The 144179-nt window shown below is 37.8% G+C and overlaps 1 protein-coding gene across 1 annotated transcript; it reads left to right on the top strand.

Annotated features, from left to right (window-relative positions):
• The first annotated feature begins 54755 nt into the window (after window positions 1-54755).
• Window positions 54756-126142, top strand: ELL2 (elongation factor for RNA polymerase II 2). Its single transcript, XM_049647616.1, has 12 exons — window positions 54756-55121; window positions 72276-72323; window positions 97333-97454; window positions 102464-102627; window positions 109196-109455; window positions 112869-112993; window positions 113397-113484; window positions 115088-115661; window positions 118271-118337; window positions 121751-121922; window positions 123981-124025; window positions 124116-126142. Exons 1-12 carry the CDS (start codon window positions 54975-54977, stop codon window positions 124230-124232), a joined length of 1929 nt encoding a protein of 642 aa, XP_049503573.1. The 5' UTR covers window positions 54756-54974; the 3' UTR covers window positions 124233-126142.
• Window positions 126143-144179: the final 18037 nt, after the last annotated feature.

Raw genomic sequence — 144179 nt, 5'->3', positions numbered from 1 at the left:
AGGAAATAAAATTCTAATTTTTTTAATGTTTATTTATTGAGAGAGAGAGACACACACACAGAATCCAAAGCAGGCTCCAGGAAGTTTAATCAACTGAGCCACCCAGGCGCCGACCCCCCCTTTCTTTTTCATTTTTTTAAAAGAGTGTGATGAACTCTGTGATGAAACATTAAAATGTCTTTTAAAACATTTTTTTTAATGTTTTTATTTATTTATTTTTGAGAGAGAGAGACAGAGTGTGAGCAGCGGAGGAACACAGAGAGGGAGACACAGAATCTGAAGCAGACTCCAGGCTCTGAGCTGTCAGCACAGAGCCTGACTCAGAGCTCCAACTCTAACTCCATGAAATCATCACCTGAGCCGAAATCGGTCACCTAACTAACTGAGCCATACAGGCACCCCCTAAAATTCTAATTCAGTTAAAATCTACATCGCAAAATTTTAAATATAAACTTATGACTAAGCTTAGTATTATCTAGATTAACCACATTAAGTATCTCTCTTTTGAAAACAGAATGTGAAAAAAATGTAGCAATGGCACCAGACTAGAGGACTGATATTTATAACCATTGTCACTTTGGAGATAGATGTATTCTAAGTCTGCCGCTTATTTTTATTAACATTTATTCTGCTTTGTTCTCAGTGCCCTAATGAAAAAGAGGATATACCTAATTTCCAAGCAGGTACTGGCTTAGAAGTGAATCTAAAAAATAATATTATTTCTGATATTGGAAACAATATTATTTCTAATAATGGTTAAATCAACCAGATCTGTTTATAAATCTTACCCCCACCACTTTCCAGGTATGTGGCCAAATTAACCAACATTAGGCTTCAGTTTCTTCATATACAAAACAGGGATAGTAAGCTTACTCACTAAGTCATTGTAATAACAAAATTTTATACGTATATATTTTAAAATAACTACACACACACACATGCTCAATAAATGGTAGTCTATTTTAGAAATTGTCTTTACTCAAAATCATTAAAGTTCTATTCTAAAAAAATGTATCTTCTTCTTCAATATATTTAAAAAACTAGCATTTAAAATGTCTATTTAGGTTAAGGCTCACTGTAAAACATAAAGCACAAAAGTTTATTATGTAGAAGTTTTTAGTGATAAGCAATAGAAATGGACTACAGTAGATAATAAATTTCTGGGTATGGAATAGCCCCAGAAGCCTTGGAGAAGATCAGGAGTCAGACAGTTCAAGGGGTGCAAATAGCAGAAACTAATGACTTTTTCCCTTCTTCAGGATTTTGCTGCTACAATGATTCCATTCCAATTTTTTCAGTCATTTTGTCACTCAAGATTCAGAGAGAGTGATTAGGGGAGGACATCCTTTAATGAGTTTTGTGCTCCCCTTGCAGAAGTGTTTTTTAACATCTTGCTTAAATGTTGCCACGTTGGGGAAATTAGTTTCAAGGCAAACTTGCCTTTTGTACGAGTCATGGGATTGATTAACACATATGTTTAATACCAATGGGAGCAATGCAGAACAGTCATTTTTATTTACTTAATGACCCTTTTGCATTGCCTAAGGAATTGCACAAATAGAACTGCTTTAAGAACAGAATTGTGAGATGCCAGAGTGGCTGTTAGTCGAGTGTCCGACTCTTGATTTGGCTCAGGTCATGATCTCAGGATCATGGAATCGAAACCCGCTTGGGGTTCTCTGCCTTTCCCTGTTCATACACACACACACTCTGAAAGAAAAGAAAGAAACAAAGAAAGAAAGAAACAAAGGAAGGAAGGAAGGAAGGAAGGAAGGAAAGAAGGAAGGAAGGAAGACAAAAAAGAAAACAGAAAACAGAATTAAAACAGAATTGTATGTTCAACAATAATAACCACTGACATCCCTGGCACCATGTCTATGCTATTTAATCTAACCAAGTAATTTATACTTGGAAGGAAACAAATGAGGTCTGATTCCTACTTTGTTCTTTTGATTGTTTGCATTGGGCTTTCCTGGTTTATACTGCAAAATAGTTTTTCTGCATATTTTCCTTAGTAGCCTATATTGGGAAAAGTTCAATGTGTTCAACTTTATACTTTACAGATTTGTAAAAGCATGTTGGATGTTTACATATTTCCTGCATGACTTCAATGTACGAAATTATTCCTTACAAAATTCTTTCAGAGGAAAAGAAGGAATAGCAAGGGGATTATGTAGATAGATATCTATGTTTTCCACAGGAAAACAGGACAAAGTAAGCAACACAACATGGTACCAGCAGCTAAATCACCTGGAGTAAATTTAAATAACTATCTCAGCTTTTATATTGGCCTTAGGATTTCTCAAAATAAGATGCATGTGGTTTTACTTTCCATATAAAATGAATCTATGCTTTCTAAATTTTAATATAAATTTTTGCAACCTTAGGAAAGTGAGACATATTCCACCTTTTGTGGCTTTGCTCACATAGTCTGTGATCCATCTAAAAAAATTTCTCAGTCTCTAACGTCAAAAAATTTAAGTTCTAGTCTTAATTCTGATTATGACTGAAGTAAATGCTTAGAGAGGACCTACTATTTTTATATCTTGTTTTCTTAGTCTTTACAATGGCAACAGACATACACTGGTGCCCCAAAACAAAGATTTATTGATTTATGATACTAATAACAAATGTAACATAACTACTAATTGTTTTAAATATGAATCATATATTTAAGAACTATGAAAGAAATGTTATCATAGTATATAAAAGTTAAACTGGAATTTATTACAACTGAAAATCTGCCTGCCAAGTTATAAAAAGGTCTGAGGAAGACTCTTCTCTTAGTAAAGGATGTATCATGTACTTTGAGATTAAATGACATGAGAAAATGTTAAAGAGAGATCTTACTTAAGAAACAAAATACAAATAGAGAAAGAGAAAAACAGATATGTGTCTTTTGGACCGATCACTTAATCAACCCATAAGATAACATTTTGACCTTAGAATCAGGGCTTATCTATAGTAAGGAACATGTTCCTTCCATTCCAACTGTACTCATTGGGGAATTGAACGGTTCTAAATTTTACTTGTCAATATTTTTCAGAAGCCCAGACCTGGAAGGACTGCAGCAGAAGTTAAACAGTTAAATGAAATCACCACCAACACCCTGACAGAGTGTTTCTCCCTTTCTCCCACTAAGGTTTTAAATCACCCAGGAAAATCTCTAATAATTGATAACACAGGGGACAACAATACTGACTAAAATTCTAAGCTCCCTAAGTTAAGAATTAAAATAGAAAGGTAAAAGAAAACTTAGAAATAATGGTGGCTGCAGGGCACTGGGTAGCTTAGTCGGTTAAGTGTCCGACTTTGGCTCAGGTCACGATTTCACAGTTTATGGGTTTGAGCCTCACGTCAGGCTATGTGCTGACAGCTCAGAACCTGGAGCCTCCTTCAGATTCTGTTCTCCTCCTCTCTCTGCCCCTCCCATGCTCATGCACTCTGTCTCTCAATAATAAATAAACATTAAAAAAAAAAAAAAAAGGAAATAATGGTGGCTCCCAAACTTGAGAGAGTACAAAAGCAGGAAGGTGAATGGCATAGCTTCATGCAGGTATGACAGATATCATTTTGACAACCAAGCTGCGGGTCCTGTGTGCATGTTACATAGTACAAGAAAAATAAAATAAGTAAAACCTGGTGTCTGCCTTCAAAATGCTTATCAAGTTGGAGGGTAAAAAATATAAAGCTCACAATACGAGACAGAGTATGAGAAGTGTAATGTGTGGTTCAGATGCATATGCAGCACAGAGCTCCCGACTTAGTTTCAAATTTCTAATTTGTTGTATACAAAGAATGAGTATTGCATTCTGGCAAGCCTTTGAGCTTTGGACTTAGACAAATGTATCAGGGTTCAACCAGAGAAAGACAACTGGTAGGAAATTCATATTAAAGGATTTATTGCAAAAAGCTGGCGAATGGCTACTCAAGTCTGCAATCCACCGGACAGACCACCAGGGAGGGCAGGCTGGAAGTCTCAGGCAGCTGAAGCCACAGTCCACAGGCAGGATTTCTTCTTCAGGGAAGCTTAGCTTTGCTCTTCTGGCCTTACAACTGAGTGAGTTAGGCCCATGTAAATTATCTAGGATAATCTTCCTTACTTAAAGTCATCTGATTATGGACTTTAATCACATCTATAAAATACCTTCACAGCAACACCTAGACTAGCGTTTCACTATTACAGTGGGGCCTATAGCCTAGCCAAGTTGACAGTTAACCTGGATTAAATTCCCAACACTATCACTTCCTAGCTATATGGCCTTGAGAAAGATTCTAAATTTCTTTAAATCCCATTTTATCATTTGTAAAGATGTAGGAGTAACTGCTCATAGAATTCTTGTGAAGATTAAATAGGTCCATGTAAAGTGGATCTAGTAATGTGCTTGGCATATAGTTAATATTCAGTACATATTACTCAGTGCCATCATCTTCCTCACTATCTGGGTCATACTGAGTCAACCCTTTTCTCTAAGCTTCAGTTTCTTCATCTGTAAAATAAGAATATTAATACCTATAATTCACAGGATATGAATATTAAATGAATATATATTAGAGGTGATATTTTTAATTGTGGGAAAGCTTTGTTATCTACTTAGATTTCAGGCACTTTTACACATTTTCCAAAACCTATTTTAAAAAACACATTTTCTAAAAATGCAACCAATAATTATAACTTCAGAATTTTTTAAATTTTTCTTTAACATTTATTATTGAGGGATAGAGACAGAGTGTGAGCGGGGCAGGGGCAAAGAGAGAGGGAGACACAGGATCCAAAGCACATTCCAGGCTCTGAGCTATCAGCACAGAGCTCAACGTGGGACTCGAAACCAGAAATCATAAAACTGAATTTTTAAAGTGAGTCCAGGTCAGGGCCGCTGGGTGGCTCAGTCAGTTAAGTGTCTTAATTTTGGCTCAGGTCATGATCTCATGGTTCAGGAGTTTGAGGCCCACATTGGGCACTGGGCCCTATGCTGACAGTATGGAGCCTGCTTGGAATTCTCTCTCCTTCCTCTCTCTCTTTGCCCCTCCCCCACTCACATGCATGTGCACTCTCACAATAAATAAACTAAAATAAATAAATAAATACATACATACATACACACATACATACATAAATAAAGTGAGTCCAGTTGATAACGATTTCTTACATATCTTAATAAATCTTCAGGTTTATAAGTGGAAATTCACGTATTCAGATTCCCATAGGTACAAATACACACACACACATACACACACACATACACACACACAAATCATAAATAATTTTATATCATGTATATATTTATATATTTTATATTTATATATTATATTTATTTATATATATTAATATTTATATATTAATGAAAGCTATCATCAAAACAGGACATTCAGAAAAATATTTTAGGATATTATACTAATATTAGTTTCATTATACTATTATTTTAAAAGTAATTTTAGAGAAGTTATGGTTTAGCTGTCTTAGCCTAGGTAAGTGTACATAAGTTAGAATCCTAGCTCCACTACTTTCCACTGAATGAAGAAATCAGGCAAGTCCCTCAGCTTACCTCCACATCAATCTCCTCGTCTTTAAGATGAGGGCAGTGACAGTACCTCACAGAATGTTGTGAGCTTTAAGAAGCTGATACCTATAAAATGCTGGGAACTTCCTGGTATATAGGCATCAGCTATCTGAAAATATCATTTCATGTCCTCCTGGAATGTCAGTGGGATGGCTTCCTGTGTGAAATATTATACTGGTCCTGCAGATTAAAGGAAAATGCTGTTAGATATTTACAATATCTCTTACCAATACAAATATTTTTGTTCCTCTATGAAGGACACTTTGGCAGTAGCTATTCCATCTGTATACATCTTTTTCTTGAGAATTTATCCCACAGATACACTTACATTGCAGTAAAAGATAGAAAACAAGTGACCATCAATAGGAGACTGTATTCTCTTTTATTATGATATACAATACAGCTGTAAAAAGGAATAAGGAAGCTTTCTATACACGGATACACAAATATATCTAAGATATATCAGATGAAAAATGCAAAGCATAAAACTGTATAAAATGGTAGGAATGGGAGCCAAGATTATATATGCATGTCTAACTGCATTTACATAAAGAAACTTGAGAAGAATACAAAAGAAACCAATAAAGTGGGTAACTTGCAGTGGTGGGACACTGGATGGGACCCAGGTGAGTAGGGAACAGGGCATGGAGCAAAACATTTCACTGTATGCCTTTTTATATTTTTTATTATTGAGCCATGTAAATGTGTTTTCTATTTCAAAATACATCTTGATAGAAGTCAATGGTACCTGTTGTATCAGTTAGGCATCCCAAAAATGCTGTGTCACAGACAACACCAAGTCTTAACAAGTATTTATTTTTGAAGATCTACAGGTCAGCTAAGCTGATCCAAGCTGGACTCCATCTAGAGGCTCTGCTTCTCAGGTCTGTAAGTCTGCTCCCCATGTATCTAATTTTCCTTGAACCAGCAGAAACAGAAGCACAAGATGACTAGTGGAGGCATATAAGGCCTCTTAAGTCTTAGGCTGAAAAATGACACAACTGCTGCCCATATGTCATTAGCCAAAGCAAGTTAAAGATTGAGGAAGTACACTCTGCCCACAATGAAGCCATGACAGGAGTGCAGATGCAGAGAGAGGTCAATGATTCAATCTGTCCCACCTGTTGGCAACTACAGACATCCTGAATGTTCTAAAATGAGCACAATGAATCACAAGTCTAAGGAGTAGCAAAGAGCAGGCAAAACTTTTGGGCAGCTTGAACACTCTATGAGTGTGTTGTCTCATCTTGACGATTATGTCATCACTGTCCACGTGTATCATGAATGAAATGGAATGGGATGGAATGGAAGGCAAACTTATGAACTCACAGGACCAGCAAAGACTTTGGACCACACTTTAGCCCAACACATTTTACAGATTAGGCAAGTGAGGCCTGGATAAATAAGGTACAGTAAAGAACAGTCATAAAAATCTTAAGTGGTATATCAAAGAATTTGTTAAATACAGAATCTGCTAGATTGATTAAAGTTCCTTAGAGTCCAGGTGATGGGGTGAGCCAGGAAGTAAAGAGGGAAAACTGCAGTGACATTAACTACAAACAGCACCCATAATCATAAATCAGAACACATTTCATGCATACAAAGGAATTATTATTTAGAGATAGATGTAAAACAGACATTAATAATAGTGTATATTAAATTTTTATTTTGAAAATTTTATTAGATTTTTTTAAATTTAAACGATTTCAAGAGTATAAAAAAGTAAATCCCTGTTCTTTACCAGACACCCAATCAATCCTTCCCCCAGAGCAAAATACTGTTAGTAATGTATTTCTCCATAAATGTACTATGCATTATTGGTTTATAAAGAGAAAAACACAAGGCATTTGCATCTTAAGTATGCATTTCTGAAGACCTGGCATAATTTAATACTTATTTTCCCAAAGGACTGTTAAAGTATAATGAGTATTATTTTTTTAACCAGTTCAAGTGACAATGGCATTAAAAACAATTTATAATTCACTAGTCCTACTAGTTTGAAAAGCTATGCAATTCTTAATTAATTCTTTTTAATTTGGGGAAACTCACAATATATATGGAAATATATATGAAAACACAATTTATATGGAAATGCAAAGGACATAGAATAGCTAACAGTTTAGGAGAACAAAGCTGGCAGAGTCACACTACCTAACTTTTGAGACTTACAGTATAGGTACAGTCTTTAAAGACAATATGGTTCAGTGTGGCATGGGTATAACGATAGGTAAATAGTTTAATGGAACAGACTATGCATATTCTTGACCATCTCCTCACACCAATAATTGGGACTGAGCAGCCAATTCACTACAATGGCTAAATCTTTTCCATATTTATCCATGTCAGCCTCACCCTCATTTTGTCCAGCTGATGATTTGGAGCAAATATAGGACTTTACATTTATCACTACTACATTTTATCTTATTAGTTGTTGCTCTTCTTTTTAGCCAAGATTTTTCTGGATTTTGACTCTGTAATATATTCTAATATATTCTCTATCTCTTCATGCTACTTACTGTCTGTGAATTTGGTAATCATGTTATTTAGCACTCTTACAGTTAGTAAGGACTCAATTAAAACTGACTTAAGCCAAAGAGGAAATGTACTGGCTCACATGATCAAAAAGTCCAGGGGATATTCAGATACAAACTGGATCCAGGTAAAAAATAAGATCAGCTGGGTACTCTCACTCTCTCAGCATCATTTTCCTCTTTATGGAAATCAGCCTTTGTCCCAATGATCTCAAGACTTAAACCTCAATGTCCCAAGACTTAAACCTACCTCTCATTTGCCTAAAATGAGTCATAGGTCCATCTCAGAACCAATCAGTGTGGTTAGGAGATATATTTCCTCATCTGAATATCACATTCATTCCTGGAGCTATGGATGAAGTAAGCCTTCCTTCAATTACATGGACTGAGGAGTGAAAATGGGGAAAGGTAACTTCCCAGGGAAAGCAAGGCACTTTCATCAGGTTGTAGGAGAAAGGATACCATAGAAAGGAAAAATAAGATCTTTATGTTACAGTCCTCATCTAGGTTGTTGACAAAAAATGCTGGGCAGGGCCAAAGGAAAGGATAAATAAAATGCTTACAACATATCGTCTCCAAAAATAATCTATTTTTGTATTTGGTTTTAAAATATGCTGCCAGGAAAAATAAGAGGGTATTAGGTCTGAAGTAAATAGGAGAATTATCACCTCCATATGCTCAATACTGATTAAAGTTTAATTGCCCTATCCTATTTATATTGAAGCCAAAAAGTGGAGAAGTTGGAAAAGGCCTATGTCTTAGACAGCCAGGCTGCTGCCATAGGCTGATCTGTGGCTTAAACAACAGGTATTTATGTCTCACAGTTCTGGAAGCTGAGAAGTCTAAGATCAAGGTGTCGGCAGATTCAATTTTTCTTGAGTGCTCTCTTACTGGCTTGTATACAGCTGCCTGAGAAATGTGTGTTCATGGACAGAGGCTTTTCCTAACTGTGTGTTCATGGACAGAGAAAGAGCTCTCGTACCTTTTTCTTTTTTTTATAAGGATATTAATTCCATCATGGGAGTCCCACATGTATAACTTCATCTAAACCTGAATATCTCCCCAAAGCCCCACCTCCAAATACTATCATATTGGTGGAGGTAGGGCTTCAACATATCAATTTTGACGGGTCATAAACATTCTGTCTAAGCAGTCTGCAAGAGATCTGTAACCAAGTTCAAAAGTCAGTGGAACAGCCAAAGAAAAGAGGTTTATCTGGCCATTATTCACATAATGAAAATCAACAGAACCAAGGTAGTCAATCCAATATTATACCCAGAAATAGCATTACTTTTAGAGAAGCTTAAGCTGCAAGTACACATAAGAATATTCTCTGTACCACCTCCAACAAATCTCACTTGGACCAGGAACGAGTATTAAAGTCAATGAATCAGGAAAAAAGCCTCAAAAGGTACTACTAAACTCAAATGTCCCATAGGCAGGAAGTCAAAGCACAAGAGATTACACTTAATGGAAACAAACTGGTCAATTAATTGAAGAATATGACACCAAAACCACCTCTTAAAATCCACAAGAATATCTGATAATTATGTGATTGAAGGAAACTGGAAATGCAAGATACAAAATGGGTGATGCCAAAAAGAAAAGAAAATTATAGGTTATTATACCAATTAGGGCTTTTAAAATATGTTTTAGCTTAGATATTTAGCTATTGCAGTGCTTTCATTTTCATTTGCTGGATCTACAGAGAGAAAACAAGTATGAGAGGAGTTTCCTACAATGTCTAGCTCTTAGCATATAAAAAGGGATTTTAAAAGTATAGGAAGTATGAAGGAGATTAGTAAACCTGCACTAAAACATGCTAAAGACCTCCATCCAAACACTATATGCCCATCATGGTTTTGCTTCAGGGTCAATTTCACTGTCCTGGAGTTTACACTTTCATGTTTAGTGCCTATTATGATGACAGCAATAGGAGATGCCACTATCTTTTGTGCCCCAGGGTAAAGTTATACCCCTAACCCTGGCATCAGATGGCTTGATTTCTAAGTCTCAGTCTACCACTAGATCAGCAGATAAGTCACTTAATTCCTATGAAACTGAACTACCATTTAGCCAGATTGATGGAGATGAAAATGGGGTGCAATAATGCCCAACAATAAATAGTGCAACATTTTGGAGATGTGGCCTAGCCAGATATGCTCATTGACCACCCAAGCCCTAACTAGTCCTGCCCAACTTCTAATGTGGTCTGCTGTTACTGGTTTAAGATGCTTAAATGGGGGTGAAGAGGTTAAACAGGGGTATTCATTCATTATATAAAAAATCGTAAGTTGAAGGGGTGCCTGGGTGGCTCAGTTGGTTAATCGTCCAATTCTTGGTTTACGCTCAGGTCATGATCTCACAGTTGTGTGAGTTTGAGCCCCACGTCTGGCTCTGCACTGATAGCACAGAGCCTGCTTGAGATTATCTCTCCCTCTCTCTCTACCCCAACCCTGCTCACACTGTCTCGGACTCTCTCAAAATAAATAAATAAACTTAAAATTTTTTTTTAACATTTATTTAATTTTGAGAGACAGAGCGAGACACAGAGCATGAGTGGAGAAGGGCAGAGAGAGGGGGGTACACAGAATCCAAAGCAGACTCCAGATTCTGAGTTGTCAGCATAGAGACTGATGCAGGGCTCAAACTCATGGACCACAAGGTCATGACCTGAGCTGAAGTCGGCCGCCCAACCAACTAAGCCACCCAGGTGCCCTGAAATAAATAAACTTAAAAAAAAATTTTTTTTAAGTTATAAGTTGCCATGAAAAAGAGTAAATTGACTGGTAATGGTGAATATTCAAAATATAGGACAAATATGTATAGATAAGATTTATTAACAAAAATGCAACATTTTATTTTTAATACCTTGTTTTGAAAATAAGCAATGAAATTGATTTTATTTTTTGTATATTTGATGTTTATTAATTTTATTATACTATAGCTAGTATATTATATAGTATGCATTATAGTGTACTTTCTTTCTTTCATCTTTCCTGCTTCTGCAGTTCAATTTTTAACACTTCAGTTTTTAGAGTAACAGTTTTAGATTTACAGAAAAATTGTAAAGATGAGTTCCCATATGCCCTACACCCAGTTACTCCTATTATTAATACCTTTAGTTTATTTCAGTTTGAACTACTTCTATTTCCACTTGATTCTTATTTTTAATCAACATAACTGATATACTTGATAATGTGATCAAATAGTACTAAAAAGCTGATAATCATTCATCAGTCCTAGCTGCATTCTTGCCTGTAAGTAACCATTTTTATCTGTTTAACTATTTCTTCTAGTTATTTAAACTCTGTGCTTCTAAATAATATATTTATAACTAAATTCCTTAAACTAGCAATATTAGAAATTTTGATAATTTTTTTTCCGAATGCTCCATCATATTGATCACATACCTATCAACATTAATTGCTCAGCAGTCTAATGTAATCAAATAATCCATCCACGTCATTTCTTCCCCCTTATTTCCATTATGGAACTTCCATCCTCTTGCTACAGTCAGCTACTTGTGGCTCTCTAGGCTCAATGCAAAGCTGAAATTTCTTTCACCAGTTTCCTGTGTTGGATACCCTGGTCCTCGGGCCTTGGGACTTTTTTTTTGTTTTTCTTGGGTTGCACCTTCATTTTGTTGGAATAGATCTTCTAGTCACTTCCTAAGAAAAAACTTAAAGGAGGTAATTCTTATAAATTTTGTTTACCTAAAACTGTCTCTATTCTACCCTCATGATTTATTGGCTGAATCTACAATTCTAGGTTGAAAACCAGTTTTTTTCAGAGTTTTAGTGGCATTGCTTTACTGCTTTCTATCCTCCAAAATTTCTGCTGAGATGTACTGTGCCATTCTATTAGCTATTGTACATGACGTGGCCTTCCAGCATGTTCTTTTTAATTCTATGGTGCTGAAATTTTTAAAAATTTTTTTAACATTTATTTGTTTTTTGAGACAGAGAGAGACAGAGCATGAGTGTGGGAAGGGCAGAGAGAGATTGAGACACAGAATCTGAAGCGGGCTTCAAGCTCTTAGCTGTCAATGCAGAGCCTGATGCCGGCCTTGAACTCACAAACCACAAGATCATGACCCGAGCCAAAGTCAGATGCTCAACCGACTGAGCCATCCAGGCGCCCCCTAGGGTGTTGAATTTTATGAAGGCTTTCTTTACAAGTGTCTCTTTTCATTCATTGTGCACTCAGTGGGTCTTTCAAACTGGAGTTACATATTTTAGCATCTTAGTCTTTGCTTTTTATCTGCTAAAATGGTGTTGAATCTCTCATCTACTCATGACTCAATTCCCACATTTCACTGGAAGTCCTTGGAAGTAATATTTTAAGTATATAGTCGACTCAATTATAAACTCTAATGGCCTATATAATGACTTGGGAATATGGCCTAAAACTTTGGAAGGTATAACATTTCAAACCAAATAATAAAACTACTTAAAGAAAATGCAATTGCCTGAGTTGAAGTTATCCAGTTTTCTCATCTCTCTCCACATATAATTACCCAGATAGGACTGGCTGGATAAACAATGAAACATTTATATAAAAGAACATCATGTGATTATTGCTGCTGTTTAAACCACTTGACAGTAAGTGGGAGACATCATGCCTTTTACCACTACATATTTCAGTGTGTATTTCCTAGGAACCAGTCATTCACATAATGCTTCTAATTTTATGAGCTGTAGACTCAAAGAACAAGATATGTACTTACTAAAATTAAGCATATATATAGGAATTCTGTATATAATGTATCTACACTGGACACAGTCCAAAAAAGGTTGAATGATAACAATATAGCAGGGCCTTTTTGATTTGATTTCACCTCATCTTTCATCCTGTGATACAGGCCCCATAAAGCTCTAGAGCATGGCAACACAGCATGAGCAGCCAACATCCAGAACGTTTTCTAAAACCAAAATCAACTTACATTTCATTACTCATCTTTGATATGCAAAGAAGTCTAATGTGCTATATTTAAATGTTGGTTTGCTCTGTATGTATGCCACCCCTTTTTCTTACTCTATTTTAAAAGCTAGAGGTGTCCTAATTTGTGAATATGAGAAAGAAAAAAAAAGATTACTGTATTTGGACTTGCTATTTAAAATGTCTCAATGTAATTCTCTCCTTCATATGTGTTTTGGAATTTTCCCTTATCAGAAAGCTAATCAGTGTCAAGATCTGAAAATTAAAAGGAAAGGAAATGTGGTTTACTGGAAACTTATAACTGTGGTCACTTAAAAACTCTTTTCTAGTCTTTAAGTAAGGATTTGAAACCAATTCCATCCAAATAATTTTGCTTAATTCCAGGTAATCAAATGCTATCAACACATCGAAATTATCTGAGAACTACCACTTCTTAAATAATCTCTCTCAACTAATATACTTGTGATTTTTATTACGAGCTAAACATAGTTTTTGCAAGCAATTACAATGGGAATATTTACAAAAACTTGGTAAGATTTGAAAATTAATTTTAAGAATTGATGCTGTCAATTCAGTAAAAAGACATTTTATAACCATAAGAACAAGAAAGAATGAGTTGAATAGATCTCTAGAATATTTGAGATGGTTTCATAGATAAATACATGTTGCAATACAATTACCAGCAGCTATGTGTTTTTGTGGCAAATGAAAGCCAGTGCTCCTCTCACTTAAGAGTGCTTAGTAACACCTTACCAAATGTAGTGGACATCTGTTGTTTGTGTCTTCCTGGCATCCACTAGGGACCTGCTCCTCTTTCACCCCATATGGATCTGGAGAACTTATTAATCAGAGGGCTTTACTCTGACCTGGCTTCATGAGCTGGGACAGCTCCTGGGCTAGTCATTCTTTATACAGTAAAACCTTGACTGAAAGTAACTTGTTCTGCAAGTGTTCCACAAGATGAGCAAATATTTCTAATAAATTTTAACTTGATAAATGAGTGATGTCTTGCAATATGAGTAGTATGTGACACCAAATCACATGATCACAAGTCAGTCAGTCAACAGTTCTCTCTCACTGCAGGATCGTGGTGATCATCTCCTATGCTCAAATGCTTGGTCTCAGGCTGCCATGTTTGGCAGAAATCAGTGACTTTTCAGAACACTGGAAGGTGCTCACCATTGACACTACTGTATTTTTTATCATTTCAAAGCACCTATGGACAGTCCTTTCCTTTTCCATATAAAAGGAAGCTTAGGAATACTTTGCTTCATTCTAGACAGGCTGCCTGCAGATGTAGATAGACTCTTTTCTCTGCTGCCTTATTGCCAGTTATATTAAATACAGAATATAAGACTTCATTAATACTGTACTGTAGTCAACATCCATGTGAGTATATACAATGGCCCTATGCAGAAAAAGGTTGAAAAGAAAGGCAATGGGAAGATGATGATTATGGTGGAAGTTAAGAAGGAAATCATCAAGAAGTATGAACAAGGTATGTGAGTGCCGAAATTGCAAGATTTTATGAGAAGTCTACGTCAGCATCTCATCTGTAGAGGAGGAGGAGGAAAAAAAGGTGGAAGAATCCTTCACTTCAAATGAGATTAGGGAGATGTGTAAAATGTGGGAAACTGCAAAATTATGTAAAAAAGCACCACCTGAATAAGGTGATAGCAGTGCGAGCAATGAATCTGTTTAAAGCAATGTGATGTCATTTCCACGAAATCCCCAAAAGGAGGCAAAAGTAAGTGTCATTGGATAGGTTCCTTGTTAAAGCTGAACAAAAAGAAAAATATTCCATTGAGCCAATAGATAGCAGTGATCCTGTTAGTGATAGTAAAAGTCCTCCTACAAAATAACCCTCTTCTGTCTGGTCTCCCTCACACCAGCCATGAAGATTTTCAAAGGTAAGTGCCAGTTCGTTTGTTTATTTTTCTTTATATTTTATATTTTCTTTATTATCTTGTATTATATTACAATATTGTAATCATTTTTATCTGAATATTTTTGGGTTGTGGAATGAATCATCTTAGTTTCCATTATTTTTTATGGGGAAATTTGCTTTGATATACAAATGCTTTGGATTACAAGCACGTTTCCAGAATGAATTATGCTCACAAACCAAGGTTTTACTGTACCTTCCACTGTTCACAGATTAGTACAAGGGGATGAACATATGACCCAAGCAGGACCAATCAGAGTCCCATGATGAAAGGTAATATATGGACACCAAAGAATCTCTCTTCCTCTGACTTTGACTTAAAAAGAACAGAGGAGTCTGGAGGTGCCAGTGGTCATCACTGACTACCATACACACAAAATCTGCTATAGAATAATGCCGATACCTAGAAGAATGCTGAATTGAGTGAGAAAAATCAAAAGAGCCAAGAATTCTGTTGAGTCCCTAGACTCAGCTGTGCTAAGGCCAGTTCCACACTGAGACTTTCCAGTTAAGAGAGACAATGAATTCTCTTTCTTGCTTGAGTAAATTTGAGTTGAATTTCCATCTGTTGCAACCAAGCATCCTGACTAATAGACCAAGACAAGGCTTTTTCAAAACACAATGTATGGTTAAGGCTTATCTAAGTACACTTGAGCTATGGTTGCCCCTAAATGGTACATCTGCCAAGACTATAAAGCTATATGAATGGAATGGAATGTTAGCTTAATTTTTTTATAACTTTGCAAACCATTCCACTACTCACATACAAGCAGCCCCAGACTATCTACTGTCAAAAAGAGAAAATATACATGTGTGTGGAAGTAAACAGGGGAGAATTTCAGGGTAAACTCAAGCCAAGCACAGCACCCACAGTCTGAAAAATGTTTCAGATCAGAGGTTTCCTGTCTGTACATTACACAAAAGACTATTAGATTAGGTTCAAGTCTGAAGGTTATGTAGTTCTAAAAGGAACTTCAGGAAATGTATTAGAGAATATAACTCAGAACCTGAAAGAAAGTCTTAAAAACAGGGGCATGATTTATAGTTGATTTATATCACATTCATGTTCTTGCAATACATTAAAAACATACTTCTTAACAAAACGTCATACTATAGTTTTGCTTTTTAGGAAAACCTGAAATATAAAAAAAAATCCATTATAATCTTAAATACAATAAAGTGAATTATATACCCAATATCTGCCAAGTTATATACCTTTCCCCATTACTGTTCTTAAGGAAGTAAGTATACCTTTTTTACCACAACATGAAGAAATCCCATTGTACAAAGGTAGGCTGCACCTGTATAGGCTGGAAGTCCTCTGTCACATGTCTAACATGTGAATTCTCTCCTGCATAGCACATTGTGAAAGCTGATCTTTGGAGTAATTTTCCTTTTTCTTTGTCTTCCCCAGTTAACTCCCTGGTCAGAAGAGCTATGCATTTCTAGACCAAGGGAATTGTAGAACTAACATAAAATGTGGAACATATTATCTTTTAATGATTTGTTTTCTCATCTCTCTCTATAAAAGCATCTGGCTCCTTTGTCTTACCTTTTCTTAATAGTGCCTCACAATGCCTGGCACAAAATGAGTACTCAATAAATGCTGACTAAATGAACAAATAGATCATTCCAAAGTAAAGAGCTTGAAAATGAACTGCCATTTTAAACTGGGAGCAAATTGAAGGTCTCAGAAGTTAGGTGATGTTCCAAAAACATAAAGCCATTTAGTCCCAGAGTAAGTCTCTTGATTCCTAATCTAATGTTCATCCACTAAACCAGAGTTTTCAAGCATTTGTCTAAAATAATGTCCACATGGGAGACATGTTCTCAGGGTATAACCTGAGATATGATGAATTCTAAGGTAGCACTATACCCTCCATTCTAAGAATATCAAGTGTTTAAAAAAAATGGATTTAAAGTCTGTATTAATCATAAGTTTTTAGAAATAAACCTTAAAACAGATGGCAACAAACTAGTGTGTTAAGAGACCAAAGATAATGAAATCATCACACTATACTAGGCTAATATGTATAGGTCTTTTCTCTGAGGACACCACCTCCTTGATTTTATCTCAGAAGTCACCAGATCTTCAGTTGGTATGTTCCTCCATTCTACACTCCTTGGCTATGTTACACTCCTCCCTACACTTGACTTGGAATTGGAAATTATATAATTCATTTTGTATCACCAGTGCCTACCCTAAAACCAAGCACTCAATAGAGGTCAGTTTATAAGACAAGTGAGGGGGCACCTAGGTGGCTCAATCAGTTAAGCCTCTGACTCCTGATTTTGGCTCAGGTCATGATCTCATCGTCATGAGATCAAGCCTCTTGTTGGGCTTCATGCTGAGCATGGAGCCTGCTTGGGATTCTCTCTCTCCCTCTCCCTCTGCCTTCCCCCCACCCCAGCTCTCCCCCCAACAAAAAATAAAATAAAATCTTTAAGACAAGTGAGGACAACTAGCTATCCATATGCCCAGTGATGAACTTAGACCCTCACCTCACACCATATATAAAAATTAACTCAATGGATCAAAGATTTAAATGTAAGAGTTAAAAAGCAAGAAAATATAGGAGGAAATCTCTGAGACCTTAAGTAAGGGAAAATTTTTTTAGATATGACACCAAAAACACATTCCATAAAAGAAAAAATTGATAAATTGGACCTTATCAAACTTTAAAATTTCTGTGCTACACAAGACAACTTTAATAAAATAAAAAAGGCAAGCAACAGACTATGAGAAAATATTTGCAAAACAGGTATCTGATTAAGAATTTATATCCAAAATATACAAATAACTCTTACAACTCAATAATAAAAAGACAACCCAATTTATTTTTATTTTTATTAATGTTTATTTATCTTGAGAGAGAGAGAGAGAAAGCATGAGTGAGTGCAGGGGAAGGGGTGAGAGAGAGAGAGAGAGAGAGAGAGAGAGAGAGAGAGAGAATCCCCACTGACAGCACCAACCCTGACTTGGGGCTGCATCTCAGGGACAGTGAGATCATGACCTGAGCAGAGATCAAGGGTCAGACGCTTAACTGACTGAGCCACCCAGGTGCCCCAGAGATAACCAAATTTAAAAGTGGGCAAAAATATATGAGCTGATATTTCACTATAAAGAAGATATGCAAATGATTCATGGCAAATAAAGATACGAAAAGATGTTCAACATCTATAGTCATTAGGAAAATGTAAATTAAAATGAGATACCATTTCGTACCCATTAGAATGGTTGGAACAAGAAAGACAGACAATAACAAATGTTGGTAAGGAGGTGGAGAAATGGGACCCCATCATACGTTGCTAGTGACAATAAAAAATGAACACTTTAAAAAGAAGTTTCGAAGTTTCTCAAAAAACTAAACACAAAACTACCAAATGGCCTAGCAATTCCACTCCAAGATATCTACACAAGAAAAAGTATAACATATGCCTACACCATGACTGGTAGAGAAATTTTCATTGCAGAATATCAGAAATGTTGATAATAGTCCCAAGCTGAAAACAACTTGAATGATTAACCAGTAAATGGGTATAGTAAGTATGGTATGTCCATATAATGGAATACTCTTTGACAATAAAAAGGAAGGAACTACCAACACATGCCACATCACAGATGAACCTCAAAAACATTTTGCAAAGAGAAAGAAGCCAGACACAAGTGACCACATATTGTATGATTCCATTTATATGAATGAAGTATCCAGAAAAGGCAAATTTATAGACATACAACAGATTGGTAGCTGCCTGGGCCTGGGAGTGGGAATGGGAATAACTATAAATGTCTATAAGGGATATTGTTGGGAAAATGAAAATGCTCTAAAAGTGATTTACGGTGATGACTGCACCACTCAGTAAAGTTACTAATAATCATTGAATTGTACACTTGAAATGGATGGATTTAATTATATGTAAAATACATTTCACCAAGTTGTTTTAAAAAGGAAAAGTGAACGAATCATTGCCTCACTTATACCTCTTGCAAAGATCCTTCTCTTCATTGTCTGTCATTTAGTATTCCACTCTATGGGTATACCACCAATTTCCAGAAACTTTCTACTCCCCTATCTTTAAAATTCTTACTCTCCCTCCTCCTCCCAACTCCTCCCTCTAACAAATACTCTCTCAAAAGCTCTTAGTACATTTTAGCATGTTCGTCCCAGTCCTTCCATTCACAGCAGGAAAACAGGGCTCTTTGCCAACAGCTCATTCACACTTTTATGGAGTCCTTATTCAGTCCAGTTACCTTACCATCAGGATGCTAACAGTCTGGCAGAAGAGATAGAGGATTCACAGAAATAACTACAAAATAGAGGTTCCTGGCCAGATCTTACTGAATGCAGATGGGGGAAAACCAAACAAGACTTTGTATAAGAGGGGCCATCCAAAGGAGACAAGGCATGACAGTCAGAATTCCTATAAGTAGAAATAAGCACTACAAGGCTTCTGTGGGGATCAGGGCCAGTGGTGAGTATACCCATTCTGAGAGATTTCAGCTTCAGGTCTTTGTTCCTGACCTTTCCCTTCTCTCCTCAAACCATGTTCACCTGCTGTTGGCTCTGTTATCATGCCTAACTACTCAAACTCAGGCAGGCAAAGAGCCAAAGCTGAAGAAATGAATGAGTTTTCATCTGAGCCCTGTGATTATCTCCACATCATCATCAATACATAATTGGGTCTTAGAAGGTACGATTTCACAAATGCTGTTTTTCTCAAACTTTTCTCTTGATACCCTGAGATACTGTCAGAGAGGGGAGGGCTAGAAGAGCAGTAGGAGGGAAAGTCCCTCTAGAACTAAAGCATTCAAGCTCTGGAAGAAGACATCTTGTTTAGCAATAAACATATCAGACATATGGATACAATTGCCCCTGATAAATACATGAGTCAAAAATTAGTATGTAGAACCTTATATTTGACTATGCATAAAAATTAATCCTGGATTTAGTGGGAAACCCACTGAACCAGTAGTGTGACTATTAGAGAACCTGTTGAATCACTGTGCGGAAAAATATTATTCAATTTGCTTCTTTAGTTCCAAAGCATTCTGAGATTTTGAGCTACATATATATGTAAAGTGCAACTGTTTTCAATATCCATGTCCTTTATTATTCATCATACAATAAAAAAAATCAGCCATTAAGCAAATACTTACAGAATACCATGAGTCAGGCACTGAGCTAATGTTGATGAATGAGGGTAAATACAGATTTAAAAAAATGTGTAAAGAGTTCAACTATAGTCCAATGTCTATAAAAATATGGTCTGTAGACCACTTGCATCTGAATCACCTAAAAAGATATTCAAATGCAGACTGCTGTGCTCCTCATCAAACCAAATGAATCAGAATCTCTGTGGGTAGAGAAATACACATCTTAAGAAGCCCTGCCTGTGACTGTTAACATACACTGAAGTTTAAGTAAATCATTGCTGTGCTAAATCCCACAGAAACTCACTCATATCACAAACAAGTGTAATACAGTAGAAAAGTAGATGTCTCCATTAGATTCAGTGGTGATTATGTGCCAGAATCCTCTTGTATAATAGTCTCAGTACTGCTAATTTGTACATGAGCTTTTAGAATAAGGTCTCCAAAAAAGCTACTATAAAATTATAAATATTATGAAATTAATTATCACTGTTAAAATAAGGAGAAAAAGAGGATGAGACTGACCCACTAGAGTCAAGAAAAATTGTTTGAGCTGGATCTTAAGGCTACAGCTTTAAGCTGGGCCAGCCAGTTTGGAGGTTTTGTCTTAGGATTCTGTCAGTACCACACTCAAGAACTGGATGAATGAAATTGGAGCTACAACTGATCCTAAAAAGGTTTGGCTTCTGCCATCCACTCCACAGCCAGCAAAATGATGTGTTGTGACCAGCTTGTTTCCTTCCACAGCTCACCTCTGAGGCAAGGTCTTCCTTAGCTATCAAATTGGTAATACTTAGGTCACATATCTAAACATTAGCTACAAGGGAGACTGGGAAAAGTAAGTTTTTGTTTTTGTTTATAACTACCTTCCGGAAGTAAAATGCACAATGCAGGAAACTATCAAAACATGTAATGGATGGCCAACACATATTAAGCTGCTATGATATCATATTCCTACTACACAGTCCATCTCCAGAACCTAGTCTTTTAACCATTCTGCCATACTGCTTCTTACTGTGGCCAGGGGGGCAGGGGTAAGCAATCATCTCATTGACCAGAGCTGGGTCATGCATAGAAATTAGGTTACCTTACTTGTTCCAGCTGCTATAACACAAAAACCATAAACTGAGTGGCTCATAAACAACAAAAATTTTATTTGTCACAGTCTGAAAGCTGACAGGTCCAAGATCAAAGCACCAGTAGATTCTGTGTCTGATGAGAGTGCACTTCATGGTACATAGACTATGTCTTTTTGCTGTTTCCTCACATGGCTGAGGGATCTCTCTGTGGTCTCTTTTATAAAGACACTAATTCCATGGAGCCCTCATGACCTAATTACTCTCCAAGGCCCTGCCTCCTAATAAAAATGGTTTATTCATGGTCAGTGTAAGAGTCAACAATATAAAGAATATTTTCAACTTCCTTTAGTCCTTTAGAAAATATTGTCCAGTGTGGTATTTAGTGTTCTGATGTGAAGATTTTCACAAATAATTATTCTTTCCTGATTGTAAAAAAAAGTGTAGTCTTCAGACAGGCAAATACTCTTCCACTTATGACACAATAAAAAGTATAGAGCACATGAGGTTTTCATTTTTGTATTATCTACCAAGAACTTTAAAGATAGATTAGTGCTCAATTGCAATAATTACTATGAGCTAGTTTTTAGATACAATTATTTTTTTTTCCTTTATTATTTGGTTCATATTCTTTTGATAGTGTATTGTTAATTTCAAAGCCTCAAATTCTTTTTTTTAATTTATATTCCTATTGGTCGAATTTAAAATAAAAGTCACTCACCTTATATGTAGTTTGATAAGTTTTCATAACTGTATGTAATTATGTAGCCATCACCACAATTAAGTTAGAGAATATTTCTTATCACTCTAAAAAATTTCCTGTTTTCAGCCGATCCTCTCTCAGCCTCAAGCAACTAGTGGTCTACTTTCTGTTACTATAGTTTTACCTTTCCTAGAATTTCATATGAATAGAATTATACAGAATATAATTTTGTGACTTCTTTCACTTAGCATAAGGGTTTTAAAATTCTTGCATGCTGTTTGTATCAGTATTTTGTTCCTTTTTTATTGCCAACTAGAATTTCATGGTATGGTTATATCACTACCAGGGATATCATGACACAATCTTTATCCATTAACCAGTTGATGAATAATTGGATTGTTTCATTTGAGGATACTATGAATAATGTGGCTATAAATAATCACATACAAGCCTTTGTATGAACATATATTTTTGTTTCTCTTGGATAAATACCTACAAAGTAGCAATGCTGGGTCCTATGGTAAGTATATGCTTACTGCCTAAGACCGAGCCAATTTGTCTTCCAGAGTAGAACTGAACCATTTTGCAATTCCACCTACAATGTATGAGAGTTCCTGTTGCTCCACATCTCTGTCAGCACTTGTTGCCAGGCTGTTTAACCTTAGCCTTTCTAATGAGTGTGTTGTGGTATCTCATTATGATTTTAACTTGCATTTCCCTGATGAATAGTAACATTGAGCATCTTTTTGTGTGCTTATTGGCCATATTTATATGCTCTTTTTTTTTAACTGATTTATTTATTTTGAGAAAGACAGAGACCATGTGAGCAGGGGAGGGGCAGAGAGAGGGGGAGACAGAAAGAATCCCAAGCAGGCTCCGAGCTGCCAGTCGCAGAGTCCAACACAGGACTCGAACCCACAAACTGTGAGATTATGACCTGAGTCAAAACCAAGAGTTGGACACTTAACCGACTGAGCCACCCAAGTGCCCCTATACTCTCTTTCTTAAATTATCTGTTCAAATCCTTTGCCTAGCTCTTATTAGGTTGTTTGTTTTCTTACTATTGGTCATAAGAGTTATCTTTATATTCTGAATCTGAGCCTTTTGTCAGATACATGTTTTACAAATACCTTCTCTCATCCTGTAGTGTCTTTTCATTTTCTTAACTGTATCTTTTGCAGAGCAAAAGTTTTAATTTTTACTTATAATTTGCATTTATTTTTATTTCAGTATTTATTTAGTTTTCTTTTATGATTAATGATTTCTATATCTATTTAAGAAAGCTTTGATTAACCTAAGCTTTCTCAAACTCTGTACTATTGATATTTTGAATTTGGTAATTTTTTTGTTGTAGGGAGCCATCCTGTGCATTGTAGAATATTCATTTGCATGCCTGGACTCTACTTAGATACCAACAGCATGTTCCTCACCCCACTCCAGTTGTGGTAATCAAAAACATCTCCAGACAATGCCAAATGTCCCTTGAAGAATCAAATTGCCCTCAGTTGAGAACCACTGGCCTAAACTAATGCCACAAAAAATTTGTTTTTGTTTTTGTTTTTGTTTTTTTGGTAGGAGTTTTATAGCTTTCAACTCTTAAATTTGGGTCTATAGTCCATATCAAGTTAATTTCTATATAAGGGTGAAAGGTAAGGATCAAATTTCATTTTTTTTTTCCATAGAGATATTCAGTTGTTTTAGCACCTTTGTGGAAAAGACTATCCTTTAGTGCCTAAGTGCCTTTTACCTGGGCACTTAATTTGAAAATCATTATAAATTGGGATATATTCTAAGCTCTCTATTATGTTCCATTTCTATATGTCTACCCTAAGCCAATACCACACACTCCTGATTATTGTAGGTTTATAATAAGTCTTAAAATTAGGTACTATAAATACTTTATTCTTTTTCAAAATTATTTTGGCCATTCTAGGTTCCCTGCTTTTCCATACTTTTTAGAATAAGCTTGTCAATTTATTTTTTCTTTAAAAAAAATTTTTTTAAGTTTATTTAATTTTGAGAATGAGAGAGAGAGAGCATGAGCAGGGTAAGTGGCAAAGAGAGAGGAAAGAGAATCCCAAGGAGGCTCTGCTGTCAGCACAGAGCCAGATGCAGGGCTCAAACTCACAAACTATGAGATCATGACCTGAGTCAAAATCAAGTGAGACCCTTAACTGACTGGACCACCCAGGAACCCCTCTTTAACAAACGTTTTATTTTGGAATCACTTTAGATTTGCAGAAAAGGTGCAAAGAGAGTCCTCATATACTGCTCACTTAGTTTCTGTTTCCCCTAATGTTGCCATTGTACGTTATTGTGGTACATTTCTCTAAACTAAGAAATCAACATTGGTACATTGCTATTAATTAAACAGATGATTTAAGTTGGATTTCACCAGTTTTTTCTTCCAGGACCCAGTCTAGAATACTATATTGCATTTAACCATCATGTCTTCCCCCTCTCCTCTAGACTATGATAGCGCTTAGACTTTCTTTGCTTTTCATGCATGACTTTAATGGTCTTGAAGAGTACTGGTCAGTTATTTTGTAAAATGTCCCCTAATTTGGTTTATGTGATGTTTTTCTCATGATTAGGCTGTACTCATGGGTTTTCAGAAAGAATGCCCCAGAGGTTAAATATACTTCTCACTACATAATGTCAGGAGATACCTGCTATCTACATGGAATCACTAATAAGGTTAACCTTGAAGTCAATTTCCTTTTTTAAAAGCTGGTTAGTTCTCTAAAAATAAATAGTAAGTAAGTAAAAACTTTTAAAAAGGGTGGTGCCTGGGTGGCTCAGTCGGTTAAGCACCCAACTCTTGATTTCAGCTCAGGTCATGATCTCAGTTTTGTGAATTTGAGCCCTGCATCTAGCTCTGCGCTGTCAGCACAGACCTTGTTTGAGATTCTCCCTCTCTCTCTGCCTTTCTCAAAAAATAAAAAATAAATAAAAATAATGAAAATAAAAACTTTAAAAGCTGGCTAGGATCTTGACCAGGATTGTAATGACTCTATGTATCAATTCTGGAAGAATTGCCATCTTACCAACTTACAGTTTTCCAACCTATAAATATTGTTTGTCTTTCTACTTATTTAAGTCTTCTTTAATCTCCTTCACCTCCTCCAAGCATGGATTTCTCACCAAGATCTGTCTGCTTCTGTCCATTCTCCTGCCCCTTCAAGTACCTACTTTTTATTACTATTATTCACATGTTCCAGAGCATATAGTTATTACCTGGAAAAAGCTAGTTTAAAAAGATCTAATTCAGCCACTAAAAGCAAAATATACTAGTGCCTCAGATACTTTTTAAGGTAGACAGGGAAAAATAATTTTTATTATTATTTTTAAAATACCATCAGACTAGAATCTAAATCACCATCTGTGCTAAGCCAACCTGAAATCTTAAAGTTCACCACCAATTAGCAGCCATACGGTCTATAATCTTGAAACAGAGTATTTCTTTGTGCCAAATGAATTTGACTATACGAAATTATGACCTCCTATTTGGTTATAATTTCAAACTCTAAAAGATACAAACACGAGAGAATCATATTAAAATCAGAGTAAAATTGTTCATTGCTATCCACGATGCTGTAAAGTAGGCATAATTCTACAGAGTAATATATCTTTAATGGTAATATAGTTTTAATTAACTCTTCTGGAAAGCAAATGTATATGAGCCTTAAAATTATTCATAACTTTGACCTAGTGTATTCTCACTTTTGAGACTCTATCCTATGGAAATAATGCTAAATAGAGTCAGAGGGAAGAGTAACCCTTATGCACAAATATTTACACCAAAGCATTGTTTATAATATGAAATAATTTGATACTACTTAAATATCCAATAAGAAATTATTATACTTCCATAGCCACAAGCTTTAGTAACACCATAATATTAAGCAAATGTATATGCTATATGAGCTCAACTCTAATTTTTTTTAAAGTATAGAACAAAAGACTAGAAGTTAATATACCAAATACTTAATGATGGTTAGTGGAACTATAGATGTTTTCTTTTTCTTTTTCCTACTTGCTATTTTTCAATAGTGAGCCAAGAAAACAATAAGATTGTTATTAATCTTATAAAAGTTTACCTTATTTTTGAATTTCTGAGCTGGAAAATTTAGAAAACTGGCTCACCCTCTATTGGTAAGGAAATTTTTGTTTTGTTCCAGTCTCTATTTCTAAGGCTAAGGAAATGCGCCGGTTCACATCAGCAATATTTCACTAAAATAGTTTTTAAATTATTAAATAAAATGCTGGGGCGCCTGGGTGGCTCAGTCGGTTAAGCATCTGACTTCTGCTCAGGTCATGATCTCACAGCTGGTGGGTTCAAGTCCCACATCGGGCTCTGTACTGATACCTCAGAGCCTGGAGCCTGCTTTGGATTTTGTATCTCCCTCTCTCTCTCTCTCTGCCCTTCCCCACTTGTACTCTGCCTCTCTGCCTCTTAAACATAAATAAATATTTTTAAAAAATTATTAAATAAAATGCCTCAAGCAAACTTAATTTTAATATGAATGCTCTAGAACCTGGAAGGTGAAAGGAATTTTAGAGTTGTATTTCCAATGAATATTTCAAATGCTGAGCAAAAGTGGAGTTGTATTCTAGAAAACTTTCCAGTTATGAGATTTAAGATGCCTAATGAACTTCTCTTACATTTTACTTATTAAAAGCTCCTTGTTCTCTTGTTGCAGTTACTACTGTTTGTTTGTAGTTGCCCAAACAGAAATGGCAAAGTACAATGTGATCTATATCAGGACTTTCTGTTACAAACTAGTCCACCTTTACTGTTCAACTCTCCTAGGCTAATGATTTAGTAACAGCATTGCTGATAATTATCTACTAAATCATACACTGGACATAATGACCTTTAACTTGGTTTTAAATATCCCAAACAATTTTTCCCTGATGTCTCTCTAAATAGGAAAAATAAAAATATTTTTAGTTTAACATTTCATATCACAGGAAGATAATCAGGAAGGAATGTTTAAGGTTAGTAGAGTGTTTATCTTATCAAAAGTGGTCTGGTCTGTTTGGGTTGCTGTTTGGATTCCAGCTAATCAGGCCTATTTACTAGTTTAAGAACTTTCAGCAATTAACAGTGTTCAAACAGCACCAATCTGCTGTGTTATTTCAGCTGGGAAAGCAGCTATATGAACCAATACAGCTTTCTTACTAAAAATAAACGATAGCACTTTCCACTCACTGGGGAGTTAGTTTTTAGGTTTGTCACACTGTCACACTGCATAACAAAACAAAAGGGTGTGAAACATCTAAATAGTAAAATACCCGAAGACATGCCATGTTTTTAAATTTAAAAAAATAATAATAAAGTAACTTTGCCAACAAAAACATCATTGCAGGAAGACAAAACAAATATAAAGTGAATTTAAGAGGTAGGTTGTGGTCCTTTTCCATTGAGAACCAGGACCTTCATTGTTTTTAAGACTACTTGGTTATATTAGCAATTTTTTTTTTTACATTTATTTATTTTTGAGAGACAGAGAGATACAGAGCACAAGTGGGGGAGGGGCAGAGAGAGAGGAAGACACAGAATGTGATGCAGGCTCCAGGCTCCAAGCCATCAGCAAAGAGCCCGAGGCTGCAAAGAGCCCTGAGATCAAGTGATCCTAGCTGAAGTCTGAAGCTCAATGGACTGGGCCACCCAGGCTCCCCTAGCAATTTTTAACATAGTAGCTCAAATCAACAATACATTTGTTCTTCAGACTTTGACACTTCCCAAGCTGCTAGGCCTATGATTAACCAAACAAGTACAGTAGCACACGTGGAACATTTATGTAACACAGAAACTGTAAAAGAGGCCTACATGTTCTAGAAGATATGACAAATGGATAAATTTTAAAACATTTAACACTCTTATGAGGAATATATTTAGCTTATACTTGTTGTAGTTAAAAGTATCACATCATTTGTTTATTGACAATAAAATATTCTTTCTCTAAATAATTTTTTTAATTCATTGAGCACTTATCTGGGGTTATGTCCTATACCAAAGACTCCATATATTCTGTCATTTAATTCTTGCAATAATACTATGAGGTGTAGATACTAATATTTTATCTTCATTTTGCAGATGGAAAAACAGACTTAGAAAGGTTAAGTAATCTGCGCAAGGTCATTCAGCTAGTTCATAATGGAGTATGGTTTGGACACAGGAGGTTTGATTTCGGAGCCTGTGCTCTTACCTACTGTAGGTAAATAAAAATGACACTAAAGAATTTTTAGAATAGAAGAGAGATCAAAATACCTGAAATAAACATTTCTGATAATAAAATCATAAAACACATCCTATCTATGGCCTTTCTTTTCCCACTGACAGATATTCCCTTCCCAATGCCAGTTCTTTCTCCCGGCTACTGCCCCTTCCTCTTCCACTTTCCAAAACACACACACACACACACACACACACACACACACACACACGACGGTTGCAGCTTTGCTGATAGTGCCTGTAGTACTAAAAAACAGGGCAGGGAAAAGTTAATGTTCTACTTCAAAAGTGGACTAAATGGTTGGTGAGCGTGGCCTCCGAACTAGTGGGGTGGGGAGGGGAGGAGACATCATTATTTGAACAATCGATTGGATGTTCCCACTTGTTTGTTTACCTGAGGTAAACTCATTTACAGGTATATAGGAACATGAAAAAAGTCTCCATAGAAGAGGTGGTTCCTGGATTTCCTTCACTTCTCTGCTCGAGCCAAAAGGCCTGCTGTTTACCTAACAGAAACAAATGTAGAAGGTTTTCCATAAGAGTTTAAAATGACGTTTCTCTAAATAAAGTTAGGTCTTATTGAAGCAGATGTTATAAATGAGTGTTTTCCAACCGAAAGAGCTTTCTGCAATGAAGGAGATGTTTGACATTTCTGCTACCCAGTATGATAGCCACTAGCCATATATGGTTGTTGAGCCCTTGAAATGTGGCTAATGGGACTTAGGGGCAAATTTTTAACTTTGTCTAATTTTAATTTAAATAGTTACTTATGGCTAATGGCTATCATATCAGACAGAATACTGATAGCCTTATTCAGTAACCACTACTCATTGAGTATCTTCTATGTGCTACATAGCTACCTGTAAGGAAGGTACAGTTTCATCCTCATTTTACAGACGAGGAAACTGAGGCTCAGAGAGCCTCATAGAGTTACAACTAGTAAGTGGTAAATTCTGGATTTAACACCCACATCTGTCCCTTTCAAGGCCTGACAGTTTCAATACCAGTGGTTTTTAATATCGGCTGTGTATTAGCTGGTGAGCTTTTCAAAAATACTCACCCTCAGGTCCCATTCCCATAATTTATTTAATTGGTCTAGGACAGGACCCAGGTGCATACATATCACTGAAACTGTCACTGTGTAATACCACTGGTGTGACTGAGGACCCCTATTATTGGACAACCATTTCTAAAAGGGAGCTGCAATGAAGCTCTACCTCTACTTCTTCTCTTAAGCATGGTTAACACTTAATGCTAAAAAGAGGCCCTGTCTTTTTTGCACATCAAGGTAAATGACCAACAGCAGCAACAGCTGGCTAGTCAAGTAGCTGGTGTTTTGATAGAGCTGAGACCAGGACCCAGGTAAGGGTTATATGTAAATGCCCCAGCTTCTGGAGCTGTGGAGACAACAAGTGAGCAAAGGTCAACAAAGCTCAGCCCAGTGATTTAAAGCCCCATGCAGCAATCCAGAGGCAGAGAAAGCTTGCAGGTGCTATTTGACTATTTCTGGAGGTGAGAATGCTCAGAAATCCCAGCTTGTCAACTTTTTCCTCTCCACCCCCTTTCTCCCACTCCAAAGGTCCTGAGGAGTGGTCCAAGGGCCTCTGTCCAGTATTTTTCACTGTGCCAAGGTTATTTCTAACAGATATAACCCTACCCTGTCACATAGTAGGTGCCTAAAATTAACTACGAAATGAATGAATGCAGAGTTTGGAATTCAAGAGAATGAGACTACTCCGCTTCTAGATGGGTTCAGATATCCGAGAATGTGTTTGGTAAATAACTTGCAAAAAATCAAACAAAAAAAGTCCCTTCAAACTGACAGTTACCAGCAGAAAGGGGAGATGGGCAAAATGGGTAAAGTGGATCAGGAGATACAGACTTCCAGTCATGGAATAAATAAGTCACAGAAATAAAAGGTACAGCAGAGGGAATACAGGCAATGGTACTATAATAGTGAATGGTGACAGACGGCAGCTACACTTGCAGTGAGCAGAGCATAATGTCTAGAGATGCTGAATCACCATGTTGTACACCTGAAACTAATGTAACAGTGTGTGTCAACTGTACTCAAAAATTTTTTAATAATGTTTTAATTAAAACAAAGAAATTAGTGTACAATACAAATAGAAAAGACATCTGAAATAAAGAACTTGGTATAGTTATCAAAAGAGATGGATCACCAATTAATTAATTTTTTTTAAGTTAAAAAAATAAATACGTTATACTTTAAAACAAAAACATTTCAACAGTTAAAAAAACAAAGTTCCTTTAGAATTCTTGCACTTGCCTCAGAAAAGTGGGTACAAAAGAGCCCATCAGTCTCCAGGACAGGATTATCTTTTGTTTCAGGGGTTAAAAGGCTTGAAAGTAATGAAATAAGAAGAGGAAATGAGAATATTGACAAAAAGTTAAACAGGAATTTGTCCCATACCCATACATACTCCAAGAGTCCTGTTAAGCACAGGCAACCTGCATTTATCCTGGTCTTGGGCTAGGAGACCACTAAATCAAGTTCTGGGGTTTAGAAAGAAAGTCAACAATGCAGGGGCCTGAAGAAACTGCCATAAAAATAGAAAATGCTGCTGTAAACATTACCCCTCAGACTAGCCAAGTATGTCTTTCTCTCCTACAATAAAGGAGTATAAATAAACATAATCTGTATTTTAGATTATGCTCGGGAATGGTGTGTGGCTATAAAATACACTGTGGAAATCATCCTTCCATTCAGAAACTCAGTACAGCTGCTCCAGTAAGGAGGCTTGTATGTTCTAAAGCTAAATAAACTTGTGTTCTAAGAATCTGTCTTTAGAAATAATAGCTCTGGATGCCGTGAGCAAAAATCTCAAGGATGATTGTAGCAAATGGCTTCAAACTGAAACATCTAGTCTGTTGGCAAGTGCCCTTTAGAAGGGAGAGCTTGAATTCTCTTGAAACAAAATCACCAATCATTCTCACCGGCCTGTGCTTATAAAAGTAGGGAAAACATAGGTTTTTCAAGCTACAGCTGCAAATTCAAAAATTAGTTTCTAACAGTTGATTTCGCTTTAGTAATGTAAAAAGTAAACCACCCCAAAGAGAACACAAAGAATTAACCAACGGCATCTAGAGATGTGAACAAAGATAATGGTAGAAAAAGCCACTTCAAATATCTCCAAACTTGAATTTCAAACTATGGTTTCTTTTGAACCTTATCTGTCTGCTTCACCCTCCATCCCAGCCTTTTTTCTTTCTTTCTTAATAGTAACACATGCCCAAGTCTTAAAAGTAACACAAAGATGTGTAAAATTGAATGTTAATCTTCTAACCTCTATTCTCAATCCAAGTCCTTAGAAATGTTTTGTTTTGTTTTGTTTTTTGTTTGTTAATCATTGTCTAGCTCCTCACATGTTAAAGAAACATGATCTCTAATGTGTAGGTGTCCTGAGTTTGATTCCCTGTCCTCAAATTTTCCATTAGGAGCCAACTGTGTAAAGAGACAGAGAATCAAAAGATGGAAGCTCTATTCCGCGCTTCTGCCCAATCATGTTTGTGCCTTTGTGTTTCCTCTCTGGAATTAGTATCCCTATCTGAAACGTAAGGGAAGTGAAAATGTTGATTCTCGGTTCATTTATAATTCAAACCTTGTACACCAGCACCGTCTAACAAAAGTGAGCTATAAATGGGAGCCACATTGACAACTTAAAAATTTTAATAACCACATTAAAAAATAATAAACAGGTGAAACTAAATTTAATAATTTTTGTTCATCCCAATAGATCCAAATTATTAACATTTCAACATGTAATCAATATTAAGACACTATCAACATTTTAATATTATTATTAACAGTTTATAATCCATTTTTAAACTAAGTCTTCAAATCTGGTGTGCATTTGACACACAACATCTTAACTGAGACTAGCCACACTTCAAGTGTTCAGTAGCCACATGTTAATTGGTTGCTACTGTTTTAGTCAGCACAGTTTTATACCACTGTTGGACATTATTCCAAAGAAGCTCTATTTCAGTGAGTAGCTCACTTCTGCATCTCTGTATTTGATTGCCTCTTTTGCCAACAAAACATTATTATTGATTATCATTCGTGGCATTATCTAATTATCAGCAACAAATTGTTGAATCTATCTAGATAAGGTTACTCATGAAGTTCAGTATCAGAGCTTTGATTAATACGAGTGTTGTTTCTCTATAATACATTTAGTCTTTGAGTGAATTTTTGTTGGTTAAGTCATTCCTATTGACTTTTAGATCATTTGCCCTGAGCTTTATAACAATTAGGATAAGTATCACTATTAATTAACAATTTAAAATTGTTAACAACAATTAAGTTTAAAATTAATTTAACAATTAAAATTAACAATTTAAAAGCATTCTATGCTCTTTTTTTTTTTTTTAAGTAGGCTCCATACCCAGCGCAGAGCCCAATGCAGGGCCTGAACTCAAGATCCTAAGATCAAGGCCTGAGATAAGGTCAAGAGTCAGACACTTAACCAACTGAGCCACTCAGGCACTCCTGTATCCTATGCTTTTAAAAAGCTGACTAAAATACTAACTGGCCTAAAACACTAATAGTTTTTTTCCAGAAATCACCCAGTTGCATCTCATCAATCATGTTCTGCACCTCTTAATCCTCTCACTAAAAAACACCTAACATGTTATAAAAAAAAAAAAAAAAAGCATCAATACGTAGTGAAACCTTAGTGGATGAAATATCGTTTAAATGATACTGTTCTCCAAAAAATTCTACAAATAACTAATACTTTCCACAGACCAGGAGCCATGTTTGCCTTTAAGGAATCCTGTCTTTGTGATTTAATTTCAAAGATTCCATCAAATTAGCCCATTATCAGAGGCTCTAGCATATGTGTGATGGGCAGGGATGTAGGTTTGTATTCTAGGATATCTTTTCCTGAAGATGAGCCTTCTCCCCAAATTGGACACATTTTTAAGTAGACCTTTTTCTATCCCTCCATGCCTAAAAAACAAATTATGCTGGAATATGCTATATATCACCTTTGGTGTGTGCTATAAATTTAAGATTTTATTTTATTTTTTTTAGTTTAATTTTTTATGTAATCTCTACCCCCAATGTGGGGCTTGAACTCATGACCCTGAGATCAAGAGTCACATGCTCTACCAACCGTACCAGCCAGGTGTCCCCCGCCCCCATTTTTTTCTTTTTAAGATTTTACTTTTTTTATTATGTGTGCTATGAATTTAAAAGTAGCACATGCTCACTGTAAAAGAAAATGTTCAAATGAACCAGAATTATATAAAGTAAAAGGTGAAAGGTCTCCCTTCTCTTAATTATCCCCAGGTGCACTCCTCAGAGGTAACCACTGTGAAGAGTTTTACAAGTATCATATCATAATTCTCCAAGCATGTATTACTATGTGTATGCAATGTACACATATGTATACATATGCAAATTTGGAGAAAGAATTTTTAAAGTAACATGATTATAAACAAAATTCCAATAATACAGTGGCATGTAAAATAAAATGATCTATGTTCACATACAATATTTGAGGGATTATTTTTTAAAAAGTAACAAATGATTATGAAGAAAATATAAGTAAATAAAATGCAAATTGTAAAATGCAAAGTAAAATGTTCCCTACCCCACATTCCCACTACCCAAAGGTAATAACAATTACCCATAGCTCTTTCTTTTGTGTGTACGTGTATCCTTTGTGAAATTTCTATGAGTACACAGGAATACGTGCACACATACACACATACACAACATATGTAAATGAAGATATAGAGAATATATATATGCCTAATGTAGTTATGAAATATGCTTTAAAAGGTTTTTATTGTGAAATCTAATATACACATAGATAAATGTGCAAAATAACAAAGTGAACCCCCTTGCAACCACCACCCAGATTAAAAAGTAAAAACCGGGGTGCCTGGATGGCTCAGTCGGTTGAGAGGCCAACTCTTGATTTTAGCTCAAGTCATGATCCCAGAGTCATGGGATTGAACCCAGGATTGGGCTCTGTGCTGAACATGGAGCCTGCTTAAGATTCTCTCTCTCTCCCCCGCTCTGTCCCTCTCTCCACCTTGCAAGCACTCTAGTTCTCTCAAATTAATTAATGAATTAACTAATTAATTACAAGAAAAGTAAAACACTTCCAGCCCTTTAGAAGCTCTCCTCTAGACTCCTCCTAATTACCACCCTCTTTCACTCTCCCTCTCAAAGGTTTCCACTCTCCTGACTTTCAGAGTATTTAATTCTTGTTTTTCTTTTTAATTTTACTGCCTAAGCACACAATAGTAAGCAGCATAACTTTTCTTATTTTCAGATTTTTAATAAATGGAGTCAAACCACATGTATTCTTTATGTCTGGCGCTTTTTTTTTTTTTGCAATATTTATTTGTTTATTTTTAGCTTAATACATCTTGGGTACCTTAGTCAACATATATAGAATTACCTCTTCCTTGTATCCATGCTATACAATCAACAAATAGCCTGAAATACCAAAGTATTTTCACTCTCCTGGTCATTACAAATAATATGTAAAGAACAACTTAGGTATTCAACTTAATAAATCTATTTTTTAACTTAAAAAGTAATCCTACTGCTAATATAAAATGAGGTGGAATATTAATTCAGAATTCTTGAACAAATTTCAGTTCAAGTACAATAAAATTTTAACAAGGGCTATTCCTATCTTCTAAATTCTAGACCCCTTTCCAAAACTTATATTTTGCTTAGAGACATGGTGACATCTTTAGAGCACATTAGTGTGTGTTTTTCAAAGGCTAGTCCCTGGATTGCTGGCATCACAGTTACTGGGGGACCTTATTAAAATGCCTATTTTCCATCATTCAACATCTTTAGAGATGGTCATGATAAATGAGTTAAGATATAGTCTAAAGTGCTATAACCAGGAGACTCCAATATACAGTAGCGCCAACAAGATAGAAATTTACTTCTTTCTCATTTAACAGCCCTATACTACACAGGCAGACCAATGTGACATAGGCAGGTCTACTCCATAAAGTTGTCCAGAGAATCAAATTAATCTTGTTGCTCCATCAATCTCAGGGTGCGGCCTTGCTTCCATGGTAGAGGCTGGTCCTCTACCTTGTCCATGCACTATCACATTCTCAGCAGAGGAAAGGGGGACACAAGGAACTAGGGAGTAACTAACTGGTCAGGAAGTACAGAAGCTGTACCCATTCCATTGGCAAAAAACATGCAGGCTGGGGAAGTGTGGTTTCTGGCTCTACTGGCCATGTGACCTCCTAAATCTGGCAAAGGGCAGAGTTCAATTATTAAAAAAAAGAAAGGGATGGATATCAGGGAATAGTTCTTGGTCTCTGTAACACATGGGTATCTATACTGTTAGGAGCTCCAGTTTCTATGTTCTCAAGGTGTGACCAATCACTTGGCTGGAGAGAAGCTCTTTTATATTTGGTTTAACATCATCTCTCCCAATAACTCTGGAACTCTGGGCCATGTACACTTACTGGGAAAACCAGATATCAATAAAAAAAAAAATAACAGCAAATATCAATAACTTGCTAATTACATGCCAAGCACTTTGTATAGATTATTTCATTTAATCTTTACAACAAGTTTATGGGGTAAATACTGTTACACTCTCCCTGTTTATAGATAAGGAGACTATGGTTTAGGGAAGTTCCTTGCCTAAGCCCCACAATTAGTCTGCAATTAGTAAGTGCTGGAACTTGAACCCAGAGCCTATAGGTTTAACTTTCGTCTGTACAGTGAGTGGTTATATTTAAAAGAACCTCTAACCTTAAAAATATACACATGTTCAATATAAAAAAGTTGTTGAGGTCAGTGGTTTGGATATAAAGAAGCAAAATCTTAGGCAATTGTTAGTAGAAGGTATTCAAGGCTGACCTAGTCCTAATAATAATAATACCATTAACTGATACTGAGTGTTTACACTCTGCAAGGCACTGTTGCATGTGCTTTACCTGTGCAACAACCCTATGTGATAGGTCCTACACTCATCTCCAACTTAGAGATAAGAAAACTGGGCCATAGAAATGTTAAGTCACTTGGCCAAGGTCACACAGTTGATAAGAATAATGTCTTTAACCACCAGGCAATACCACCAAAATAAAAAGAGAAGTTGATAATTATGAGTCATATTTACCAAAATCTGATATATTTTTCCATTTTCAAGGCATGTCATAGTTAACAAGTCTTATTTTCAGTGGCATTATGAAGTAGGCTTATTATCATAAAGATGTGTGAAGTTTGAAGTCTGTCTAATGCACAGATAAAGCAATTAACAAGTTCACTGAACAGTATAATGATGAACATCTTACTTTGTCATTATCAATTAATATTTACCAATTCTCACACTGAATCCTAGAGATCTCCTGGGTATACCTGGTTCCCATTTTCCTTATGTCTCTTTTAAGTAAAATGATTCTCCAAAATTTGCATTTGACTTTGTTTATACAAGGCACCCTCCAGGATGAGTGCAAGGCACTAGGACAAGGAATGTTATACTTCCCTCCAATGACCAACATTATTTTTGCCCCCAAAGCTTCACCTCACCTTAGTGCTTCAGCGCACTTAGAACTGCCAACCTCATGGTTTGTTGGATTCTGGGGACAACTCTCACTATGAGAAAAGAATAGGCATTGTTATTGTATGAATTATTGAGAATTCCCAATGTATTATAGCCATCTTCAGGGAAGTGGGGGGAGGCCACAAAATAATTCTTCTTCATCAGTTCCATATCCTGATCACAGTGGTAGTTACAAAAATCTATACATGGAATGATATTACCTATAACTGTACAGACACAGACACACACAGACACACACAAATATATATGCAAATAAAAAATGATAAAAGTGGAACCAGATCGATAGTCTAATTAACAATACTGTACTGATAAAATAAATTTGTATATCAGGACCAACAAAAGGGAGGAGACCCCAGTGACCCAGTCTATGTCACGAATGTACACCTAAGTCAGCCTACTCTCACAGGAAACACCTGTCAAGGAAACTTAGCATACACTAATGACAATCCTCCAGAGACTCTGCTTTAGCTAGCTTACCTTACTCTAGAAAACAGAAACTGTTTGACTTACAAGGAAATCCCCAACATCCTAGCCAACCATGCCCTGCTTCCATTTGCCTCTTGTAACATTCTATAAAACTCGCTCTTACCCCAAATCTCTCAATAACGATGTTCCACTGTTTGTGAGACACTGTATTCCTTCAATCCATGAATGGTTTTCCTTTGAAAAAAGACATCAAACTTGTTACTAAATTATATTGTTTTTGTTATCTTACAGTACCAATGTCAATTTCCTGGTTTTGATATTATATTATAGTCATATCACATATTGTATTTGTGTTACATATAAGATGTCACCATTGGGAGTTAAGAGAATAGTATACAGGAGTCTACAATTTTTGTAACTTCTTGCGAGTCTATAATAATTTCCAAATAAAATATTTTTAAGGGAGGCAGGTGTAGAAAGGTGGTTCCTAGACGAGCTATGGCATCCACTGGGAACTTGTCTGAAATGCAGAATCTCAGGCCCCAGACCTGCTAAATTAGGATCCACATTTTAACAAGAACCTCGGATATTATTCACATGCACATTAAAGTTTAGAAGCATTGATATATAAGAAATAAAAGTGATATTCAAGTAGTGTCAGAAAGGTTATTCCAGAAGCTCACTGTCTGTTTGCTTCATTGGTATGCAGCCATTTCAGCCTCATAGGGTATTAGCTTAGAAGACCTTCCTCCAACATGAGGTTAATACTCTGCCTTGAAATACTTAATAATTTTATCTTTGAGGGGTGCCTGGGTGGCACAGTCAGTTAAGTGTCAAACTCTTGATCTCGGCTGAGGTCATGATCTCACAGTTCATGAGTTTGAGCCAAGCTCTGCACTGATGGTGAGGAGGCTGCTTGGGATTCTGTCTCTCCTTCTCTCTCCCCCTCCCCAACTTGTGGGCTTTCTCTCTCTCTCTCAAAATAATTTTTTTTAAATAATAATTTTATCTTTGAGTTTGAATTTTCTAAGTGAAGTCCTAAGAGACTAAAGAGCATGCACTGGGAGCTTGGAGCCTCAGCTTACCAACCATCATACTTCCCCACCTTATAGGGATGGGTTCTCAGCTGCCCTGGCACTTCAGGACCCTACTCCTCCAGGTCCTCATCCAGTAATGCTGCTGGTCTCCAGTCCCTCTGGGCACAAACAGATGGGCCCTCTTGCTCCCTGAGACAACTCAGGGAGGTTTATTGACAGTCATCCACATCCCAGACTGACAGCACCATGGGGTGATCATCTTATAAGTGGAAGATAAGTCTCTCATCTACTGCTGATCCAGGTACCCAGCATGTTCCAGCATGGAGATTGTACTACCTTCAGAGGTCCCCCATCCACCATGGGTTCCCACAGGTGGCATGCGTAGGGGAAGGGGAGATACTTGGCATGACTTCCCTACCTCTTGCCAGGACATAGGCCAGTCCAGTGGCTGGTGGGGGGGAATCCAAGAAGTGAGTGGGTGGTATGTATGCTTAGGTACAGAATGGGACTCTGAGAATCTGCATTTGCTGGGTGAGTATCCCCATGCCTAAGGACATGAAACATTAAATAACAAATAAAAACATCATTACAGATAGAGAAAAAGACAGTGGAAGAAAGGAAAAAGCTTTATATTTTAATTTTATTGTCTTTTGAAAGAGGGACTCCATATATTTTCACTTTGCATTAGGCCTGGAAAATCATGTAGTCAGTACTGCAGAGGTCACTGGGAATCAAAAGATGAACTGCCAGCATCTGCATGGCAGATGCATGGGCCCAGTTGTGAACTCTAATGGGTACCAAAACAGCCTTTATTGTAAGATGGCTCCAGGAATCCCTCACCAACATGTTTTCCTGTCTCTCTCTTTAAAGGAGACTTTCCACCATGGAAATAAGCCAATGCCGAGAATGTAAGCACATATCTCCTAATTCTTTGTATTTATACTATTACCCAGGTATGCTTCCATATTTTCTACATTTTAAAATCAAAGATATGACCAACTGTAACACTTCCTATGCTTTTAAAAATTAAAGTTCCTAAGTGGCAGAATAGGGAAAAAAAAAGTGGGGCTTTGGAATAAGTTTAGGGAGAGAGAAAGAGAAATGATTTAAGGATTTAAGGACTATATTTATAGTTGCTATATGTTAAACTCTCCCTTAATCCATTCATAGAATTATTACTTATTGAGCCACTCACTAAAAGGTCACTAGTGAACTTAAACCACTTTCCTCTGAAGCACTATTTCCATAAATAATATATTAATGAATAAAAAAGTCATATTCAGTAATAAAACACATTACTCTTCATTTTCTTCTTTCTCTACTCTGGGCAGTATCAATCTTCCTTTTACTTAAATCTTTTATCTTGAACTAATACTATTATTGAGTATATGTCATATATAACTAATGAGAAAGCAAAATTTAAAGAGTATTTTTTTCTGGAAAGATGCTCTCAGTGAGTTTGTTTAATGGGATAAATACAAAATTTTATTTGTAGAATGATCCCAGTTTGAATCTCATAAATAAATACAATTGTGGCTAGGAGGAGCTGGTATATAAAGTTTTTTTTTAATATAAAATTTATTGTCAAACTGGTTTCCATACAACACCCAGTGCTCATCCTAACAGGTGCCCTCCTCAATATAAAGTTCTCAGTAATTGTTGTTTTAGGGCATGAGATTACTGGTGGTTTTAATTTTCTTCTAATTTTCTTCTTCTTTCTATTTCTCTGTATTTTCCCAGTTTGTCCATAGTGAATATTATAGGGGACATTATCACCATTACATGATAGGGCCCTAATGCCTCTGATACTTGCTATTCTGTAATATGAACCACCTGGATTTTTTTCAGAAATGTATCTTGATCTTTTGGATACTGCCACCAGCCCCCTGACAGAAGTGAGAAAGCTAAGTGCGAATTTCCCACATTTCAGGGGTGTTAATTCATTCAATAGCCTAATTAAGTCACCACCTGATAACCCAATTCATTACAACATATCAGACTCTAAACACCCAATTAATTTGCTCCTCTGTTCTACATGAGCCTACATATCTTGACTTTGTTAACTGAATCATGAAGTTTGTTTGTTTTTTAAACCAGTGATTTCCATATTATGTTGTAGGAAGGTGAGTTGAAGCAGCCTAAAAACTCCTTATTACAATTGTGACTTGACTTACAATCATGAGGAATTTATCCTAATAAAGTGTATCCAGTATGTACATACTGAATAATTGTAACTCTTAATTTTTCATACTTTCAACAGCTTTCAGGTAACTTGTGTATTCCCACTATATTTTCTAGACAGAACATACCCTGAAATGATTAAAATTCAGACAGCAAGTTCTGCTGGTAGTGATCAGGAACATGCTATCATTTATCGAAGTCCATTTTACAGAAAACTAAAGTACAGAGAGGTTAAGTAACTTGTCAAAGGTCATACACCTGGCAAGAGACAGCGCAAGGATCTAAACCGAGCAAATGTGGCAGCCAAACCTGTGCAATAGGAAAATAGGGAAAGAAAAAAACCCATCTGCCAACTTATTGATCAAATTCACAAATATTTATTTAGGCCAACTGTGCAAAATGAAGCCTTCCTCCTCAAGAAGCTGAACAATCTCAGGGTGATTAGAAATGCATATGAGTAGGAAACTTCCCCTTAAGAAGCTAACAATTTAGTGCGAGAGTTAAAGTACAAGCAACATAAGTTTCAAAAATTAGGTAAGAGATGGGACTGGATGTTCTTTAAAGTACCTTCCAACTCTGGAAGTTTCTGTGAAACACTTTGTCTTGTCAGTTTTGGTTTGAAAAGTTAATAAAGGTTCACATAAGCTAGTTACATTTATAAACCCAAACTCCAGGCTTCAAATAAGGAGAAATAAGCTCTGGCTTAGGTGTTTTAATTCTGCAACTGCAATACCAAGTTAGCAAATTTGATTCCCTTCTCATGTACAGAAAAAAACAATTTACATCATATTGTATTTGTTTGTATACTTGCTTTGAATCCACAAACTAGAAATGCTCTGTTTTAGCTACAAAGACAGAAGAAAGCCCTGTCCAAAATATATTTAAGCCATTGGTATGGGCAGATGGAAATGATGCCATGCTAGGTCTACAGAATACTGATAGAGAATCTGAATTTTGATTGCTTATGTTTGATGGGATTTTCAAATTACTTTTAAAAGTAGGTCATAGGTGCCTGTCTGAATTAGAGGAAGATTCTCTAGGGATGCCTGCTATGTTTTAAGAAATCTCTCTTGGCCCACAGATGCCTTGTCCCCAGAAAGAAAAGAACCCTTACACAGGCAACAATTTCTACATTGTCTCCTATATGACCAGAATGGGGTGGAGCCACAGAATTTGATACCCCCTAGCTAACGTCAAGGGACCAATTAGTATATTCACAGTTAATTTAATGGGATCCTGACTAACATCATTAAGGGCACAGTAGGCAATAAATGATTATAAAGAACCTTGTGAAATTCCCTAGGTATCTATTCCTGGTCTACCTCCCTTATCTAATACTATCTGTGGAGGCACAGATGACCTGGAAATGGAAATTGTGTAACTAATAATTTCTAATTGAAAGAAATCTAACTTAAGTCTGTGTACACTGTTCATTGCATGTTATATCTTAGTTCGCACCTGGGGAATCTAAACTAGTTAGTGCTAACCTCTTTGGAACTCTGACACTCAGTCATTAAGTTTCACAACACCTACTATGCTAAGTGAAATAGTATTTTAAAAATTCAGTTGAGGGACAATACTTTTTCCTAGGGGAATTTTGCAACTTCTTGAGAGATGACTCAGAGTACCAAATGGAGTGAGGTTGTTGTTAAAATGCAGATTCTTGACCACTCCCCAGACCTACTAAATCAAACCTTTGAGGGCTAGAGCCCAGGGACCTTAAGTTTTAACAAGTTCCCCAGGGGATTCTTATGTACACTAAAGTTTGATAACTTCTGCCCTAGGGTATCACCAATCCAAAGCTAAAAATCACTTGTTACTACCAAATGTTATAAAATGTTCTACTTCTAGCATAACTTTGACTGGCTATAGAAAACCAGTACTTGTTAGCACTAGAAAAATTCCAGCCACAATTTGACTTTTCATATTTAGGTGCATGATTCAGCATATAGTATAGATGCAATACAGCACTGCTACAGAAATCTGAGCACCCTGTACAAGGCTGCAGTAACAGGCTCTCTTTCCCACTCCCTGCACACAACTGGTACCAGAATTGTTACCTCCCCAAATTAATCACTGTCTTTCTCTTTCATTATCATGTTCTCTCATATTCCCAAAAGTGAGGATAATGTTAATTTTAGGTAACTCATAAAACCTAGTACACTTTTCCCTTATCAGTATTTTGCCATTTATTTTTCTTTTATTGTTCTTTTCAGTGTATTTACTGATCCACTAGCACAAAAACTTGTCCCTATGGTTGCAAATTTCTTCAACCTCCTAACAAATATTCTGCTTTTAAATAATATTCTTAAGTTCATCTTAAGATGAAGTTCTTAAGAACTGACAAAATGACCCCCCAAAAATGAGAAGGCATGAAACTGGCTTCAGCATTCCAAGAGAAAAGCCATGTCCTTATGGTATGTGAGGTTATCCCTTAGGCACCTGAGAATTCTTTCACCAAATCCAAAATGTAACAAGACCTTGGGCAGAGAATTTTTTGCCTTTTGGAGAATATCAGAAGTCTAAAAGCTTATGTAACTATTAAAGAATTGGTAATGCAAGAACTTTTTTACAGAAGTTTCCATGCCTGTTTGTTTTTCAGGAAGAACTAACAGCTGGTTCAAACACTTGATGGAAACATTTATCTATCTAACTGAGCTCATACATACTCTGGAAACTGGAAGGTACCTGTTAAAAAATAAAAAGTTCAATTGCTGAGGCACCAGAAATCAAACCTCTTTCATAAAATTCTCTCAATCAGACATCATTCAGCCTGGCTCTATTAATGTCACTTCTCAAAAGGCAGAAATCTTAAATGGGATGAATCATGACAGCTGGTTTCTACCAACCGCCACTCCACCAGACAGGAAGCTGGCTGTCAATGGGGGTTAGGGTGTCCAGGCAGCTCAGGTTGGGTGGTGGGTTTGTAAGAGGAGGGGAAGCCCATCAGGGGAACTTCTGTAGATGAGCAGCATAGAAAATGGTTCTTTTTAAAAATTTTGCAGTTTGATGGTGATGCAGAGAATGCTATAATTGAATACCATAGTCCACAGCTTTTTCTCTATCTAGGAAAGGGATATAAGAAGTATGACCACAGCCCATGCTGAATTTATAATGAATATGCAAACTGAATGAAGATAGTAGGAATAATCCATTTGTTTGGAAGAAAATTGAAAAGGAATTTGACTAGTGTGCTGCAGAGAACTTGTTTCTTTCTGCCAGAGATGGTTGAAAGCTAATTCTACTATAAAGCTATGATAAGGACATTGTGTGGTATTTAGCAAAAGGATAGACACATAGATCAATAAAGAATAGAGAGTCCAGAAATATAACCATATCATAAATACTATGATCAATTAATTTTGACATAGATGCAAAGGCAGTTCAATAGAGAAAAGATCATCTACTTTGTACAAATCTATACGCAAAAAAAAAAAAAAAGGACCTAGACATATACCTCACATCTTACACAAAGATTAACTCAAAATGGGCTACAGACTTCAGTGTAAATGTAAAACTATAACACATTAGGGAAAATAGATGCAAAAAATTTTGTGACTTTTAGCTAGGCAGAGTTCTTAGATATAACACCAAAAGCACTATCCATAAAAAACTTATAAACTGGACTTCATCAAAATTAAAAAAAAAAAATGCCCTATAAAGACACATTTTGCTTTGCATAAGACACTTTTTTTTAAGTTTATTTATTTATTTTGAGAGAGAAAATGCTTATACATGAGCGGGGAAGGGGCAAAGAGGGAGGGAAAGAGAATCCCAAGCAGGCTTCGCGCTGTCAGTGCAGAGCCCTCCCTACACAGGGCTCAAACTCACAAACTGTGAGATCATGACCTGAGCAGAAATCCAGAGTCAGATGCTTAACTGACTGAGCCACCCAGGCCCCCCTGCATAAGACACTTTAAAATAATTTAAAATATGCCACAGACTGGAGCAAAACATTTGCAAATCACCTATCTGCCAAAGAATTTATATCCAGATTATATAAAGAATCTTCAGACCTCAAAAATATGAAAACAAACAACCCAATTTTAAAAATGGACTAAATATTTGAAAAGACAATTCAGCAAAGAAGATATGAGGATGGTTAATAAGCACATGAAAAGATGCTCTACATCATTAGTCATTAGGGGAATTCAAGTTAAACCACCACGTGATACTAATATGGACCCTGTAGAATGACTAAAATTAAAACCAAAAGACTAACAATACCAAGTGCTGGTTAGTATGCAGAGAAACCTGAACTCAAATGCAAAACAGTACTGCCACTTTGGAAAACAGTTTGGCAGTTTCTTAAAAGGTAAATATACACTTACTATATGCAGTTAATTCCACTCTTAGGTATTTGCCCAAGAGAAGTAAGACTTATGTTGACATAAAAATCATTTGTGAATGTTTATAGTGGCTCTATTCCAAATCACCAAAAACTGAATACGATGCAAATAAATGTTTTTCAACTAGTGGCTAAAAACTGTGGAACATGCATACAATGAAATACTGATCAGTAAATAAAAAAGAACAAACTACAGATACATGCAACAACATGGATAAATCTCAAATGTATTATGCTAAGTGCAAAAAGTTACACTGAAATGGCTACATCTGTATGAGTCCATTCATACAACATTCTAGAGAAGCAAAACCATAGGGATAGAGAACACATCAGTGGTTGTCACAAGAGTCAAGAAGAAAAGTCTGACTACAAAGGAACAGCACGAGGGAGTTTTCTGGGGGTGACAGAACTGCCCTGCTTGTCAAATGTATAAAAAAAAAAAGCAAATTTTACCATATGTAAATTAAAAATAAATTTTAAAGAGTTTATTCTGAACTAACACTTGAATACTTTACAGTAAACTTTCAGAGATATCTGTCATTGCAAACCAAAAAAAAAAAAAAAAACCCTCAAATTTTCTATTTTTAAAGTAAGTTTCCAATGACATGTTTCTTTTTTGGCAAATATTAAAAAATAACATCTATCTGTTGAAACCTATATGTTTAGAGTGAGTATGTAAAACAAAAAAGGTTAATTTTTTAAATTTTTTTAAATATTTATTTATTTATTTTTGAGAAAGAGAGAGAGAGAGAGAGAGAGAGAGAGAGACAGAGCACGAGCAGGGGAGGAGCAGAGAGAGAGGGAGACACAGAATCCGAAACAGGCTCCAGGCTCCAAGCTGTCAGCACAGAGCCCAACGCGGGGCTCGAACTCACAAACTGTGAGATCATGACCTGAGCCGAAGCCGGATGCTCAACTGACTGAGCCACCCAGGCGCACCCAAAAAAGGTTAATTTTTAAATCACAAAATAAAAACTTTTTTTTAAAGTTTCAGGAACCTAAAAATGAAGCAAAGATACTGACCAAGTGAAAATTACATAGGACAGACCTCTTCTTCCATGTACAATTTGTCAACATTTAACAAAGTTACATCATGCTGCTTAGCTTTCTATACTATTGAAGTTTGATACAATCCACTGACTGTAGTACCAGTATTTTCACCAGGAGTCAGAGTTATAACAAATCATTAACATTCTGGACAGTTGTTTTTAAGAAATGTGAATATCCCTGTTAGAGGCTAAAACTCTTTGGCAGGTAAATCATATCATACCTTATACCTTTTACATTTTTTAATGTTGGCTCAATTGAGAAATCCTGAAGATAAATCACAATTCAAATACCCAGCATATTTAAATCACCTAAATCATTTTACACATTAGAGAAGTGATTTATTCAAGGTAAAGGTTAGAAGGACAGAATCAAAAACAGAGAGCAAATTATCTTATTAATTTTAATGGCCTTGCTTTCAAGATCACAAACACAAAACAAAAACATTTCTGTTAATAAGTTATCATTAAAATAATTTGCTCCGACAACTTAAAGGGGGCATTATCACTTTAAGTACAATGTACACCCAGCGAAATTTATTCAATAAGTATGTGGCTACTACCAACAGCAATGACCTCTTACTAAATTCTTTTTGCAAATTATCACTTCAGCTTCACACTGTCATTATTCGACTGATAGTACTCTATTTCACCTTCCAAATGATATATACAGCCACCTCTGATCATTGGTCGCCCTGCTTATTCTCTCCTCAATCATCTCATGTTCCCTGTACATTTCAGATCAATGTGCCTTCAGACTACCCCATTACTGCCTACAACACTTACTTTCTGTCATAATATATCTAATGGATAAAGTGTCCAAGGTCAACACATTCCCATGGATGTACCCTAAATAAGCGCAATGCCTGAGGAGCACCTGTTAATTTCCTACCCTCTTTTTTTTTTCCCACTCCAAAATACATTTGAATGTAAATGACTGAGAATGATGGTACTACTGGGAAAATCTTGGAAATATATACAGGGATACATACATATCATAGGTATTAAATACTCCTGTCAGTAACAGTGGCCCACCATAGCTGTGATTCTCAATGTGAAAGAGGTGTACAGCCCTTATAGTAGGTGTAGTTTGGGTACACTCTCCTGTTCTTTTTCTTCTCCTCCTCTTTCCTCAAAACTTCCCTCAGAAGACTTGTCCAGTTCTATGACTCTTACTATTATTTCAGTGGGATTGACTCCGAGGCCTAAGGCCCACAATTCCAAATGTCTGAACATTTTCACTCATATATTGTACCACCACCTCTAACCTAAATCAGCTCCCCCTTCTGATTTCCTTATTTCTTTTCAAATCAATACTATCTTCTAGCAAACAAACTTGAAGCTACTACTTATTTTTGGTTCCTCATGCTCACTCACCTCTCATGCCCAAATAAAGCTGTCAAATCAGTCAACTCTGCCTTCAGAAAGTCTTTCATATCCTTCTTCTCTTCTCTGTTCCCATTATCAATATCCTAGCATAGGCCTCATTACCTTTTGCCTTTCTAATTTAGGTTCCTTTTTCCAGTATTCCCCCATTCCAATTCATTAATCATACTGCTATCATCTGGATAGTCCTAACCTATGGATTAGAGTATATCACTATCTGGTCAGAAGATGCCAATGGTTCTGCATTGCTCCATAGTACTTAATTCAATAATGAAAACTCTCTTCACAATCTGTCATCAACACATCTTTCTATCTGCATCTGTCACAACGGCTTTCATATGCCCTGTATATCAGTTAAACCAGATTACAGTCTTTCACCAAAACACCTTGTGATAGCAAACCAGTATTCTTAAGATCCCTAAATTCGGAATGTTTCAGGGGCACCTGGGTGGCTCAGTCGGTTAAGCGTCTGACTTCAGCTCCGGTCATGATCTCACGGTTTGTCAGTTCGAGCCCCACATTGGGCTCTGTGCTGACAGCCCAGAGCCTGGAACTTGCTTCAGATTCTGTGTCTCCCTCTCTCTCTGTCCCTTCCCTGCTCACACTCTGTCTCTGTCTCTCAACAATAAATAAATATTAAAAAAAAAAAAAATTAAAAAGAAAACAGGAGCCAGTATCTTTAAAAAAAAAAAAGAAAAAAAAAAAAAGGAATGTTTCAATAATCTCATTATCACAGCTACAAATCTCTGATGTTCCAAAGCTAACTTTTCCATGAAGCTTTTCCCAACACCCAACACCAACACCTAAGCTGAATATGTTCTAGCAATCCAGAACTTCCTATACCACTGAGTTAGTGCCTTTATGGTACTTCTCATCTAATAACACTCATTCATACTTTGCCCTGCTTTGTTTCTAATTTTGTAAATATTTCATCCTTTAAGGGTCATGTTGACTCTTAAATTTCCAAAATCCAAAGCAATGGCAAAAGCTCCCAAAGTAGTAGGCCATAACAGATCAAAAGATCAAAGATGATAAATATGATACTTGATTAAAAACAAAATGGAATCAAGGCAGCTGCAATTCTAATTCTTTAAGTAGAAACAAAAAGCCTTCTGAATTTATATGTGTGATATATTTATTCTGTGCTTTTTGCCATAACATGTTCTAGAAACCAGGTCATAAAGTATCATTTTCCCATGGGAACAGTGATATTATTGGGGATTGTGCTTTTCAACAAAGACTCATTATCAAATAAATCATAGGAGCAACATTCAATAAAAACAAAGATATAACAACTGTAAACCTTTATAATTTAAAATTATAATATGAGCATTTTCAAATGGGCGTCCACATACTATGCATATTTATTATACTGAGGTTTAATATATCACAAATTATCTATGCTGAACAAAAAAATAGAATTAGTTTTCATAAATCTCAGTAAAGTCAATATGCTAATTATAATGAACCTAAGATGAATTGATAACTTTATTTGCCATCTTACTATTTAATATGATATTTGATGTTTGTGTGTGGGGGGTAGGTGACTCAAATGACTAGTTTTACTTTCTTTTTTTTTTAAATATATGAAATTTATTGTCAAATTGGTTTCCATGCAACACCCAGTGCTCATCCCAAAAGATGCCCTCTTCAACTTAGTTTTACTTTCAAGACCAACAACAAAACCAACAGTGTCTCTGAGTCTCAGGTACCTCAAAGGTAAAATGAATATATAAAACAATGGCTACCTCACAGAATAGGGAGAGAATTCAAAAACACAATGGAACTTTGTTGTTTTTAAGCTGTAAAGTTCCATCAAGAATAAGCTATTATAGAAGGGTCTGACTGGCTCAGTTGGTGGAGCATATGACTCTTGATGTCAGGGTTGTGAGTTTGAGTTTTGGGTGTAGACGTTACTTAAAATCAAACTCTTAAAAAAATAAGCTATTACTAATTATCAATATTGTTCTTCATGTTGATGGCATCTGGCTCACTATTAGCATGTTTAAAAGTGAAAAGGTGAAGAGGTGTTTTGTCTCCTCTGGTCTTCCTACTTCCTCAGTTTATTCAGGTATACATTTGTGTTCCTTTTTAGTAAGAACAACATGGAAACAATAAGAATTGTGAGGTCACTCTATCACCCTTCCCCTTTTCAGAACTTATTTGACACCTTTCAGGGCATCTTGAATTGCATTGAAAAGCCATAAAAACAACTCTTATGTGCAAGAAAGGGACACTTTGGTCACTATAGTGTGCAGTTCTATGGACAGGACATGTTTCTCAATCAGTATGGGAGGGGAGAACTTTCCTCGAGTGCAGGAGAATTAACTCTGAGTCTTTTGCTTCCAAAGAACATACAACTTCCTTGAGACTGCTTTTCAAGTAGGAAAAGGCAAGCAACAAAGAGGGAAAGCAGGCCAAAGAAGTATTAGTGAATACCGATCATCGCCCTCTCAGGAAGCCAGAGTTTTGTCTTTGGTATATCTGGAAGATTGAGTGACAGCTCTGCCCACCTAGCCTTCTCTACTCAGCTCCACCAAGAAGAAGGGATCTGAACTGGAGGGGAGGATAAAAGTGTGGTGAGGGGTACTTTCCTCACTCCCACATCACAACTTTTGAGAAGAACCCTACTGTCCTAAGAGAAGGAAAAGACTTTAGAGACTAAGAGAGTGTAGAGGTAGAAGTCTAGATTTAAATAGCTTCCCCCAGGATGAGGAAGGGCAAAGGCTGCCAATTCCAGGAAGACTACACCCCAAGTCCCCTTTCAGCTCCTCTAGAAAGACCACACCAAGAGAAGGTTAGACTTGGTTCCCCAAAGTTGCCAGTCTCAGCAAGGTTCCCAGATGCGCATACCTTCCAGAAAATCAAATGGACCATCATCATATATATTTTGTGCCAAGCAGCAGTTAGAGTTTCAGTCTCCCTTTCTATAATTTCCATCAGTGCCACCCTCAACCCAACTGCCAAACAAATACACAATCTAAGTAAAACCAGTATGTTTGCTACATAAGCCCAGTTTCAATTCAGGTCATCTGGTTCCTTCCATCTAGATCATACCCAATAAACCGTTCCTGAAGGGAAATTTTTGAGCTTCTCATGAATTACGTCAGCAGTGATAGACATAGACCAGATAGTCTTCCCCATATATTCTGGGACCTTTGTAACACCTGTGGATTTATTGTTCTACCACACAGTGAGATAGGGTGGGGGGGCTTAGAGCCAGATTTAGCAATGATGATGATGATGATAAGCAACACAATGTGACATTTCTTACACTTAAATGGAGTGGAGTAGAAAATAATCACATGCGATATAATAATTGTTTGGCTTAAAATCTGTATTTAGGCAATAAATATTTATGTCTCTCCTGTAGGTATTTCACTTTCTCCATGAATATTTAGTGAATTTCTTTTAAAACCATAGAGATCCTACTTCACTTGTGTCTAAGTATAGGAAGAGACTTTTTGCACAGAATTAGGGAAGTCCTTGAAAGGACAGCAGTGTAATGGTAAAAGGTCAAACATAATAGGGACATGAGGCATCAAGGAGAGAGAATTCCAAGGGGAAGAAGTTCCACCTGGAAATTCTTCTTCCAGAGAGCTCCTCTGCTGTATTTCTATAAGATTATGTGTTCTCTTTTCCTAACAGGAGCCCACGCATTATATTAAGACATTAGTAGGAATTGTTTTATAGGTACCTTAAAGAAACACTCACAAAACTACCAAGACAGGTATAAGAAAGAATGGCCTTGTGCAATGGAAATCATTAAAGCAAAGGTTGAAAACCAGAAAGCTGTGGGTTACTTGAGGCCCAAAGAGTTTTTTTTAAATATTCACAAAATGTTTATGGAAAATTTCAGGTAGGTGCCAACAAGTAGAAATCAGAAAGCTCACATAAAAATCTGAGATTTTCAAGTTTTCTTTAAAAACTGGACAACACTGGGCCCCTTCATGTTCACCCTACAAAAATCAGCTGGACTAGGAAACTGCTAAACTCTTTCAACACCCCTAGCTCACCACAGTCCAGCACCTTCAGTCCCTGTGGTACTGTCTGGTCCACTTCATTTATCTTGTGAACCTAGTAACACCTGCAGGCATCTGAACTGGTGATCTCAGCTCCAATAGAGAAGTAAGAAATGGTCATTAAATACATGGCAATCAGGAAAGAGGCATGGCCTGGCATTTCAAGACGAGCAAAGACTTTGATGTTCACAGTCCTATTTTCATTTTGAAAAAAAAAATTTTTTTTAATGTTTATCTTTGAGATAGAAAGTGACAGAGTGTGAGCAGGCAAGAGGTAGAGAGAGAGGGAGACACAGAATCCGAAGCAGGCTCCAGGCTCTGAGCTGTCAGCACAGAACCCAACGAGGGGCTCAACCTCATGAATTGCAAGATCATGACCTGAGCCAAAGTCAGAAACTTAACCGACTGAGCCACCCAGGCACCCTGACCTTTTTCCATTTTGTATGCTAAATATAACAAATGAAGCAGGCCTTATATCAGTTTACTTCTTTTTGCCTTTTATTTGCACTAAATTATCATATAATATTTATTTCTTCTCAGTTATTAATTCCAAAGAGGTACGTAGTGTATTTTTTTTTTTAATGTTTATTTATTTTTGACAGAGAGAGAGAGACAGACCATGAGCGGGGGAGGGGCAGAGAGAGAGGGAGACACAGAATCCAAAGCAGGCTTCAGGCTCTGAGCTGTCAGCACAGAGCCCGATGCGGGGCTCGAACTCACAGACCGTGAGATCATGACCTGAGAGGAAGTCGGAGGCTCAACCGATTGAGCCACCCAGGCGCCCCAATGAGCTACTTAGTATATATAGTGACTAGAAAAGCCAATTCAGACCTACCTTTCCAGGTTTTAATAGGGTGCTTTTTAATAAATAAAATCTCAGTTTCCTCACTCATAATATGAATGTGTTCAACTAGAATTACCATTAAGATAATTTTTAGTTGGCCTCTCCCCATCTATACCAGGTCTTCTTATCTAGAATCTACTCAGCCCTATAGAGAGATTCAAGTTCCACTGACTCCAGACTTCTTTCTTTGAATTTTTGAACTGATCACCACCACCACCACCCAAATTAGCATTTACTAATTCTCAATTGCTTTGCTTTGAGTGCATTGGTCCATTTGCCAGATTTAGAGACAAAATTCCTTTAAATAAAAGACTATGCAGTTTAATTTTTAAATCCTCGACAGCATTTTAAACTTAATTGGCATTCAATAATTATTTGCTAATTATTTACTCTGAATGATACAGAAAATATCTATAAACTGGAAAACTTCCCAAAGAGCAACTTTTATCAGAGTCCCCCTCCCCCAAAACAATTACCCTTATCAGCTTGCCCATCTGATTCAGGTAAGCATAATGGTACTACACAATGAAGAGACACAGTACTAGATTACTGTATTACTTTGTACATGGTTATCGCTTCCTTCCTTATTTGAAAAGCTCAAAAGGGGAAAAATATAAACAAACAATAATTCACTAATAATAAGTGATAACATATTCCTAATATCTTAATAATAAGATATTACACAGTGAAATATTATGTTACCTACTAAATCGGCTATGAGAAAAATATACCTACCGCAACAGAGAAAAAAAATAAAATCAGTTACTGGTAAGGTGCTGCAGGTCAGACATTTGAAAACTACAGTGAAAATCACCCTTGATCTTCCACCACCTTCTGTGTGTCATCAGAAGTCCTGAGTAACAAGAGGCCAAGATGACATGTGGGCAGGGATTTACCCACTTTCACCAGAAAAGTAGTGAGACACAGGTTCTCCTTGTTCTGGTCAAATCTCTCCCCCTCATTTCCATCTCCCCCCCCCCCACCCCCGGATAATTAAGGTTTTAGATATGTGGTCAGTCCTTCCCTATTAAAGTAAAGTAAACATAAGAAAAGAATAATTCAAATACAAAATTATTTTTGGTGATTGCCTTAATTTCTCTATTCAATTAATTTAAGATAATTTACACTTTAGTAAACTGAATTAATAAATGTTAACCATGTCTTAACAGCTAGCAAATTCTAGTGGGTTGAAATTAAGTCAATTTTAAAAATGCTCTCCTGTGATGTAACCAACAGTTAATACAGATGTTTCCACTTAACCTATACTCTGTGGAAGGAGAATTAGTTCTGTAATTCATTTTACATACATTCAATGCTTGAAGGTCTGAATCAAAAGGCAATGTACCTGTAGGCTGGGGAAGGGATTAATTCAGGTGGGGGGTGGGGGGTGGGGGGATGAATCATGAAAAACTCCCACTTGGATCTTTCGGGAAAATCACAGCCTTATCCAATTTAAAAGGGTGGAAAAACTGTTTAACTGCCTATCAATTTTTCTGGGGAATCCCTATAAAACACAATAAGGTTTTACAATCTGATGGAAACAACAACCGTTATCAATTTTTTTAAAGTAAAATTTTTACACTGCCTTTTAACGGTTTGAATTCTTTCAATGGTTTGTTTTCATCTGGTGTTTCACATCACCCTGTTAATTCTTGCTCTCCGACAGGAAGCCTGTCAGTCTACCCAAACAGAGCCTGAAGAGGGCTCTGGATCAGGCTCCCTGCTTTAGCCACGCCTACACACGGAGCACCGAGAGGAACGGAAAAGTATGCCCAGCCTCCGCACACCCTCACACCACCAGCTCCTCTACTTAACCTCCAATTGCTTAAGCCCTAGCTAGGTTTTCCCACATCCCTGTGGAATAAAATGGGCAGAGTTCAAATAAAGCCGAAAAATGACAGCTGTAGATGTATCTTTTAATTTAGGTCAGCCCAGGTCTAATTTAAATGGTCCTTTGAAAGGAGATACTCCAAATTCCATAAAAAGGCACAACCCTGTCCCTATGGCGACTTCCAGAGATGCGGTATATGTTCCTCTGGGATTAGAACCCGGCATAAACTGGGAAAGAACTAGAAGTTCAATTTTCTATAGTATTGTGCCCACCACGCCAAAGACACTTAAGTCTTTAGGCATGGTGTTGTAATTAAGGTGCTACATATATTCTAGCACAACTCCTAAAGCCTAGGGTCGATTCACTAATTTCAAGGTTAGGGTGAAATGAAGAAGGGCGTTCTCCTCAATTCCATCTGCTCAACGGCACTAAACTGAGTTTTGAGAAGATGCTTTCCAGTGACCCCGCCTACTTTGTTCGCCCTCACAGGCACACACCCAGCTCCACAAGTTTCCGCAACCGTCGGGGGACGAAGTCCTTACTTGGCCACACATTTGGGGTGGGGGCCTTCCTCTTCAAGGACCACTCGGGGAGGAAGAGATTCCCCTACTCCCCCGACTCTCCACTACCACCTCCTAAGGGGCGGGGCTCCGACTCTAGGTTACCAGGCCAGGCAAAGTGAATACCCAATTAACAAGGGATCCCCGAAGGCAGCCTGACCAATCGCGGCCGGCGAGCCAAGAGGTCCAAATGTGACGTCACATGTGATTAAATTGGCGCGTCACCTTGACGTCAGCCGCTCACCTCGGACGTCCCGTCCCGGGAGCAAAACTCCAGCGACTTTGGGCCCCGCCCCCGTGAGAGTGGAGGACGGCCAATGAAGGAGGTTCTGTGAGGAAACAAGGCCAATGAGACGAGCCCGGGGCGGGGCGCGGGCCGGAGGGTGGGGCGGGTGGCGGCGGTGGCAGCCGGAGGTCTGGCTGCGCGCAGTATATGACAGTACGTCAGCAGCGGGATGGCCGTAGCTGTGGCGGCGGCTGCAGAAGCCCTAGCAGCCGCGGCCGCAGTGGAGGCTAGAGCCCGAGCGGCGTCGGCGTCCGCACCCCTGGGAGTTTAAGATGGCGGCAGGGGGGGCGGCGGGCCTGCGGGAGGAGCAGCGTTATGGGCTGTCGTGCGGACGGCTGGGACAAGACAACATCACCGTACTGCATGTGAAGCTCACCGAGACGGCGATCCGGGCGCTCGAGACCTACCAGAGCCACAAGGTGAGCGGGTCGGCCGGCCAACCGGCAGGGCTGAGGAAGCGAGAGGGCGCCCGTCGCCTCCCGGTGGCGCCACCCTGGGCTCCGAGCAACCGGCGCGGGGCCGCGGAGCAGTGGCTCGCCTCAGCTGCCGTCAGCGTCCGCGGCGGCAGGCTGGGCAGGGCCGGGTAGGGTCGCTGACGCCGCCGTCCCGGGTCGGCCGAGAGCCGGAGCGTTGGGAGACGGGCAGGCGGGCGGCCCCTGGCGGCAGGGCCGAGGCAGCCGCAGCCTCGGCTCGGCTGCGCGGCTGCTGCGGGACTTTCCGACGGCGCCCGCGGGTTTCCTGGCGTTTTCTGTCCCATTGAGGAAGGGAAGCACCAGAGAGACAAGGGAGATGACTACGCTGTCTGTGGCGGGGGAGGGGGAGCGGGTGCGGCGTACCAGTAACGAACTCCGAAGTACGGAGGGCATAAGCCGTCCGCGTTTGGGTGTTAACACAAAAACACCGCGGATACGCAGAGACTCGGACACAGCAGCTCCGCATATGGAGATGGGACACACCTTGTACTCGCAAGGACTTGAGGACACAAACACACCCTGAGGGAGGGGGCACACCACGTAGCCCCAAAGGACGGGACACGACACCCCGCCTACGGGGGGTAAAGGGAAGTCACACCTTGCACTCCCAGGAACTCGGGGACACGGGCGCTTCGCCTTCCCAAAGAGGGACCAACGCCGTGTACGAGGGAGCCACACACACACAGCGCTCACCCAGGAACAAGACAAAGGTTCGCGGAGGCTCTTCGTACCCAAAAGACACGCTGGTGTCGGGTTGACTCCCGGCGATAGGAACGTGGATCGAGGGTGAGGGTCGGGGAAAGGTACCTTGTACCCTGGGCAGAGACCCCTGTCTCGCTCCCCACACCGCGTTGGGTAGAGATACCCGTTTACACACGGAACTCGAGTACAGCTAAGGTTCACGTAGCCGCACACACACACCGCAATTGGGGAGTACAAACCAGAAACGCGTTTTCTTGTTAGGGCGGAGGGGGAAAAGTGGGAGAGAGACACGGAAAAGACGTGCCACAACCCAGGGTGCATAGGGAAGCCGTTTATGGGCATGCAGTACTGTGTGTGGATGTATAAAAGGAAGGATATACGATATGAGAGATGGATAACATTTAGTCTGAGGGGAGGGACAATCGGAGGGAAATGGAACCCACAGGGCATACTGACAAATAGCCCACTCCATACCAAGGAAACCTGCTTCAGTTAACTGAAACAGGCACAGAGGGCCAGAGGGATACCCGGACGCATATAGTTGTTCAGATAAAAGTGGAGAACAGAATTAACATCTGTTGAGCTCCCACTAAGTACATAGAAGGAATACACAGAAGGAATTTGGAAAGCAGAGCTTTTGGAAGCAGAACTGCAAGGGAGGTGTGAACCCTGTGGTTCAGTGGGAGCTTGTGAAGCTGGCCAAGGGGACACATCTTCAGAGAAGCCCCCTACACATGGGTGCATGCAGGGGGAAGCACACAGTTGTGAACAGCTTGGGAAGTACATGAACTCTTGGTAGTATAGGTGTGAACAGTAGAGACTCACAGAGGTGAGCTTGCTCAGGAAGGCACTGACAGAACTGAGTGGTTACATGGATGTACACTTCAGGGCCCATGTGTTATCCACCAGAGAAGTGTATGGTGAAAAACACTCAGACTGAGGAGGGGAGGGAAGGGTGCATGTAGGGGGTGGCGGGGGGGGGGGGAACTTTCTACACACTGTGAAATCCTAGGGAAAAAGAGTCTCATTTGTGGCTGGGAAGATAGCTGCAGCCAGTAATAGGAATGCAAGGAGATATAAGAAATACAAAACTGCCTATGTCAATAACTGCTTCCAGACTGGTATACCTGTAAGGAAAGACCAGCAACTAGCATGGAGTGGGAGGCCCATATGGGGGGAAGCCAGATAGGCGAGCAGAGGGACAGAGGCAGACAATGGAGAGAAACTCAGCCCTGCAAGATGGAGAGATAAGCTTGCCAGTTCCAAAGGGAGGGCGTGGGAAGGAACTGCACTGGGAAGAAGGTAGGTCAGGGGTGTAAAGAGAAAAACACATAGGCTGAAGAGGAAGAAGCCAGCAGGAGAAGGCCAACTTCCAGTCAAAAAAAAGACTGACACATAGAGGGTAGGGAGATTCATCTATGAGGACAGTAGGCCACCATCCACCTTGGGGGAACAATAGGGAAATTGTACATTTGATTACAGCAAGATTGACAGACTCTGTACACTTGGTAGGGAAGAGGTGGATGAGGAGAGCGACACCAGGAAGGGATGGTGCTCAGCAATGTGAGGTGCCAGAGGCTTCCAGTGTTCAATGATCTGCATGACTGCTGGGGCCCAGGAAGGGAGTGTTTTTTCTACCTTCATTTCTGCCTCGTACACCTTAGTGTTTACATGCATGGGATTAAGGTTGGAGTCCTTTGACTCCAGAAACCCTCACATTTATATACCAGTGTCTTCCAAGAAACAGGAAATCAAAAATTCTCTCGGGACCCACCACTTAGTTCTTGATTTTTTTTTTCTTTTTACTTTTTATAGCCAAAGGTATGGAAGTCAATTACTTTTTCTGCTGCTAACTACTTCAATTGCCATTTACTATTGCTCTCTTTTTTCCATCTCTGTGCATGCAGATTAATGGGTCTGATCAATATGTACAGGAGCAGAGAAGGGAGACGGAGAACACTTTTTCAAGTCCTTCCACCTTTCTGAGGTTAGAGCCAGGCAGATTGAGTTAGTCCTGGTAATCCTTTTCTCCTGAAGGGCTGGTGGTGGAAGCAGTGGCATGCAAGGAGAGGGGGAAGAAATAAACTGACTTGGCCTGTGCAATTGGACACTGCCTTGTTTCTGACTTAACCAGCTTCTGTCCGAGGCCTCACTGTCATTTCAGCTACAAATACTTTGTAAGGGGCTTGGAAAAGCAGGAATCGGGGTAAGAATGTTAATCCCAGGTGGTTGAAAAGTGGGAAGAGACTGAAGATAAAGAAATGAGGGACCCTTCAGGTGACTACACTGTTGGTACTTACTGCAGGATCCTCTGGTGTGTTCAGCCAGGTCTCCTACAAATGTGTTCTCATGACCTTCCTCCACGCTAGGCCAGACCAGGGCTCCCCCATCAGGGAGTTGCTGGCAGTAGGCATCTGGCTGGACTTTTATCTAACAGTAGGAGGATAAATTACTTGGTCTTTATACCTTACATCCACATCAGAAGTGGAGCTCCTGACTCGAAATTGTAGCAGCTGTTTCGAAATATGTTGACACTTGTTGGCTAAGTGGGAAGTTGTTTCTGGTGATCAAGCCAATTCCTTCTGGGGGGAAAATTGCTTTCATTTTCATATAAAACTGTGCCCACCATTTTTGTGCTCAGATAGGAGGATGCTCAGTGCTTGACAAGTGGCCTCCAAGTGGCTTTGGCCTGTGCAAGGTTATGACTATTAGTCCTCCTCTTCTAATGACTTTCCAAGAGCCAGAAATTTCAACAATTTCCTAAATTAAGCATCAGAAAGTTATTTTTATCCAAATTATTTTGCACACTAGATTTACTCTTATAAATTAAACCACTTGACCTAAGACTTCAGGGAAGTAAATTCATGGATTTTAGTAAACTATGATTTAAGCAGAATACAGAAGTTCTTTAGATATAATTGAATTGAATAAGTATACGAAATTGTTAGGGTGCATGGAAACAATCTTCGATTGGGAACAATTCCTCACTGTTTCAAAAGACAATCAAATGTAATTGACTATCATTATTCAAGTTATCTATTTTTAGAGAAATGAAAAATGCTAACTTGAGAATCTTTCAAAACAGGGACTGGAGTCGGGGAGAGAGACACTGAATCTAGCGATGGGAGTTTTAGTTGGAGTAAATACCTCCTAGAAGTTGTTTTCCACTAAGTGTGAAACAGTTTCAAAATGATTGTTTATTTAAAAATGTTACAAAGAAAGAAAATTTAGGCATACTAATACAGATATCTAGGATATATTGCAAAGGTACTTTTTTTTAACTGTAGATTGTTTTAAGTGAGAGGAAAGTTACTAAATAAAGTCACATATTACCACTTTATAATCATTCTAAATTGATGTTTCTGATTACATGGTTTGTGTAAGCACTACATATTTTAAGTGGACATATATTATTGTAATTACATATTTCTCCAAAATGTATCCTAAAACTGCATTTAGAATTAAAATCCCAAATTTTAAATATATTTTAGCTAATTCAGTAATGTGTAGCTGTCATATGCTGACATTTATAGTAACAAAAATCTTATCAAAATATTCTTATCAGATTCTGTCATTGCTGAGCCTGTCAGTTTATTTTTTTAAAATGTTTATTCAAAATTTCAAGGATGGTGGCTCAAATAATATCATCATGTTTACCTAACTATTACATAAAAAGTCTTGCATAGATGTTTTTGGGGGCAAGGGTTCTTCATGCTTTGTGCTTAAAGATAAGAAAGCAGAAGTGTTTGAGAAGGATTCTGTTAACACAGTCTCTTGTCAACTCTAATTATTGGCTTTAAAAGAATTTTCCTTCTTTGGTAAGCGTCTTCTAGGAAAATGATAGTGCTTTGAAAATGTGTACAAATACACTTACATTCAATTTTGCATGAGGAACTCAGTCTCTCTCAGTATTACCAGATATTATTATTGCCAGTCAAAGCATAAAGTCTAATTCAAATCTCCAAAGTTACTGTCCTTCACAATTGCTCCCTTTAGATCAAGCATTACTTGATCTTTTAAAATCACTATTTCTATAGGTCATGAGGTAGGTGATTTTCTCTCCTAGCCTATCTTTCTACCAGGTGAAATTTTTAGCATTTGATTCATTGTGATTTAAGGCACAGAAAAAACTTATACCTTCTTCCTTATTCATTTTTCTTCCTGTCCTCAAACAGTTTTGAGTATGTGTGTATGTATTCAGTAATCTTCCTTATAAATATAGAAGACGCTGTTCTTAAAGCACTGCTCAAGCATCCAGAACTGCCAGCACAAACTGCCACTGCCATTGGACATGTTTATTAACTAAAACAAAGAGGTTTGCATTATCAGATACCTCTTCTTGCACTTTTATGTGTAGCCAGATTTTATTTTAAGACGTTAATCTGGGCACCTGGGTGGCTCAGTAAATTAAGCGTCCGACTTCAGTTCAAGTCATGATCTCACAGTTTCTGAGTTTCCAGTCCCTCATTGGGCTCTGACAGCTCACAGCTTGGAGCCTGCTTTACATTCTGTGTCTGCCTCTCTCCTTGCCCCTCCCCTACTCACACTCTTGTCTCTCCAAAAAAAAAAAAAAAAAAAAAAAGTTAAGGGCTGGGTGGCTCAGTTGGCTAAGCTTCCAACTTCTGCTCAGGTCAGGATCTCACAGTTCGTGAGTTTGAGCCAGCATCTCGCTCTGTGCTGATAGCTCAGAGACTGGAGCCTGATTTAGATTCTGTGTCTCCCTCTCTCTCTGTACTTCCCCCCCCACCCCCCCACCCCACCCCAACGCGCGCGCGCGCGCCCTCTCTCTCTCTCTCTCTCTCTCAAAAAAACATTAAAAAGAAAAAAAGATTTAAAAAAAAAAAGTTAATCTTACTTTTAACTTAGACCCATCTTCAGGATAAACTTGATTTTAAAGTGCTTTTTATCCAGTAAAGTCAAATTTGTACCTCATGTTCCGGTGTTTAAAACATTTATTCAAATGATCAGGTACTCAGTGCAAAGAAGGGTGCTCTTCCCTGTGGAAAGCAGTAGCCAGATTGCCTAAAATGATAGACAGGGAACTTTGGCACCAGAATTGGGAGGAGAAAGAAAGAACATATGTGAAGGATTGGAACATGTTCAAGAAAGAGTTTAAAAGGAAAGGGGTGTAGAATTCTTGGAATGATTTACAGGAAAGCTTATGGAAGACAATCACCAGATCCAGCCTTTCCATTTGTTCCATTTGCACTTCTAAAAAAACTATGAAAGCTATGCTCATAATGCTTAGTAGGTAATTTGTGATTAAATCAGGAAAATTAGAATTTCAGCCTAACCAATGCTAGGTCATTTTTAACAATTTGCAGTGACCACAGAGTGGCTCAGGAGCCTGGCACTGGTGTCCAGTCAATGTATTTGCCCACTTGGGCCAAATGTATTTAGAGTATTTGAGAAGATGTTCCTAAAATGTGATGATATGGGCATTTCTGCATTTAAAATCAACTAAGTTTTAGAATAAAGAAAACAGTGTGTATATAACCCCACATTTGACTCTCTTGCTTACCTCAGATCCATACTACATTTTCCATGACTTAATGCAAAAATGTAGAAAAGCAGGTCTGGAGTACAATACAGTAAATTAATGGCTTATCTCCACAGCCAAGTTGAAGCTGAAAAAAAAAAAAAAAAGATATAACTCAGGTCAAATTTACCAAGGAGAATTGCTCTTTCTTTTCTTTTGCTCCCTCCCTTCCTTCAAATTTATCTACCCATCTATAATTTCTGTCATGGCATTATGGCCCTTGAGAGCCATGTGAAACCTGTAGGAAAAACTGGTTTAAGAGCCTCCACAATACTTTGCCAGCAAAGGCCAAACTAGCATTTCCATGGCTGGCAGTTTAATATAGGACATAAAAAGAGAGAATCTTATTAATTAGGCTATATGCTCCTTAAAGATTCATGAGTCCTATTAAGCACCTTGAATTGAACTCTACAGTCAGAGCATTTGACTACTAGTTATATAGTAACCAGATTGTTAGACAAATGGCCTAAGTTTTTCTTATTGATGATCTTACATATTATTGGTCTAAAAACATCCTCAGGTCTTAAAGGATTTTAGCAAGGCAGGGACTAGATGGGGGACCATATCTCCAGCAGAGGGAATGACACAGGCAAAGAAAGGACAGCAGTAGAAAAGCTAGGGTAGGGTGTGAGAGTCCCAAGGAATACTGTGTTCCACTTAACCCGAAGTTAATATAGGAGAAAAATATAGTTGGATTTAAGAGAGGAAAGGGAGATTGGAGCAGGTTAAATTTTATTCTGTCAACACTAACGAGACACTGAGTAGAAATCTAAAGTGTTTTGAAGGTGCGTTTTAGGATTATTCTGTCCTCAGTGTTACATGATGAATATAAAATGAATCAGGAAGGAAATAGACAAATTAGGAGGAATTATGTGGTCCAGGTGAGAGATGATTGGAGTCTAAAGTAGGATGCTTGTGGGAGACATTAGAGATGAATTGAATCTATAGACTTTTAACATATTTTAAAGAAATAGGATTGAATTGAGATTTCTAGCCATCATCACCAGAGGTATTCTTAGTAGAAAAAGGAGAAATCAGAAGCAGTTGGGACAGTGGGTTGGGCACAGGGGCCATAAATATGATGAGTACCATTTTAGTGAACATTCATTCAGTCTCTTGTTTGTTGACCAAGAGACTTAGATTTGATTAGGTGTTTTATATTTGAGAAGTATATTTGGGGGTTTGAGGCTAGACTAGAACAATGCCATATTGTTTATATGTCTCCTATAAACTCTGACATTTGGATGGAAATTTGGATGACAATGGGATTGGTGATATTCGGGAGGAAAGTGAAAGTATTAATTGGAAGAAATTTTGGTTTTGAGAAGGGATTTTTTTGTTTATAGTTTTGTATTTATATTTTGTTTGCATTTCCTTTATTTAATAACCTTCTCTATTAATTGCACTTAGACAATCATCAAGCACAGATAATATGAAAATAGAATTTGATTATAACCTGAAGATCAGACCTTCTCTGGTTTCTGTCCTTAGTGATTATTGAAACATTAAGAAACTGTGTATAAAGTACCTGGATTTACTTTTCAATCATCATTTTGAAATGATTCTGAAGGCCTTGAGTCAGTGTCTTCACTTCTTTCAGATTGTCTCCATTTCTGTTTTGGTGCTTTGATGCTCTTCTTTTTTGTTGTTGTTGTCATTGTGGAAAAACAAAACAAAAAATAATCCTTACTACATAAAGCTTTCCTTATACCTATACATTGTAATGGATTAGGTATGGGTGCTTAGTTCATGGTTCATGGAGGTAATCTTGTCTAGAGGACATTTCCCCTCAACAGTGAGCTTATTCAAAGGTGAAGCCAGGCTTAAACTTTTGATAAGATTCACTGAGATACTTCAGGATCTAGATAGGCTTATCTGGAAAGTTAAGTGTTAAGCATATTTAAAAAAACTTTTTTAATGTTTATTTTTGTTTTTGAGAGAGAGACAGAGTACAAGCAGGGGATGGGCAGAGAGAGAGGGAGACACAGAATCCAAAGAAGGCTCCAGGCTCTGAGCTGTCAGCACAGAGCCGGACTTGGGGCTCGAACTCACAAACCATGAGATCATGACTTGAGCCAAAGTCGGAAGCTCAACCCACTGAGCCACCCAGGCACCCCCAAGTGTTAGCCTATTTTAAAATAACTTGTACTTAGTATCATTGTTTTTTGGTTTCCATTATCAGAAACCATGATGTCTCAGAGAAACAGAAAATACATCCATATAGTAGAAACTTAGTTGAGTGTCTTAAGTTTTTTTTAATAAAAGATTAAGAGATAGGAGTCAGAATTATAATTACCAAATTTTTTTTATTCATTTAGCAAACACTTTAAATTTTAAGTCGTGCCAGGCACACAACTACACAGTGAGGATATAAAGCCAATTAAGTCCTTGATGGTCCTTGCCTTCAAGAAAGTGCTTGTGCTTTAGTAGAAACAGACAGACATGTGAAAAAATAACTGCAATAAAGTCTGTGTTCAAGGGGACACCTAAAGAGAGAAGGATGATGTTTAAGGATGTATCTGAAAAGCAGTGTCTGCTCCTTTACCTCCCATCACTTTGGGTTGTCTCCACCACACCTGTAAGATTACACCTGACTAGGTCCCTTGTTGCTCAGATCAGTGGACATCTCTCTGTTCTTCCCTTACCTGACCTCAGCAGCATTCCATCCTGTTAACCACTCCTTCCTGTTATGAAACTGATTTACCGCCCTGCCCATTCTTAGTCTCAGCTGGCCATCCCCTGTTTGACTGGTCTTTGAATGTTGGAGATCCCAGCTTCCTCCTCTTTATCTATTCATTCTCTATAGGTGACCTCATCTAGTCCTATAGATTTAAATGTCATCCATATGTTAATGACTTCCAAATATTTATCTCCAGCTCTGACCTTCCTCCAACTCCAGGCACTTACTTCCAACACCTCATCTCCTTATCAAAGTTTAAGAGACATCTCAAATTTAACAAATCCAAACACAGTTTTTGCTTTCACTCCTCAAACCTACATCTTCAGAAGTGTTACCCATGTCAGTAAGTGGCAGCACCTGTCACCAGTTGCCTAGTAATCAACTAATAATCCTTGATTTCTCATTTCTGGGCTTATTTGATTCATCAACAAGTCCTATAAATCTCCAAACTTTCAAAATTTAACCCCATCCTTCACCACTACTCTAGTCTCAGCCACTGTGCTCTCTTAGGACCAACACCATGGACTTCCAATCAGCCCCCAAGTATCCATTCTTACCCCCACAGTCCATCCTACACACAGCAGCCGGAGTGATCTTTTTAGAACATTAAGCATGCGTGCACCTGGGTGGCTTGGTTAAGCGTCCCAACTCTTGATTCTCTTGATTTTGTCCCAGGTCATGATCTCATAGTTGTGAGATCCAGGCTCTGTGCTGGGGGTGGAGTGGAGCTTTCTGAAAATATTTCCTCTCTTCCGCCCCCCCCCCCCCCCTGTCCCTCCCCCTCCCAGCCCCCCCCCACTTACTCAACCCCCCAAAAAAAAAAAAAAACAAACAAAAAAAAAAAAACAAAAAAAACATTAAATATGAAAATGTAGTTTCCTGGTTTCAAGCCTTCTTAGGGCTCCCTTTGTTTTGGATGTTTTATTTGGATGTTTTGGATGGTTTATAAATTTCTAGTACTTTAAAAATAATCTCAGTCTTCCCTCCCAAGTTTATTTTATTGCTTCTGCTTAGACTTAATGTTCTAGAGATCATGATCCCAAGGAAGAAATCTTCAGTTGCATTTATAGTCAGATTTGACACGTAAGCTTTTTATATAATCACAAAGCCTACATCAGACTTTCTTGGAAAAAGATAATGGGATATTATGCTTCAAGTATTGGTGTTTTAAAGGCTGGTTACAGTAACTAACTTTTTAACTGGTTCTTCAGTTTAGATTTGCCTTCTATGTTTCTTTAATAACTGTTTGAAATAGTAAAATATAAGATATATATTTTTAATTTGGCCTGCACCAGATAACTACAGTTTTCCAGAAGCTGTCTTTAAAGACAAGGATTGTGTTCACTAGTTTAGGTTTTGACCTCTTCTCATTACTGTTTTGACAATCCTTTTATATTTCATTCTTTTCAATGCTATAATGACCAGAAATAAATTATTCTTTATTGCACATGCACTTTAATCTTGTTCTTCCAGATCTGCAGAGAGGTTTCTCATATGTGTCAGGTTGGATTGACTCACCAAGCAAAATACTAGATTTTGTGAAGCCTGGTGACTCTTTTTTGGCATCTAATAAAATATTGGGGGCAAAGAAGGAGATAATGTTTATTTAAGGTAGCTTTGGATTATCAGTAAATTTTACATTCATGGTATCTTTCTAAACATTACCAGCTTTTGACAAGTGCTAACTATATTGGATTTCTTCAGGGTCAAGTGTTTGATTTCCTGCACTGGTTCCTGCTTTAGCTCCAGTTTTCTTTCTTCTGTCCCCACGTAGATATATATATATTTTTTTTTAATTACAGTGGTTAAAATATAATTATTAGAGTCTTTGGTTTCTCTGTAAGGTGATGTTTTAAAGAACAGAATAAAATGACTTTCTAAATGAAAAAAAAAAAAAACAAGTTCTTAAAATGGTGTAGTACCTCTTTTAGGAAAGAAAAATTATCTTTTATATAAATTGTATCCCAGGAAAAATCACAAATACATTTTCTTATTTACTTGTATAAGTGACACCAAATTCAAGTACTTGGTATTTTCCTTAAGCTGTAGTACAAAACTAAAAATCTATCAATGCTTATCAGTTATTATCAATTCTTAATTCTCTAACTTTTAGATGTTTCACATTTTATGTAACCATTGTTATCAAGAAGTGGCAAGAGAGGCTACTGTATAAAGTGGTAGGTAAGAGCACATTTCTTAAATTGAGACTGGCCAGTATTTGAGTCCCAGGCCACTCACTAGCTATGTAACCTTTGGTAATTCATAGGACTTAACTGAGAATTGGAAATAATAGTATCTACCCCACAAAAGTATTCTTAGAATTCCTGATGATGATAGTAAAAATGATTATAGTGACTGACACATTTTAAGCACTCAATAAACAGTAACTAAGTAGCTATAAGCAATTCCACTTAAAATAATCACTTGACACCATTTCTAGAAAGTTTTCTGGTTTGGGCAAAGTTCCGAAATTACATTTGACTTTTGAATCTTTTTGCACTATCTTTATCATGACTTATAATGCAGCTTAGGCACTCAGATAAATACCAAGTATTTAATAAATGTCTGTTGATTGCTAAAAAGTTGAAGTTAACTTTCAGTTAAGTCAGAGACCCACAATGGGTTCAGAAAGAAAGCTGGAGATGTTTCAAGTAGACATCTAACCCAGGGGAATAGAGTTAGGTCTCTATAATGTGTTTCTTAGAGAAATCACTCTTTTCTAGGTCCAGAATGCTATTTGTTATGTTTGCATATTCACAAAACCAACAGTGGTTGATAGAGTAAAAGTAGCCATAGATTTAGTTTGTCTATGTCAATAAGCAATATATAAAAAATGAAGAGATAGTTATAACAACTTTTATAGGATAAAAAACTTTGTTTTATGCAATCCAAAAAACCTTAGCTTTATTCCTTCTCTCCCACCCTCTAAGTATCATGTCAGAAATGAATATTATGCAGCAAATTAAGGTTCCTTAATAAAATTACTTAGGAAATTACATATTACTGTTATAGTCCTGAGGAATAGTTTCTGGATATAAATGGGCATAGATTTCTTTGGTCATAGAGAAGTTTTTGTTTCACTAGAATTGGCTTGTAATGGGCAGATGTCAAGAGTATAACCAAACTTCTGAGCATTTTAGTGTTGCCTACACTCTAGTCTATGCTTAAGAACGTCCTACATTTCCTATGAAGTACAGAAGATTAATTCAAGGGGCTGTAAAAACAGTGAAACAACTACGAGTTTAACAAAACCTTTTGACTACAAAACACCACCTTTATGAGATTGTTGAACCATTTGTCTAAAGGAGTTTCCCTAGCCAGTTTCAGTCTATGTTGTTTCTTGACTGAGTGAAGATACCAGATCACTTTCTTACTTATAGCTCAACCACTATTCAATTAAACTCTAGAGTTACTTGATTTTCAAATGAGCTACTTGGTGTATATATCTAATAAAAGCTAAAAATCAAAAGTTGAAGCCCTTATTGAAACTCATTTGTAATGGGAATGTACTTAGTAAGTTAAACATTTATTTTAAAACATGCCTTATCACCTGTAATTGCTTTATCTTTTAAAACAGAATTGAGGTCATGTTTGTGCAGTTAAACTTAGGCTAAAGAACACTTAGAAAAACTAACATGCATGAGACTTTTACTTATAATGGTATTGAATTTTAGAATTTATTCCTGGTAGCTATCCCATTAATACAAGTGGTCAGATGCATACATAATAAGTGGTATAAAGTTCTAACTATCTCCTCTTGTTGCATTTTCAAAGCATTCAAGAGCTAGTAACATCTGGTAACTTAGTAGCATCTTCTTGTCTAAAATCAGGATTAAAATCAATAATGCATTGGCCTTTCTTTTATGTATTTTTCTCCTCTGGGTTGTTGGATAATCTTAAATGAATTTTTCAGTAACAGTGACCTTAGTTTGTCCTGTTTGGGTAAGCACCCATAACTATCCCATAGATGAGGGTTTTATTACTTTTTAAATGAAAAATGATAACACATATTTATATATGTTCCTTTATTATACATGTTCCTTATGGCAAAAAAAATATTATCGGTTAGTTTTTATTCAGAAACTGAAGTTTGGGGGTGCCTGAGTGGCTCAGTCAGTTGAGCGTCCGACTTCGGCTCAGGTCATGATCTCGCAGTTTGTGAGTTCGAGCCCCATGGTTGGGCTCTGTGCTGACAGCTCAGAGCCTGCTTCGGATTCTGTGTCTCCCTCTCTCTCTGCCCCTCCCCCTGCTCATGCTCTGTCTCTCTCTCAAAAATAAATAAACATTAAAAAAAAAAAAAAGAAACTGAAGTTTGGAAATTTTAATGATTTTATGAAATTCATTTTCCTTGGAAACAAAATGCCAGAACTGAATGAGCATTTAAGAATTTTTAGATGTTCGGCACTGGAAGGTAACCTGTTAACAGAGACAAGAGAAGGAAAGGAAAGTGTTCTGTATTTAGGATTCAGAGGACTGGCTTTGAAGTCCAGCTTTGCTAATCACTAGGTTGGTGTCCATGGGTAATGCCCTTTACCTGTTAGAGACTCATTTATCTCCCTCTGAAATGGGTAACAAAGATATTTTCTTACCACCCAGGGCTGATTTTAGGAGGCTCACTTGAGACAATGGTTATAAAAATTGCCCAACACATTACAAAACTAAACGAAAGTTATCATTTCTGTTGAGGAATCATGCAATACAGATACAACTATAAGTATGTCAGGAGGTTAGGTTCTGAATTCAAGTCCTGAAACAAAAACTGGTTAAAGTCAAAATTACTCTTGAAAGTTCCCAAATGGATGTAAAGTGTGATTGTATTGTCTATATAATCATGAATAGTAACCTGTAAAATATATCTGTATAGTAGTATACTGCTATAAAGTAGTATAAAAGGAACATGGCCAAAATGATTTTACAATAGATTTTTTTTTTTAGCTGAGCATAATGTAAATACATATAAGTTAAATATGTGTTAGACTCCTCTGTATCATAACAACCAGGAGTAAAGCAGCCTATGAAAATAATACACCCCCCAATGTTTTGGAACCCTACTAGGCACAGGCATCTGGAAAAACAACAGCTTATGAGAGTTAGCTCAAAGTGGGCATATTTCAGAGTTAGCAAAATGGTGGCATCAGTGTTTGGTTTGAATGGGAAAGGTTTAACATTTTAAAATTTGAATCCTTTCTGAGATGGGCATTTATTCTCCCGGTACTTGCCACTCCTTGTTGCATGACATTGTCTCTTCCACATTTATCTGCCTTGGGTCCTTAAATACATTTGAGTCTTTGATTCCTGATTTATCCAAAGGAAGGCCTAGCTGAAACTTGAATGTTAAATACGTTATTACTATGGATTGACAAAACAGTGTTTGGGAAGGCATGCCATCTGGAAGGAAAGGAAGGAGGTAATAGAGGGGAAGAGGTGCCTGGCTGGCGTGCCCAGTGGAGCATGTGACTCTTGCTCTCCTGGTTGTAAGTTTGAGCCCCATGTTGGGTGTAGAGATTACTTAAAAATAAAATCTTAGAAAAAGAAAGAGAAAAGTGGCTGAGGCACAGTTGAGAGGAAGTGGAAGATGAAACTGGTTGGTCCTGTAGATGGAAAGGCTGTTTTCCAAGTGGAGGAGTTTGCTTTGCTTTGATAGAGCCCACTGAGAAGGAACCCACTGCAGCCTGTGTGCTATGCTGAGATGGTATCCCAAAGAGCTTCTGCTAGTTCTTTGAATGATGGGCAGCATTTGGAAGGAATTGAAGGAAGGCCTTTATCTAGGTGTTCAGTGGTAGGGACCTGAAACAGTCCAGGGGTTTTCAAAGCAGAGACTAAGAGCCTAATATGAGGCAATTTGGGGCTGACTGGCCAGAGATGATTATTCAGAGCCCTGAAGCCACTTTTGCTTCATTTTCCTTTGGTGCCTGATATTCAAGCTTTCAGCACATTTTATCATTCTTCCTTGGGAAAGTCTGCTCATTCCACCATCTCGTTTGCTGTGGATGAAGTCATACTAATTTAGGCCTTTATCACCAGAGTATTTCTAAATAAAGCATCCCCTGGAACTGATGTCTAATCTTTTTCCCTAGCCTCAATCCATCTCTCTCCCTCTTTCTTACACATGACGGAAAGAGCTGCTTTCCCTGAAACTCTTCTTTCAGCAACTCACTTTGTTATTCCAAAAATTAGAAGCCCCTCCAATTGTTTATCTTGTCAAAGGCAAGACTTAAAGACCATCCCTGAGGGAGTAATAGAGGAGATTAGGGCAGGGTTATTTCACAGGGTGATAAACCTTTTGAAATCCTGAGATCTGAAATTTAAATTACTGTCCTATTTATTCTGTAGTGTATAGAAGCTAAAACTGAAGACAAATTTTGAGGTCAAGGAAAGATTAGGCAGGTCCAATTCTCATCCTTTGTATTGTATTTCAAGTGTGAAAGAACTCTGTATACACACAGAGACCTGCCCTTTGCTCACACAATATCCATTCCTGTGTCCTTGCTTTTTTGTTGAGGACACTCCCTTTCCTTGAATTTGTTTTTTTCAAAATTGCTACTAAGATTCATCTTTTCCATAAGCTCTTTGTCTTTTCTAGTATTTCTTCTAACCCATATTCTTTTCTCCTTTTTTGAGAATTTTTAGTGGTACTTAACCTAGTATTTAATCATTCTCTCACATGTTCCCCAACTAAATTGTGAACTCTGGCATGAAGGAATGGGCCCTCATACTCTTGAATCTCCCATAGCAGATGTGTGTGGAGCACAAGGTAGTAGAAGAAAAAGAGCCTGGCAAAATAGGATTGAGTCCTGGGTTCTGGTGCCAATTTAGTTATTAATGAATGGGATGCAGGGCTGGTGGGGGATACGCCTTGACTGTATTATCTATGATTCAGAATTCTGTAATTCTAGCAGTGTATAGTGGCCTAATAGAATATGGGTGGGGTGAGGGAAAAGAGACTAGAAATTAAATTTAACGTTACGAACCCAGAGAACCAAAAAGATAGAAGTACCCTTGCCAGAAAAGTAGGAAACCGGTGCCATTTTGGTTGAGGGAGGGCTGGGGAAGGGAAGTTAGTTTGCCAGTGTTGCTGTTATTAAGAGTTTCTAATGCAAAATGTTCCTGGGCAGTGATAAGTACTAGGCTGTGGAGAGAAGAGAATTGAGGAATAGAGATTCAAAGTCATCGCCAAACAGGTGAAGTGAGCCTCCAGGAGGGAGAGTGGATCCAGAAAGCGGAAAGCAAAGAGTACTGCTTTTGAAATGAAAGACATGATAAAAGAACCAGGAGGACTGGTGTCTCTAAGTGTAAGGAAGTTGTGATCTCCAAAAGAGAAGTGAGCGATTTGAAAATTGAGAGAAGTTAGCATTTGTTTGACCAAGAAGAACTGATGACATTGATAGAGAATTTCAAATTCCAGTGGTGAGCTGAAGACAGCTTCTGGGTTGCAAAGAGTCAAGGAGGAAATTAAAACTAGCCTCACAGGAGTGCAGAAAAGCATTCCGGTAGAGAAACATACTGGTGACTTTGGATACAGGAAATCGTGCCTGAGACTACAGCAGATATTCACAATTACCGCATTTCTTCTAAATACACAACTCTATGATAAAATATTAAAGTTATGAGGAGGACAAAGCTCATAAAAAAATTGTTCTAGAAATTATATTCTCCTGGTGAAAATCTTGTGAGAAAACTGGTCATCTGTTTGACCCTCAAGTAGAAACTAACCTCTGGTAAATTGTGAGAACCTGGGAACCACAGTTCATTATCAAATACTTCAATTTTACATTTATAGCATCCTGTTAGAGTTTTATAAAGTTCTTCCAATTAGCTCTTCCCTCTCATTACCCCTTTTAAAAACATATTTAGAAACTAAGCAAGATATGTTTTTTTAATGTAACATTGAGTTAGTGTAGCCATCATTTTTTGCCAAATTGTGTCAGTCATTTAAAAAAACCTGACTACACTGCCAAAATATACCTGTGGTTGTGTGATTCAGAGAAATGTCAACAGTGTGTGTGGTATTGTTCATTAAGGCATTTTAATATGATGATATGTAAACTAAGTATAAAATGAAAAGATACTTTCACAGACTATAGCACTGACCAGATACACAGATTTAAAGTTTAAACATTTAGTTCTGTGACACAATAACCAAGGTTGACCTGTTTTTTTCTTATGTTTCTTTTAATAGAATTTAATTCCTTTTCGACCTTCAATTCAGTTCCAAGGGCTCCAAGGGGTGAGTACTCTTACTGGTGTAGCAAGAAAATCTAATATTCTTCTCACATACTATTATATTGAAACTCTTAAAATTTGTTTTCATTTGTGCCTCTAAATATAAGATCACTCATATTTTGTGAACTTCATGACTAAATGTAAATTTCTGACACCTTTAATACACTTGAATTATCTTTTCTTGATTTATTTAAAAAATAATTCAGAGACTTATTGAGAGTAGTTTTTTCCCCCCTAAATCATGAATAATAGGATTTTTTTTTTTTACCTTGTTTCAAAGTATAACACATGAGTCAGTATTATGAGAAACGTTTTGTTTGTTTGTTTGTTTGTTTGTTTCTTTTACCACAATTGACCGAACATAAGAGGAATTAATTTCAGGCAAGTTCTGATTACATGATTGCTATTATTAGTGAACTTTTGCTATCTGTAGACTTAATTTCTTGGATTATACACACTAAGAAACAAAATGTACAAAGAAATTTGAGTTTTTCCAGTACACAGAATAAGCAAAGTACTGTGTCTTTTTTTTTGTTGCATTTAAAAGCATAATAAACTCCTAATAAAATATATCTATGAATTTTATGTTTATGTTGGATGATAAACTTTACAGGAGTGTTATCAGTATTATTTTAAAGTTATTACTATTAATGTTTAATAATAAAGACTCAATCATCCATTCCCTTAAATTAATATGTGTTTCTGAATTTGTGTCTATATATTGACTATAGTATGGAGATTTGGAATATCTGTAAATGGATTTTAGAGCTGTGGAAAAAAAGTGCAAGCTGAGGGAGAGAGATCGTATTCCTACATTTATAAATAGATTATAGATCTACATTTGTGAATTTTTGTTTGTCACAAAATGCAAAAATTCAATGTAAATACAGTCTTTCTAAACTTTATAACTTGAAAACATTTCAAGAGTCAAGAGATTAATTATACATTCAATACCAGCTAAGAGTACTTCTAAGTAATGCTAACTTCAAGGAGGTGTTTGTGTGTGGACTTCAGAGCTTTGCTTCTACATGATAGCTTTACAATGAAGTCTTGTTTTTCTTTCTCTGCCTAGTAACTGAGTGTTCATGAATAGGATCCTAATTATTATTAGCATTCTTCTGAATTTTGTTTTATAGCTTCATAGGTGGTCTTTAGCACCTGCTGACTCTATTTTTGAGGTATTGGTTTTGGTTGTTTACTTAAGGCTTCTTAAGTTTTCTCACAAAATTTAATGGTATCACTAATATCTGAAAGGGTGTTCCAGAGGCAAGCCTCAGTCTGTGAGCCCTGGAGGGATCCAAGGATTTTCAGATAAAAGGTTATCTGAGATGAGAGGGCAAGACCTGGGAGAAGAGAGTAACGTTTGAGCTGCTTTTCCCTCACTAGCAGCTGTTACCTTGTTTGGGATCAGCCTCTTCCCTTAATTCCTTGTTTTCCCAATCAGAACATGAAGGCCAGGGAAGTGCAAGACAAGAACATTTTCTTAGAAGGGAGGCATCAAGTTAGACTGAATAATGAGGAACCAACATGTGCAGCCTTCCAAACTCTTGATTCAGGCACGTGCAGCTTTTAGCAGTCTTCGAAAGAATTTTTTTTTTTCTGGCATCCCAGTTGCCCCCAAAAAGGCCCCAGGCACCATTGCAAAAGTGGCTGTTTTTATTTGAGAATTGGACATCCTTTTCTGAATTCTACCTGCCTCCCCCAAGCTTTCCTGTCTCATGTGTCCAGGCTTCCACAGTGTATCTTTGCTAGCTCCATTCTCTCTCCTTACTCCATTCCTTGCCTGGGTGTAGTTCACTGATAAAGATAACTTAGATGTAAATGACTGATAGGTTTAAATCTTAATGGTGTTTGAATTTTAACAAATAAGCTTTTTTAATCCAAATGAATGGCTATTGGATTGGGTCCGGTGTTGGTGCAGGAGGGTGTAGACTGAGAGCAATGGAATACTTGGTCCTACCTTGCTTACTTTGCTTTCTGTCTCCTCTACCCCTCCACCTCCACCCATGGCCCCCTTTTTATTATTCTAACTGGGAACAAAATATATGGACTCAGCATTGTTTCTGAGCCTGCAGCTGCATTCCATCCACCCTTCCCCCCCTTCTCCTTGCAGAGCTCTCACCAGCCTTTTGGGACTTAGTAAAAACAAAGAGTCATTACAGGGGAGAGAGTGGGTTGGCACAGCCTACAGGGAGTACGCAGAGCCACAAATGTGAGGGTCTTATGTACAGTGATCCTCTGTTATTCTCGAGAGCCATGATAATTTAACATTGCCTGTGCTGATTGCTTTAAAAGCTCTGAAGAAGTATGCTTACAGTTTTCCTATGTGGAAAATATTTAGAACTTTTAAGAAGGCTTTAAGAAGGTTTAAATTTAGATTTCCCACAAACAATAGTTTTTCGTAATGAGAAATTTTAGTTATATTTTAATACAGTGTTTCAGAAACTTTGAAAGTTTTCCTAGAAAGGATTTGGCGAATCTAAGAAATTTATAGTCTTTTTACATCATATGTGATTGGAAATAGACATGAACTATCATGGTAGTGTCATATGTACGCATATTTGAAACATATGAAGTACTGTTAAAACTGAAGTACTGTTAAAACATCATTTCAAAAGTGAACATTTAGTGTTAAGAGTAATTCGTTTCCCTGATGCTAAGCACGGCGTGGCTATTGCTGTTCCTAGTAACTAATTATAGGATTTTTCTTGCCTCGGTAATGTCTTTAGAAGGTCAGAATTTAGGTCTTGGCAGGTTAACTTTTAAGCATATTTATTTTTGTGCCTGAACATGTTCTCTAAGGTTGAATTTTCCTCTAAATAAATGTAGCCTGGAACATTAAACAAACTATAGCAGTATGCTGTTAAGGAGTGAAAATGCTGAGAACCATTGACTACCTAGATTTTTATCACCGCAGTTGGCCTGCAGCTTTTATATCATAAAAAAATGTAAATTGTGTCCTTCACAATCCATCTCACCCCTTTCTCTTAGTGGAAGAGGGTGCTCAGTAAATTGAGTGGTCATTGAAGGCATTTTCTGGATTCAGAAAGATGAGGAAGTATCTATGGGAGCAGTTGAGTATGATTTCTAAACTCATAAATATCAGGAGCTGAATAAATCAGCCAAAAATGCCTTGTGGATTCTGAAGGGTATGGATCAACCAATTATCCTCACAGTTCTGATGATACCTAGGAAACTCATAACTAAAGGTTTATTAGGATTATAAATTTCTACAGATTATTCTAATTGAACAGAAAAGGTAGCAGGAAAGATTCACATGGGCTATAGTAATAAGGTGTTTTAAGTTATAATGTTCAGAGAGTTGTGTTGGTGTGATGTACCTGGTTTCCAAAAGCCATCTCCTGATTGTCAGGTAAGCTTTAATACAAATCATTTGTATTTTTATAGAAATATAGAAATACAGTTATCTTGTATTTTAGCTGGATTCTGCAAATGTAGCAGGGGAAAAATTTCCAAAAGTGTTTGTTCCAGTGAAATTTTAAAAACTACACTCTGTATTTTTATGTTTGCTGAAAGTTTCTTGTCTAAAGACGCAACAGAGACAGAGCATAGTTACGGTGTATGTCTTGACACCATCAGGGGAAGTTCTCCCCAGTATACTGTACAGCTTTGAGAGGAAAGGCACTGGGAGCAACTGAACTCATGATTTTAAGTGATGGCAGTTGTCACTGATGCAGTTATGTGCTAACCTAATTTTAAACACATTTCTAATCAATGGTTGTGCTAAAAGGTTTGTTGTGCTATTTATTTCTTATTTACTGCACATTCTTTCAGTCCTTACTGGTGCCAAGTACTTTGCTAAGTGCTTAGTGTGCAAAGATACAAGGATGTGTAAGACATGGGTTCTGCCCTCAGGGAACTCAGAGTCTGACAAACACATATACACTAATACTCAGGAAAGAATTAATAATGTAGGACTTATCCAGAACCTTCCATTCAGAACTTCTATATAAATGGTACTGTCGGAAATAAGGCTTATGTGTATATTTCTGATTGGTATGAATCAGCATTTTAAACAAAGATTTCATTAAATGCAAAATATCACATCCTGGTGATAGGTATGTAAAATTCCTGAGGGCCTACTAAAATCTATGTACATATACATAAAAAGGTAAATCTGTGGTATCATTCAGATAAAAAGTGAAATGGCAAGGTTTTCAATGGCAAATAATGACCACATCCCATGGGCCTTTGGTGGCCTTGCAGAATGCACTTTGCTGCAGCCTCAGGGACTCATGTCCAGGGAATGACTACCCCAGGGCAGTAAGAAATAATGTTAACTTTGTCACAGTAAATAGGATTCCAGACTTCAGTATTTGTTGTGAGAATGTTCCAAAATTTTCTAATAAAATTGGTTACTTCAGAATCAGCAGTCCCGGAGGCTTTAGAAAATAGAAGCTAGTTTAGCATACATAATTTAGAAATTATGTTTTTTTAATGTTTTTATTTATTTTTGAGACAGAGAGAGACAGAGCATGAGCACGGGAGGGGCAGATTGAGAGGGAGACACAGAATCCAAAGCAGGCTCCAGGCTCTGAGCTGTCACAGAGCTTGATGCGAGTCTCGAACTCATGGACTGTGAGATCATGACCTTAGCTGAAGTTGGACGCTTAACTGACTGAGCCACCCAGGCACCCCTAGAAATTACTTTTAAGAGGAGACCTGAAAATAGAAAATATTTTCTGTAAGTACCATGTAGTGTCTCCTGTAAAATAGTGAGTCACACATGCGTTTCCAGGAATGAACAAGGAATAGCCAGCCAAACAAGTTTTAAATGTATGTCTTCCAAAAGGCACTGTGACCTTCTGAAGATTAAATCAGCATTTAACTGCTAACTTTAAAGGCTTGAATAATGCTATAAAACTCTTGCAGTAGAGTCATTAACCCTAAAGAACAGAGGGTTGCATTTTTCTTGTAAGCATTCAGAAATACTTTGTCAATTGCTTATTTTTCTTTGCGGGGCTGGGGAGATCAGGTCTGAAAAACTAAATTATACAGTATTTGAAATTAGTAGGCAATTTCAACCCACCTACAAATGCTTTCTGCAAACTACCCTTCTCTAACGTACTTGCTACCTGGGAAGCAGAGATAACTATCCGTTTGAAACAGCAGCAGAGATAAAAATAAATCCCCAACACTGCCATTCCTTCTTAGATGATACGCCTGTACTCTGACTGCTTTCCCCTGCTGTTTTTGGTTTGGCTAGCCCACTGATTTGGCCAATGGTTGTGTTTAGTCAGTCTGCTCAAAGGTTGCTGACTAACAACTACCTTTATACACTCAGCTCTGAGTGTAATTAATACTAGAAGGATGTTAAAATTATATCTTTTTGTAATGGCAGTTGTGCTTTAATCTTTTTAATGTTACAGTGGTTGACATGAATAGATAGCATTTTAATATTTGATTGAATTATAACTCTTCAACCATGTGTTAATTTACTAAGACATTAATACAATAATTTAATTTGAAAGAAATATTTAACTTCCATATATAAGATTATATTATATATAACATATTATAATTTTGCATATCATATAATATATGACATAAAACTTATACCTATATAAAATCTCATTTCACCAGGAATATGGGCTGACATTGTAGAAACTTATTTTATTTCACGCAATAATTGAATCAGACACAGTTTGAAGCTATTGTAAATTGACCAATTTGTATATTTTATGCTGCCACACCTCTGCCCTCCTTTTCTTCTAGATAAGAACTAGCTTCAGGGTTTCTAAGGAAGGAGAGCAGTGAGCTAAATTCACCATCCATGCCTCACATGATGGCTGGCTAACACTACAGGCACCAGGCACCAGGCCCATCCCTGCTCTGGAAGAGTGCAAGATGGCAGAGGGTGGGAAGATGACTTTGACTTTGTTTGTGGTACGTGCAGAAACTATCTCGAAGTGCTTGCTTACCACACCCTCACACAGACTCAAATGTAGGCTACAGCAGGACAAGCCTCCTGAAATATGATGACAAACAGGAATGAAGGCATTCTGCTGTGTCCTTCACCAAACTGCAGTTACTTTGGAAAGCAGCAATTGGAACTATGATTGAAATCTGAAGCAGCCACAAATACCATAAATTGCATTCTTAGCAGTGAGTTAAGCTTACTGTCTGCATTCAATAAGTATTTATGAATACTCACTGTGTACCAGGCACCACAGTAGATACTGTGTAGACAAAGGTAAATAGGACTTTGAAATGCCAGCTCTTGTTCCTAACTGACATCATCTGGTTGTCAATAAAATCTGCCACTGATGGCTTTGCCTTTTTGTTTCCCACCAAAAACTGAAACTTGTGAAGTTGAGTCACCTATGTTACAGAAATTGTCACTTTAATAGCACTCACTTGGGGCGCCTGAGTGGTTTAGCCTCAGGCTTCAGCTCAGGCCATGATCTCACAGTTTGTGGGTTCAAGCCCTGAGTCGGGCTCTGAGCTGAGAGCCCAGGGACTGGAACCTGCTTCAGATTCTGTGTTTCCCTCTCTCTCTCTGCCCCTCCCCCACTTATGCTCTGCCTCTCAAAAATGAATAAACGTTATTTTTTTTTTTTTTTAAATAGCACTCATTTAAGCCTGGAAAATAATATTTTGCCATTCTATAACACCTTGTGGTTCTTACAGCCAAACCACCCCTAAATTTGGATCATGAGCATTACTTAAATATCTTTTGACCTCTTACTATGTTCAAGACACTATTCTAGGCATACAAGATGAGCTTATAAGAGCTTTATTTAAAAGTCGAAATTTAAATAAGCAAGAAAAACAATTTAGTAGAATATGTCCAAGCCCTAGATCTTATTTCAAACAGTGTTTTGATATTTTCTTTAACATTTAATGTCTTTGGAATTGGAATGCATCTCATTGGCATCTTAGTATTGTGTCAAAGTTTGTCAGCATTTTATATTATGTGGTAGCACATAAAATCATAAATAGTCTTACAATTGCTGGCATTGTAGACTCAGTGAATTACAGCAGAGCAGTGGAAGTATTTAGTGTCTGTGTGTTGTGTGATAAGATTTTATCTAAATAAAATCTTTTCAAAAGTTTTCTCTTCTGACCCCACCCTTGACTAGCTTCCATGGTTAGCTCCCTGTGTTAGATAATCTGGAGAATTTACAGGGAAGAGTATATTTTTACAACCATTCTTGAATTGTGATTTAAACTGGAACGGGGGCACTTGGGTGGCTGAGTCTGTCAGGTGTCTGATTCTTGATTTTGGCTCAGGTCTTGATCTCATGGTTCTTGAGATCGAACCCTACATATTTTTTCTCTTTTTCTTTCTTTTTCTCTCTCTCTCTCTATCTTTCTCTCTCTCTCTTTCTCTTTCTCTCTGCCCTTCCCCCACTTGTGCATGCACTCACTCTCTCTGCCTCTCTCAAAATAAATAAACTTAAAAAAAAATTAAACTGGAAGGAACAAAAATTTGAAGCTAAAATCTCAAATTTGTTTTTAAGCTAAAAGTCTTTACTTATAAAAGTAATTTGTTTTGAAAACAAATTTATATTTGAATTATTTTTCAATAATTACAATTAAAATTAATATTTATTACAATAAATATTTAGTGCTAAGTACTCTATACTAAGCACTTTACATATATTACTCTAGTTTAATCCTCACAGGAATGCTGTGAAGCAGATACTTTCATTTTCCTGGTGTGTATACATATCAGGGCTCTGAAGTTAGTTTTTGAAGTTCACACAAATTAGTGAATAAAGGAGCCTACAGTCCACTCTAGCATCTGATTCCAGAGCCTGTTCTCATCACTACAGTGATCCTCACCTGCTTATAATAAATGTTTACCAAGCATTTTATTCATTCTCTCATTCATGTAAACATTTGTTGAGCATCTCCCCAACCAGCAAGAGGAAGAGCAAAAGTCAGGAAGGTCTCAGAGAAGAAATAATGTTTGAATTGGGCTTTGAAGGATTACCAGGAATTGGCTGATCAGAGGAGGAAGAAAATGCCATTCAGTCCAATAGTTCAGCATGAGCAAAGTGGTAAACAGGTTTATCAAATGTTCCCACCTTCTTAAAGAATTTTAATTTTACCTTGGAGATCAATGCTTCTTATTTATAAAATTTCCTGAGTCTGTGATGAGGTCTGGAAATCATGACTTTAAAAATTTTTTTCCCTAGGCTTTCTTATGATAGCTACGTTCACTATAATGAAGAACATGATAAAAATATGTGTATGTAAAGGTGTGTATGTACATTCTGTTCTCAGGAGAAGGTTCACAGTTTTCATTATTTTCTGGGTGGAACCTATTGCAGTCACTGCTTTCAAACATATTTAGAAACAATTCATGGTAAGAAAAAACATTTCACATTATGAACCTTTACACTATAGGTGTACTCATTCACCTAACTTGAAACAGAAGTTTCACAGCACAATATTTATTATCTGTGTAGTTTGATATATTCTATTCTATTTCATTTTAAAAGAATCATAATCACAATCCACTAAATTAATGTCATGACCCGCCAGTGAGTCACAGTCTATGGTTTAAAAAAGCACTGCAGGAGATTATCCTCTTTTTTAAAAATTTTAGCCAGGGAACCATGTAGTCAGACTTACATCGTAACATGCATATTCAGTACCTCCCTGACTTACTCTTTTTATTTGGGAAGGAAGTAAAGCAGGAGTCAAGACTCCATATTTATGGTGAATATTTGGTTGGATGATGGGACTATTCTACAAACCCAAAATAGATTAAAAAACCAGATTGAGACAGGAGGCACAGGGGGTATGTTTCGTTTGGGACATGTTATACGTGAGATGTTTAGGTAATAATCCATACCTCATTCTGTCAGGATGGAGCTTTCCAAGAATCAGTGGCATCTAAGAATTTGGAACAAAAGGATTTTCAAGAAACAACTCCAAAGGACATTTTATAGGAATTAATTATACTTGGAAACTCGGTAGTAAGAAGGAAGAAAGGTGTATTTACAGATGGAATTCTGGTACAAAGCTATATTTAAAGAGTTATTTTTTTTTAACTGTTAAAAATACTGGTTAACTTACGAATACTTATGTGTGTTGGTACTTTTAATTATTAACATTTAGGGAATTTGAAGCTCCTTTTGCCAAATTTTGTTCACACTAATTAAGAATAAAGGCAAACTAATAGAGATAAACTGCATATTGATTCAGTGGAAGAGTATACAACAGAAAAAACTCATGTGGGCAGAAGACTGCAGATGGCATCACAGCATGTTTATAAAGCTTAGTAACAAGCAAAATTAATATGTTGTATAAGTATACACACATGTGATAAAATTATTGAAAGCAAAAAAAAAGGAATGATCATCATAAAAGTTAGAGTAGTTGTTACCTTTGATAGAGAAAGGCAGGCATAAGTGTGGAGCACATGGTTAGATAGATCATTGCTAATGTATTTAAGTTGGGCAGTGACTTCATAGGTATTCATTTTATCATCAAACTTCATGACTCTCAAGCTATATTTATTTTGTAGAAACAAATAATACATAGTTTGTTCTCATTATCCTTAACCTTAAATGTGATTTGTCATCTTTATAGGTTAAATGAGAAAATCCAGAACTATTTCAACAGATACTAAAAGGCATTTGATAAAAATTCAGTATTAAATCTGAATTAAAATTTAAGGCAATAAGTAGAGAATAGAATGAATTCTTCCTTAACACGATTAAAAATATCTTTATCAAACTAATAGCCAATTACCACACTTAGTCATAAGACAATAGAAATATCCTTATTAGTATTAACAATAAAGTACACATGCCCACTACTCTCTCTGTAATATAACATTATTCTGAGAATGCTCAGTAATGGAAAAGAAAATGAAATAAAAGCCATGGATAATCGATAAGTTTGCCAGTAACTGCAGGTAATCCAAGTACACCAAGTAAAAAACTTTAAAAACTTAAGGATTTCTTCCAGTAAAGTAGTCACTTGAGAAATAACTTTTAAAACCATTGGGTGGCTCAAGCGAAGAGACATTTCTTTCAAAATGGAAGAAAGAACAGGACATTTGTAAATGGATGGGAATGATCTAGTAGAAAGCAAAAGTTGATAATGTAAGAAAGACTTGCTAGAGCAGTGCCCCTTTGTAGGTTGGAGAGATAGTAGCTCAGAGGAGAGATTGGCATTAGATAGGAGCAAAGAAGGTTTGTGTATGGAGGCTAGTAGGAAGGCATGTAATTGAGTGCAGATTTTGAAATTCCTGTTATTTGTTGGATCATTTCTTTGGCCTTATCTCCCATCTAAAGATAAATTACATAGGCCACTGTCCAGTAATGTTAGAGCTTAGCAATGTGTTGGCACATGAAACATGCCCAATAAATGATAAATACAATTTTAAAAAAAAATCACTGGCCTCTCTAAGTGCTAGCCATTAGAATTTCAACATAAAAATGATCTCATTTATGGTAGCAACAAAAAAATTACCAAAATGAAATACCAAAAATTAAGTATAGGCCATATTATTCTAGACCCTTCTAAAGGGCTATATGACTTTCCTAGTGGGTATAAAAGAACATGTAAGTGGTAAATGGCAAGACTGTCCATGTATGTAGGTAAGAAATTTTTTAAGTTGTCATTTCATCTTCCTAGTTAATCAGTAGGTAATAACATATCCTATATATACTATTTTTTTAAATACATAAACACAAATGTAAACCTACAAAGTAAATATGAAATGCTCTACACCAAAATGTCATTGCTAATAATTTACATTATATATATATATATATATATATTTGTATTTCCTAATCACTCTATAAACATAAATGTTTTGAGATGCCAAGTTTAAATATGTCAAGAATCTAGGAGAAAGGCTGAATATTAAAGGTTTAAAAAACATGTTGACAATGAAAATAAAGAAGGCAGGCAGGTCTTGAAAAGTTATCTATAGCTGGACACCAGCTAAATATCTTGCTTGTCAACTACTTGATAGAGTTGCTTTGTCATCTATCAATAGAGAAAGAAAGTTTTCTCTCCATCTGTGATCTTTCTCCCCATTGGAAAGAAAGTACAAGCTGACTTATTGGTGTTAACAAGGGTATGGGAGGAAAGGCCACTTTTCTTTTGGCGTTAACAGTTGACATTTTGGAGCAGTAGTATTGTGACATGCCCTAGGAATAGGTTTTGTCTAGAAAGGACAAATTATGGGAATGAAAAGTAGCAGTCAGCTGAATTTAAAAAAATAAAATCCTTAGGGATTTTTAGGTAATAAACTCAGAATGCAGTAGAAACCTGCAGTAGGATAACTAAATTGGGCCCGTAGTATTATTAGAGGGTTGGTACTTATAGTAGCCATAGAGGAAAGGGGCAATCTTTTATAATATTTACACAGCTTAGTGTTTAATCATTCAATAAATTAATATTGGGGATATATTATTTTGGACTGAGAATATGAGGCATAGCCATATTCACAAATATGGTAATACTCTACTAATTAATACTAAGAAATTCTTTGAATGCTTGTTAATTTTCTCTTGTGTTGGTAATTCATTCAAGTCAGTTTTCACAGGTTGGGAATGAGGGATGGTACTTAACAATGTTCCGTTTTTCACATTTCCACAGTTATTCATAAGTTTGTTCTAGGGAGGCTTGGTATTTTGTTTTATCTTTTTTTTTAAGGAAGGTAGTGTTTTGTTCCTTCATAGAGAACTTGAAGCATAAGATAATCATGTATTCAGGATTAATTTTCGATAGTCTTACAGTTCACAATTTCTAATTCTATAAAAAAAAATCTCTAATTAAAAAAATATATTTAAAGGGATAGTGTCATGAAGGGCAAATGTCATTGTGATAACTTAAAATCTAATTATTTTTAAAGCAGTCTTTATTGTTTTTTGATTGAAAAACAAATGAATGCACATTTTAGGATTGTATGTAAAGTACATACAAGGACAAAGATGAGTAAATGTCCTGACAATGAAAAACAGAGCTGGTGTTGCTGGATTTCTTCTAGTCTTTTTTTTTTTATATTTACACCTAAGTTTTAAAAAACTGTAGTCACGGTGTATTTGCTGCTTTTTTATATCCTACTTTTTCTTTTTAACATAGGAGCATTTTCCTATGTCACGAAATAGGAAAAGTTACTCCTAAATAGTTACCTAGAAGCACCTGGGTGGCTCAGTCGGTTAAGCATCTGACTTCAGCTCAGGTCCTGATCTCACAGTTCCTGAGTTCAAGCCCTGCATCGCACTCTGTGCTGACACCTCAGAGCCTGGAGCCTACTTTGGATTCTGCGTCTTCCTGTCTCTCTGCCCCTACTCCTCTCACACTCTGTCTCTCTCAAAAATAAAAATAATAAAAACACTGAAAATTAAAAAAAAAAAATAGCTACCTAACATTTCATTTTATAGATAAACTAACATTTCTTTAGCTATTCTCCCATTACTTATATAGTTTCTATACAACCGTAATGGTTTGATAACCAATTTGTGTAAATCTTTATTTTCATTTCTAATGATTTCTTCAGGTTAGATCCCTAGTTGCGGAATTACTGGGTCGGAACGTATGAATGTTTTTAAAATTTTTGATAACTGTTGCTAAATTGCTACCACATGTTCCCCTCTATCCCCCAAAAGCTGCTGCTGTTTATTTCCAGAGCTGTTTGAAAATACCTGTCACAAGGTGTTTTCCCTTACCAATACTGAATACATGTTCTTAATTTCAAAAATAATCATTTGGTAATGTTTAAAAAGTGTTTGACATTGTGATTTGCTTGATAATATCTGGCACAGGTAAAATGCAATATTTTAAGAAATAGTTGAAATACTGTCATATGTTTTACTGTCTCCACTGATATTGCTAGGAGTGGTTTTGAGTACTCATTATATTATTTATCTTTCCCAATATAGTGGGGAAAATTTTTTATTTTGGTAATTTTATTTTGGTAATTCAAGGACTTTCTTTGAAATATAAATACTCTATTTCTCTAACTTTTAAAAATAATTACTCAATTCTCTAACTTTGTATATATTTTGCTATTTTACTGTTTCTCTTTCCCACTGTTGATAGTCCTCATACTTGAGTGCTTTTGAGTTTTCATCCTCATCATTAGATGCCTATCTTCCTGAAAAGAACATTACAGACTTCTCAAGAAACCTACTTTTTTCATGAAACCAATGCTTTTCTTTTTTGTTTAATGGGTCAGTGCAGTGAATTATTAGCAAGGGGATAAAATATTTTGCTACTTGATAACAGTTTCAGTGTTCTAGAGGAGCCTGTGTTGTGTCATTCTGCCTCTTAACAAAATCACATAACCATCTAGAAGATAATTAAACACTTTTGTGCTACGAATTATCTAAGTACAGTAATTAGCTGTCTATATGTAAATCTTTGCCCTTTCTTTGACAACATATATTCCTTTATTTGAAGGCAAAGATTTGAGGGCTTTGCCAGTAGCTCAAGCACACCATCCTTAAAAATGAATCTTTTTAGTCATGCATTTCTTACAACCACACTAGAGTTGATCTAAGAGATTTGAAATGTTCTCTTATTTACATCAGACCTGCTAAGTGTCATAGAGATTAGAACTGCAGTTTCTAATTCAGCTTAGCTCTTGATGCACTGTATATATCAATAGCTTTATACCCATTAAACCAAATCATTTTATTTCCTTTATAGTCCTGAAGAAAATTAGCATGTGAAATTGACATATGAAAACTGAACAGAAATAAATTTTATGAAATAGACCCTATCTCAGCAATGTATTTTCAGGGTACTTGTTTGAAAAGACATCCATAAAAATTAAAATACTATATAGGCTTTATTCATCTTTAGGACTACCAGTAGCTTTGACACTAAAAATCCCTACAAACTTTAAAATATTGTTTGCATTTATGAAGATTGAATGCTTTAAAGTCACAAAGTTTTGGTCCTCATGAGAACTCTTAATTCTGTTTTCTTTGTTTCTTTGTTGTGCTGTAGCTGCTATCTAGGGCTCTGAAGGCAGCATATTTTTTTATAGGTAGGGCACTTGGGAAAAGTGTTTGCTCCCCTTCTAGATTAGCACCAGGTATCTGTAATTTTTCAGCCTTTCATGGACACCTTTTTGTGGCCTATTCATTCTTGTACCTAATATCTCTGTACTTTGAGTTTGAAATATTTAGAAATTTTGCTAGTCTTTTTGTTGTTTTCCCAGATAGTTTCCTTGACTTCTATTTAAGCTAACACTAAAGTTTGACCTTGAAGGTTTCTAATCCCTTACTTTTGTAAATACTGAGGATTCAGAATATTTGATTATCCATAGGACACTTATCATTGGTCCTTTGCCATTTGAACATTACTTTAAAAATCAAACACATCATTACATATGTGTTTGAATCAAACAAGCGAAAATCAGAGCGGGAGCTCCCCAATAGTGTCTTTATATCACCAGAGCAAACATTTTGAGGCACATACTGGACATTGTGCCAAGCACCTTGAGGAGGGCTATTTCTTTAGATTTCACGACAGTCCTATTAGGTGAATAATATCATTATCCACATTTTACTGATGAGGAAACAAGGGATGAATAAGGCTAAGTTATTTACTCAAAGTAACACAGATGGTAGAATCCGGGCCCACGTTGGAAACTGAGCAGTCTGCTCCAGAATATATCGCATGCTAGATATGGCCAGTTTGCACTGCTCTCTTTTCTTTTATTCTGTATGTAAAAGATACATACATACAGAGGAAAAGAGAGCAGTGCAAACTCACTCTTCTCTTCTTAAGCCATTGAGGAAGACCCAGCTTAGAACTGGAAATACAAAGGGATCCAATAATAAAGAAAGCATTTTAGTTTAGTTTAGTTTAGTTTATTTGAGAGAGAGAGAAGAGAGCAGGACAGGGGCAGAGAGAGAGGGAGAGAGAAAATCCCAAGCAGGCTCTGCACTGCCAGTGCAGAGCCCAGCGTGGGGCTTGAACTCATGAACTGGGAGATCATGACCTGAGCTGAAGTCAGATGCTTAACCAGCTGAGCCACCCAGGCCCCAAAGAAAGCATTTTAAAAAGGAAAAAAGAGAACAAGGCAGCAGAACACTAATTTTGATCTTTGGTATCCTTCAAATATTTGGCACTAATTCTCATCAAAATATGGCACATAAAAGTTCATATTTTGTGTATACTCTTTTCTAAGTGTCATTTAAGATGTGACTAAAATGTAATTAATAAAATTATAGCCCCCAACTATTGTGCATCTTTTTTGCTGTTTCTTTTTCCTTAGCTTAGAGCCTTGATGTTGTGTCTTCCGTCCCCCAGAGCCTGGGGGTTCTGTGATGTCACCACAGTGGCTGCCTCAGCAGTCCCAGTCCCTTGTCATCCCTTTCCTCTACCAGAGCAGTGCTGACTCTCTTTGTAATACATGGTAGATTTCTCTGTAAGATTTATTTTGAAAAAGCATTTGGTAGCTTTAAAAAAAAAAAAAAAAAAAAAAGTGTGATTACTGTTGGTGTTGAAAAACAGATTTAAGAATTGAATATACTTCCAAATCTATATGAAAATATTCCTCAGACTTTGATACTGTTTATGTTATTGAATTTAATGAGTTTTCATTGTAACTTTGACTGGTTTGGAATAATACCATGTGTTTTGCAAAATCTCGGGCCTAGGCCACTTTTAGCAATTTATGTTAATCTTGAGGATTCACATCTGTCAGGTACCAGTCTCTCCCCCAAATTTACACAACTGTTGCTGATGGCCATGCATGAATTCTATTCTTAACTTCCACTCAGCAGCAGTTCCTCCTGGCATATGCAAAGAGTGCTTTCCTCAAGACTCCAGGAGAGCAAGAAGGAGAGAAGATTGGCAGTGAATTTGGAAACTGACATTTTTATTTAGGATTTTTTTTTTTCCCTGTAGAATTCAAGTTTGGGCTTTGTTTCCAAGAAACAAATCATTTTTTTAATTAAAATTCTGCTTTCTACTTGACCAAGAGAATTACTAAACTTAGAATTATTTAGTGTAGTCTCCCTAAGTCCTTTGAAATGCAAAATGGTCTTAAAAACACTCATATTTTCAAATGGAATTCAGTGAGGGCAGAGTATTCTGTGAGTATTTTAATAAAGATGAAAATACTTTTAAAAAAGAAATGTATATTGTAAATTTAAGTTCCACAAACCCAGGCAACCACTTGGTCTGGGTTTCAGGGCTAAACATAGACCAAGACAGGTCAGAAATTTTCTCATCCTGACGTTTGTACCACACAGCACACAGCTGTGTGGGACTTTTTTTTTTTTTTTTTTTCCTCCGCCTTTCATTTTGTTATTTGTTTTTGCCTGCTCTGGGGACCTCTGGTTTTCCACAGACTCTTAAGTGATCTATTTCAGATACGTCTCTAGTTTTTTAGTATCCCTGGCATAAGGCTTCATCTGAATGAATGTAATCTACTCCCAAGTTTCTTAAAAAAAAAAAAAAAATCCAAAAATATTTATTAGGTATCTGTTGTGTTCCAGATACATATGAAAGTAAGACCATGGTCTTTGCCCCCAACTAACTGGTGGGGAAGAAGACATATAAACAAATACTTATGCATGCAGTGTAGTAAAGGCAGCACTAAAGGTGCACCCAAGGGGTTATGGGGACCCAGAAAAAGAGTTTTAAACTAACCTCACTGGGAAAGGAAAGGTTCCCTGAGAGAAGAGCTCCTGAGCTGAATCTTAGCACAAGCCTAGGCAAGAAGTGGGTATATCATACACAAGTGGAGAGTGAGGGCTAGGTCTATTGGGAGGAACCTCATATATCCTATTAAGGAGCTCAGACTGGGTGGTAGATAAATAGTAACAGAGACTCATGAAGAAATAAATGTTTGGAAATGACATGGTCAGATTGGCATTTTATGAAGGTAGTTTTGGCAGCCAAATGGTTAAAGACAAGACAAAAACAGACAAAAATAGATGCTGAAAGACAAGTAAAAGGTGATATTGAGCCAAAGCAGAGGAAGGAGATGAGGACATATATTTGAGAGATCATTTAGGAAGTGAAAGCAGTATGATGTGTGATTATCTGGATATTGAGGGGTGTGGGGTGGTGTGACAGAAGAGTCAGTTGACTCCCTAGGATGCCAATAACCTCAGTAACTATATAAATGGTGGTTTTTTAACTGGGAGATAAACAGCATGGGAGAGTGGACAGATTTAGGGATAGAGTGAGAATTCTATATACACTTTGATTCTGTAGAATATAAATTTTAGAAAGGAAATAAAGAAAGTGAACAACAGTTTCATGATAAGAGTTATGGAACTCAGTGGGACATTTTAATTTTTGTTGCTAAAGACAGACTTGTGGATTAGCCCAGCCATGAAGTTTGAAAAAACTTCTCAGATTCTCCCAGTGGTTCTCTCACTTTCCTTCTAAAAGCTTTGGCATTTGCTCAATTTTGTAGTCATTTTTTAATCCAAATTTCTATTCTGTTATGCTCCATAGTCTGTATACCTTTTCTTTGATACAGTAACTCTAGTACCTGCTGTTTGTGTCTTTCCCCTGCCAATAACTGTCATCCCCCCCTTTTTTTCCTGGAAATAACCAGGTACCAGTCTACTATACCCAGCCACCTGGTCTCTTCTAACCATGAAGCTTCAAAATGAGTCATAGCAAAACTCACTTTGAAGCCTCTTTTTACTGGTGGTTAATTGTATTTTAATGTACTTAACTAGTATGAATTCAGTTATATTAAGGGTACTCATCATCATATCCAAGATACTGTATGTATGTGTGTGTGTGTGTGTGTGTGTGTGTGTGTGTACATTTATATATACATATACACACATACACAGACAACATGCACACTCATAATCAACGCTATTCTTCCAGGGGAAAACACCTTGGTGTCATCCTTGATTTCTCTCTTGTTTTCATTCCTCGCACTCAATAGCTGTAGGAATCCTGTTTCACCTACCTGCAAAACGTATCCTGAATACCTCCACGCCTCCCCATCTCCTGATCCAAACCACCATCATCTTGTAACCAGTTAAAATTAGTTTTGAAATGTTGCTATCAGTGATGTTTTCCCATGATGGCTATAAATTTAAAAGAATACATTAGAGATGAGAATGCAATTCTCAGAAACGATTTTTCTAATAAGACTATATCCCACAGAAGTAACGGAAACAAGGAAGTTCAGTATTGGCCTACTCTACCCTTTCATTGAGAACTTTATAAGAAATTCTAATACTGGATCTAAAGGAGCTATATGAAGAATAATAGGGAAAACTATTCCACTTTACTTTTTTCCATAATAACTTCTTGATAAAGAGGAAGAATGCAGGAAATAAATGGATTTATTTTGTCCTAAATTATTCATATTAATTGCTACCTGGTGTAAATTTTTTTGGATAACTACCAATATTTCTCTTTGTGCTAAAGTTAGCATATTTCACTACTATCCTGAGTACAGTATCTATCATGTGGAAATTTCAGATGTATCTAGTACGTGTGGGATCCTCTTCAACTCCTGCTCTTCCGTGTCAGTAGGAATATTTAGTTCTTACTGATTTCCCTAATACTTAACTTTTTCAATTGATGGTGAAAGATACCGTTCCATCTCTGCTCCCCCACATCCACCCCGGCATTGGTTTGCACATCTGGGCTGATCTGACAGGCTTTTTTTCCTTCCCTAAACCCATAATGTTAGGCTTCAAGTCATAACTGCTGCTCTAGCTTGAAAAATAAGACTTGTGGCTTTCAGGTTGAGGTTTCTATTTTCTGTTCTGATTCTAGATTATTCATTCTGCCCCCAAACTCTGGAACAGTACATGCAAATACATTTCTCTAACTAAACAGAATTTTCTAGATTTTTAGGAAATCACAGAATCGTTAAGAGGGTTTGAGAATAGAGAATTCTAATGTTTAAATATTTGTAGCATTTTTTTAATCCAAGCTAAAACATATTAGTTTATATATAGTAAAGTAATAGATGTACTAGTAATGTAACAGTAATATAAGCTATTCATTCCCCTGAGATACCATAGAAATGGAGGAGGTTGATTCTACAAATGGAAAAGTATTATTCAGTGTGAAAGGACCTACAACAAAGAAAGTCATTTTATTTAACCTGGCATTTCCCAAATTTATTTCAGGATATACCTCCTTTTTCTTGTAAGGAAATTTTTCAGCCTACTTTGGAAATATTGGTGAAAAGAAAGCAGATACTTCAGTTCTAGTCCTGGCTCACACATTAATCAGCATTTTCATTCATTCAACAAACATGTATGGAGCGACTACTTTGTGGTAGTCACTGTTTGAGATGTTGGTGATATATTCAGGGAAAAAAAACAGAAGGCTCTGTCCTTCCAAGGATTATTTTCTGGTCGGGGAGAAAGACAATAAACATAATCTGTAAGTAGTACAGTCACCAAGTGTTTTAGGCAAACATGGAGCAGGATCAGGGGGTCAGGAGTACAAGGGTTACAATTTTAAATAGTCATAATCTTGAGTAATCACTGAGCGTCTCTGTTTTCCTAATCTCTAAAATGAAGAAATTCAACTAACTTATTTCAAAGCCCTGCCAGAACTATAGGTTTCCTTTAAGGACCAAGAGCTGTCAAATCCAAGTGTGTTACTGCTGGCTCATGAGCATCTTACCGAGCTTTTCTGATCACTTTAGCAGAAAAGGTTGGATATGAAAATTCAAAAAGTCTGTAAGTTTAATCATTTTTTAATACCCACAAAAGAACAAAGCATTCATTTTAAATGAATACCAAAAAAAAACCCAAACAAACAAACAACAACAACAACAACAAAAACCCTTGATGGTCCCATTTTTAATCTGGCATGTACCTCAGTCCAGTATCAAGTAGATAGTGTTTGATTTAAGGGTAAGAAACCTCTGCAGTAAAGGTATCAATGGCTTTTAAGCAGATGTTAGCATGTCTGTATGAGTAATTTGCAGCAGTGTGCAGATTGTGCTACTGTTGTTGTAGTCTTTATGTAAATAGGAGGTCTGTGACTTGATGTTGAAATGACCTTCTAGACAGTATTCCATTGCTATATGCCTGAGCTTGTATCTCAGAATAATTAGAAGTTTTGACTTATACATCTTGGTATACAGTGTTTATGTAAATTATAAATGTCTGAAAGTTTCCTGAAACTTTCTGTGTAGCTTTTTATCAGAGACAGACTGGAGTTTGGAAGGAGGGCTATGGACTGTGGTCCCAAGCCTTTGATTTTCAGCCCCTCATTTTTGGAATGAAAATTAGAATCTACTTTTCCAATTGCCCAGAAAATGATGGTATATTTTTATATTCTTCATCTTAAATAAGTAACTGTTTATAATCATAGTCTTTGATACTTATTAAGTAGTATTTCATTCTTAAGGCATTTAGCTAAAAATTTCACATAGACCCAATGTGTCCCTAAATATGATGGCATTCTCACTGACCTGTAGGAAAAGCTTAAAATACTATAATTAAAACTGAGAAGTTCCTATCACACGATGGGATGTTCTTCCAAGATTGTTTCTAAGTCAGATATCAGTATTTCTTTTCCTATGATGGTAGCCCAGTCCCAAAGTGAATGTGATTTGCCCAGAGACCTGTCCCTGCCCCCATCTGCACAGTGCTCACTTAGAAACACACCCACAGAGTGGAATAGTGGTTAGGAGAGATTGTTGAATCTCTGTCATTCTCCATCATGCTCCCTTTCTTACAAAGAACTGATGATAAAGCTTGCTTGTCTCTGGTAATTAGCAGCCTGAGAATGTTATCAACATGTGTGATATATGTATGAATAAGGAGGAATGGTAAGGACTACAAACACTCTCCAGATAAGTCTTTGTTTTGTTTTTCTGAAACAAAGTTGAAAACTATACCAGTCTTTTCTAAGCGTTATTGATTGCCATCGAAGGTTTTGGAACTTACTAGGGGAACAGAATTGTCAGAGACCATCACTACAGAGATTCATTTTCTTTATTCCAAAGCTATCCTTTCACATTTTGAGGGTTCTTAGTAAATTATTATCTCTTTGTAAGAACTTTTTTTTTTTTACTGATACCTAAAGTAGGCATTCCAGGGGTGCCTGGGTCACTCAGTCAGTTGAGTGTCCAACTTTGGCTTAGGTCGTGATCTCATGATTCCTGAGTTCAAGCCGCACATCAAGCTGTCTGCTGTCAGTGTAGAGCCTACTTCAGATTTTCTGTCCCTCTTTTTCTCTCCACCTCTCCCCTGCTTGCACTCTTTCAAAAATAAACATTGAATAAAATAATAAAGTAGGCATTCCAAAAGTACTTTTTTTGTTTGTTTGTTTGTTTGTTTGTTTTAATAACTCCCATTAGGACTTTTGCTAATCTGGGGTGCCTGGGTAGCTCAGTCATTTGGGCGTCTGACTCTTGATTTTAGTTTAGGTCATGGTCCCAGGGTCATGGGTTCGAGCCCCGCATCATGCTCCGCACTGTGAGCATGGACCCTGCTTGAGATTCTTTCTTTCTCTGCCCCTTCCCCACTCGCGCATGTGTGTGTGTATGTGTGCACACGCACGCATGCTCTCTTTCTAAATAAATATTTTTTAAAAAGATTTGTTTATTTGGCATGCTTGACTTCATGATGTTTAGAAGAAGTTGCAGAAATTAATTTGCAGTAGGTACTTAAATCTTCATTCTCTAACTAAATATACTTTAAATATGGCTCAGGTGCACTTATTTGCCTTTCATTGTCTTCTGATCAGAATTTTTAAAAAATAGTGTTTCAAATAAGTTAAAATGGCCCCCGCCATTTGATTAGGAAATTTTATTAAGATACTATTTTTCCTTCTACTTCATTAATCAAAAGTCACTGAGAATTCTAATCCATAATTTCTCACCTTTAGCCATACTGACATTTTAGACTGGGTAATTCTTTGTTGTAGGGGCTATCCTGTCCACTGTAGGGTGTCAGACAATGTTGCTCCCCTCCAGGAGGTACCAGTAGCACCAACCCAGACCAGATGTTTCCAGGGGGCAAAATTTCCCCTTGTTGGGAGCAACTGTTCTGATATATGCGTAATACACGCTTCCAAAATCTTCAGTGGATGTATAGCATGGGTTGTGTATGCTTTTCTTTTTAATCTGATTCTTTCCTATTCTGTTTATATTTTTTAAATGACTGTAGGTTTTTTTATCTATTCAAGAAACTTTTAAAGAAAGAGAATATGAAAGCCTTCTGTGCCCACCATCAAGCCAGACCCTAATATTTTGAGGGGTGTACACAGTAATTGATCCATATGAGATATTTTTTTTTGTTATTGAACCTTCCAGATTTACAGAAGACACTGTGTGTGTTAAAAAAAAATGTTTAATATATAGATCATTTTTTACCTTAAAAAGTGTTAAGTGTTACTTAAGAAGAATTGTGGTTTAGAGGATGAGAAAGGAAAACCCTACATTTAAGTAATATAAAGGTTTGTTAAGGGCTTTCCTAAAATGCTGTGTTTCATAGGTGTCTGAGCTTAAGGACTCCCTTAAGGTAAAACGTTTTTAGTGGAAGAATACTGAACATTTGTAGAATTTGAGTAAAAAGTCTAGTCACTTTTGAGAAATAGAAAAAACTGTGCAATTTAGAATCTCCCCAAAGGGACAAACTTCCATACTTTGCTGGGTGAAGTACTCCTGCATTTCTAGACCTGAGCTGCACAGGAACGAAGACCTTAGACCTAAAGCGAAACCACAGCCTGGCCTTGAGATGAGCCTGCGGCCACTGTGACAGTGTCCCCAGCCAGGTTCTGCACATCTCTGTGAGGGTTAACAGGGAAGGGGAATGGAAGTTAAGTGAATTAACAGCTGGAGAAGGCATTCCATTCAAGTGTTCACACCTTCTTTACCTGTCCCCCTTCTCTCCTAGGCCTTTAAGGAGGCTTTAGCTACAGCGCACATTCCTTCTCTATCCCAGCAGAGAACAGCCCTGCAGTTCCTCAAAAAATAAAAGCAGACAGACATCAGTGAGCACTGTTACACTAGCCTGAGGACAGACTTTTTGTTCCCTTGTGTCTCACACAGCTTTCCATTGGCTCCTGCTCTCCCACACCACTATAGGATTAAGAAGTAAAACATTGCATTTTATTTCACCAGTGTATGTGTACCAGCTAAGCATTCAGTTTGCATACCCAGTAAGACAGCCTGATAAGTAGTTACAGGGTAGATTTAAGACTTGCTCACCAGGTTCCAACATTTTAGAACTAGGGAAAATTTTGAGAAATAAAAGTAACTTTAGGGACCCAAAAAGGTATAATTTATAGAGTAGATAATAAATGTAGAAGCTTATTACCCTAGCAACTGGAACTAATTTATAATAAGGAGTCAAAGATAGTTTAAATTCATGGATGATGGAGGCTCTATGGAGTACTATTATGTAGTACTCAATATCTTTGGTAAAATTTGGCCTCTCAGACTTTACATAGTATTCTGAATCCCCATCTGTCAAGATGTTTTTCTGTGACTTTTTTTTTTTTTAATGTTTATTTATTTTTGAAAGAGAGAGAGAGACCAAGTGTGAGCTGGGGAGGGCAGAGTGAGGGAGACACAGAATCCGAAACAGGCTCTAGGCTCTGAGCTGTCAGCACCTGGGGCTCGAACCCAAGAACCATGAGATCATGACCTGAACCAAAGTCAGATGTTCAACCAACTGAGCCACCCAGGCACCCCTTCTTTGACTTATTTATTGCCATTCATTCATTCCTTCAACAAACATTTATTGCATATCTACTATGCACTAGACACTACAAATTATCTCCCTTTTTACCTTTCTTTACTTTTTTTTTTTTTTTTTTTTGGTAGCATGGGGGTTGGAATTGTTACCTCCAGGTTCTTTTCTGTCGGTCAAAAGTTATCAGTCTTTTAGAGCAAGGAAGTCAGAGTTGCCTGCAGTGTCAGTGTCCTCCAGAGCCAAGCAGAAGTTATACGTGTTTATCTTTCTAGCACATTCATGAATATTCTCTCCTCTATCTCACTGGCAGCCAGTTCTGAGTCTTAATCTACTATAATGGAAATTTGGGGGAAAAGAATGAGAATTGAAAAGTATTTCCTCCTCCCCCCGCCCCCGACTTTTCTACTAAATTGCTACAACCCTGTGTATTTGGGGGCTGGAGAACAAGAAGTCATATTTTACTCATTCTTACCAATGAATCCTTTTTATAATTATCACTTAACACCATGGTAGCCCCTGCAAAACCAAGGTAAGAAAGGTCTTAGGAGCTGGAAAGGGTGGAGCATTTGAAAGAAGTTTTCAGTTCATTTGTTCACAGATGATTATTGAGGTCCTACCATGTACCAGGATGATGTGCCTAATACAGGGGTGCACTGATCTAGAGCAACCCCATCCCTTCACTTAATTGGGCTTCCCGTCTAATAGAGAAATTAGACCTTGAGTAAGAGCATAAAAACATTTGCCTTTTCCACAGTGTTGTGTGGGGCTCAGCTTTGGAGTGCCCTACAGAAGCATCTCTCCAGGCTGCCAACCCTGTTCAGTAAACAGGAGGATGAGTAAGAGAACCTTAGGGCAAGGAGAAACGTCCATCTGCATTTTGGTGTGAATGTAATTATGGCATTCATCTTACACTGCTAGTTATTCTTCAAAAATATTACTCAAGCAAGAATTAAAGTTAAATGTGCATATAATAAGAGGGTCAAGAGTGAAATATAGATTTTGTCTCAGAGACTATTTAAATATCTAGAAGATATTCAGCAAGGAGCATGCCAGCCAGACAGAACCTGTAGCACAAAAGAGGAAGAGCTTTTTAGCAAATTCACTAATAACTCTTTCTTGTGAACTGTAATCATTTGCTAGTTTGAAATGAAGATGGTTCCTCTTAAACTATTGAGAAGAAGTGATTACTGATACTTAAGGGTAGAAAAATGGAAATAAGAGTGTGGTGAGTTACAGGCATACTTGCTAGATTCCTTCAATGATTTGGTGATTTAAATGCTATGAATTTAAATGCTCAAGAGGGCTTGCCTATAAAATGGATGTCACTTGAAAAACAGTTCAGTCATCAGATAATGGTATGTCAAATTTGTAATTTGAGGTGTTTCTCTTTTTCCCTCACTTTAGCTTGTCAAAATCCCTAAAAATGACCCCCCCAATGAAGTGCATACCTTTAACTTCTATTTGTCAAATGTGGGTAAGGACAACCCTCAGGGCAGTTTTGACTGCATCCAGCAAACATTTTCCAGGTAAGTACATGTCAAGGTATGCTGAAGGGAGAATACTTTTTCTTTGAGAGGTTTGTTTTTTTTTTTTTTAATTAAACAATAAAATCTATAATAGCCATTCCATAAATGTTTATTGAATTGAATTACAGAGCTCATTTATTAAGAAATATTGAGCACCTATGTGGTACAAATTACATTTGTCACTGTGGATACAGTTATAAAAATTTTAAGATTCTTGCTCTCAGGGATTTTTTAAGGTATAGATTTTTTATCTATAAAACATTTTTTAATTCAAAACAAGTTTAAGCATTTTTTTAAAGTTTGTATTCACTGTATTTAAGAGTGGCTTATAGTAATATTCAAGGGTAAAGGAGGGGGGAAAAAATAAATACATATCCCTTTCTTGTCTGCACAAGCCTTGTTTTAAGATAGATTTTCAAACTTTTTTATGCTGCAACATAATGGAAACTAGAAATTAACCCCAGGATAGCAGTCACTTCTAATTAAAAAAGGGGGGGGGGGCAGGGAGGAAGACAAGAATATATACCCATATATATCCCAGGGTACCATGGAACCCTTATCTACTCAGGTCTTCTGTAAACAATAAGCTACTTGTTTGACTCTTCTTTGCTATGGTTGTTTCTGATTAAAGAATGTGCCCCTTGAGGAGGGGGAGTTTGTTCTGCCCATGGATAAAGACAAGGCCTTAGAACCCGCAACATCCCGAGAACATTGAAATTGGCCCAAAGTGCCCCAGGACATCATCCATGCCTATCTCTCCTCTGTGCAGTACTTGAAACTGTGTAAGCGCTTGCTGTGCGTGGGAGAGAGGAAAAGAAAGCTGTGTTCCAGGGGAGCATGGGAGTCAGAGATACAAAATAAGACATTTCACTGAAAGAGTTCTAAATTTCTCTTCCCATTTAGGGTACTAAATAACTTTCTATTCTATCTTAATATGCTATTTTCCCTGAGTATATGTTAATTTTGCTATATAAAAGTTGCCCACCTCAAACATATATTCTTTGGTATAAACTGTATATGTTACAAATTATCTAGATCTTTCTTTACTGTCCACTGTGATAGCTACTGGCTGTATGTAGCTATTTACATTTCAATTTATAAAAATGAAATAAAATCGACATTTTAGTTCTTTCCTCACATTTACCACATATTATAACTCAATAGCCACATGGCTCGTGGCTATCATAGTAGACAGTACAGATACAGAACATTGTCAACGTTGCAGAAAGTGCTATAGGACAGCATTGTAAAAGATGACCGAGGGGCGCCTGGGTGGCTCAGTCGGTTAAGCGTCCGACTTCGGCTCAGGTCATGATCTCACGGTTCGTGGGTTCGAGCCCCGCGTCGGGCTCTGTGCTGACAGCTCAGAGCCTGGAGCCTGTTTCAGATTCTGTGTCTCCTCTCTGTGACCCTCCCCCGTTCATGCTCTGTCTCTCTCTGTCTCAAAAATAAATAAACATTAAAAAAAAAAAAAAAAATTAAAAAAAAAAAAAAAAAAAGATGACCGAAGCATCAAGTATGAGGGCCCTGAGTGATTGTATAGTTCAGCCCCTTCATTCCACAGATGACGATTTTACAGTTAGACAGTTGGTTAGTTGATGACAAGGCTGAATGAGAACTGGGTTCTCCTGGTCCAGTGTCCTTTACATACCATAAGGCGCACTGATTTCTAATGGTGGTGATATCACCTATTATGCTTGTCTTTAGAGAATTTTATTATAGTAAGAACACTTTGACCTCAAATTCAGCTAAATGTCCCATTAGGAATTCTGAGCAACAGTCCCCTCTTCAAAACCAGTGATAGCATCATAGGTAATATGGTTTCTCCCTCAGATCATAAATACCCTGTGTATTTATTTCTACCTTGCTTGTTTGGAGAATTGAGTTAAAGTCACTTACATCACTTACATGATGCAGCAAGAGAAATGAAACAGTTATTGTGAGAAAATTGGGTCAAATACATTAGTATGATCCAAATGTGTTTTATAAAGTATGATCCAACTATGAAAGCGTTTAAGGTGCTTTATAAAATGGTCTTGTATGGGTATAAATTGAAATTTGCCACTATGAAAACAAAAGCACTGAAGATTTCAGTTCTCACCCTGGCAAGCAAACTTTTTTATAATTTTGTTCCACCTTTTCTGTTGAATTGAATTTTTATTTTTCCCATGAATCTTGTCTCTCTTGTAGTTGTGCAGCCTCCTTCAGCGCAGAGGCTTCCTTATACCCCTTTTCTAGTCTTACTATGCTGGCTGAGCTCAAACTAAATGCTATAAGTAGATGTTCACAAAATAGATACTAACTAATCTCCTTTCTTTGTTTTTACATCTCCTTGAACCTCACTTTAGTCATATCTAAAATTCAAAATAACCTTTAAAAAATTCCTTAAATCTCTCCATTCACAGGCCTCTTGAACAATAATACACACTCTTACAGGAAACAGTGAGCTAGTCTAGAGAAAGACTCTAGGAATGTTTACATGCGTATGTCAAAGTATTTAAACTTTTAAGGTAGCTCAGTTGAAAAGGGATGAGTGGACAGTTCTACAAGAGAGTACCCCTTCTTGCCTGCAGGGTTTAGCTCTACTGTGTTTTCATGTAATGATCTGGTACTTACTTGGTATAAGCTGTAACTTCATCATGATTGGCAGTAGGTTCAGCTTATTCTCACTGTGTAAATTACTTAAATAATTTGGTGGGAGATGTTGAAATCCAAACTTCCTTGTCACCAGATCTTCATACTGTAGTTTTTCTTCTCACTTATTCTTCTTCTTCCCACTTTCTCTGAGAGTTAAACCTTCCTCCCTCCTTCCCTTCCCTTCACTGGTCTTTCAGCATTCAGACATGTGCAAGTCTTTCTCATAAAAAAGAAAATAAGAGCAAAAACAACCACCCTCCCACTCACTGTGTACCTGAAATCTGGCTTCATTCCACACCATTCAGTGGAAACATGCACCCCCCAACAGGGCCTTGACCACCGGAGAAGAATCTATTGGATGCTTATTGGTTCCTATTGTTCTAGACTCATTGCCAGCATGTTACACTGTAGACCACTCTGGTTCTTGAAACATGCTATTCCAATGGCTTCCATGACACACTGTTCTTAGAGTTTCCCTCTACCTCTTCAGTTATACTTTTTCAGCCTCCTGTGGTCATCTTTTCATCTTCCTCTTGATTATTTTAAATGTTAGTGTTCTTCACAGTTGGTTCCCTCCTGAGACCTCGCCTTATTTCTTCAAAGTCATCATGTCCAACACTGAACTCATTTTCTCTCTTGTAGCTCTACCCCAGTGCCTCAATAAATAGCAGCTCCACACACCTAGTAGCCTAGGTATGATCTTTAACTTTTGTCTCTACCTGTGGCTAATCACTTATCAAATCCTGTCAATTCTGCCTCTCGTCACTGTCTGGACTATCTTTACTGTTCTGCATTCACACTGCCCTACACTGGTTCAAGTTCTCACTGCTTGCCAGTAATCCTTCAGTAGACTTCTAACTGGTCTCCTGCATTCACTTTTGTGCCCCCTACCTCCCAATCTGTTCTTCATCCAGATTGATCTTTTTACAGTCCAAATGAGATATTTTCTCTCCCCTGTTTTCAGCCTCTGGTTTTCTTGGAATAAAATCCAAAATCTATGCCATGACCTCCAAAGCCCTATATGACGTACTTCTCATGCCCTCTTCAGACTCATCTCTAATTGTCCTTTCCAACTCCCTTTGGCCAAACTGAAAACTTTCTCCACACTTCCCCCTGGGCCTGCACAGGTTGGTTATACTCCCAGAAAACTTCTGTCCTCCCTGCCCCTCCCCCTCCTTTCTAAAGGCATCACTTCCTTTTGAAAGCCTCCACCTTGCCCACAATCCTGATGAAGTACCTTCCTGGGATTCCCTGTCTCTCCCCCCACCCCGCCCCCGTCCCGGCATCTATCACACTGTGTCATAATTTCTAGTGTGCTCATCCTTGTCACTCATTAGAGAGCTCCTTGAAGGAGGGACCACATCTGTCTTAGTCGCTGTCTCTTTCTGTCCCTTACACATTGCCTGGCATGCAGTCCCTGCCTAAAAAATATTTATGAGATGAAGGAACTGTTTTGTTTTGTTTTTTTAAATAACATTTGTACAGTTACTCGCAATTTATAAAAATTTTATTAATCCTATTTCTTGACATCATAACAAATCTGCTTCCAAGTAAGTTTGGAAATAGACTATCAGAGCTATAGTGACATTTTTATTACTTCTATATTCCAGTCTGTTTTAAGGCCATAGCAATTTCTTTTTAAAATACCAGTATAACTGTTACCATGATCCCCTAATTTTGCCATAATACTTTGAAACAGAGCCATCTTCTAGGCCAGTGTTAATATGTGTGATTTTTTAAATAAAAGTTTTCAAAAAAATATTTGCAAAAGCCTCTTGTCCAGAATGTTCTTCAATATTTGCCATACAAATAAGCCATCTTCTATAGAGATTTAACAAAATGGTAAATATGAAGGATACAAATGTTTAGGATCTTTGGGCTAATAAGAAATCCCAGTGTTGAACAATATTTTGGTCTTAAAATTAATTATCTTACTGAAAATAAAAAGCATTACAGTAGGTCTGTGTCTTCTAGTTAGTTCTAAAGCATGCATATTATGGTTTCTATAGGGGTAAACTAAACATTTTTCGTATCAGTGGTAGATAATTTTTTTTAAAAATGACAGAACTACAGTGCTCATTGAGACTCTGGTCTTTAACATAAATACTAATGTTTTTTTCAGAATTTTACAGATTTGGTATCTGAGAGTTCATTTTACCTGTTCTATTCAGATTATGAAAAAAAAGTGATATGAAATGAAGGAGAGAAATTTAAATATTTTAAATTTCAACATCTTAAGTTATTAATATTAGTTATTTCCAGATTGCAAAGCTATTATTTGGGCTGCTGATTTTAGGGTTATACAGCTCTCACTTGCTTTTAGTGTGCAAAATGAGGGATGTCTCTAACAAAGCCACTGTCTTACTTGACAGCTCTGGAGCCTCCCAGCTCAATTGCCTGGGATTCATACAAGATAAAATTACAGTGTGTGCAACGAATGACTCGTATCAGATGACACGAGAAAGAATGACCCAGGCAGAGGAGGAATCCCGCAACCGAAGCACAAAAGTTATCAAACCCGGTGGACCATATGTAGGTTTGTATAGATATCGTTCTCCTTCTCATTGAATTATTGGAATAATTCAAGACCACTGTAGGTAAATACTGGTAATATTAATTTAATTTTAATATAGAATTCGTTTCTAGAACATTTTAAATAACATGGTCAAAAATCATCTCTTCTCTTTACACTGATAGTAAGTTCAACAGGTAGAAAATCCTGAATCCTTTGTTAGCTGTTTGTTATTATTTCACAATACTGGGATTTGGCCATGTTACTTTTGAGGTTATAATAGTGGTACCATTGTGTTTTCTTTGACACTGGGTGATGTCATTTCAGTGATGGACAGTATAGGTCTTGTTTTGCATTGTAGGGTTATTTTTACAGTAAAATCCATTGGTAGAATTTCAGAGGATCTTTTGCACAAGGAATTTTTATTGCAAAATATAAAGTGTGCTTATAGCAAAGCATTAGGGTGATGCCTTTTTGGTACCTCAGTTGTGATGCCGTTTATGGATTCTCATCCTCATGTATCCATTAATTAAGAGTCTGCCCCAGCCCCATCATCTTTATCATCAGCTCACACAAATATCCATCAGAATGAAGGGAAGTAGGACCAGACCAGCAAGATGAATCTCTCCTTTATGAGCAGTGACCCTAACAATTTTAAAGAGTTGATTGACAGTGACTATTAACAGTAATAGGGAGAATTATCAGGAGTGAAGAAGAGCTCTTTGAGGCTTTGGTCAGTTTAATGACATAAGTCACCATACATAAATGATGAAAGAATATTAATTTGGAAATGTAAGTGCACACAAAAAGAGTCTCTTGAATAACCAAATTCTTTAATTAACATCTTTCCATGGTTTGGTTTAATTTTACTTCTGCATTTTCCCATTGCTGACCCAGCTACAGTACATTCAGCTTTGAGAAGCTCCACTGGTGTCTTTAATAAGTATTTCTTTGGAACACAGCCAGTGCTCTTGGGATTTGGTGCTTAGCTTAGATACATTTAGTTTGGTTTAACAACAATTCATGGATTCCCCAGGTATCTGTACCCATGGGGCCCATTCCCAACCCACTAAGTTACCAGCAGTGAGATTTTTCACCTTCCCTTTCCTGCTGAGTGAGGTAACAACTTCCAACTTCCTTTCTTTCTCTTTATGCTCACAAGTAACTTAATTAAGTTTCTCTGTAGTAGGCTAAATCTTAAATTGTTTTAAAAACACACACAATCTGGCACACTTAAGTACAAACTGTGAAAATATTTTTCTACTCTGTCCAATACCACCATTTATAAACAGTGAGACAAATTGGTGTGTTTGACAAAGGAAAAGAAGACTGAAGCCATCAAAATGATTTTTTTTTCCCTCTCAATGGAACTAGCTGAAAAACTTTACCTTGATTTGTTCCAAAGTCTGCAAATAAGCAGTGATTGTACCTTTCCATAGAATTATCCTTGGGTGTCCCCTCTGTTTGTGTGTTTGTTTGTTTTGATAGGGTCAGATACAGTTTATCTGCACAGCATGTTACACAGCAGACTTTTCAACACATAAAATCACATACACCATACCCTTCAAGGAATTTTAGAACTTGCAGGGTTTCTTATAGGCATTACAGATAACTTACATACATTTTTCAGGAGTGACTACATAAAATTTGAGGTTATCTAAGCTTAAATTTGAACCAGATTACATCCATGCCATTCTCAGACAAGCTGGCCTCCCTCTGCACACACATATGTTTGCCCCACAGAGCCCTGTAGTGATATCTGCCAGCCTACGTGCTCCACTCTGCTTGTCCTCGGTGCCCCGGTGGCCCGCCAGCACAGTACAGTGTTCTTCTCTGGTCTTAAATCTTGTCATTAACCTCCTCAGCTTTTTACTCTCTGGGTCAAATAACCCCAGCTCCTTTTAACTTTTCTTAAGATGGCCTGTATCCCAACTCTTTAATTATTTTTATTGCCTCCTCTGCACTGCCTCCGTTTCCTCACCTCAGAATTCAAAACTTTTTAATTTTTTACTCTTCTTTGTTATGGTATATTTTGACCTTTTTCTTTTAATCTTATTCATTGCTAGTCCTTTACCATGTTTCTTTCTTTTAGGCAGCTCAGTTTGTGTCTTCCTGCCTTTTTCAGTACCTCCAAACTGACTCATTCATTACTTTGGAATGCTCGTCATTCACCCTTCAATACTAACAGTACCCAGTACTTATGGAGTACTTGCTATGCAAAGACACTGGTTAGCTCTTTACATGTAGTTACTCATCTAGATCTCAAAATCACCCCATAAGGGAAGTTATCATTGCCTCTCCATTTTACGTATCACATAGTTAGAATCAACAAATATCAAATACGGGTTTGGCCTCTTAACACGTTGTGTTATTTCCTTTAGTTCATAATTGAATATATCATATAAAATGATAACAGAAGCTCACCTCTGCCACCTTAGAAGTACCTGCAGAACAAGGCTTCTTTCAAAAGCGTCAGCCTGGGTGGAGGACAAATAGGAATAATGCTAGTCTCATTGAGGGGCTGTGGTGGCACAGTGCCAGGCCAGGCCTCTGGCAGCTGAATTGGGCCACAAGCTCAGTGTAAGAGGGTGAAGACTGCCCCTAGGGGTCACCTGGCCTAGTCACCCAAAAATATAAGCTTTTGCGACCCTCTTGTAGACTGAGCAAAACCAAAATCTATTTTGCCTGCAGAGGAGCAGGAGAGGCTTTAACCTAGAAAACATCATTAGTATTTCTTCAGAATATTTCCACTTCTAGTCATGACATTTATATCAGTGGTGAGCATTGTTGTGTTGTCATAATCCTTTCCCTTTGTTTAAAAAAAACAAAATCACTAATCACTGCTTCCATTTTACTAATAAGTCTGCTCACTGACTTGTACCTAAATTCTGAAATGTTATTGAATTGTAAATTGGTAATACATGCTAATACTTATTTAGGTGTATAAAATAACCCAATCAACCTAATTTCTAGGATTCTTTTTCCAATTTTCCCAACTTCTGCCTCATCTTGCTTATTTTTGATGATGTAGTACATGTTTGAATGACCTTCGACAAATCATTTAACATCCGTGGACCTTAATTTTCTCAGTTATTAGATAAGGGGTATTTGAACTGGATAACATCGAAAGTCCTTTGTAATTATAACATTTTTGACCATTACGAATATATATTTGAATAATAAACCTTTGGAAGAAGTGATCATAAATGCCAAATGTGGAGATGGTTTCCATTGCATTGGCTTATGTATTTAACCATGACAGTCACCCCGTCATCAAGGTCCTGCCAGTGTTTTTAAAGCATTGGGTCCGTGTTGCCAGGGCTTCTGATCAGGTTCCACGGAACAGAAAAACGACTACAGAAGATGGCAGTCCCTGCTCTCCTTCTGATGTACTATTTTAACACCTTCCTTTCAGATTGTTTACTCACAGCCGTTAGACAAAGGGATAAATACTTTCACCATCTCATATTAAATGGAGAAGTTAGAAGTAGACTCCTTGTTATGAAACAGCAGTTCAGATATAGTCCCAGATTACCCAACTCTATCAGACCCACTGCTGCTGTTTATATAAGGAGCCTAGGGAATTGATTAGCAGTTGGGTCTGGGAAGAGAATTAAGTTCTCCCATGGGCTTTATTAAAAGAGCTTTTCTGAAGCAAATGTAAAGAAATAAAGCCTTTCCTGTGCCCACTTTGAACTGACATTTTCTTGCTTTTCTTTTTAGCATCTCAATTCTGTAACTACTTAGAGTACTGATGTTTTCTTCATCTGTAGCCTGTCCTACCTTGAACTAGAGGACTCCTTCCTGGTTAAATAGACACAGATTGATGGGGCGGCAGTCTTTGTGTGAAACTCAGTAGCCTAGTGTGGCTCTATTGTTCTTTTAGTATTTAAAAGAAATGGGTTACCCCACAAGTGGCTGTTCAAAGGGAAAACAGGGCATCTTGCTGGCTCAGTCAGTAGACCATGGAACACTTGATCTCAGTGTCCTGGGTTCAAGTCCCATTTTGGGCATAAAGTTTACATTAAAAAAAATAACAAGTAAAAAATAAATAAAGGAAAAATGAGATAAAGGTGAAGTACTAGGGGTAGGAGATTCATGTACCAGTGACAGCCTAGCATTAGGCCCCAGGTGAGACTCCACTGCTGTCATATCCCAGACCAGATTCTAATTTTTGGTCAAACATCATACCCATGCTCCTCTTAGAGAGCCTCCCTTATTTGTCTGCCCTATGCTTACTTCAGGGAGGGGCAGGGGCAAACTCAGGAGACTTTGGGGCTTTCGGGAGACTGAGGATCAAAGGTGGGTCAGACATACAGAGGAGGTAGGGCAGCCTGGAAAACACTGGTAGTACTGTCACTTTTTGTTTTTATTTGCCTTCCTTGCTGGCTTGAATTCATTCTAAGTGACCAATCATGGTGTGTGTGAGCCCAGCTAAAAAACATTCTCTGTCCACTCACCTCCCCAGAGAAGAGTGGTGGGCAGGGCTCCATAGTCAGCTTTGTTTGGGGAAGTATAAGCTCAACAGGTTACAAAGGGTAGGGTAGGAGTGTGGGATTTATAGCACTTCTAAACTTTTGTGACCCTGGATTTTTTTCCCCACAAATTCCTATTCAAATTTCAAGGAACAGTAGTGTTTGTTAATACGATTATAACTAAGAAGTGGTAGATTGGAAGGTTTATGTTTGCTGTTTTAGACATTTTAGTGTGTCTTCATATGCTAGCATCCTGGCAGTGTGGGAAAATACAGACCGCATTGATCCCAGCTTCTCTGCTGTCTACTTGCTCTCTTGCTGTCATTCACATTGACATTTTGCTAGTCATCAAATACTGAATCAAGGTCTGCTAGTGGACAAAGCAGCCACAGCCCTGCCCATAGGGAGTTTACAGCCTAAGATCAAACAATGGCAGACATTAGGCATTTGTTCATAATGCCTTTCCCACAAAGAAGTACATGTAGGAAAACTTAGGTACTAATTAATAACAGAACCTTCCACATGTTAAGTGAGCACTTTACCGTTTGAGCTTATCCCATTGAAAGTCTCAGTTTTCTCATCTGTGAGTGGGACCATGCCTGTTTCATCAGGTTACTGTATTGTGAGATCTAATGAGTGTAAAGGTCTTAGTATAGTGCTCCCCCACCACATAATTGGTTCATGATAAATATTAGCTCCCTGCCCATCTGACATTGATCTGTCTCTAAGAAAAATACAGAAACCAGATCTAAATCTATCTCCAAAACTCTAATTGCACCTTAATAGCTTTTCTTATCACTGAGTAGTGCTCCTTTAATGTTGAGTTCTCTTGTTGTGCAATATTTTGATCTGATATTTACAATTTGTTATGTCCAGGCAGTAGAGAAATACAAAAGCCAGTGAGATCATTCACCCTTTCTCCTCTATTCTACATAGGATTGTGTCAAACTAACAGCCCCTCTGGCCAAGCCTCAGGACCCCTGCATGGACAGAGTTACTATCAGTACTGCTTTTGCTCCATTAAGCTGTTTTCACCCCAGACTGCAGCACTTAAGAGACTGCTTTTGCTTATCTGCTGTTTCTAGTTGCTAGTCTTGTTCCTAATGCAGTTGTCCTACATTATATGTTACTAATATCCGCCCCCCAACCACATGGCATAGAGTTGGAGGTTCAGAGTGTATGAAAGGTGCTATAAGAGTCCACCTCAAAAATGATAAAATGAGGGTCTTACACAGCAGTTCAATTCTAATTTTTTCTTCAACAAGGAATTGTTACCAGGTTTTGTTTTTCTAGAAGGAAACATTTGCCACTTCTCAGTGTTAAGTTTAAGCAGAAAGTGGGTTAATTACCAAATGGCACTCGCCTGGCAGGAATGATGGGAAGGCCTCATTTTTACCATTTTCCATTCCTCTAATTCACCTGTGTAGCTTCAGCCCTGCAGAGCAGGTATCTGCTTGTCTGGCCCTCTGAGATTTTTTGTTGGTTTTGGTTGTCTTTTGACTCCTAAAATTTGTTATGGCCTATTGAAAAGGAGTATGTCTTGTGGTTGCCCTTGTGAATGTTGACCCCAAATTATGTCTGACTCCCCTCTTTGTGGTCCCTGAATCTGTGAGATTAAGATAATTTTTCATCTCAGCCAAAACTGTGTTCTTAGTGAGATACAACAGGTATTGCTCACATTTCACATTTGTTATATTCATTTCTGCCAAAGAAATGACATATAATATGTACATATAAGGTCAGTAAATAGCATGGGTAAGCATGGAAATTACTTTATTTGCACTTAACATGAACTACCTACAACCTTAAAATTCCCAACCACTTGCTACAGTTTGTGTTACTAATTAATATCCATATGTAGCTAAATGGACAGAATGATTCTATATACATATATTCCAATAAATGCTTCTATCAAGACAATTTCAAATCCATAATCTTAGGCCATTTATTCAAAAAGCTTTCTGTTTGCATATCTCTTTAATGTAAAAACTGAAACAAAGTGGCCTATAATTCCCTCCAGAAATGAAGAAGTACCTGAATCAGAGTTGAGGAAACTGAGATGCTCATTATAATCTTACCCACAAATGTGTAACAATGTCATTTCCACTGGACTTTAGGGAAAAGAGTGCAAATTCGGAAAGCGCCTCAAGCTGTTTCAGATGCAGTGCCTGAGAGGAAACGGTCAACCCCCATGAATCCTGCAAATACGATTCGAAAGACTCATGGAGGCAGCAGTGTTTCTCAGCGTCCATATAGGGACAGGGTGATTCACTTACTGGCACTGAAGGCTTACAAGAAACCGGAGCTCCTGGCTCGACTGCAGAAAGATGGTGTCAATCAGAAAGACAAGAACTCCCTTGGAGCAATTCTGCAACAGGTGAGACACGCGGAGAGAGTTCCTTCTGTGTGCCTTCTTGTTGAGAAGTTCATTTCAGAAGGCTTGTTGTTAGTATTATTTAAGATAGAGAAATTTCAGGATCATTTTGTTCAATGGTATATGAATTATAACTCTTGAATATTAAGCCATCTTGTTTTAAACACCTAATGAAAAGCTCATTGAAATGTGGTCATTTATAGTAGGTCTTATAAGCTAGAAGCTTAAAAAAAGCTTTAAAAATGAAGTTTCAAGTCATTATCTTCATTTGGGTTAAACAAATTTTGCTCTGAAATTCCATTATAAAAGAAGTTTTTTTAAGCTTATTTATTTTTGAGAGAGAGAGAGAGAGAGAGAGAGAGAGAGGGAATGCACATGCAGGGGAGAGGGAGAGGGAGAGAGAGAAAATCTCAAGTAGACTCAGCACTGGCAGCGCAGAGCCCAGTGCGGGGCTTGAACTCATGAAGTGTGAGATCATGACCTGAGCCAAAATCAAGAGTCAGATGCCTAACCGACAGAGCCACCTGGGCACCCCAAAAAGGTAAGAAGTTTTTGTTGGCTGATTTTGGTCTTGGGTCACTAAAGTACTGCTGTAATTTTTATTGTTATATAGGTGAAGTTGTACGGTTTATTCTTATCAGTCTTTGGTTTGTATAAGCTAGAATATGTTTACCTACTAAATAGTTTCAAATGTGTCTTGCCCTGCATGCTTTTTACTCTACCTTTTTTTGCCACTGAGTGTGCTGAGATCATTCAGTTGTCTTTATTAAGGGATATGAATATGTAAAGTATTACCTTTGATCAATTACCTTATAATCACAAGCTTAAGTATTAAAGTAGGTCATAGATTTTGTTGATGTCACTAGTTTGTCAAACTATAACTTGCTATATTTTTCATATTGATTTGGGGTCATAAATATTGATTACTGTTCAAATCAAAGGATTTTTTTTCTAAAGCAGTAACATTTCCACAGTTCTTAAATTTCACCATTAAAAAAAATAAACCTATAGGTTTTCATTTATTATTCAAAGAATGACACTTCTAAGTCCATTTTTTCATCTATTCTCTTACATTCAAGTCATGATACTAAATATTATGAAAGAATAAAGCCAAAATCTCCAATTCTAGGTTAATTAACCCCCAGTGTATCTTGGACATTCTCAAGGATCTTATTAAATTGTTTGAGCACTTTTTGGAAACACTTAATTTAAATCCATATGTCACATAGCAGTTTTAAGAGCTCAAAAGACAGGGTGAAAGAATGAATGAGTGTCAGAGTGTGTGTGTGTTTTAATTTTTTTTTTTTGGTGGGGGGGAAGGAGGGAGGTTCAGGCTACATATCACAAAATATCTGGTGACTGAATCTCCAGGGAGGTTGTAAATTACCTCCTAAGTTTATACGATAAAATGTAAAATGGTGGCAGAGGCAATTCATTCACACAGAGGGTATTATTGATGTCAGTAGTTATGTGATTCTTTATATGTATAGACATAAGTACATTAAAATGTAGGTATGCTTAATTCAGCAGCAAATGGGACATGAGTGTCTTTATGTTAATCATTTGGCAGAATCTAGAGCATAATCTTAACTGCACATTATAATCTTCTGGGGAGCTTTTAAAAAATGCCAGTGTCTGCACTCTAACCCAGACCAACTAAATGGAGCAACTGAATGGATACTGACCATTAACTGAGAGGGGGAGGGATGGCAAAGGAACAGGTGTATGGAGGGGCACTAGGATTTCTGTTCAGGAGATGTCTGTTAGCCATAACCCAATAGTGATAGATGTTTAGTAGTTACATATAAGGCCATGGTGTTGAGACAACGATTGGAGGTAGAATTATAAATTAGGAGATAGCAGTATATCAATTGGCTATTGAAAGCCTTATAGCTGGCTCAGTTGGAGGAGCATGGGATTCTTGATCTCAAGGTCATGAGTTCCAGGCCCATGTTTGTTGTAGAGATGAAAGAAAGCAAAGAAGAAAGCCCTAAGGCTGAATGAAATAATGATGACAATGAAGAATACAAGGCAGACAATAGGTCCTAAGCACTCCAGCATATAGAAGAGTGCACAAAAAAGACAAAATGGGAGAAGGAGGAAAGCAGGAGAAGGTCCCATTATGAGGACCTGAGGATAGTCTGTAGTCCTGAGGATAATAGGAAAAAGCTAAGCATTGTATTTTTCCACTTTGAGAAATCTGGTTTTGTGTCATCTTATTTGCAAATTTGAATCTTAAGCCTACCATTTTCTACTTTATAACAGTATTAATGTTAGATTAATGTTAAGCTATAAAAAAACCATAAACTATCATAGTATATTTGATAGTACTTTTAAAAGACACAGAAAGAAGTCAATTTATTAAAAAGAGCATTTTTGGGACACCTGGGTGGCTCAGTTGGTTGGCTGAGTGTCTGACTTCAGCTCAGGTCATGGTCTCGCAGTTTGCAAGTTTGAGCCCCACATCAGGCTGTCTACTGTCAGCACAGAGCCTGCTTTGGATCCTCTGTCCCCCTTTTTCTCTGTCCCTCCCTACTCACTTTCTCTCTCTCTCTCAAAATAAATAAACTTTCCTAGAAATTACCGAAAAACAATAAATGGCATTTCCGTAGGAAATAACTGGAGGATTAACTTTCCACCAGCCTTAAACATGACTCTTGCTTTGGCACCTGAATCTGTACATTTGTTTTGTTGATGGAATCTAGGCCTGGACACTGTACGAATTGCAGTTAAGCAATAAGAAGAGATTACACTTGAGAATAAACTAGCTGACTAATAACAGTAATTTGGGGGTTATTTTGCTGTACGTTTCCATTTATTGGTTTTCGGGAATTTCAAGGACTTTGAATAAGTGGTTCTTCAGGAGATCTGGCAACTACAAGAAGCAAGCTTAGCAAGCCAAGGAAATGACAGACAAGGGCATCAGAATTGATACTATTTATGGAGATAATTTCTGCTGATTGCTGAAGGGAAAGTTTATAACCCAACATTTGGGCACTGTTTGGTTTGTACGTAATAAAAATGATCAAAGATTTTTACTGTGATTCACAAGTAATGGGAGTTAATGGCCAGAAGTAAATAATGAAGTTGTTAATCTAACTCCTTTGACTAGAAAAACTTGACTTAAAAAATATATATAAATAAATAAATCTTCCTCCACTTTTTGCCTCAGTAGGCTGTTTGAATAGAAATGTCATGTGGTGGACATTCAGGGAAAAAATGTTTAGCTGCATATATAAAGTTTTAATTCCCCAATGAAGTCAAACAGCATTTATTGAGACCTGTCATATGCAAAACTGGCAGTCCCTTTGTAGCCAACTGGTACAGTTGTTTTCAGTGTAAATGCAAAATGTTGCCTGTTTTGGGTTAGGAAATAGCAAAAACGGCTAATGCTCTGTTTTCACACTATGTGCCAGGTAGCCAATCTGAATCCTAAGGACCTCTCGTATACCTTAAAGGATTATGTTTTTAAAGAACTTCAAAAAGACTGGCCTGGATACAATGAAATCGACAGACGGTCATTACAGTCAGTGCTCTCAAGGTAAATTTTTCTTCTTTGAAACCGATCAAGTAAGTGATAATATTAGTTATTGTTATTTTATTTTTTATTTTTTTTTTTTCAACGTTTTTTTTTTATTTATTTTTGGGACAGAGAGAGACAGAGCATGAACGGGGGAGGGGCAGAGAGAGAGGGAGACACAGAATCGGAAACAGGCTCCAGGCTCCGAGCCATCAGCCCAGAGCCTGACGCGGGGCTCGAACTCACGGACCGCGAGATCGTGACCTGGCTGAAGTCGGACGCTTAACCGACTGCGCCACCCAGGCGCCCCTTAGTTATTGTTATTTTAGTGTTGAGAAGGAAAAGAGAAGCAAGGGTAAGCTTTTTATCATGAACATTTGAAAATTCTCTTCATAACTGGAACATATGTATGTATCCTTTACAGAAAACTAAATCCATCTCAGAATGCTGCCAGCACCAGCCGTTCAGAATCTCCTGTATGTTCTAGTAGAGATGCTGCATCTTCTCCTCAGGTATTCCTAAAATTACATAACCATAGCCCCTAAGTGAACTCTAGGGACCAGCTAGTTCACGTGGTCTGATCTATGCATGAGAGAAATGAGGCCCAGAGAAGCCGCACAGCTTGCCTACCCAAAGTCACACGGCCAGATCATGGCAGAGCTCTGTTTAGAATTCAGGTCCTGGCTCACAGCCCACACCTCTTTTTCACTACACAGCACTGCTTGTCAAAGTGTTTAATATCTACTCTGCTTTTCCATATTTGAAGTTTCCATTTTATTATAAGATTATCTACTTTTTTATTTGGTCACTACCTAGAAGACTTACCCAGTCCTGTATTCAGTCTCAGATTATATTGAAAATTGGAGGCATTTAATACTACCTGAAACATGTTCCAGAAAAATATTCTTAAGGAAAAATGTTTATAAAATAAGCAAATAAAAAATTCTGTCCTTTTCATACATGTGTGTCCTTAACGTATTTTTCAATTAAATCCCAGTCAGAATATTCCAATTAGACCTCACTCCTTCCAGCTTAAAATTTCCCCCAAAAGATTCTTTATTTCCCTTTCCCTGATTTGGGGATTGACAGTGGGACAAACCTATCTACCCCAGTGCTGCTCACACAGTGCTCCTCTCTCTGGACCCTCCTCCCAAGGATTCGGGAGACAGGACAGATGTGTGGACAACAGTAAGCTTGCTGTGGGCAAAAGGCTACTCACATGTCAAAAACTGTTAGAAACCTATTGTGAGGAACAGAGGGAGAACAAAATAAAAGTAATTTTGTCCTTGCATGTACATTGTCTATAGAATCCTCACTTTTAATGCCAACTGCCATGAAGTTATTTATACTGTAATCTAATTATGTAATGGCTGCCAAATCAATGGTGCTAAATTGGAAACAGAATAATTAATGAGATGATTAACTGTTACTTTTTTTCAAGGTGAAGCTTAGGCCACATTATTACATTGGATGTATGCTTTGTACTTTTCGACTATCTGAATTCCCTTTTTAATTTAAATATTGTTATTGCTGGATTGGGATAGTATTAGCATAATTTTTTAAATTTCTGAAATACTAATTCCATATCATTTTTATGGACTAGTTATTAAAACTTACCTTCCAATCTGATGAAGAGATATATTTAGAGGGAAAAAAACTGAATAGCATTTCAGCAATAATAGAGATACTTAGAGAAATTACTTTCAAGGTGCTGGCTGTTCCCATTTTAAGACAGGTAAAATAATAAATGGCAGCCAAAATATTCATAAGTAGAGCATGTTAGCACATTAGAGGAGGTTAAATAAGTGTAGGCTTTTGTTGCCCTTTACCTACCCTTCTTAGTCCTCACCGAGTGAAATGGTACAAACTGCTTTCTCCTTCCTCTCTTTTAATATAACTAGGTCAGCCACAGCCCTCTGAGGAAGAAGGTTACCTCTTCTTAGTACTCTCCTAAGTGGTACAGTCCACATAAATGGCATAGTCTCTCGAAGAACTTAGGGTGGGGCTATATGATCAGAAAGTATAAGTACAGTTGTTCATATGGTAGCCAATGATGCATGTATTGAGTTTTAATGCAAAGTGGCTCGTTTTTTTTTTTCTGCCCCTCCCCAACAGAAACGGCTTTTAGATTCAGATTTCATTGATCCTTTAATGAATAAGAAAGCTCGAATATCTCACCTGACAAATAGAGTGCCGCCAACATTAAATGGTCATTTGAATCCCACGAGTGAAAAATCTGCTGCAGGCCTCCTGCCGCCTCCTGCAGCTGCTGCCATCCCTACCCCTCCACCACTGCCTTCAACCCACCTGCCCGTTTCCAACCCTCCTCAGACTGTAAATTCTAACTCCAATTCCCCTAGCACTCCAGAAGGCCGGGGGACTCAAGACCTACCTGTTGACAGTTTTAGTCAAAACAGTAGTATCTATGAGGACCAGCAAGACAAATATACCTCTAGGACTTCTCTGGAAACCTTACCCCCTGGTTCAGTTCTACTAAAGTGTCCAAAGCCTATGGAAGATACCCATTCAACGTCTCACAAAAAGTCCAAAAAGAAGTCTAAAAAACACAAGGAAAAGGACCAAATTAAAAAGCACGACATTGAGATGACTGAAGAAAAGGAAGAGGACCTTAAAAGAGAAGAAGAGGAAATTGCCAAGCTGAACAACTCCAGTCCAGATTCCAATGAAGGTACACTTTACATTTGTAAAACTAACTACATGTGTTAAATGATCGGGCAGAGCAGACTATCGTGAGGGACATTATGCTGTTTATATAATTAGTAATGCTTTTTTGTCAAATGACCTTGTGTTAATAATCTTAGTGTTGTGCTTTGGAGCAGATTTTTCTTTTCTTATATTTAACATCAGTAATTTTTGGTCTCTTTTTAACCAACTATTAAACATAGTTTCTAAATTTGATAATAACATGGTAACATTTGAAAATGACTGTTATCCTCTAGAGACCCCCTCTTAAAAGGTAGACTTTGTTGCTCTTTTCCATAACTGTCAGGGTATTGCACAACCTCAACGTGACCTATTCTCTGCCATTCTTGAACTAATTTTACCAGACACACAATTAGCGATAAAAATAATTCTTTTCCTTCTTTGCCAGAGAAACAGGGTCACCCCTGCCTTAATTAATGTTAACACAGGGGAAATGTCAAATTCTTTATAAAACCAGCAAAGTAAGATTGCCTATGCAGATCCATAACATCATCTTTATTCAGAGGGAAAGCAAGCAATTTGTCTTATGCAAGGCTGTTGGCAATTTGCTTGATAGAGCTTAAGAAATTATTTTTTCAATTTTGAGAACACTGTTTTAGTATACTAGCATTAGTAAAATTTAACCATTTCAAGCTTTTGAAAACTTAAAAAGCCAGATAACCTAGAGATGCAAAGAAGCTTAAAATAATGCTTTACTTCTAAAGAAAAACTAATCATAGGAAGACCACTTACCTAAGGTGTAATGATTTTTAACACCTAGTAACAAAATTATATTTTTCTTATTTAAAAAAAAAAAGTTGTGCTCTAAACCTTAATGTTCCCCAAACAGCATTCCAAGATTCAAGCCCCTCATTTAGCATTGCTGCCAATTTTAAACTCGGCATAACCAAAGCAAAATTCTCGAGGAAAATATGACTTTAGAAAAGTTACTTTAATGAAGAGGTTAAAGAGTGTTGCCTTTCTGTAATTTGCCCATAATACTGGAAGTCTGTAATTCTTAGATTTAACTGACCATTTTTTACCACATGAGAGGAGCTTTGCAGCATAGTAAAATGCAGTGCCTTCACTGACCTGGATTGACTATACTGCACATCACAGCTTATCTGTTGAAATATTTAGATCGGTGTGATACTATATAGTGACCCAAAAGGTAGGTGTAAGCTTTTTCCCTCAAACACTGTTGTACTTAAATTTGCCAAGTCAGGAAGAGGCAAGCAGTAATAACACCTTGTGTTCAGAGTTAGTATACCTGGGTATATCCCAGTCCACACACTTCCAACGCTGAGATGGTGATGCTGAGTCAGGCTAGTGCTGGGAGGATTGGATCCCAGTATGTTGAGATGTACAGCAAAGTTTGAGTGTTCTCAGAGTTGGAGACTTGAAGAAACAGACTGAGTCTCTGAATCCTTCACTAAGGATGTAGTACCTTTCAAAGCCATTTGAGATTATCACAAACTGAGGATAGATCTAGACCCACATCCCCTGAATCTGTTGGAATTTATCTAGGTCTATGGCAAAGAAGAAGCCAGGTGACATGCACTTAATGCCTTTTCCTTTAAGACTCAGGCTATTATAAAAAAAAAAAAAAAAAAAAGGAGTGGGGGGAGTCTCAAAGTCTACACACACACACACACACACACACACACACACACAACAATAAGGCCACAGAGTCTGCATAATTTATTTCGTATACTTGGTCTTTTAAAATGTTGAACTAAGGAATTATCAAATACTCACTTTTGTTTTATATTGAACATGTCCATTTTGCCAGCAGGCAGGGTTAGGATGTGAGTTATTAATTTAATTCTAGTTTGAATGATAAAAAGTTACCCTAATAAAAAGTCTAAACTTACCCTCAGGAAATGTTGGTTGTGTTCAAATAAATAGAATCCTGAGTGAGGGATTTTACACATTTTCATAGCATAGCCATGAATGACTGGCACTTTATTTGTCTTTTTTTTTTTAAACAAATCTGTGTAGTAATATGAGATTTAGAGATAAGAGACCAAAGGAGTGTACATCGGTGTACACAAAATAAGTAATGACTTATTTTAAATTACTTCAAAACCCATATGGGAAAACTTCCTACCCCTTCCACTGTCTGCATACAAAAAGGGTAGCAATAAAATACAGTGACTGAAGCGGTCTGCTACCTGACTTCATTGTCTCATCTGCCTTGTTCGAATCCTATGAAAAGTAGATGTTGATGTAAAATTTGTATCTTCCATTGTGTGGCTGCATCTGCCAGCACAGTCTTTGAATTGCTGGGCAGATGCCACAACTGTTATTGAAAGAATAGAAGACTGACCTTGGGTTAAGACGGAATTCCTTTATTGTGCAGACACTGCGGTAGCCAGGGCGCTTTCAATGCCTGGCGTCAGTTCTGCTGGCCCTGCTCACAGGGCCTCTGTTGTTCGTGTGCAATTGTATTCCTTGCTCACTGTTGCTTATTGAGATGGAAGAATAGAATTTGAGGAAGAGTGTTCCAGATGTTTCTGATCTATTTTAGAATTATAGGCATTTTATAACCATACTGTTGGGTGAAAGCTTGATTTTTTTTTTTTTTCTTTGTAGGAGTTAAAGAGGGCTGCACTGCCTCCACGGAGCCTTCTTCAACAATTGAACTCCCAGATTATTTGATGTAAGTTCAGATGTCTGCCAATGGGAGAGAACTGTTTAATTTTAGAAAGTTTGCAAATTCTTTTCCCATAATTTGCAAATGAGAAAAGAAGTTCCAGAAATAGAGTCCCAGAGCCACCCCTGCATTTGAAAGGCTGCCATTAAGCCTGCTCGTCCCAAATCCACCCCTGTCTGCCTAAGCAGGTTGTGTCTCCCCCCAGCGCTGAGTTCTGCTCTGTGGCCTTTAAGTATAGAGAAGCCTGTCCTTTGTTCTGTAGCCAGGTCAGGCATTTGATTATGGAAGATTTCAGGGGTCTGACTCTTCAAAGCTGACAGTCTATCAATGCACATTCACTTGTTGCCCCAAAGAGAGAGTTTATTACTGATAAAGTGCTTAAATCTCCACAGTTAATACAAAGTAGAGATAGACTGATTTTCATTTAAATAAAGTTATGCCATGGAATTAATTTTAAAAGGAGAGAAGAGTAAAATCAGATCATTTCACTTTAGTACCAGTTATAATGTTTTTCTCGTTATGACAACAAGTTGCTAAATGCTGAGCTGGGGACATTTTTGTAACTGGTTATCACAAAAATTATAACTTGTAGACATAATTCTAGCTTTTTTATAGACTCAAAGGCTTCTGTAAGAAGAAATAATTAAGTTGCAAGAGCCTGGAAAAATGGAGAGTGGAAGAACAAACAGATTTGACTGCAGATAGCTTTGAAAATGAACAAGTGTGCAAAATAATTTGAATGTAGATTGGAAAATGGACTCTGAGCTGTATGAACGTTTCTCTATTAGCATCTCATGGTGGACAAAGTTAAACTGTGCTGTTTAGCATTCCGTATACCACAAAATGTTGATTTCCAGAGTAAAGAATATACTTAAAATGTGTTACTTTTGCTTAACAGTAGTGTGAAAGCTATACTTATTGGGGAATGATACAGCATGAAACCATAATGCTGGTTATCATCTCTTGACTAAAAAGAACCCAAGAAACCATACCGAGCACTCTCTCATCGGAGGTGGTATATGGTTTTAGAGTTTGGGGCGTGGGGGAGCTTTGAAAAGTGGCCACCACCAAGCTGGCCCAGGGAAGGTTGCTTGGGGGACAGCATAGCGTCTGGCTCCACTGATGAGGGGGTTCGCCTCTCCTACTGCAAACCCACTTCTTAAAAGTCTTGCGGAAGTCGGCCCCCTCCGTTGACAACTGCAGGACTGTGCTCTTATTCTCTTGTGGTGGATTTTGAATTCCTCTTTTTTGTAATAGTGATGTAAACTAGTTCTATGTGACAGAATCGTGTGGGGAGGCTAAAAAAGAATTCTAACCCTTTCCTCATGCACTCAGGATGTTGCTGTGCTTTGTCAACTTAACCAGTTAATTCTATATTTAAAAAGTGGTTTTTAACATCCTAATCTAAGGGATGGTCACTGCATCTGCCTCAGTGCATTTTGGCACATTTGTCACGTTTCTGGCTCTCAAAAATCACAAAAGTATGTAACCTGTGTAATTGTTTGCTTAATTTATTAAAGTAAAAGCAATTTATTTTGTCACAAAACTGTCTTATATGATTATAGCCAATTTTCTTAAAATGGTGAGAAAGCATGGATTTTCAGAAAAATCACTGCAATTACAGAACTTAAGCTGTTTCTTAAGAAAACCAAAAAGACATACAATAAAACCTTAATGATCAGCCTCTGAATAATTCATACCTAAACCACAATATCCCTAATTTTTATATAATAAGAATACTTTTGTTACTTGTGGCTGTGAAATATCCAAACCCTTTAAAATTTTATTCCGTCATTGCATTTAGAGCCAGCTGTAGAACCATAACAATTTTTGTTAAAAATAGTGAAATGCCTTTCATTAAAGTGCCAATATAACCAAATAATCTTCTATAATAGCAACACAACTGTTGGCCAGATTGGTGTTTTTCCCTAAGGAAATTATTAAATAAAATACTGAGGGTGTAGCCTTGTGTGTGATCTTGAGAAAGCAGGATATTTCATAGAACACATTAAGCCAGAGTTTCTTGAGCAGTGTAGCCATTTTGCTTACCTGCACTTGTCCCCAGGAAGCTCTTTCCCGCCCCGGGCTTCCTCCGCTGTGACATCAGGACAGCCCTGCGTCACTGCTTGGCTCACCACACTCTTCTTACATCAGAGACATCAGCATACCAGTGCTGTCTCCCTCACACTTAGAAACCGAACCTCCACAGAGGCTAACTTGGCATGAATAAAAATATTAATGAGGACATTAAGTGCTCAGTTGCATCGCTTTTCTCACATTGCCAACCAGACATTTGTGCCATCTCATTTTAAATAAAACTGGTAAGGTTATCTAAAACCATTTTTGTGAAGGACTGAACTCCAAGGTTTTCCCACAGTTAAGAATATCTGTGCATGTCCGGGAGTGCTGAAGCACCTGCCCCTGATGGAATTGCTTTGGAATGTCCGTTTTTATCTCAGAAAGTCAAGGGAACTTAGCATTCCATGGCAGGAACGCAGAGCACAGAGACCCAGGCCAGCCCCTGGTGTGATCCCACTTCCCAGAGCCACAAGCAAATAATACTGTGTTTTAATATTAAAATGATGTTTTAATTTGCTTACCACTGAATAAACTGACACGCTGGGAAAATGGCCTTCACTCACCAGTTCCCTAGAGGTATTTACACCCTAAAGTAAAATAGATTCGTGAAGAAACTAAGTTAGAATAATACTATGACACTGACGTTCAGTTACATAGAATATGACCCTTTAGGGCTGAAAAGACCTAGAGAGATATGCCCTTTTTTCTTTTTTTTTTTCTTCCAGTCTGTCATTTCAAAAGAAGAAAATTATTCATTCCCTTTTGTATTCTATACATTTGCCTAGTCAAACATGGGAGGAAAGAGGCAGAGGGAACAAGCCTGAGGCACCTTACTGGCAGCAGGTGTAAACGGCCAAAAGACAGACCTCCTCTTAGCCGCACAACTAGAGAGAGCTTTGACTTCAGCGTTTACTTAGTGACTGGGTGACACTCTCCTGGTTTCATGTTACCCACCAAGTCCTTCTGTTTCCATGTGACTCGGAACAGATGGGTTGGCCTCTGCTGCTAGAGTGGTGGTGAATTATTTTGGATAGAGAAAGGTTTAGGAAGCTAAATCTGTATAAGCGTTGTTTTCTAGTCACACTTCAATTCCATTGCCACCGTGTTCTTTTCACATTTAACTTTCCTTCACTGAACATCTTAAGCTCTCCTGTGGGATAATTTCACCTGAAAGTTCTTTGAAGGAGTGACATGGCAGCAAACAGTGGCAGGGCAACTTTCAATCCAGGGAAACATGCTTGGATACAGTTTCTAAATATTTGTTTTAAATGTCAGACTTGTGCATTATGTTTATTCTGTAGTTTCTCTCCATTTATATTTTTTTTCTTTTTTCTTATTAGAAAATACATTGCTATCGTCTCCTATGAGCAACGCCAGAATTACAAGGATGACTTCAATGCTGAATATGATGAATACAGGGCCTTGCATGCCAGGATGGAGACTGTAGCTAGACGATTTATCAAACTTGATGCACAACGAAAGCGGCTTTCTCCGGGCTCAAAAGAGTATCAGGTAAACATGTTTGCTCCTAGACAGGCTCACTTCCATATTTTACCTTCTTTGTTCTCTACCCGGTCCACCCCCAGGCATCCCACTGGCCTTTGGAGAATGTCCTCTGGCAAACCAGCCTCTCTGCAGCTTTTGGTCTTCATTGAAAATTAGCTAGGAAACTAAATACAGTATTTGAAATAGTTCTCTAAAATAAGTAAACACAACGAACTGTATTTCTGTCAGTGGAAAATAACTTTATATAACATAATATGTATAAAATATGTAATAGAGGCTTATGTATTTACTATAACATAATAGAGTATCAAGGTAAAAAGCAAACACAACTAAATAGGAAAAAAGTTGATTTGGAATTCATTGAAATATTTAACTGCATTGCCAACTCAGACCATAGCTGTTAGATCTTGTGCTGTTCCCAAAAATTGCTATTTCAAGTCTATGTTTTTTTAGAAAAAAACTCAATCTGGCCTAGAATAGGGAAGATATAGACATAACATATAAAAAGGGTTTAATACCACAGAGATTTGGGGCTTAAGTGAAGAAAAGCTTGGTGTTTCCAGCTATTCCAAAGACTGACATTTGTTAACAGATACTAAGCCATTTTCCCTTCCCTACTTTAATTAGTAGTATTACCATAGCTGGCAAACCAGTAAAAGCCAGACCCACATACTGGTTGTTCTTTCTCATAGTTACAAGCAAAAGGATTAATACAAATGAATGTGTCCCTCCTTATGTAGGCCAGATAAATTTGTCACAATTCACAACCATAGACGATGCCTTCATTCTGGCCTAGTAACTATTGTTCTGACAGGGACCCACATGAGAGAACGTGAATGGGTTTCCCACAATTGGCAAAACAACCTGAGAGCATCTGTGCTCTAAAGACCATGCCTTCCATTAGTGGGTCTTAATCTTTAAACAGGCTGCCTAGAGTTATGGAAGACTTTGCCAGAGGAATTTGTGTTTGAGGGTGCAAGAGGTCATTGATATGGTGGGGTGTTTTTTTTCTTTCTTTCTTTCTTTCTTTCTTTCTTTCTTTCTTTTTTTTTAACATGTAGTTATTTACCAGTGTACCATGATTATATTTAAACTAAAATGTAATTCCAAGGATTGCTTAGTGGTTAGGAGCAGGCTACGGAGCTAAACTGCCAGGGTTTGATTCCCAGCTCTACCATTGAGTATTTGTGTGACCTTGGGCAAATTACCTAACTTTCTTCAGAATCCCCATCCATAAAATAAAGTGATTAGATAGAGTTGTGCAGAATAAACGTAAGTATTTGGAAACTGCTTAGTCCATAGTACATAAGGTTAGATAAGTATTAGCCATCTTCCCTAGCCACCCAATTTCCCTCCTGAGAGGCAATCAATGGTACTGGTTTCCAGTGCATTCTTTCAGAGGTTTGTGTGTGTAAGATGTATATACACATGTATATACACAAGCAAATTCACCTGTGTGCTATATGTAATTGAATCTAAGATGTCATCAGTTATAATATGTACATATTGTCTTCTGTTCCAGTAAGTTAAACTGTCACACATTATTTGATTGCATTAAAATGAGAGGAAATGTGCATCTTAGAAGGAAGTTAGAATGTATTATATTTCTTCTCAAACAAATGATATCAAAATGTATAAGTCATTCTGCACTTTGCTTTTTTTCACTAAACAATATAATGCATCTTAGAGAACTTTATATAAGTACATGAAGCACTTACCCCTTTTAATGGCCTTTTCGTATTCCTTTGTATGGATTAATGGACATTTAAATTTTCTTTACTGTCTTTTGCTTTACAAACGGTACTGCAGCAAATAACCTTCTACGTGCAGCATTTCACTCAGGAGCAAGCAAATCTGAAAGAGAAGTATAAGTGCTGAGTCAGTTTTGCATTTGCTATTTTGATAGCAGTTGCCAATTGCCTTCTTTAAAGAGCGTACCAATTTACATTCCCATCATCAGTATTTCCCCACCCTTGCTGAATGTGTGTTAGCTGTTTATATTGCCAAAAAAAAAAAAAAAAAAAAAAAATTGTTCCCTTATGATTTTAATTTTTAATTTTGTAGAATGTTCATGAAGAAGTCTTACAAGAATATCAGAAGATCAAGCAGGTAGGAATCATCGCTGTGGGTTTCTGACCCGTAGTTGGGGCAGTATTATAAATTCTGCAACCTAATTCCTCCCGTCTGTTTCCTCTGCAGTCCAGTCCCAATTATCATGAAGAAAAATACAGATGCGAGTATCTTCATAACAAGCTGGCTCACATCAAAAGACTAATAGGTGAATTTGACCAACAGCAAGCAGAGTCATGGCACTAGATCTCTGCTTGGACCAGAAGATGTGAATAAACTTAAGCTTATTTATTTAAAATTCCAAATGAGTTGCTCTAAGATGCTAAAAAAATGAAACTTTGCTTGTTGAAAGTTTCAGTATTAGTAAACTTGAGTTATTTACTTTTTTTTTTTTTTTTTTTTTTTTTCCATTTTACTTTGCTTCCCTGCATTTTTGAAGCTGCTTTTTCTGGTCCTTCTTCCCATGCCTACCCCACCCCCAAGACTTATGTTTGTCAATAGAAATAATTTTTTTTTAGATATTGGAGATCCAGTGTCTATACTTCAAATCAGCTCTTTTCCTTAAAAACTTATGTTTGTCATTAGAAATGATTTTTTTAAGATATTGGGGATCCAATGTCCATACTTCAAAGTTATGTGTGTTTAAAAAAAAAAAAACAGTAATGTGCAAGGTGAAATGCTTTTGGATAAACATAAGCCTATTTTCTGACCTTTCTTAACGCAAACTCTTTGCCTTAAATGGTAGAATATTTAGAAATTTGCACAAAATACAAAAAAAAAAAATTTAAAACATTGTTTTGGAGGGTTAAGAAATAGAAAGGTGTATGTGTATGTGTATAAATATGCACACATATGTACATACAGGCTGACTTGATCTAGAACAGTAAATCCGCCCTGCAAGTTAACCCCCCATTGCAATGGTTGCCTTAAGGTGTTTGCTAGTTGTGTACATAGTGTGGTTAATCATTAGCTACACTACTTCCCACTTGGTTAGAGCAATGGGAAGTATACTGTGGCCTACCAGCGTCTGAAAGCGTGTGCTCGACCAGTATGTGTGCAGAGGTGGTGTGGATGTGAGCGTGCATGGAGGAAAAAAGCTGCTACTCTCAGTAGGCCAAACGCTCAGGTTAAACAACAGACGAGTGTTACTGTAGGGTTTTTTGTTTTTGTTTTTTTTTCTGTCAAATTGCTACTTCTATCGTGGAAGACAAAAGCATTTCCATTTCAACAGTTTGTCAGCTTTATTAATGTTGGGCAAAATCAATATGTTATGAAAATGAAACAGATCTATAGTTTTGGGGCAAAATTATAAAATTAAACATGTAGGTAACCTATTTATATACTGCTATAAAGTATTTTTTGAAGAGAGATATGCAGAGAAGCTATTACCTACATGAAATGTATATTTAAAGATTTTTTTTTTTTCATCCTGGGAGCCAGGAATATAAAAAAGAGCAGATATATTTAACCATAACATACTGTGATTCATCAAACAGCACAAACTTTCATTTCATGGAGTTTATCTGTTGACGTTGATTTAAACTATCATTTGTTTTATCACGTGGGAACATAAGTTATGTGGTCAAAAATATAAGGATTTTGAACTAATGTTGATTCAAGTTGTGTTGTCTTATCGTATTGTCTTTTCAAAGTGCTGCCAGTTGAAAAGGGAAGCATTATGTTTACAAATCTGTTTTGAAATGTTTGCCAAAATTTTGGTAGTATCTTTAATAAAGATGTTTGTCTCCAGCATCCAAAAAATAAATAAATAAATAAGTAACTTTGTTGTGTATCGGTATAAACCAGAAAATGTTGGTATCTAGAGAACCTGAGAGCATGTAGATAAACTTTTCTCTTTGAATTCTTCTAAAACATTAACTGGAAAAAGTAGATAATATAGAAATGTATGCAGAAGTAAAAGACGATACAAAGACTGATACAAGACCCTGTACACTATAACTCTGTAACATTACTACAGGAATTTGATTTTTCTGTAGCACAGACGTCCTAAAGAATTGGTTTCTTTTAGCATTGAGATCCCTGGTGCTCTTCCTTTTACCTCAGAATTGGTACAATCATTACTAAATGTTCATTGATTTCAAACTTTGAGTTAAAAAAAGATAGGAAATGGGAATAAATGTGTTCCTTATATTATGGTGGAGTCTCCTGAGGGATTTGTCTATAGGTAATGACCTCACTGGTGTCATTTCTTGGACATCTTGGCCTTTTAATCAAAGATTGCTGCTATTTGCTATGAGCAGTGTTTTTCAAAAGCAAGGTACTTGGACAAACACTTGCATCACCCAAATTAGAATCTCTGGGTATAGGGCCCAGGTATCCACATTTTCCTAAATATGCTCCAGGTGACTTTTGCAAGTCAAAGTGTGAGGACCATTGGTTTAGTAATGGCACTAAACCTTTAGGTCTCTAAATCTCATGCCTATCCATGTCAGCAGGTACAAATCACTCTTCCCTCTACATGATATGAGGCATCCTCTCAATTGCTTCACTGCCAACTCTTATTTCAGATCTTGTTTACGAACAAGCCTTCCCTGGTTGTTAGCCCTTGGAGCTCCCACCTACCCACAACAGCACATCTTCTGGTTTACAAATTGGGTGATAATGGAAGCTGGAGATAGGTCATGAAAATCCAGCGTTGCACATTCACAGACCTGACCACCTACCTATAAAAGCCTTAATTTAGATATTTGTTATATACATTGGGCAGATCCTTGCAAAATGTGTGTTTGTCGGCGCAAATTTGAGCTATAAATCTCTGAATCTGCTATTTTGAAGATGGCCATGAGCCTAGTAAAATATTTATAGTCATCCTTTATCTCCTACTGCAAGATTTTTAGATTCCCTCAAATAATTGCTACAGGAATGAGTGGCCACTTAGTACCAGTTACTCTAGTGGAAAGATTTATTTAGTTGTTTTGAGAGACACAGTAAGTATAAAACAGCATTATCAAGATGAGAGAATGAGGGGTGTGTGTATGTGTGTGTGCGCGTGTGTGTGCATTTGTCACATTTCATCTAAAATAATTTGAAGCACTTTTGGAAATTTTTACCAACACCAGATTAACTCCAGATTGAATGAGCAGCTGACTGAGTACAAACCAAAAGCAACATTCACTAGATGTGGTTTTGTTTTTTAAGCAGGGATTCTGTTTCCTATCTTGTTATTTATTTCCCTTGGAATACTTGGGGGTAACTTCCAACTCTTGAGTTTGATGGTGGTTCAATACTTGCTCTCACAAAAATAATTGGTGTGGTCAGTTTATATCATTGCTCCATGCACAGTGACTGTAAAAATTCAGTATTCATTTCCTTTCATCTCTGATCTTTTAAACTTTATAGTTTTCTTTTCCCTTAAAGCATTTCACCTCATGATGTAAAACAAATGTGATACTTGCATGTTGGAAGCAAGATGCTGAAATGGTTAGACACAAGTGGTCCATCAGTTCCAACACTCTCCTTGGTTGCCTTACCCCTTCCACTAGTGCATTCTCTGCTTCTGGAACTTGGCTGAAACTCTTTAGCCAGTTCACTGTATTTCTGGCAGTGTGAGTGTTGAGTCATGTATGTGTGGTATATGCCCTTACTACTATTGAAGTTCTTATGGTTTATTACTTGCCTAAGTGTTACTGAATCCTTTTCTTATGTGTACCGGATGGGGGGGAAATTCTAGCCAGCATTTTGAGGAACCTTTTGTGAAAGAATATTAACTGACACTACTAAATGAAGGCAACAGAAGATGTTATCATTGTTCTTTGTAACCCAAAACTAAAAAAGGATGTGAGGCTCATTTCTAAGTATTTCTATGTGTGTGTGTGTGTACACACACACACACACACACACACGTAACACACTGTTTCTCAGTTGTTCCACCCAAACCATGTTAGGACCCTCAAAGATAAAATGTCACAAGGACTTTTCAGCAGCTGTGGTGGTCCCTTTTGTTCTACACCAATTTCAGTTCAATAAAAATGTTAACTTTGCAATTCTGGGAATTGTTTTTCCTTTGTCTCCTTTCAAGGCTCTTAAATTTATCTTTCAAAACAAAAACAAAAAACCCCTAACAGAGTGCTCTCTGATGCCCTAATGTAAATGATCCTCCTGGGACAGAGCTATTTCTTGTTGGCGACTCTAGGAAGTGGGGGCAGGGTATTTGCTCCAGGACCTGCCTGTTTTCAAAGTGTAGGGCATGCCCTCCAGAGGCAACATCTACTTGGAGAACAAGAATCACGTACCGATTAAGCGTTTCCTACACGTGCATTGTCCCATTACTCCTCACCTCAACCCTATTATCTCCATCTTACAGGTGAGTGAACTGAGGCTTAGAGAAGTTAAGAAACTCATCCATGACACAGCTAGTAAACAGTGGAATCTGGGAAACCTGACCCTGGCATCTGCGTTCTTAACCGTTTCTCCATATTGCCCCTCATGTGCTGGTACCTTACAATGAGCTTCACAAAGTGACCGTTCCAGTGACACCACACAGGCTAGACAAACTCTTGATTCAAAGGAGACTAGAATGTGGGGGGTGGGGTAATATCTAGTAGATTATTGTAAGTTGATTTTGTCAGAAATGGCAAATGTGAAGGAAGGCCAAGTACTTTTTAAGAAAAAGTATGTTTCCCTTGTTTTTGAATGTGTGCAGTCTTAACAGACTATTTGAAGGAGACTGGGACAGTGCAGGTGGAGACAGGAGGCAGGGTCTGGAATCACACTATCTCTTCTTCATAGTAAAAAGCTATCTCAGGGGCCCCGGGGTGGCTCAGTTGGTTAAAGCATCCCGACTCCTGATTTTGGCTCAGGTCATGATCTCACAGTTGTGAGATCGAGCCTGCAAGCCCCACATCAGGCGCTGTGCTGGGTGTGGAACCTGCTTGAGATTCTCTCCCTCTGCCTCTGCCCCACCCTCGGTTGTGCTCACTATCTTTCAAAAAAAAAAAAAAAAAAAAAGCCATCTCAGTAACAGACTCCTGCTCTAGAGGCTAACCAGTCTGAATTAGACATAAGGATATTCTCCTAGCTAGATCTTTAACTTCCAGGTTTTACACATTTTCTGAAGGAATAATAGGAGGGAAAGGAAGAAATCCTCAACTAAATGCTGATATGAAAACCTAGAACAATCGGTCGGTCGGTGCCAGCAGTGATTCTGGTTAGGTCTACAAAGAGCCTCACGAGCAAATGAGGTCCCCAATGTTATGATTGTGTCCGTAGCCCTCCCCCACTGGACATTTAACACTACTTGTCTTTTAACCCCTTTCCTCAGGTAAAGTGAAAACATGCCTTCTTACTGGGGCATGGAAGAGGCTTCATCGTTGTTTATAAAACACAGGGGAGTTCCATGAAAAACAGCCATCTAAATTATGGATTGTCTGCTGAAGGCAATAGGGAGAATTTGTGAGAGTATTAGTTTTCTGGTAAGAATGAGTCCTTTTTTTGGGGCGCCTGGGTGGCTCGGTCGGTTGGGCGTCTGACTTCGGCTCAGGTCATGATCTCACGGTCCGTGAGTTCGAGCCCCGCGTCGGGCTCTGTGCTGACAGCTCAGAGCCTGGAGCCTGTTTCGGATCCTGTGTCTCCCTCTCTCTCTGCTCCTCCCCTGTTCATGCTCTCTCTCTCTCTGTCTAAAAAATAAAAAAACGTTAAAAAAAAAAATTAAAAAAAAAAAAAAAAAAAGAATGAGTCCTTTTCAACTGATTGCAGTGGGGGCAAAGGCAGAGAGAGGCTTGAGGCTTCCAGGTGGAGTGTTTGGGGTTTGTTTTATTGAATGCCAAGACCTATGCAGACCTGCTCCACTGGTTTTACCTTTCTGAGATTGGGACAGGAGACTGGCAGTGGCAGGAAGTAGCTCTGTTATTTTATGATTGCTCAATCCTCAAGTTGGGGTCAGATGATTCTGCTATGCATGACAATAGAGATGTGTCATTTATAACTCCTGCCTACTGAATTCAACTGGCCAGCCAGGCTGGTTTGTCTTACTGTAATTAGATCCTTGATGCAATATGGGTATTTGTAGATGAAGAAGAATTCCATTTCTGGGTTTGTGAAATGTAGGAGAGTGCTTCCTAAAGATGAGCTCATGTGATTAGCCACTACGCTTGAGTTCTAAAGCTCGGGCTTCTAGAGGAATGGCCATCTGCCTTCCTAGACTTAGGGATTCCTAAGGGCTTACAGAATTCCACTGTGGTATCAACAGGCAGCGTGATTCACCTCGCCAGCCTCATCACCTGCTGATCCCACCCTCTGAACACCACACAGACCTGCCTTCAGGTGCTCCTCCTATCCCAAGGCCTTACTCAGTACTTGCTGTCCCTTCTGTCCCACAAGGTCCATCTTCCACCCCTTCCCCACTTAGCTAAGTCCTCCCCACACTCAAGATCTCCCCTTAACATCACGTCCTCCAGGAAGCCTTCCCCAACCTATCTCAGATTAACTCAGGCCACGATGGTATATGCTCTCTTTCATCTTTTACTTCCCCTTTGTGGCATTTATCACAATTATAACTAACAACTAGTTGTATTATTAAATAAGTTCCAAGAGAGTAGAGACTATCTTGTTCTCTAGGCTGTTCCCAGATCCTAGCCCAGGATCTGGCACAGAGGAGGTGTTCAATAATAATTTATTCAAAGAATAAATGAGGCAGGCTATTCATATATGTCCTATTTAAAATTAACATGGCCAGAGGATTTGGATTACTGCAAGAGTCTGCTGTGTCAGTTAGGTCTATGTGCCTTGCCATATCTTCCCAAATTCGTGATTTAGGAATTAGTTACCAATGGCAGACTGACCTTACTTTGAGAGTCCCTTTGTCATGTTTAACAAACTGGACACCTGCATAGGGGATGTCTCTTTCCAACTTTGGCATTCACACCTCTAGTCACCTCTGGAATATTAAGCATCTCAACAGTATATAATGGTTTGTAATATAAAATGAACTGATTTTAAAAGTTACTTTTATTTATAATAACTGACAGGTTCTGATTTCATTTCCTACTATATTTTTTCTATAGCTATTCTCCCACTTGTCAAAGACATGGTAGAGGACAGCAGTCTACAGATGTTATATATCATTTTTTTATCTTCATTAAAGCAACTCTGGTCTGACATTTCTTTAAATTAGACATGAGATTTGGTTACACTTATTTTATGCGTAGCATTTCTGTAATCTTCCAAGCATAGACATTTTGAGGACAACTGAAGGACTTAGGGATTCCTGTAATGATAGAACGAGCAGAGCCCATTAACAGCATCCAGAACTGTCTGGATTTCATAGGTGATGAAACGAAGATGTTTAAATGACGGCCACACAGAGCAGGATGAGACCCCAGGAGCTTATACACTCTTCCTTGGGAGGGACTGAGAGCAGCCCATAGCTACAAATGGCCAACAATACAAAGAGTCATAAAGTACCAAACAAGGCACACCGTACACATGTGATTCAGAGCGATCAAGCCAGACAGCCTGGCTTAGAGTCCTGGTCTGCCACTCACAAACTACAGACCACAGGCAAATTTATAAAGCCCTGCAGCCTGTTTCCCATCCGTGAAGCGGACGGTACCTACATCAGAGGATTATGATAATGTATAGGTAGAATGGTGCATGGGACCTAGTAAGTTTTCTATATATTTTTCACTATTTTCTAATTATGTCTTTCCATCTTTTATTTGGATTTGCAAAGTTTTGTTACAATGTACCTGACAAACAAGCAGCCTAAAAGCAGGACTAAAAATCCTACTAGGTTCATTTAGATCTTTGTATCACTGTGACTGAGCCCCTATGTATGATAAACACAGCCCAGAACATTTTCAAGACTCTACAACTTATTGCCTTGTGAAGTAAGTTTTCTCTGTGAATCTTTCCAAGTGTCAGTTAGCTTCACTTAACAACATGGCTACCAGTAACTTAGTGCTGATGCACTTCTTCCAAACTTGAGCTTAACTTTGAATATTCTATTAATTATTTCTTCCATTTGTCTTCATACAGGAGAGTTTTAAAAAGAGCCTTGTTGTCTGTAAGCCTGAGTGCTTCTTGCCCAGGCAGGTGCCAGAGCGGGTTGGCACAGTTCATTTCAGGTAAGAGGCTTTGGGGAAAAGCCTGCTATGGAAAAGACTCTCTTACACCTGGAAGCTTTTCCTTCTCCTCTCAAAGGCAGAGTTCATTTAAGTCATCCTTGTCAAAGTAGTGCCAAGAGGGTCTCCAGGGGTCTTGGGGCCACCTGAGCCACAGAACTGTGCAGCTGAGAGCAGCTATAAGAGCACACTGGGGACTGTTGGCAAAGTCACCTCCTCACCTCCCCCATCTTCCTTCCTCTCTCTGCCACTGATGACAAGTCTTTATTGCCCTGGTAACCAGTCATCACCACCTCACCTGCTCCTCCCTTCTCTTAACTCACTACTCTTGCCTGAATGAACTATTATGGCTCCTCCCTTCTGTTAACATCTTAGCATTTTCCTGTCATTGGTTACAGATGACTTGGCTTATAGATGAGAAAGCAAGTTCAGAACCAAAGACCTGTCAGCAAGACGTGAAAGTGCGGGAAGTTGAAAATGCTTTGTGGTATAGAGAGTAAAGAATAGAGTCCTAGATCTGAGATTCACCAACCTGTGACCCAGAGCAATTTGCCTACTCCCCAGATCTCCCTTCCAACATCTCTGATAAATTAGGATAGTACCTATCTTCCGTAGTTGCGCAAGGATTCAAGAGAGATGGGTGCATTCAATGAGAGGGACCGGGTGGGGCAATCATAAAGCAACACTATGTATTCTCACACGTGCCCCTGCAAACACACTCCGGCAACTGTTTCCTTGCCTTCAGGGAGGAAATCTCTGGCAGATCTCAATCCCTCCAGGACAGTTGCTCTTGATAAGCCCTGTGGTCACTCTTCGAATCAGTTTCCTTTCAGTAACTACTAAGTCCAGCCTTCTGTAACAGCCAAAACTCTGAAATGCATTTAAAATCGAAGCCTCTCCCCTCTTCCAGCTTAGTCTTGCTGGAAGCCAAGTGCTTCCTGCTGCCCTCCCTACTGTCCCACCACTCAGCCACCTCCAGGGTTGATGGAGGAGATGGTAGGGAGGAGAGTTAAGGGCCGCAGAGATCTTAGCACCTCCCGAACCTGGACTTGACTTCCTACAGGCATCATCAGAACCCATCCCAGGTACCTTGGAAGGTGCCCTCCAGCCTTGCAAGGTTTTGACAGGACCTCTTTAGCCAGCCTTTCCAAGAGCGTGCTTGTGTGTGCAAACATGCCTGCACACGTGCGCGCACGCGCACACACACACACACACACACACACATCTTCCTCTTCAGGTAGGAAGCCAGTTGCCTATGGCCTCATTCTAAACCACACCAACACGGCAACTAGAAGTCTTCCATCTGGTCTCATCCACCCTCCCACCCCAGCAATAAACAAAAATTAGCACTTTGGGCCTGCCACCCTCAGAGTGCAGCAACTTCCCAAATGCATCCTCCATCCTGCTTTAGGGGCATTTTGTGTATTTTTTCAGGCAAATACCAGCCCTCTGTGTCCCCCAAACTTGAGGAATCACAAATAAGGGATTTTGTTTGTGTATTTAAACCACTTTATTGAAATATGACTGACAGGTAAAAAGCTCAGTGAGTTTGGGGAGAAGGATACACCTATAAAACCATCACCACCATCAAGGCTACAAACATACCAAATCATCTCTCAGAGTTTCCTCTCACACCCTTTACTAACATTATTTTTGTGTATGTGGCAAGAATGTTTAACATTAGATCTACCCTCTTAGGACCTTTTTAAAAATATTTATTTTTGGCAGAGACAGAGGGAGAGAGATAATCCCAAGGAGGCTCCACGCCCAGAACGGGGCCCAATGCAGGACTCAGTCCCACAACCAGGAGATAATGACCTGATCCAAAGTCAAGAGTCAGACGCTTAACCAACTGAGCCACCCAGGTGCCACTACCCTCCTGCAAAATTTTAAGTATATGATATAGTACTGTAAGCTACAGGCACCATGCTGTATAGTGAATCCCCGGAACTTGCATAACTGAAATTTTGTACCCTTTGGCCATCACGCCTCTTCATCTCCTCCTTCCACCAGCCCCTAGTGATCACCATTCTACTTTGCTTCTACGAGTTTTGCTATTTTAGATTACACATGTAAACGAGAAAATACAGTACTTGTCTTTCTCTGGCTTTTCATTTAGCACAATATTCTCCAGGTCCATTCATGTTGTTGCAAATGGCAGGACTTCATTTTAAGGCTGAAATATTCCTGTGTGTGATGTGTATACATACACACCACATTTTCTTTATCCATTCGTCCATCTATGGACATTTAGTTTCTTTCCATATCTTAGCTATCGTGAATAGTGTTGCAGTGAACATAGGAGTGCAGATTTCTCTTTGAGAACTTAATTTCCTTGGATAAATATCCAGAAAGCAGGATTGCTGGATCATATGGTAGCTCTATTTCTAATTTGCAAAAGAACTTCCATACTGTTCTCCACAGTGGCTACACCAACTTACATTGCCACTAGCAGTGCACCAGGTTTCTTTTACTCTATATCCATGCCAACATCCAAGTGGTCTTCAGGAAGCTGCTATCATTAACCTGTGGTAAGGGGAAGCACAATCCCAGCCCTCTATGGAAGCCCTCGGATTTCTCACATCAGCTGACTTCTCAACTAAAAGCCCTTATGCCAGTTAGAGGAGCCAAAAGCTAAGGGGAGCAAAACTGGGTATTTTGACAACTTCTGCAAGCCCTGCATATGTGATGTAGCATCGTGCTTTACAGCTGTGGGCGCACAGCAATCTGTTCCCTTGTGACTTCCACCAAAGCTGTCAGAAGGAGTCCCATGTTCAACCCTATTATGTGTGCGTGTGGATTTTCAGTCATGGCCCCAGTGCATTAACCCAACAAATATTTATGTGCACCTAGGCACTGTGCTAGGTGCTGGGAATCTCTCACTGAACCAGACCAATGCGAATGACACAGATTATTTGATTCCACTTGTGGTAAATGCTGCAAAATCAAAGGGTAGCTATGAGAATGAATAATGAGGGGGCATAAGGCAATGAGGGAATGGAGCAGGGTCTCCCTGGGGAGGTGGCATGGAAGCTAATACCTGGAGGATGAGGAGAAGCAGGATGAGAGGAGACTGTACCAGAAAGAGAGAACACGCTGGCAAGGCCTTGAGAAGAAGGCCTTTACCACTCGCTGAATGCATGTTCCTCCAAATCGCTTCTCATTAACAAAAGCCATTTAGGGTCTTGCTTTTTTGTCGTTGAACTTTTCTCAATTGCTACTTCACCCTTACTAAGCATTTCTGTGGACACAAAGCCCAGATGCAATTCACTCCTCAGGTCCAAGCACTTGAGGTTATAGCCTTATCTCAGGCACTTTCATACTTGGGGTTCTTATCTGGTGGCCTTCTCATATTGCTAATAGTTCTGAGGAAAGTTTCCAAAATAGACCCATATCAGTTTAGTGGCCAGTCGATCTCAGACGGGCCCAAGAGCTTTCACATGGCAAAGTGTAAGCTGGGGAGGAAAGTAACCACCTTACCCAGGAATTAGCCAGACCACCTTCTTCTCCCCTGAGGTTGGAGAATTCTGCTAGTGCAGAATGAGTGCACAGAGAACCAAGATTGGTGAGTGCCCTCCACTGATAGAGGTTTCTGGGGTTACAGCAAGAAGTTTTGGCCACAGGGATACAGCCCTATCAGCCAGAGGCAATTTCTCTGAGAAAAAGAAGTAACAGCCAGCCTTTTCTCTCTGCCACCAGCAGCCAGGCAAACCATCTGTATGGTGTGATTCTAAGGAGGTAATTGGTGGGCAGAGAGGAAACCGAAACAAGAGGAGTGGAGAAAGAGGCCAAAAGGTCAGAGAAGCTGAAAAAAGAGCACTTCTGGTAATCAAAATGAGCAAAAGTTGGGAAGCAAGGTAGATGTTTTCTGAGAGACCATTTTACAGCCTATGTTGCTTTGTGCCATTTCCAGGCATTTTTGCACATACTCTCAATCCTACCTTTAAACCTTTGTAGCATGATGTGGGATATCCCACCAAGAAAAAACAGGCCTAGAGGGGTCACATTCTATCAACACCAGGACAAGAATGCCAATCTGGTTGCTTTACTGTTCCCCACTTCCTGCCTCAGGGGCTTGCCCTCTTGGACTTGGTGCCGACCCTCAAGACTTACCTAGTTACTAAGGGGACCCAACAAGGTTCCTCACAGCCAACTCATGTTCTGCTTCCTTGAGATTTAGTTTCCCTGTAAGAGTGTTGAAGTAAACCCCCATTTACAGAGGGTGAAACTTCCATTCCCCTCGCTGCACTCTGAATCAGGTATTCCTCATTGCTTTGGCTTTTTCAACCAGGTTAGTCTCCTCAGTCTGCTATGAAAATGCCCCTTTCTGCTAACACCACCCTTGAGTTCAGGCCATTCCACATGACGGGCAGCCCTCCCAGGCTCCCATCCATGACTGTAACCATCCCCTTCTCCTGTGTTCTACTGGGCAGTGGGATGCCCTCCCTCATAGCCAGACTAAGTACCCCGCCTCCCCCAGCAGTGGGAACAGAATCTTAAAGGACACTCCTAAGCAAATCAATTTCCTAACTCATAACATGACTGTTATGGCCACCCAATAACAAATTAACACATGTCCTTTGTCTTTTTATCTGTTCTTTTAAAAAAAGTCCTTTCACCTCTTGACAAAAATTTCCAAAAGTACATAGTAAATAAAAAGCAGAAGCCCCCTGTTCTCACTCATCTCCCTCAAGCTCCAGAGCCATTAAACACACACAGTATCATACACAGTTCTCTCTTCTGTCCAAATAGGATAGCAAACTACAATCTGCCACTTAATTTTTTATTCAGTAACCCCTACTTGCACATCATTCCATGTTAGTCCCTGTTGGCTAAATTCATTATTTTTAACAGCTGCATGGTATCCTAGCACTTATACCCTAACTTTGTGATTTCATCACCTGTGAGATTCAGGATTATTCCTAATAGTGAAAAATTGAAATCTTCACCCACAATGGAAACATTTAAACTGAACAGTTTGACATTTTAGTCAGTAACCCTGCTGATATCCCTACTTTACCTTACCTCACCCACCAAATCTTTAAGCATGAGAGAACCGCAAAACATAAAGAGTGTTCAGAGGATGTTCAGGAATCATTTACAAGTGCAAAAAATTTAAATATTGTACATCAGTCTCTAAAAGTCATCAAGTACATTTTGTGTCTTGAGTTCAACAACCTTTGATGGTAACTATATCTCCATGCTATGAATGAGAGAAGCAAAAAGCAAATTTCCATACTGACAATTTTGGACTATTATATGTTTATATGATACTTTATGTTTAGGATTTACATTAGTTATGTTGTGTTCTTAAACATAAGTGTGTGCATTTGGTTCCGTTCTATAATTAAATGGATTTAAGGGTCCACTTCAGTTTTTTGACTCTCACCCTTACCTTTTCCTGAGACTTTTTTTTTTTTTTGAGTCATCTCATGGTTAACCAGATTTTGTTGTGCACTTTTTTCCCCTAATTAAATATCTCTACTGAGAAATGTGAGGTCAGTCTGTTCTTTCCCCCTTTTGTAGGAAACATGCTTTTTCTGCCAAGATGCCCATGGGATTCTTATACTGTCCTTAAAGTTCAAGTAGCTTCACTATGTATCTTCGTGTTGGTTATTCTGTTATGAGTATTTTTCCCCTTAAGATCTCTTTCCATGTACAGAGTCAGATCATGCTTTATTTCCTTGGAGTTTTATTTCATTTTATTTGTGATATTTTTATTTCCCACTCCATGTGTTCTGTTCTCTACTTCAGGAATACCATCATCCCATATGCTGTCTGGCTGTCATTATCTACTTAGTTTTTATTTATTTGCCAATCCCTCCCATAAATGCTATTTTATTTTCTTTAGTCTGACCTCTGCATCACTGGATATGTTTTCAGCAAACATCTATTCTAATGTGATCTTCATTTCTAGGATAGTTTTATTATCTTCCATTTCTTTCATCACTCTTAGCTTACGCTGTCTTCTTTTGCCTATTCTTCATTGATCTTATATTTCACCTTAGCATTATTTCACAAAGACCTTGTGTATTTTTAAAAGTTCTTTCAGGGTGCAGGTAAATATGCATCTGAAATGCTTTGGTTTGCTGCAATAATTCTTCTAAAGAGTATTCTTCACTTGCCTTCTGATTTTTGAGTTTCTTTGCTCCTTTTTGTTCCTTATTTTTATTTGTTTTTGGTATTATTAATGGACCTAAGTCTACCTGAAAACATAGACTCTGCTCTAAAAGGAATGCTGTTCTCTCCTGAACTTGCTATTTCTTTTAATTATGGAGAAGAGTCAGGGGGTTAGCTAGAGCAGCCACAGGCTTCAAATCAGATTTTTATTGGGTTTCAATAGTTTTTAGCCATATTCTCAATGTTCTCTGACCTCTCGGGTGAGCAGATTGCTCAAGCAAAATATAAAGACCATGGTGGAGTCTCCCAGCTCTCTAACCTTTTATTGGGTTATTTATGTTTATCTATAGCTGCTTGTTTGAATCAACCAACTACCACAAAGCTGACTGCCACTTACACCTTTTCATCCTTCCTGCCTCACCTCCTAAAGAGGAATTCTACTTTGGGAAATAAGTATGTCTTGCCCAGTAACTCCTTTCCATCTGTCTGACCATTCTCTCTGCATTGTAGAGCAAACCCCTGAAGGGACGGTCTGGATTTCTCCTGTACCCCATCCACACCCTCAGTCCTTGCTCTGAGTAAAAGAGCATCACCTGAAACCCTGATATCACTTGTTTTCAGAAAACTTTGAATCCTAATTAGAACCCAAAAGGTGTGTTTCGGCTCTTTCCAGTCTCCCTTGACTTGGTCCAGATTCACCATATTTGGATGACAATGTAATTTGAGATTTTAGCAATTTCCTAGTTTTACTTAAGGTGGATTTTTCCCATCAAAATTTCATCCAGTCTAACTTCATCCATTTTGTAGGTTTCACGGAAGGGTTACGTTTACAGAACACACAACTTTACACCATCATCTTTTAGCTAGATCACTCCCCCCGCCCCCAACCCCGCCCCAAACTCCCTGCTTAACAGGCTCCCTGGATTATGAGCATTTTGCTTTACTTAGTTTCATTCAAAATCACTTACTAAACATTTATTATGCTTATTGAAGGCTCCCTGCCCCCAGCACAAATCATCAATAGTACTAGAATGTGACGTTGGCATGAGTCATTTACACCACTAAATAACTTAGAATACAAATGTATTGAGTAAATACTAGATGCAGAACAGTATGTAAGATGCTGCTTAAAACACAAAAATGAATAAGACTCAAGGCCTTCTTTCAGGGAACGCTACAGTATGACATGGTAAGATGAGAAATCTCTAAGTAACAATAGTAAGATGCATTAAATAAGGCCAAGGAATGATCACTATTATTATGATGCTGTCATGATGATGACAGGACCTATGGAAGAGTGTGATCCAGGTCAACTGAAGGGAGGACAAAAATCAAAGGGAAAGAAAAACTGATAAGCAACATGCACCCTACATAACTTGAGGTAGGGCGACGTGATGACAAGACAATGTGCTTTGGAGTTTTACAGACACAGGCTCACCTCTCAAATCATACAATTACCATGTCTCTCAGTAAAAAAACTCCTCTGTCAGTTTTGCCTTTGGTAAAAATACCCAATACTACCAACCTGTTGTAAGGACCAAGTGGAATGATGCATGTCAACATCCCCTCACAGTGCCTGGCTCACAGCAGGTAGTTTTTATAAATGTTTATTTTCTGGCCAAATTAACTCTGTTTATCAGGCTTCACCCCTTAATTGCCATGTCTGTTATATGAACTATTTAATACATGGGAGGATTTTTTTTAAATGAGTGTTCTCACCCCTTGTTAATTATACCTGCCTGCCATATAATTGCATAATTCTTAACTATATCATTGCTCTATTAATTCTATCTCTGAAAAATCAAATGAGACCATCATGAAAGTGCTCCACAAACTGTTAAGTAATAAACAGTGTAAGGAAATAGTATTATCATAATGTATACCTGATGTTATGCTCCTTCCTTTATTAAGAAATCCCAGCCCTATGAAAGAGAGACACCTTTAACTGACTTGAACTGGGTTTTACCCTGCTGTGTATTTAGACAATTTCTGTACTGACTGGAGGCCATTTCGCTGAGAATATTTAGAGTCTGTTTGATGCTGCCTTGGGACCCTGCCAGTGTTTTCCATAGACATGCAACATTATACACACAAAAAGAAAAATAGGTCAGAATCTCCTCTAGTTGAGCGGCCTCTTTCCTCCACTAAAGGTCATTCTTAATCCTCCCCCCAGCTCCCAGAACGCTGTGTGCAATGGTTTTTCAAATGTTCCAGGAAGGAAATAGCTTCTATAAAGAAAAGCAGGGAATACATTCTTCATGGCAGCAAGGGCCCCTAAATGTGTCACAATTCCATTTACAACACTGCAAAGATGAGTTCTAGGGAATCTTCATGTTGGTCTATTTTCTGTAGTTAGATTTTGAAATTCCATCCCTGGATACAACCATGGCGGGAACTTTAACCATTAGCCCTCTGTACAGAGAATGGAAAACGAGAGGATTCTAGAGGCCAGTGTCACCACACGTGAGTGCAGAGGATGGTGCAAACACGGCTGGAGAGAGCTTACACTAAACCACCAAGCTGGGACCAAAGTGGGACTACGCCACTTCTCAGAAGCCTAGAAACCAAAACAAACTCTGAGAATGCCATGGGGCACACAGAGACTGCTATGAAAGACGCAGCATTGAACAAAGCACACAGACGACAGCTAGGCTAACCTGGAAAGCAGCCTCCTTGCTCCCTCAAAGCACCCATTTCTCAAGAGGAGCACCAGCTTTCCCAGATCTCTGCCTTCGGCAGAGGCCAAACAAGTCCACTTCCTGGAGACACTGGCAGCCCTTCCATCACCCCGAGTACTGTCCACTGGCTAGGCCACACATTATTTACCATTTTAGAAGTTATTTTCACAATTTCCTAAACCTACCACACAACTTGAATTCCCTTTTCTATTCATAACAGTTCGCTCATCTGGTTTTGATTCAACCTTTATCAAAGCATGTGTCACCCTCTCAGACATATGTCTGGAAATACTGTGCATGTGACTCAGGAACAAACAAACAAGAGCGCTCAGGTATCATCCCTTTGTTCTACTATCCTTTATTTGCTAAAAGTGATGTTTTTCCAGGTATTTGCTAGTAACACATACAAAGACTATACAGGGGCGCCCTGGGTGGCTCAGTCAGTTAAGCATCTGACTTTGGCTCGGTTCATGATCTCATGGTTCAGGAGTTTGAGTCCTGCATGGGGCTCTGCACTGACAGCACAGAGCTTGCTTGGGATTCTCTGTCTCCCTCTCTCTGCCCCTCCCTCCATCAAAATAAATAAATACCCTTAAGAAAACAAAACAAGAAAAAAAAACCCTAAAACTATACAGATATACATACATATACATATGTGCATATATAATACATATTTTATGTACATACGTATTTATGTATGCATATGAAATTTGGTTGATGCTAATCTGCAAAAGATGCGCACATTAAGAGAAAGCATGGTAGCAACATCTCCTAAAACAAAAATGCTGAAATTTAAAACTACATCACTGAAAAGATGAAATAGAACATATTATTTCTAGGATCTATTAAATCCTTCTGGTGCCTTAAGTACACTATATGTATATTGCCAAATTGTGGATATTAGTACATATTTGCCTCCTTTTAGGCTCCCCACCCCCGAAAAGAACCAATGCTCCCAAACCAAGAAATGGCAGGTTTTGTGTTTACTTCTACTCATGTGGTATTTCCATTCACGCTGGGGAAATGATTATAAATGCGTTCACTGTGAAACTGGTAAAAATGTCTGTTTGGCCCACACTGTGTGGCTGCCCAGGCCTGGGAGCTGGAGTTCTAGAAGACTCTGCCCAGCCTGGGCTCCTATCGATGCCTGGGCTCGGATGTCTCCTGCCTCTTCTGGCTCCTACTTTCATGTCAGATCTTTACTTGGGGCCTTCACTCACCTTTGTCTGGCTGTCAGCCCATGTTTGTACTAATCTCCTCAGCTTTCCTATGGGGCCTGGAAGCCCTCAAATAAAGTCAAGATGGCCCTGAAAGTTTATTTTGTCAAGTAGTCTAATACTTTGACTACCTGTTATAGGGATATCTGGTAACCATAGTAAAAGCACAAAATAATTATACATTCTACTTACCAAATGAATTTCACTTTCATTTCTTTCCATTGAACAGAAGTATGACGTTTGGGAATCAGCTGGTAGAGTTGGGTTTTTTAAGGAGATACACTAAGAAGATTTTAAGTAAAGCTGTTCTTCCTAGTTCATGAGTCTGTCCTTTGAATCAGCAGCAAAGACACCCCTCTGGCAGGGCTGCTTACCCTCAGGTCCACAAACACCCAAGGGGCTCTTGGGATAGAGTTTAAGGGGTCTAAAAATTTGGATGGGGGAAGAAAAACCCACTTATTTATCTTCATTACCCTATAACTGAAATTTAGCTGTTCTTTTAATTATTAAGATAGGTAACAAACTACAATAGTTCCTTATGACTTTGTCACCATTAGTATTTGCCAGTACCCTGAAATATCATTAATATCCATCAACACTTTGAAGGTACAATTCTTACTAAACCCACCAGATCTTATTTAATGTATTAATAAAGCAGCATCTATATTACTGTCTCACATATGATTTTTTAAAATATTCTTCAATACAATTTGTTTCCTTAGCATCCTATTTTATTTTGTACTTTTAACAACATCATTCTGAGGAATGGTCCATAGGCTCCACCAAGACTTCCCAACAGGACTATGGCTCAAAATCAAAGATTGAGACTTCATGCGCCAGGGTTTCACAGATGAACTTGAATTGCTAGTTTATAAATACATCATCTCAATTGAAACATGGCAAATGATAATGACTAAAGCTGAAGAAATCTGATTTAGACATGGGCTTCTAACAAGTGTTCTACTCTCCTGGGTCAAGGAACTTCAATGAAAGGGTGGAGAGAAAGAGAACCTACCGTCAGCAAGCTTTCAGAACTGCAAGGCAAGCTATTGCATAACCATAGGCTTGATTTGCTGGTTGGCCTCCTTTATTCAGCTTGCTGAGATTATGATATTCTTGTCTTCAGGAATGATTATAGGTTACTAGGCCTGCAGGTTCAAAATTGCCTTCTGCAGCTATTTGTAAATTCCTCTGGCTCTTTGTTTATTGCCTATTGAGTTCCCTGGTCTTGGCCCTAGAAGTTCTAGCTTATTCCTTTGACTCAGGGTTTCAGTTAGAACTTTACAATGAAAGAAGGTTCTTTGTTTCCAAGAGAAGTTGACTCCATAGTGTCAGGTCCTACTGGACTTGAGATAATTCTTCCCTTAATTTCAGCTGATTCATATTTTCAGTGGCTGACTCAGAGTCATGATTCAATAATGATGACATCGTTTTAAACTTATAAAATTTGAAGGGAACCATGGACAGAAATAGAAGGGAAAACATGTAAAATGAATGATAGGAATAAACTGTATAACAAATGAATGACTACCAGTGGCTCTTTGTCTTGGAATAAAATAGAAACTTTACTAAGAATAACACATAATTTACATGTGAGTAGGGTTTATATGGTCATTATTTGGTTCAATGTCCTTAACAACTCCAAAAACAGTTACAAGAGCTGAATATCAGAGAACATAAGGAACCAGCCACACACCCCAAATTAGAAAGTAGAGCACCAGCCAGAGCAGAGGGCTAGGCTTTCCACTCTCGGGGTGTGGGCTTCTCCACACAACCCCAAATCTGAAAAGCCCAGAGCCCTTGAGGGTACTGCCCTAGAAAACTGAACAAAACAAAGAACTGTGTACTAATGGAAAACTAAATGAGACTCAGAAGCAAAACAGTAAACATAAGCACTTCCTAATGTTTCTAACACTGACTCAAGATAGAGAAGGACAGAGAAGCAATGTTGGCCATTTAAAGCAAAAGAAACTGCTTTAAAGCAAAAGAAACCATTTAGAATCTACTTTAAGTTGTATCTCAATTTTTAACAAGTTTATTGCTTATCTATTCATAGGTTTGGTTTTCATTTATATGTATTGGAACATAATATATGTA

Source organism: Panthera uncia (assembly GCF_023721935.1).
Source record: "Panthera uncia isolate 11264 chromosome A1 unlocalized genomic scaffold, Puncia_PCG_1.0 HiC_scaffold_17, whole genome shotgun sequence".
In the NCBI taxonomy this organism is placed as follows: domain Eukaryota; kingdom Metazoa; phylum Chordata; class Mammalia; order Carnivora; family Felidae; genus Panthera; species Panthera uncia.
This window is presented reverse-complemented; position numbering and strand designations above follow the sequence as displayed.

Bases quoted from the DNA above. Each gene is read 5' to 3' on its own strand.
- ELL2 (XM_049647616.1), top strand. From the start codon at position 54,975: ATGGCGGCAGGGGGGGCGGCGGGCCTGCGGGAGGAGCAGCGTTATGGG. The intron at 55,122-72,275 runs GTGAGCGGGTCG...TTCTTTTAATAG, and splicing joins AGACCTACCAGAGCCACAAG to AATTTAATTCCTTTTCGACC. The intron at 118,338-121,750 runs GTAAGTTCAGAT...TTTTCTTATTAG, and splicing joins GAACTCCCAGATTATTTGAT to AAAATACATTGCTATCGTCT.